Source organism: Meles meles, chromosome 12, assembly GCF_922984935.1.
Source record: "Meles meles chromosome 12, mMelMel3.1 paternal haplotype, whole genome shotgun sequence".
Classification (NCBI taxonomy): Eukaryota; Metazoa; Chordata; class Mammalia; order Carnivora; family Mustelidae; genus Meles; species Meles meles.
Genome location: NC_060077.1, coordinates 75646433 through 75790611, shown reverse-complemented (window position 1 = coordinate 75790611; position 144179 = coordinate 75646433). Strand labels below are relative to the sequence as shown.

The window sequence follows — 144179 nt, the reverse complement described above, 5'->3', positions numbered from 1 at the left end:
CATTTTCCTAATGGCCTTTGAAACGTGTCCAGGGTTCAAACTGAATGTGCTCTCAATAGGGAAATACAAACCAGCATAGAAAAGCAAGCAAGCAAGCAACAGAAAAATCCTCAGGGAAGGCATTACAGAACTTTGCTACAGTCATTGTCAAATATATGGGGAAATGATCTGATAATTGTTGAGCCTGTGGTAGGTTACAACCTGCTGCCTTTTAAATATATTCAAGGTTTTCATAATAAAAGATTAAAGACGTTTATTTGTTATCATTTTTATTTTTTTTTCAAGCTGAAGTAAATCTATGGGCACAGAATTTGGGAGTGTCTAAGAAAAACTCTTTCTGAAAGGCTGAAGACTTGCCTCTATTTAAGGACTCAGGTCTTAAAATTAGGCAAGAGGCTGAGAATCTCCAGTATAGCCGTTCTAGTCGAGCCAGGATTCACCAAACCTCAATTTGGGGGGGGGGGGGGGGCTATAAAATTCAGATTGTACCCTCTGTCATTGTTTCTAAATCAGGACACTACTGACATTTTGGGCAAGCCAACTCTCCATTCCTACCATCATAGCCACCTTATTCATGATTCCAGTCTGCAAGCCCTGGAGTGGCAAAGGAAGGATGCCCATTATCTACAAAGTGGATCCTTCTTCCTGCCTGATTTTTGAGATCCTCTGTTGCACTAGAAACCTTTTAGGAGTATGCTCAAGGGAACACAGATATTCTCAGGCTCTGAGCCCATTCTGAGAATTTCAGCCCATCCCTGTTCTTCAAATTTCCCATGTCACCTCTGGATTTGGTATCCAGACACAACTCTGAAGAAGAGGTGAATATGTGTCAGGATTTATGTGGGACGGCACTATTATGTTAGGCTGCAGTAGCTCTGGTGAGATGGAGGGAGTATTGCATAAAACTGGAAGATGAAAAGACAAACTATAAACAGGGAGACAATATTTGCAAACTGCATACCTAACAACTAGGGACTGGTATCTAAAATATAAGAAATTCTCAAAACTCACAATAAAACAAAACACAACAAAAAAAATCCAATTAGAAAATGGACAAAAGACACAAACAGGCATTTCATCAGAGGCTGTATATGTAGCAAATATGCATACGAGGGGCGCCTGGGTGGCTCAGTGGATTAAGCCGCTGCCTTCGGCTCAGGTCATGATCTCAGGGTCCTGGGATCGAGTCCCACATCGGGCTCTCTGCTCAGCGGGGAGCCTGCTTCCCTCTCTCTCTCTGCCTGCCTCTTTGCCTACTTGTGATCTCTCTCTGTCAAATAAATAAATAAAATCTTTAAAAAAAAAAAATATGCATACGAAAAGATGTTCAACCATCATTAGCCGTTAGTGAAATGGAATTAAAAATGTAATGAGATGTTAGTATATATCTACCAGAATAACTAAAATTTTTTTAAATAAAATTTAATAATAAGTAGTTTTTTTTTTAATTTATTTACAGCATAACAGTGTTCATTGTTTTGGCATCACACCCAGTGCTCCATGCAGTACGTGCCCTCCCTATTACCCACCACCTGGTTCCTCAACCTCCCACCCACCCCCACCCCCCTGCCGCCCCTTCATAACCCTCTGGTTGTTTTTCAGAGTCCATAGTCTCTCATGGTTCATCTCCCCTTCCAGTTTCCCTCAACTCCCTCTCCTCTCCATCTCCCCATGTCCTCCATGTTATTTGTTATGCTCCACAAATAAGTGAGACCATATGATACTTGATTCTCTCTGCTTGACTTATTTCGCTCAGCATAATTTCTTCCAGTCCCGTCCATGTTGCTACAAAAGTTGGGTATTCATCCTTTCTGATGGAGGCATAATACTCCATTGTGTATATAAAATTTTAAAAAGTGATAATACCAAATGCTGGCAAAGATGCAGAGAAACTAAATCTCTCATATACTGTAGGTAGGAACTAAAAATGGTACACTCTTGAAAACAGTTTAGATAGTAGCATAAAAGTTAAACATACCGTATGACCAAGAAATTGCACTCCTGAGCATTAATCACAGAGAAATGAATATTTGTGTTCACACAAAAACCTCTATATGAATTTTGTGGCAACTTTATTTTTAATAGCGAAACACTAGAATCTGATCAAATGTTCTTCAGCAGGTGAATACTCACCTTTATCTAACTAGGTAAACTGATACATATATCTCTCAGAAAGTGACTCAGTAATAAAAGAAACAAACTGCTTGTACACTGAGCAATTTGCATGAATATCCAGGGATTTATGTAGGATAAAAATGCCAATCCCAAAAGGTTGCATACTGTATGATTCCACTTATTTAAGATCTGAGAAACAAAAATCTTGTAGAAACACAGGCTAGATTAATGACTGTCAGGGTTTGGCACCCTGAGGGAGCTGCTGAGAAGGGGGTCAGAGGGAAGTGGGTATAATTATAAAGGGAAATACTCGAGATCCTGTAACTTTGACTCTGTTTAGTATCTCAAGTGTGATGGTAGACACAAATTTACACATGTGGTAAAACTGTGTCAAACTGAATACACAGGCACAGATAAATAGACACAAAAGGGAAAATCTGTATAAGTTTGGTAGATTGCATCAATATCAATATCTTGCTTGTGATATTAGTTTTGCAAAATGGTCTATTGGAGAAAACCATGCAAAGTGTATGCCAGATCTCTCTTATTTCTTATACTTGCATGTGAATCTATAATCATCCCAATAAAAATTTTAACTTAAAAACGTGATTAAAAAATTCATACTTACAGAAAAGACATATTATGGAAATTCTTATTTAAAAGGTTTTAATCTCACAAGAGGATTGTCATTTTAACTAAACAAGTATTTTTCTATAGTAAATTCACAAAGAAAAAATTGAATTCTCTATCTAATATCAAGCAGGAGAATGTTTGAAAGGTAAAACGGATGAGAAGCATGAGCTCACAGTGGCCCCCGGAATCTCCCCAGGTTGTTGTTAACTGTCCTATCCATGGGCTCCTTTTATAATGTCCCATTTCCCTCCAGAGTGTCACTTGTCCTGTTACTCAAGGACTGGAATTGCTGAGTAGGAAATGGTATCTTTTTTCTCCAGACATCTTTCCCCTGGATATATACTTCTGAAATTACAAATGTGATCATTTTGCAAAAAAAAAAAAAAATTGTTCAACATTTCGTAACTGCTCATCTTTTAAGTAAAAACATACTTTTGGGGGGTTTGTTTTTAAGATGAGATCAGAAGGGCAGATGTTAATGGCAAGGTTTATATTTAGATCATACAGAAAACTTATTGCTGGAGACTTTGGTATATTTCCAGGGCACTTGGGGCCTTCTCCCACCTGTGCAAAATAAAAGGTGCAAATCTTCTTATCAGTGCATTTCTGAACCCACAGACAACAGTGCTAAGCACCCAAGACCATGACTGTCCGAACTGCAGCGCCACAGAGACATCTACTGGCTGGCTTCTTTGCTTCTGGTCTGGCTTTTAAAAGACGACGTGTCATAGGGAATTGTCACTCACCAGCACCACTCAGCACTGCACGTAAGCCCTGTATGTATGGCTGTGCTGAAAATTATATTGCCCCATATCCTGGGACAATTAATTTCAAGTCTGGAGGGAATGACGGGCTCACAGTCCAATCTTCTCATCACATGCACTCCACTGGCTTTTATAGGGCTTCTGATAGCCAAATGGGCAAAGAGCCAACCCTGTCCAACCCAATGAGTGAGGCCGAGGTGGAACACCAACAAGGCAATTCACAAATATGACCCAACTGAAAAAATACGTGTGGGCCACTCGCAGCTTTTCACAGATTCTTTCCTATAGCTCAGTGCATGGGCAGTAAATAGGAAAATAGCTAAGGGTTAGAAGTACCTGTTTGGGACATATTCTTACAGGGACATTGGAAGTTCAGAACCTGAGGTACATTTTTAAGAGGAAAGACCAAAAAACACATCAGTGAGTGCATCAAGCTTTGTGCCCCCAGAAAGCACCTGACCACTTGGACAAGAAAGGGTAAAGTCTTCCATATCCCCGCCTCATGATCCACTGACATTTTGTAACCCTACTTTCACGTTTCTAGAATTTTTCAACTCTTGTTCTGGACTTGCTTTATAGTCATCTCTGGAGGCCTGGTTGTTTTAGCTCTCACTATCGAGAACATATTACCTCAAATATAATTGTGGGGAACAATGTTACAAGCTGAGCTGTATAATATTTGATGGAATTTTGATTATAGAACCGATTTGGCACATATGAGGTGACCCAGGGGTCTTAAGTCATGATAGACCCAAATGTTTGACACAAAGAGTTATGATTTATCCCCGTGGCTGTCCTCCCTTGCTTTCCTGTATGAGGAAAAAGCACAAGTTTATGCTAGAAACAAAGAAAGATTACCCGTCTAGCAAATTTCATATAAAATGTACCTCCATTAGTATCTGACAGAACTATATTGATATCGATTTGTAGAAGAGAAATAAAGAGGCACATTTCCTTTGGTTTATTAAAATCGATTTGGGGATTGATCATATTGTCATAAGCATTAGCTATGAGAGAGGATTCCTATTGTTTTTGCTGATTATGAAAACAGTCCATACTCATTATAAAAATTCAAACCGCTTATTATCCCATCATGTTCCACATTAAAAAAAAAAAAACACTGCCAAGAGTTTTGCTGTATATTCTTTTGGTGTCTATATGTATATATAAATATGCCCATATACACACAAGAGTAAGTATAAAAACATACCATGTACTCCTTGTCACCCATTTGCTACTTCTTTTCTAAATTGATTGTCTCAAACTTCGTCCCTTTAAAATGCATTTCTATATTTATCCAGATACTAGGTCTTCCCTAATATCTCCTTTGAAAAGACAGTGTTCTTTGACCCCCAGTGGTCATCAGAAGGCTTGATTTTCCTGTTGAGGGTCTTTCCCCATTTCTCCTAACTCATCTATAGGCCTTTCTCTCTTGTTATCTGTTGTCTCCTGTAAGTTTTCCTCTCGTCCATCAAGTCGGAGGGCAACCCTCTTTTCTTCTCATAATGCCATGAGTCATTGCCCCCCCTCATCTTCCTCAGAGTCACTCAGCAAACAGCAAATAAAGCACCTCCTATATTTCAAGCATTACGTAGATATGAATCAGCAAAATAAACATGAGCCCTGCCTTCTGGAAGCTTATAATGGTGCATATATTTCTTGATTAAAAGGATGTATGAGGAAATCAGGAAACAGTGACATCTAAGGAGAATCAGGCACTTGCCCAGAGTAACTCAGCTAGTAAGTGGCAGAGTTGCTCTGGAACCACTTTCATAATCCACTGATTTAGACACTCATCTCCTTTGGGAAGAAACTCAAAGGGAGAGTTGTTTCTTTCTGATTTTCCTGAATACCTTAAACCTGAATTTTCTTTCCACAACCCCATGGGTTTTGCTCATCTGTACAGGAAGGCTGGTGGCCACTTACGTCTCCCAGAATAGCTGGAAAGAAGAGAAATACCGTGGGAAAGGGGAAGGCCTATGTCTTTATGTTCAATGGGCAAGGATAGTAGTAGAGTCTTCTGATGCTTTATTTTTAATATAAAAATTTTCTTTTATATATATGTGTTCTTTTAAGAATGCAGTTTCCTTTTCATGGTAGGCTTCTTTTTTTTTTAACTAATTTATTTATTTTTTCAGCATAACAGTATTGACTGTTTTTGCACAACACCCAGTGCTCCATGCAATCCGTGCCCTCCCTATTACCCACCACCTGGTTCCCCAACCTCCCACCCCCGCCCCTTCAATACCCTCAGGTTGTTTTTCAGAGTCCGTAGTCTCTTATGGTTCACCTCCCCTTCCAATTTCCCTCAACTTCCTTCTCCTCTCCATCTCCCAATGTCCTCTCATGGTAGGCTTCTAATACCAAGCACGTGTAACTCTTTTATTTAAAAAAACCAACACATTAATTTCAGAAACTATTTTTAAAATCTCACTTTTCTTGTAGTTTCTATGTACTTCATTATTAGTGAAGTCAAGTGTCTTCCCCCCACTTACACGCATTACTTATAGTTTACTTCTGTGATAACCACATTCACATCCTTCGTCCCTCTATTTGTGAATCTAAAAATACATTATGAATTTGAAAGTACCCAGTATATGTAAAGAATATTTTTTAAAGATTTATATTTATTTGAGGGGGGTGTATAGGATGAGCAGGGGGAGGGGCAGAGGGAGAGAGAGAATCTACAAGCAGACTCCCTGCTAAGCATGGAGCCCAACCCGGGGCTCTATCCCATGACCTTGGGATCATGACCTGAGCCAAAACCAAGAGTCATTCACTTAATCGACTAAACCACCCAGGTGTCCCTGTAAACAATGTTTTGTTTTGTTTTTTTAAGATTTATTTATTTATTTGACAGACAGAGATCACAAGCAGGCAGAAAGGCAGGCAGAGAGAAAGGAGGAAGCAGGCTCCCTGCTGAGCAGAGAGCCCCATGCGGGGCTCCATCCCAGGACCCTGAGATCATGACCTGAGCTGAAGGCAGAGGCTCAACCCACTGAGTCACCCAGGTGCCCAGCAATGTTTTTTAAATTGCCCTATATGTTGAAAATATTTTTCTAGTTTGTTGTTGATTTTGAGTTATTGTCCCTTTTCTGTGCAGAAATTTAAGGACTTTCATGCAGTGCTATTTGTGAAAATTTATCTTAATAGCTTCTGAGTTTTGATATGGGATATACAGCACCTCTATATAAATATAAATTTAATTTTGTCCCTAATTTTTAGTGAAGAAAGATGACATAATAGTCAGCGTATTTTTACACCATAGCAATTACAGTGCTTAGAAACTGCTCAGCAAATTTCACTTCAATTCTTTCCTTAAATTCATACAGAGTTGAATTTGGGGCACAGCCTTAGATCTAAAGAATATAGAAAGAACTTCTTGGAGGTCTAGTGCACACTATGATGACTATAATTAATAACACTGAATTGTATACTTGAAATTTGCTAAGAGATTGGATCTTCAGTGTTTTCAACATACACACACAATATAGTAACTATGGGAAATGATGGATATATTAATTAGCTTGATTGTGATTATCATTTCACAGCATATGCACACACTGAATTATTATGTTGTATACCTTAAATATTTCCAAATTTTATTTGTCAATTATACCCCAGTAAAGCTGTGGGAAGGGAAAGAACTTCCTATGTCCAAAGAGAAAAATCAGCAAAGCTAAAAGAAAACAAGGTAATTGTAGAAATATGCAGAAAATGTAAGAGATGTTACTCTCTCCTGCTTTCTCAGATGGCCTTGATTGTGTGACGCACAAACGCAGCCCCTGTGTGTGGCCAGTGACTTCTCCCAAGGCCAGCCGGGGTCTGTGTCGTCATTTTTATGGCTGATTTAGTGCACAATTGATTGGATTAAGCATGCAGTCATCCAAGTAAGACTTTCAGTAATCTGACTGACCATGTGAGACCCTGTGTGACAAAGGTCCCTCAGGCTGATGCTAAGGGCGTAGAAAGGAGAAAAGAGGCTGTGCACTAGCAACAGTCTTTAATGGGACAAAACAAGCTAACAAATATGGACAGCAAAGCCCCTTAGGATGGACAGGGTCATGGAACAAGGATTTTGCTCAAAGCCTAATTCCACCCCTTGCTGTCCAGGCGACTTTAGACAAGTTCCTTATTTATTTATTTATTCCCTAATATTTTATTTATTTATTTGAGAGAGAGAGAAAGAGAAGAAGGTCAGAGGGAGAAGCAGACTCCCCATGGAACTAGGACCCCACTGCAGGACTCTATCAATCCCAGGATTCTGGTCTCACGGCATGAGCCGAAGGCAGTCACTTAACCAACTGAGCCATCCAGGCACCTTAGACAAGTTATTTAAATCCTTAAGCCTTAGCATCCTCCTAGATGTAATGGACAAATTAATATCTCTATTTCAGGGTTGTTTTGATCAAATTAAGCAATAATATCTAAAATACACTGAGATGATAACCAAACGTGAAGCAATTTCTTGCAAGCCTCCTTCATGAGCTTCTCTTTCTTCTTTTCATGTTTCATAATCTCAAGGCCTCATAATTTTGCTACCCATTCAAAAATTATTTTTGAGTGCTTATTTCTGCATAACACACTATGCTATGGGCTATCAGACTAGGATACTATTAAATAAAACATGAGTTTCGCTCTTCAAAACGTTTATAGATTAATTAGAGAGATAATGATAATGGAAGGCAATATTCATCAAGAAATCATTCTGTGCTAGATGCTTAATCACATAATTCTCACAGATACCCTACAAACTATGTGCTCTCTTTATCCCCATTTTACAGATTAACAAACAGAATTAGGAAACATCCAAAGCCACACAGCCTATAAGTGCTAGAACAAAGATTCAAACCCAGATGTCTATGAATTTAGAGCCCACATTTTTTTTATTTTTTTTAAGATTTTTTTTTTTATTTACTTGACAGAGAGAGACCACAAGTAGACAGAGAGGCAGGCAGAGAGAGAGAGAGGGAAGCAGGCTCGCCGCTGAGCAGAGAGCCCGATGCGGAACTCGATCCCAGGACCCCGAGATCATAACCCACTGAGCCACCCAGGCGCCCTAGAGCCCACATTTTTAACTAGGTTTAAGCACTGTGTTATATGAAAAGCAATAATAAAACTACAATGTGATAAGTGACATGAGAAATACAGACATATTTGTAGGGAAATTTACAGGAAGGGGGAGCCATATTTGGCAGACGCATCAGGAAAGACCTTATATCAAAGATACTGGAGATACAACTTCAAAAGGCACAATGTATTCATCTGTGCTGAGCCAAGGTAAGAGTTTTCCTTTCTGCAGAAATGATTTCAAGTGATCATGGGGGCCTTGCTGATGACAAACCCACGTGCATAAAACACAGGCTTCAAAGTTAAGTGCCCACTGCTGTAAAATTAATGATCTTGTCTGAGGCCTCCAAATGGCAAGCCTGGGAAGTGGAAATTTCCCACAGAAGAGCAAACACTATTTCATCCTTGACTAACCATTGGTGGGAGCCAATCTGTGATCTCGCTCAATGTGTCACGGGCTGTGCCTGTGCTGGGGGGGGTGGGGATGTGACAGCCTAGAAACTATGAGCAAAAACAAGGGCTGCTCCTGGAACCATACAAATAATCTCTTTAAAACCAGGATTCCCTATCAAGCCCGGAATTACACGATCTATTCCAGGGAAAGGAGAAGAACAAAGATTTCTCTAAACAGTTATAGGCTAATGCTTTTTGGGAAAAGTACATATTGCAAGATTTTTTTTTTGTTGTTGTTATCACCACTAAAAACAAAACACGGTCAGGGTGCCTGGGTGGATCTACGGGTTAAAGCGGCTGACTCTTGATTTCAGCTCAAGTCATGATCTCAGGGTTGTGAGATCGAGCCCCAAGTTGGGCTCCAAGCTCTGCACAAATTCTGCTTAAGATTCTCTCTCTCTCCATCTGCTCATGCTCTCTCTTCTTTAAAAAATAAAATAAGGAGGGCATGTGATGTGATGAGCACCGGGTGTTATATGCAACTGATGAGATATCAAACACTACGTCTGAAACTAATGATGTACTATATGTTGGCTAACTGAATTTAAATTTAAAAAATAAAATAAAAACACAGTGCATTGTGGGTTTTTTTAAAAATTAAGTGTACTACATTTTAGGTCCTATCAAGCAACTGATAGAATATCAGTCAATTTCTGCCTCTTCTATTCCTATTCTTGCCCCTCTGTGAGTTGTAAACATTTAGTATCAGCCAGGGACCATGCCAGGACGTCCCTGGCCTCTGATTTTTCCCTTTTCTACCCCAGTCATGTCTTGTGGACATATCAGTTAAATTTGCTGAAGATGGACCCTTAAAAGAGCCCAACATGGGGTGTCTGGGTGACTCAGTCAGTTAAACATCTACCTTCAGTTCAGGTTATGATCTCAGAGTTCTGGGATGGAGCCCCACATCGGGCTCCCTGCTCAGCAGAGAGCCTGCTTCTCCCTCTGCCTGTCCCTCCCCCTCCTTGTGCTCTCTCTATCCCTCTGTCAAATAAGTAAATAAAAAATCTTTAAAAAGGGGGGGGGGGGCGGGAGGTCCCCGGTGAGAAATAGGTAAAACTCTTCTCTAATTGCCAGCTCTCCCATTCCTTGAGGCCCTTAACCTTGCTGATTTGAAGCAGACATTTGTTCCCCTAACATCTGACCTCCTTGAAGGCCACACACCCATGCCTTGTTCAGTCCTGCATCATTTTCTTCTTTTGTTTGTTGAATCCCTTATGTGGCTTTGGATTCCCATGCTACTACCGTGCTTCTTCTTAGAGCCCAGATTTCCCACCCCTGCTTCTGTTTGTCCCACAAGCCAGTCCTAGTAGGACAGCCATGAATGGAGAAGCCTGCTCATTTATGTTGAAATAAAGTTGACTTCAGAGCAAATAATATTATTTTCAAGTTACATGTTTATAACTTCTATGTTGTGGCAAACAGTACACATGCAATAGACATAATTTTGCAAATACAGGTGCAGCTGAGAGTAAGAAATATAAATAAAATAAAATGTAAATGATAACATTTCATCCAAAGGCCTTTTAGCACTTGACTACTGCAGAATTTTTTCACATCATCAGTGGTCTTCCTTGCCTTTGTGCCTCTTTCTACACCAAAATCTGAAGGAAATTAGTGAGAAAATTCTTACTTGTGGTTTAAACAAAATAATTTAACTAAGTATGAGAAGGTATATAGTAATATACAGAAGAAAAAATTCCAAGACCAGCTTCTTAGCCAGGTTGTTAACCATGGACACTAAGGCCCATTTTGGGGGTAGAACACAGAGGAAAAGGTAGGAGGGTCCTAGGTGTCAAGTGCAGACATTCAAACAGCATCCTGGAGGTCTTGCAAGTTAGACCTAGGGTATTTTTGGAGAAGCAGATTACTGAGACCAATATCCAGAGGTTCTGATACTATAGGTCTGAGGTTTCCTCCAAGAATCAACATTATTTTTTTAAAAAATTTTATTTGTTTATTTGACAGACAGAGATCACAAGTAGGCAGAGAGGCAGGCAGAGAGAGAGCAGGAAGCAGGCTCCCTGCTGAGCAGAGAGCCCGATGTGGCTTGATTCCAGGACCCTGGGATCATGACCTGAGCCAAAGGCAGAGGCTTAACCCCCTGAGCCACCCAGGTGCCCCAAGAATCAACATTATTAACATGCATCTTGGGTGATTTGTCCACGGGCTATGGAATGAGGAATGCAACTTTGGAGCTAGGGATTGATCTTAGAAAGCTGTCTCCTCGAAGATCAAAAAGTGTGTTGCAAGAAAAGTCAGAGTGAGAGATAGAAGAAACCAATTAAATACAGTAAAAAGAATTTAGACTACATGTGATGGAGGGCTGGATGAGGCTAGCAGCACAAGTGTGTTTAAAATTTTGTTTTCGGGGCACCTGGATGGCTCAATCATTAGCCACATGCCTTCAGCTCAGGTCATGATCCCAGGGTCCTGGGATCGAGCTCCAAGTCCAGCTTCCTGTTCAGCGGGAAACCTGCTTCTCCCTCTCACACTCCCCCTGCTTGTGTTTCCTCTCTCTCCCTCTCTCTCTGTCAAATAAATAAATAAAATCTTTTTTTAAAAAAATAAAATAAATAAACACATAAAATAAAATTCTGTTTTCCACTAACATGATCTAGATCTTTCTAGCCGTCACAGTTCTACTGTTGCTCTATTGCCAAATACATGGTAAGCCGTTCAGTGTTTAGGGACAGGCTAGCTTCAAAGAGTTTCTAACACATTTTATGTGCAAAACTGAGGGTTGCTGGAGGCAAGGTGGGTGGGGGATGGGCTAGATGGGTGAGAAGAATTAAGGAGGGCACGTGATGTGATGAGCATTGGATGTTGTATGGAAGTAACAAATCACTAAATTACATTCCTGAAACCAATATTACACTATATGTTAATTAACTAGAATTTAAATAAAATTTAAAACAAAAATAAAATTTTATGTATAAAAATCTTTTATATAGCTTTATTACACATCTTCATTTTAATTGGGTTTTTTTTTTAAGATTTTTACTTATTTATTTGACTGAGAGAGGCAGTGAAAGAGGGAACACAAGCAGGGGGCATGGGAGAGGAAGAAGCAGGCTTCCCTCTGAGCAGGGAGCCCAATGTGGGGCTCGATCCCAGGACTCTGGGATCGTGACCTGAGTGGAAGGTAGACGCGTAACCAACTGAACCACCCAGGCGCCCCTCAGCGTGTTTCTTTAAAAAGAAAAGTAAAACATTATTTTTCCTCTCCCAAACTTTAAGCCTTTCATTTCTTTTTTGTACTTAAAAATGATTTTTGATTCAGAACTAATTTTAGACTTATAGAAAAGTTGCAAAAAATAACACAGATTCCAAATATCCCTTACCCAGTGGGAAACAGAAAAAGGACATTAGTGGAAAAACTGGTAAAGTTCAAACAAGGTCTTCAGTTAAGAATATGGTATTCATGTTAACTCCTGGCTTGTCACTTAGACACTTTTATCTTCTATTAATTAATATAAACAAAAACTACTGAGAGGCTGTAGGGTAACTTGTGAATCTTGCCTCTTCCTTAACAGAAACAAATGTTATTTGTATGCATTAAGTTCATGCCATAAGTATATGCCTTCATTTTATCTTACACTAGGTGTTGATGGAAAATTACAAGTGTGACTCCTTAAATTACTCAGTTGTAAGATTATTCAAATAATCTCTATGACTACTGACATTTAAAAGTCGGGGGAAGGTGCGCCTGGGTGGCTCAGTTGGTTGAGCATCTAGCTCTTGATCTTGGCTCAGGTCATGATCTTAGGGTCATAAGATTGAGCCTTGTCCACGCTCTGCGTGCATGGAGTCTGCTTGTCCCTCTTCTTTTGCTCCTCCCCCCATTTGCACTCTCTCTTTCATATAAATAAACAAAATCTCTTAAAAATTGGGGGGAAAGAGGCACAGAAAAGTTAAGTAACTTGCCTAAGATCACACATGGTAATTAGAGCAGAGAGTCATTCAGACCCACTATCTGGCCCCTGGGCCCCCAGTCTGTGCTCCAAGGCTGTCCTATTGTGCTGCCTCTATATAAAAATCCACAAGATGCAGTAATGCCAAATGCAGAATTCTCCTAAGTCCACACTCTAATAACCCAGGGAGACAAAGGACATCTTGGTCTTCCATTTGTAAAACCATGAGTCTCACCCTCTACAATAAATTGAAAACACCAATAAACATTCTGTAAGTGAAGGAAAATTACAGTACTTCTTCAGAGATGTATTGAGAAATTATAACATCATTATGATAAAATCTCTAGTCTGAAATGTTGGGTCAGCAAATTTCTCATGACACTGGAAAACCATAATCAATTATACTCCTATGCTTTAACCTGATTTATTGGAGAAAACACCAAAATAATCTCTTCAACACTGACACATGAAACTGACTCTGATGATCTTAGGCAGAAATAGGATTCATTGCAAGCATAATAGCAGTTCCCAGAATTAATGAGAGCCTGCCAAACCAGGCTGGTAAAATATAAAAGGCCAAGGAGCAGAAAGGACATCAACTTTTGGTAGGACCAGCCGGCACATGTCCCCTTCTCTGCCAAACATCTCCATGTATCATCACCATTATGAAGGGCGGTTGTCCCTTCTTCCTTCTATCATTTTTCCATGACTTAGAGTCCCAGGGAAAAGTATCTGATGGACCAAGCATTGGTCTTTTGTTGGGGTCAGTTTGAGTAATAGGAGCCTTGATTTACACAAAGACAGTTTCCAGGATTCAGAAAGGGGTTTAGTTTCCTGGAAACTCAGATGATGACAATGTCAATGTCAATTGTCAATGTCAACTGTTAACGACCATGCCAATTCTGACGCATGAGGGGAATTTTACATTCATTTCTTAGAGATGGAAAGAATGCAAGGTCATAGTATTTCTTTTGTCTGTGAGAAAAAATTCTTTTATAGAAACACAGAATGTTAGAATTTCAAAGGTATTCTAGAGCCTTCTAATTGAACCACACACATAATACCAGAAATTCATTTACAATGAAGTAAGATGAACAAATGGCATCAAAACCCATTTATAATTGTTGCAATTAGTAACAGAGCAAAATGAAAAGCAAAACCAGACAGACTTGGGTTCAAATCCTTCTAATACCCCCAACTAGCTGTGTGACCTCCAACAAGTTGCTTAACCACACTGTAACTTTTTCCTCTGTTCTATAAAATGGAAAAACTGATACTACCCATTCACATGTATGGGACAAGAGTAATTAATATAATTTATGAAAGTCAATGAGAACACTTGTTGGTACACAGCAAGCATCCAACGGCAGTTTTGTTACGATGTCGTGATACAGTCACCTGTCATCGTCACATCCCTACCGTCATTGCCATCCAGCTAAGTTTGCAAACATCCAGTGTAAGACTTATACCTCACAAGACCATGCATCTCACGGTTGCACAGGTCTCATTATCACCAAACTTTTGTCAGTTAAGGAAAGAAGAAAATGTCAGATTGGCAAGGCACATGAGCTCTAGTTTTCTGTATCCTTCCCTGCTGTCACCTGCGCTCATGCACTGCCATCCTTGACAAAAATGTGTGTCTTCCATCCCATTTATTTCATTCCACCCACATATTCATTCCATTCGATAGGCAATGTTGCAATGATATTCAACAAATAATGTTGACCAACTACGTACACATATATTCCACATTAAACTACAAATGTGATGACTTAAAAAAAAAATACTGTATATAGGGTGCCTGGGTGGCTCCATTGGTTAAGAAGCCAACTCTTGGTTTCAACTCGGGTAATGATCTCAGGGCCATGGGACTGAGTTCCGTCAGCCCAGAGTCTGCTTATGGATTCTCTCTCCCTCTCCCTCTGCCCCTTCCGTTGCTTGCACACACACTCTCTCTCTCTCTAAAATAGATAAAACTTTAAAAAGAATATATTGCTTAATAATGGCAGAATATACCCTGGAATTTTGTTTCTGAAACTAACGAAGAGAAAAATTTTACAGAACTAACACTATGAATGTTATGCTAAAATATGCTAGGTTATTTCCCTAAAAATAGTTATTCGTAGTAAATCATATGCTCTCCAAACTAAGTAATTTTGTAAGAAATTATGTTCTTGTTATTAACACTCCTACACTTAACGGCAATATCAAATCACTTCTTCTGAATAGCATAATTTAAATTTTTTGATTAATGAGAAATATGTGTTGTAGAATTTTAAATTAGTCTTGAGAAGTTTAATCTTTCCAATAAAAGAGAGTGATTATAAACTATTTGGGAAATCTCTAACATATTTCTTAGCTAATCAAAAACTAGTTATTTAGTGCAATAGTAAATAATTTTAGAATTTGTTGGCTCTATTACATCCTAATTTATAAAACTTGAGATTCAAGTAATATACATTCAGTAGCATTACAAACAAAATAAGATGCAAACAAGCCTTTTTGCTAAACAAGATTTTTAGAGGTTTTGTTCACAACAAACTACCCACTAGATGGCACTAAATAACTGTTAAAATTTTTTTAACAGGGCCAGTCTATCTGGTCAAGGAAACAGAGAATCCTATTAATTGAGGGGAGAGTTGGTTCAAACAGCCAGACTTGGTGTCAAAGTCCGTAGATTACATGTAAGATGATATTTAAAGTACATTAAGAGATATTTACTCAAGAAATATTAATGCTGACAGTCATTTGATAGAAACAGAGCTAGATACTAAGAATTCAACACACATGCTAAAATACAATGATAAAATAAAATAAAATTATTTTTACATTTAAATTGCACTAATTTGAATTCCACCAAAGAAGATTTCACTAATGAAGACCTGGATTTTGTGTGTTTATAAAGAAATAGAGCTTCTTCAACAACAGGAACAAAAGAATAATGGAAAGGAATTTGAGGAGCAGCAGTTCATATATAATTTGGACTGAGAATTATAATTACTCTTAACCAAGGTCTGGTAGGTAAAAGGTGAATACCAGAACATTTTCACGTATGGATATCCTATCATTTAGATGGATCTTTGTCCAAGGTACTGAGGTAATAATGCATAAAATTAGAAATATTGTATCCTATCCACACAAAGCCAAGACTTCAGAGGAGAGCTCAAAGTTCCTGATAATGACCCAGATATTTGCCAGTATGGAGATACGTGTCCTCCTGCAGAACTATTCCACTCTCATTTGGAGGCCGGTCTACACGATGTCACAAAATGCATCAGCAAACACTAGCTGGCTTTGAAGGCATGGCACTTGCCCATCTTGCCCCCATTTTGTTGTCTAGAAATGGGATGAAGTTAATGGTAGTAACTTTCAGTCAATTCGTTCCCCCCTCCCTGCCCCGTTATTCTTGTAGGACCTTAGTCCCCAAATTGTGTACCCTCCTAAAGGATTTATGAAGATCCCAAAGGTCTGTTGCCTGTTCAGTAACCATAGTGTTCTCTACATTTTAATTTCTTCTCTAAGCTCCATCTCTGCTCAGCACCTAGAAGGTCCCCCAGGCACTTCCACTTCTGCCAAGCGCCACCTTTGGTACGAGGCAATGTGGTTCGCCATGTCAGCTGAGCAGCTGAGGCCACAGAGACACAAAGGTCACATGGTTTCCTGGCAGGTCCTTTGCACCTGGCACTGGGTTAACTGCTGGTGGGTACACTGGTGAACCAAACATGCCTCTTTTCTCGTAGAACACACCCACAGTTCTCATTCCTTTCTCTGCCTTTCTTGCTATCTGTTTTACCAATTATGAACATAATTCCTAGGAGTGCAGTAACTCCCATTAAATTCTCTCACTTGTATTGCAAATAGAAATACAATTAAGGGGTAAATGGTGTGTTTTGGATCCAGACTTAAGTTATGACTATTTACATAATTTTTACTGTATTGTTTCTAATTAGTATATAAAAGTATATCTATTCATAGTATAAATTTGGGAAAATCACTTAAAAATACAAAGGAACATTAACAACCCCTCATAATTCTACCTCCCGGTGAGGATTGTTATTAATATTTGATAAACAGCCTTAAGTTCTGTGCATATATTTGCATGTATTTTTTATTCATATTTGTATATTTCCACCCCAGCTCGTTCTGAATTTCTGAGGGTACAATCATGAAGTGGCTTATTTTTCTTCCGTTTCAACCATTTCAAGGACACTTGCAAATCTCTTCCTTTACTCCTTAACACATGAAAAGATTCTATCCCGTACTGAGCTCACCTGCCTGTCACTGAAAATTGTGTAACCTCGGGAAAGTTGATTAAATCTCTCGGGTTCTCAGTTCCCTTAGTATAAAATCATGATAGAAACAGTGGTGACTTTATCGACTCTTGTGAGTTGAATGAATTAACGTGGGTAAAGCAATTTGGCCAGAGCCTGCTGCAAAACAAGCAGATCTCATTTAAGTCATTATAGGAATTATTCTCCCCCCTAAGCTCAGAGCACAGGTTTTCCCTTGTCCCCAGCTCCAGAGCGAACCTGGAGTGGCAAGGGGATCCCATCTGCTCATCATTCCTCCCTCTTCCTTGTCAGGTCTACCTCTTCAGCTCTTGGGCCATAGGGATGGAGGAGGGAATGAGATTGGCGGGAAGGCCCAAAGGATCTTGCTTAGCAAGGTGAGAGGCTGCCAAATCATCTGTGGGATGTTGCAGTTTCTCTGGGTGACACCTTCTGGTGGCAGGTGCCACCCTAAAAAAACAACTCTCAAATCATTAGCAGCCACCACTCTTTCTCCCATCCCCAACTCTCCCACCCAACGGAATAAGTAATCTATTTTCTGTCTTTATAGAATTGCCTGTTCTGATATAGAGCCATGCCAAACAGTTCTTGTGCATTATTCTAAAAGAGAGAGAGAGAGAGAAACTTAGAAGCATTAAGGAACCATAAGCCCAGTTCCAATTAATAAGAAAAAGAGTTAATGAATGGCACTTACAGCAAGCGGCACAGAATGCAATCTGCTCTCACCCATCACTGGGTATTTTGTATTTTCTTCGCACTGACAACTTTAGATCTTGTATCTTGTACTCGCGAATATAGGTGTTACTCACAGTCCTTCCTGAAGACGTAACACTGTTGAACAGACTTGGGCAAAAATCACAAAATGCTACCAATGTAGTTGAATTTTAGCTAAGATTACTGAATGTCTTCTGCTTGTGAAGGACATTCATTATGGAATAAGGAAATGGGATCATTTCGTCCCCCCAAAGACTGCTTTTACCTTCTGCCATGAAGACCTGTTGGATATGGTATTTGATGTTCCTTCTGTGGGCTTCCAGAGCCCCAGCTGTGAAATAGAAGAAATAATCTCACCAAAGGAAGGGAAGAACAGGGAGGCTTTTAAGAGCTCACGTACTGTACAAAGCAGGGCTTTATGTATTCAGTTCACCTCCAACTCCTTTTTCCAATGTTTCTCTGCTCCAGTTTTAGGATTTGACTCTGTGGCAGATTTAGATAAAATGTAATGCTGGGGATTTTTCCCTATAGGTTTTTAATTTTTTTTAAAATGTAGAAAATATACAAAATATAAATGTACAGTTCAATGAATTATCACAAAACAAATACACTGTAACTTTTTGGGTCAAGAAGTAGAATATTACCTGCCTCTCTGAAGCTCTGTCTTTTTCAAAGTCACTACTCCCCCTTTTCTCCCAAAGATAACTAGTTATCTTAACTCAGTTCCCTAGAAAATAGAAAAAGAGGCAAAGATGAAGTGTTAACGCCTTATTTGACAGTTCAACCTCAAGCTAATAGGAGGGAAAAGAAATGGAAGGATGGAAGGGGGGGGAATGCAAGGTGGGGTGTCCCCAAGCTGCTATAGTTTGCCTCGAACATGACACTCTGGTTGCTCAAACACATGGACTATTTTTGTGAACTTTTTGTGACAAGGATGCCTGAGCTTTTCAGTGGATACCACAGAGGATAACCAGGCATGAATCTGTCCTCTGTGCCCCACCCGAGATGTCCTGCTTCTAGATAAAGGGACTCCAGCAGCAAGCAGCTGGCAAGGATGAAATGTTACTGGTGAAACAGACTGAGTAGGAGAAAGCCAGAATTCCCGTGCCAGGTGTTTGCCAAATATTTACAGGCACATGGCAAGACTCACTTCTTGTCCTATTCATGGTGGGGTGAGGGAATGAATAAGTCTTATTCAGGCCTGAGAGTTGTGAGCAGAAGTTACATCTCTCTCTTCCATTCTAAAGCATTCATTACAGGGGTCCTACCCACCAGAACTCTGTGTGATGGACACAATTTTGAGATACCATCAGTGAGGGTCAGTGAGCAGGTCTGGAGTAGAAGCCTTACCTTCTGTGCAAGATATGTGTGATAGACATATACCATGCCCCCCCCACCAAATTCTCACTTTTAACCACTGACTTTTACAGGGTTGTTTGTGCTGCAGAAGAAGCTAGGCTGTCCCGGTGACTATAACACGGAATGTTGTGACGTTCCCGTGTCCCGTGAGGGAGCCAACATTTGGGCATATGCCAAAGAGTGGATACAAATTAAAGCTAACTCAACAAGAATAATCACAGCCTACACATTTCACACCCAGGGAAATAAAGAAATAAATATTTGTTGCGGTAGCCAGCCCCTGTTCCTCCCTGTTCCGAACCTCTGGCGTCTAGAAAACCTCGAACAAGAAGGAGGGAAGGTGACCCAGACGTTTCCTGTCCCTTTCATTTTCCTGAAGCTATGGATCAAATCTGAGCTGAAAAAAGATAGAACTGGGGTTTTCAACTGAATTATTCTATTTCAGAGAATAATCAAAAAGCCACAGATCACCTGAGGTGTCCTGAGGCAAAAAGAGATTCCAACAGAGCTTTGCAGTACAGTAATGTTCACTCCTAATATACGTGTTTGGTGAATGAGTCAAGGCTAGTATCATCCAAGAATATTCTGGAAATGGGGCACCTGGGTGGCTCAGTCGGTTAAAGCCTCTGCCTTTGGCTCAGGTCATGATCCCAGAGGCCTGGGATCGAGCCTCGCATCAGGATCTCTGCTCAGCAGAGAGTCGGCTTCCTCCTGCCTCTCTGCCTACTTGTGATCTCTCTCTTTTTCTCTCTCTCTCTCTCTCTCTGTCAAATAAATAAATAAATAAATCTTTAAAAAAAAAAGAATATTCTGGAACTCAGAGCCTATAAGAAGATTGATTTCAAACTTCTTCATTGTTGTTGAGGAGAAAGTGTTCCCCAGGCCGTATACACTATGACTTGTCTATGGCCCATTCACATTATGATAGACACAGACATACAACCATTTGTGCTTTGTCTATCTTCAAATACTAATTGGTTAAATATGATTAATAGAAATCTTTCTAAAATACTTTTCCAAAAGCATTAATAATTGTGGAATAATTTTTGCATTGTCTCCGTGGCTTTATGACAATAAGACCACCACCTTCTCCTTCCACAGAAAGGATATAGATAGATAGATAGATATGCAATTATATATAAATATTATGCTATATATTATTATGTAATATATTAACACATTATAGAAATATGTTAGTTACATATAAAACATTTTAGAGATATAATTCACACTTCACTCCATTTAAACTGATCCATCTAAAATGTACACATCAATGGTCTTTAGTCTATTCACAAAATTGTGCAATCTTTTTCAGAACCTATTTTTGAACATTTCCACACCCTAGTAAGAAGTTCTATATTCATGAGCAGTCCCTACCCCTTATAACCCCAACTTTCCCATTTCCAACCCTAAGAACTGTTTTTTAATATAATTTCTGTCTTTTTTAAGATTTATTTATTTATTTGGCAGAGAGAGAAAGCATAAGTGGGAGAGAGCAGCAGCCGAAGGAGAGGGAGAAACAGTCTTCCTGATGCGATGGGGGCTTGATCAGAGAACCCTGGGATCATGACCTGAGCTGAAGGCAGACGCTTAACGGACTGAGCCACCCAGAAGCCCCAATCTACTTTCTGTCTTTATAGAATTGCCTATTCTGGACATTTAGTAAAAGTGGAAGCTACATAAAATATTCTTTTGTAAGTGACTTATACTCAGCATAACATTTTCAAGGTGTCTCTGTGATGTCACATGAGTTAATACTACACTGATTTTTATGGCCAAATAACATTCCATTGTATGGCTATTTCAAATTTTGTGTTTTCATTCATCAGCTGATGGACATTTGAGTTGTTTCCATTTGGGGCTATTGTTAATAATGCTGCTTGAATGATGTCAAGTTTTTGGATGAGTACATGTTTCCATTTCTCTCAGGTATATACCTAAGAGTGGGATTTCATGTCATGCGATATCTCTTTGTTTTCCCTTTTTAGGAACTTCCAGACTGTTTTCCAAGCATCTGCATCATTTTACATTCTCACCAGCAGTGTAGGAGGGTTCCAAATTCAACACTGTCTTTTTATAAAGAAAAAGAAATGGAAATGCTGCAGGTGTATTTATTAACTCTTGTAAATGAGGCAGGCTTTTTCTACTTGCAATGAGAGAAGACTGGAATTCTCTCAGTTCATCAAGAAAACGATTGCACCATCCTAAAGTTCCTAGATTGATATCAGGGAGCAGTTTAGATCCTAAAACAATCTGGCTCAGATGCAGGAAAAAACTAATGCTTTCACCTGTTTTCATTTGTGATTTAATTTTCACTTCTATTGAGCAGCTTTGGTTAAATAAGAACATGAGAACTATTTTTATGGGGATAACAATTATCATCTGAGTTTGCATAATGGTAAAAAAAATCAAGGTATCAGAAGATGTGACTTCCCTTTGAAGTTAAAACTGGAAAAAAATTAAGTCTTCATGCATAAAGTATCACTATCCGTAGCATCTGATTTCTAGCGGGTCCTATGCCACTTCAAAAAGGAGCTCAATCAAGTGTCAGTAATGATTTTTACATCCTTTAAAAGGGGGAATCAAACATAGGATCCTAAGTGCCAAGACATTAGAAATCAATATAAAAGATATCTGGGTATTATATAAATGGTTATGAAAATTACAAGTTCATTTATCAAAAAAGATTACCTGTTCACAAGTCCTAATGAGAGATCCCATGTGGTGAACATTTGGCTAATAACTCAGCAGCTGCGGAACATTATAACTTAATTTAATTATTTCCAAAGAGATGTGATCTATCTGCTACAAACAAAAACACACCAAGGAAAGAAATAGGTCTCTATGTTTCTAACTATTCCAAATGAACCACAGAATACAGAAGAATATTTACCTTGAACCACCTGTATTCCCAGTGTAATGCTAGGTCCACATCGTCAGTGACAAAGCATCCTGGAGGACCGAAGCAATTATACAGATAATTAAAGGAAAGCAATCACTTGTGCCCCCCCACTTTTCCCTCTTTATTCCCCTAGTTATCAGAAAATTAACATGAAGTATTTTTTCTCTTAAAAAATGAACTATATGAGTAATTGTTTTAATATCCTGCTTGATTTTTCTAGAAAGTCCTATAAAGTGAGATTTCAATTTTGAGGATTTGTTTACCACCCAAAATGGTTAATTTAAGGATTGAGGATGCACGATCCTGCCATGCGTGGAAAGTGGCATCAAGAGTCTCTCCCTTCATGGGAATCGTCTGAACCGGAGATACGACCCTGCTAACAGCCAAACGCTTGTTTACTGATAATGTCCTGGATCGAACATATAAAGCTATGACAACCAGTTTGGGGACAACTGGAACAATTTGAAGACGGATTGTATAGTAGATGATACGATGGCAGTATTTTTCGACATTCTTGAATAAAGGCATGACAGCGTGGTTATCTCTTTGGAGAAGTGTGCTGAAGTATCACCAGGTTCAAGTGTCAGGACACCTACAACTTCTTTCCAAATGGGTCAGCCAAAAGAAGCCTGAATATAAAGCAAATGCAAGAAAAGTAATGATGACGGGGGAATCTAGGTCAAGAGAAATAGGTGTTGCTTCTTTCCATTCTTTTCAGGTCTCTAATTTTTCAAAACCAAAATATAACTTGGGGAGGAGAGAGAAAGAAGACACACCCTTGCTGCCTATGAAAAAACTAAATCCTTTAAATCCTGACCTAAACGCCGTGTGTGTGTGTGTGTGTGTGTGGGTGTGTGTGTGTGTGTGTGTGTGTGTGTTATCTTATCTGCCCAACTGTGAACTGTCCCTCTCTGAGTTACTGTAACACTTTCTGGCCATCGACTGAATTAGCAACCAGTCATGTTCTGTTCTCAATAAACATCTGTTAATTCGACTGATTGATGTAGGCTTGAAGCTCAAGGAATCGGTCTCTAACAGATTTTGTAAGAGCTGAGAATGCCGACAGTATGTCAATGACAGCTGCTGTATATCCCATGTTGGTTGTGCGCCTGGCATAGGGCTAAATATTTCACCTAAAGCACATCACATTATCTCACTTAGTTTTGATGCAGAATCCTGGGTCGCCTGACAACGCATGCAACAAAGCCCTGATTTACTTTAGTCAAGCAGTTCTCAGCACGCCAACGTATTAAGAAAGAATGAAAACCCGGATGCTTTATTTCCTGTGGTCTCACACAACTGGGAGAGTTTAATGGAGTTTGTATAGCTTTAAAACTCAAGAAGATATTGCCAGAGTGAAATTCCCAAGAAACAGTTTGTGGTAGCCAACCTCGTGGCTGTCTTGGTAGATGGTGATTTCCCTTTCAGGGCCAGCGGTGGTGGAAGAACCCTGAGGCAGGCAACACGGGAATCCATCAGGGTCCTGGGCCAGCAGCTCTGTAGATCCTGAATTTGCCCAGGAACCTGCTGATGCCTTTTCCAAATGTCCATGTAGACGGGTAAGATTAATTACCAGGAAGAAGCCCGGGGTCTATTTCCGAGATGGGAGGTTGTCTTTTCCATCTACATAGAGCTGTTGAAATGATATCCCACGGCTTTTACAGCAGGTGTCCTCGACTCATGACTTTGAGTGAAGAATCCTTTAGGTGCCACTTTGTGCATAAAACTGCGGGAAGTCTGTGGAGCCCATTACACATGGAGCCACCAGCAAGACAATTTGTCACAGCAGCACTGAGGCTAACCCAGGGTGGGACATGGCTATTAAGAAAATCATTGGAATAAATGCCACAGATAAGGGAAGTCATTGCCACATTTTAAAAAAAGGATAAAACCTGAGTATCTTTTATGTATGTTATCTTTGGGTAATTAAATAAGAGTAACTTGAAATAAGAGTAATTGAAACAAGTGATAATTTTCTATCAGTAAATTATAATGACATACTGTTGAATGATCTGACTCCTGGAAGAGACAATGTGTTCATTCCTATTTCTGAATGATTAACTCTAATCAGTGGCTTATGTAAATGACTGTGCATAAAAAAAGAGTAAAAGAGGGGCGCCTGGGTGGCTCAGTGGGTTAAAGCCTCTGCCTTCGTCTCAGGTCATGATCCCAGGGTTCTGGGATCGAGCCCCGCATCCGGTTCTCTGCTCAGCAGGGAGCCTGCTTCCTCCTCTCTCCCACTGCCTGCCTCTCTGCCTACTTGAAATCTCTGTCAAATAAATAAATAAAATCTTTAAAAAAAAAAAAAGAGTAAAAGATATTTTCATGGAGAACTGCTTTTTTGTTTTATAAAATTAATTCAGTAACCCAGATAGTCCTTAATTATTTTTGAAAAAAAATAAAAAGTGGAATCAAATGCATTGGGCTACTTTGACTTTGGGCCCTGTGTTTTTTCTCCCACAGTGACATCTATCTACACAGGACAAAATAAATCAGGTAAAGCAAACAGAAGATGTGAGTATCCTTGTCTTCAGTTAGTCCAACAGTAGATTGACGAGCGGGGAGCCAGAATGCTGGCACATTCACCTGGCTGGAAACTGCTCTGGAGATGAGCTTTGTTCAGCTAACATCTCTCATTCCATGTGCCCCACTGGCCTTCTTTAGTGCTTCAAACTTGGCCAAGTTATTTCTCATGCTAAAACCTCTGATGGCAACTCCATCTGCATGGAATGATTTTTAACTCCAGTCTTCACAGTGATGGGTCCTTCTCATCCTTTGGGTCCTGGCTTCAACATTTCCTTCTCAGGGAAGTCTTTTCTAAGCCTTCAGCCACCTAAAACCCTCCTCAGACGGGGCACCTGAGTGCTTCAGTCATTTAAGCATCTGCCTTCGGCTCAGGTCATGATCTTGGGGTCCTGGGAACAAGCCCCCCATTGGACTCCCTGCTCAGCAGAGAGTCTGCTTCTCTGTCTCCCTCTATGTGCATTCTCAAATAAATAAAATCTTTAAAAAATAAAATAAAATCCTCCAGGGAATACCCTTTATTTTCTATGCTCAAATGCTGTTTGTTTCCTTCATAGAACTTATTGCAACTTAAAAATACATTTTGTGGGGCATCTGGGTGGCTCAGTGGGTTAAAGCCTCTGCCTTCGGCCCAGGTCATGGTCCCAGAGTCCTGGGATCGAGCCCCACATGGGGTTCTCTGCACGGCAGGGAGCCTGCTTCCCTTCCTCTCTCTCTCTCTCTCTGCCTGCCTCTCTGCCTACTTGTGATCTTTGTCTGTCAAATAAAAGAAAAAAAAATACATTTTGTGTTTTGCTTATTTGTTGATCGCCTATCTTTTCCACTATTCTGTGTGGCCCACGAAGGCGGGACCCGTGCCTTCCATGTTTACTGTGGTATCTTCAGCAGACAGCAGAGAATGTGGCAGCTGGTGAGTAGTCAGTTGGTTCTGGCTAAATATTTGAATGGACGGATTCCTAGACATTCATCGCTAACTTGGCCTGAATGAGGAAAGAGGACTAAATCATTTAGACTTGGTTAAATTCCTCTTTGACCAGTATGTGAGGGTTGGCTGGGCCACAGAACAAAATAGATACAAACCTATTTCGGCTTAACACATGTTTATTTCTCCATCATAAAACAGCAGGAGATGGTTCTAAGTCAATGGAGATGGGTGCAGAAGGACTGACCAGGCCAATAGTAGCTGGGCCAGCCATCACCGAGCTTTCAAGCTCACAGTGGGGGTGGACAGTCCCATCAGCCAGAAGGGAAAAGAGCACCAGGAAGTGCATATGGAGGTTTTCAGGACTCAGCCTGGGAGTGGCAGGCATCATTCTCACCTGCTAAGACACAGTCATGTGTCTACCCCAGCTGCAAAGAATGCTGGGAAATATAATCTCATTGTTTCTCTTGAAAACTTCGGATCAGGATAACAAAAATGTTTGCTTCCTTTTCTCATGCATCCGACAAGTACCTGTTAGAGGTCTGGGTTTACAAGCATGAACTGACCTTCTACAGACCAGCAGGAAAAAATATGTGTGAAGAACTAACAGCAATGCACTAGGCGCATGCTATAATAAAGATATCTATGCAATAGCCAGACTATGGAAAGAACCTAGATGTCCATCAACAGATGAATGGATCAAGAAGATGTAGTATATATACACAATGGAATACTATGCAGCCATCAAAAGAAATGAAATCTTGCCATTTGCGACGACGTGGATGGAACTAGAGCGTATCATGCTTAGTGAAATAAGTCAATCGGAGAAAGACAACTATCATATGATCTCCCTGATGTGAGGACATGGAGAAGCAACATGGGGGGGTAGGGGGATAGGAGAAGAATAAATGAAACAAGATGGGATTGGGAGGGAGACAAACCATAAATGACTCTTAATCTCACAAAACAAACTGGGGGTTGCTGGGGGGAGGTGGGATTGGGAGAGGGGGAGCGGGCTATGGACATTGGGGAGGGGAGGCGAACCATAAGAGACTATGGACTCTGAAAAACAACCTGAGGGTTTTGAAGGGTCAGGGGTGGGAGGTTGGGGGAACAGGTGGTGGGTGATGGGGAGGGCACGTTTTGCATGGAGCACTGGGTGTTGTGCAAAAAGAATGAATACTGTTACGCTGAAAAAATTAATAAAAAGGGAAAAAAAAAAAAAGAAAAGCTGAAAACCAAAAAAAAAAAAAAAAAAAAAGATATCTATGAGTGCCATGTAGGAACAGGAGAGGAGTAAGGGAAGACCTCAAAGAGGGGTTGAAATTGGAAACATGAACATAGTCTGCCAGAAGGAATAGGATTTAATGATGAGAACAATGTTAAATGTTAAATGTTAAATGTATAGCATTTCAAACTGCAATGTTATTAGAGTGAATTTTATCATTATGTTTCAAATAAATATAATCAGTACAAAGTAAACATTAGAACTTTGGCTATTCACCATGATAAAGATCATTCTCCATAAATATTTTTTAATAAGTTTTGTGTCCATTACAAAGTATGAAATCTGCAAAACGCATGAAATAGAGCGTTATGGGGAAATGGAATCCACTAGGCAAGGCCAAAACGTACAAAAATTTTAATAGTAAAAATTCAAATTATTATATTTAATAAAAATCAGATTTTTGCTTTTATCCCAGAAGTTCATTCTCTTAAGGGTGATATTTGGCGTTGGCCTCAGCATTAGCTAAATGTGGATTTTAACATATGATCATTGGTCATTGGGTTAAAATACGTATTCTGTAAACTCCTAAGCAATTATTCCCATAACATATCCTTTTTATATAAATGATTTAATACCATAATACATTCAGAAAACAGTTTAATGGTAATACAGATCTATCTCATTCTTTGTGACTCTGGGTTACAGGATATTGACATTGTCTAGTTTATTTACCCTTTTAGCAATGGAAATCTAAGTTGTCTCTAGGTTTTTATTTTTTGCAAATTAACAAACATGGTTTTCACATATCTTTGTATACTTTTGCCAGTGGGTGAGTGACCTAATGTCCTAGAGATGGAATTGCTTTTTCTCCGTGTGCACTTTATAGTACATTGATACAAAATGCCAACAGCAATACAAAAAATAGATTGAGGAATCTTTTTTCCTTCATATCTTTGAATAGCGCATAATAGTTTTTGTTTTCAAAAAAAATGTATTAATACCTGCATCAGGGCTAAAAATGATATTAAAAATTTAGAGGTACTAGCTAAAGAAAAAAATGTGTGTGTGTGTGTGTGTATACACATATATATAAATTTTTAAAATTCAATCACATTTAAAATAATTTTAATTGTTAATGAAGGCAAATCAGTCAACGTTAATATCTTTAATATCCTTTCCTTCTGTCATTTTACTTGTTGTTGTCTCACAAAGATACATGGAAAAAAACGAAACAAAACACCTAAGGCCCAGCATCCAGTGACTCTTGTCCTTTCTAACCGGCATCCACCAGGTGTCTCCCCTCCTCCACTAAGGTGTGCTTTCCCGGAAGCTATTGCTTTTGGAAGCAAGTATTGGTAGAGCAAAACTTAAATACTTCTTCATAGGACTTGTTTTCTTTTTTAAGGGCACAACTTATCTCTTTAAAAATAAACATGAAAATACTTCTTTTAGAACTAGTACCAAGGGTCACCTGGGTGGCTCAGTCTGTTAAGCACCTGCCTTCAGCTCAGGTCATGATCCCAGGTCCTGGGATCAAGTTCTGCATCAGGCTCCTCACTCAGCGGGGAGCCTGCCTCTCCCCTTGCTTGTGTGTCCTCTCTCGGTCTCTAATACCTTTTTTAAAAAAGAACTAGTACCTATCATGAGTCAAAATGGCTTGATACTAATAACACTTCCTCCATTTGGAGGAGGGTAAGAAGACAGTACTGTATCCATAATGGAAAAATACTTTTTCCCTCAAGAAAATATCATTATATATGGGGGAGTATGTACCTTAATAACGTGGAGCTTATTTACTTAAGGGAATCTACCAACTAAACTAATTGCTTGGGTGTGTTAAGGATACATACCCCCTTATCACTGAAATGCATTAACCCTATTTTATATTTTTATGAGAGTCCTTTTTAATGCTTACAAAGTTTCTCAAAATGAGCTTTTCCCAGCTAAATTATATGAATATTAAATGTTCATTCATAAGATCCTAACAAACTGAATTCAACAATACATTATAAAAATCATTCACTGTGATCAAGTGGGATTTTTTCCATGGATGCAGGAGTGATTTAAGAGTTAAAAATCAACCAATGTGATACATCATATCAATAAGAAAAAGAACAATAACCATATGATCATTTCAATAGATGCAGGAAAAGCATTTGACAAAGTACAACATCCATTCATGATTAAAAAAAAAAATCCTCGGGGCGCCTGGGTGGCTCAGTGGGTTAAAGCCTCTGCCTTCAGCTCAGGTCATGATCCCAGGATCCTGAGATCGAGCCCCGCATCGGGCTCTCCGCTCAGCAGGGAGGCTGCTTCCTCCTCTCTCTCTGCCTGCCTCTCTGCCTACTTGGGATCTCTGTCTGTCAAATAAATAAAAATCTTTAAAAAAAAAAAAAAGACATATGATTGGCCAAAACATTAAAAAAAAAAAAAAAGAAATCCTCAGCAAAATAGCTTTAGAGGTTTAGAATATACACCAATGTAATAAAGCCTATATATGAAAAACCCACAGCTAACATCATCCTCAAAGGAAAAAAAGTGAGAGGTTTTCCCCTGAGGTCACGAACAAGACAAGAATGTCCACTCCAGACACTTTTATTCAACACAATATTAGAAGTCCTGGCCACAGAAATCAGACAACAAAAAGAAAAAAAAAAAAAAGGCATCCAAATGGGTAAGGAAGAAGTAAAACTTCCACTATCAAAAAACTGCTAGAACTGATAAATTCAGTAAAGGCGCAGGATACAAAAATCAATGTACAGAAATCTGTTGCATGTCTACACACCAAGAATGAAGCAGCAGAAGGAGAAATTAAGAAAACAATTCTATGTACAATTCCTTCAAAAATAAGATATCTAGGAATAAATCTAACTCAAAGAGGTAAAAGACCTGTACTCCAAAAACTGTAAAACACTGATGAAGGAAATTGAAGATGACACAGAGAAATGGTACTCCTATTTTTCAAAGTATTCTTTCCTTTTATCTTCATGGCAACTCGGCAAGCTTATTTGAAACGTAGATGCAGGCTAAGAAACTTGCCTGCCACATACATTCAGGCACATCTGACATGAGACCAGAACACAGAACTCAGACGTTTCCCCCCACATCTGGCCATCTTTTCCAGATGTGCCCCATCTGTCTTTTCGTACTTCAAAGTTCCTGAACTTTTAACCCTTCAGAAATAAAGGTAACTGAATATTATCCTATAAAATCAAAATAAATCCTATGGATTAAAGATTATAGTGGAAAAAAGCCATATTAAAAAAGAAACTGTATTTGAATATTCACATAATTTTAGTGTTGGAGAAAGAAACTTTAGAAGCATAACACTAACAGAAAAATAAAGATAGGACAATCTACAGAGAAGAACGATTTTATACTTGGGAATTTAAATCACCATAACTAAATCAAAATACAAAATTACAATGTGAGGAAATATTTGCAACACATATGACAGGCAAAGAATTTATCTTCTTAATGTATAAAAATCCCTTATAAATCAATTAGGTGAGGACCCCATTAAAATGGGCAGAAGACATGAATAGGCCAGTTCCATTAAAAATACATGTGATGAGAAAACACGAAATAGCACAAACTAAAAGATGTCCAATCTCACTAGTAATGAAATTAATTGACATTTAACAATCTTCTATCAGTCTGGTCAAGATTGAAAACAATACCCTTCCATTTGGCAATTGTGTGAAGAAACTACTCTCCCATACTTCTGGTGGGAAAGAATTTGTATAACCTTCCTGAAGAACAATTGGGAAAATGTTGTAAGTCTCTTAAAAACGTACATACACTTTGGCCCAGAAATTGCAGATACAAAAATTTATCTTATACTAAAAATTACTCACGTGTTTGAAAGTGTTTATTGATTGCAGCATATATATTTTTAAATATCATAAAAATAGAAATCAACCTAAATGTCCAACTTTAGGGAACTGGTTAAACTATAATGAATTTGTACAGTAAAATATTTAAAGTATTTTAAATACTTTAAGTTAAATTTAAACTAAATTTAAAATTTTTTAAATTAAAGTATTTTAAAATACTTTAAAATATTTTAAATACTTTTAAAAATATTATGTTGTCAGACAACAGTGTTTTTGACCTGATAGAGTTTAGGATATATTGCTAACTGGGTAAAAGGAATCATTCTCAATAAGAGAGTACTTTATTATATATTTTGGAGGGAAATCATGATACCTCTGCACACACACACACACACACACACACACGTCTGAATAACTCTACACCAAACAGTTTCTAGTGCTTGCCACTGTATAGTGATAATGTGAATACAGTTTTTACCTCTTTTTATTCTCCAAATAGTCTGCTTTGAGCAAATTTTATGTTTCTAACTTTAAAAATACTATTAAAGGGGCAGATGGTGGCTCAGTCGGTTAAGCGGCCAACTCTGGATTTCTGCTCAGGTCTGATCTCAAGGTGCTGGGAAGGAGTCAAGATGGCGGAGAAGTAGCAGGCTGAGACAAGTGTAGGGATAGAGGGCACATACCTCAATATTATCAAAGCCATCTATGAAAAACCCACTGCAAATATCATTCTCAATGGAGAAAAACTGAGAGCTTTTCTTCTACAGTCAGGAACATGGCAGGGATGTCCATTATCACCACCGCTATTCAACATAGTTCTAGAAGTCCTAGCCTCAGCAATCAGACAACAAAAAGAAATTAAAGGCATCCAAATCGGCAAAAAAGAAGTCAAACTATCACTCTTTGCAGATGATATGATACTATATGTGGAAAACCCAAAAGACTCCACTCCAAATCTGCTAGAACTTGTACAGGAATTCAGTAAAGTGTCAGGATATAAAATCAATGCACAGAAATCTGTTACATGTCTTTACACCAACAAGACAGACGAAAGAGAAATTAAGGAGTTGATCCCATTTATAAGTGCACCCAAAACCATAAGATACCTAGGAATAAACCTAACCAAAGAGGCAAAGAATCTGTACTCAGAAAACTATAAAGCACTCATGAAAGAAATTGAGGAAGACACAAAGAAATGGAAAAATGTTCCATGCTCCTGGATTGGGAGAACAAATATTGTGAAAATGTCTATGCTACCTAAAGTAATCTACACATTTAATTATCTCAAGGTGCTGAGATTGAGTCCCGCATCGGGCTCTGTGCTCAGCGGGGAGTAGGGGCCTAATTGTAATTCCCTTCCTCTCCATCTGCCCTTCCCCCTGCTTGTGTGCCCACTCTGTTTCTGGAATAAATAAATGCATTTTAAAAATAAAAAATACTATTAAAATATAGCAGCACTAAGCCTAACATACACTTGAACTGATTTATGGTAAATTCAACTAACTTCAGCCTGAGGCTGGTCAGGACTGCTTTGGAGCTTAGAGAAGTGTTCAGAGGAGGTGAGATTTCCTCTTCTTTGCAATGGGACAGAATAGTGTCTCTGGGGGAAGGAGTCTGCTCTCTCTCTACTTTCTTTATCCCGTTTGGAGTCCCATCTTTCCGAGGGAAGGAGTAGGACTTCTGTTTCCACAAATAAAGGGTTAGGCTGGAATGTCTGATGCCCACACTTGTCAGCCGGTCTTAGCAGCTCTTTTGATCTTCACATCAAAACGACTCCATGAAAGGCTGAGGGAGGATTACTGATGAGCCGGCACATTTGAGTGGAAGATCTTGCTCCATCGGTAGGTTTTCATCTAATCATCACTGTGGTAATTCGGGACTATTAAATAAATTGAGACATGGAGGTATGAGACAGTTTAGCAAGAGCTGCTGTTTCCCGGGATCCCTGAGGGTCTCTGGTAGCTCGGGCGTGGAGGACAGCTAGGTTGGGGCAGGAGATGGAGAGTCCTGAAGGAGAGCGTCAGTCCCCTGGGAAATTCTAAGACCGCCCCCCCCCCCCCCCTCCGAGGGAAGCACCAGGAGGCAAAAGCCAGCTCGGTGGTCCTCTGTCTTTCAGACTCCATCTCAGAGCCAGAATGGCTGCCTCTTGCCTTCCTTGATTTCTTCCACCAGATACGGCACCGCCTTCACTGGTTCATTTCAAGTGGTCATAAGTTTAGTCCTTTCGGGCACCAAGCTCTTAATTATAGCAAAGTGATTTTAATGTTGGAAGACATCGTAAAATAGCTGATTAACTTTTTTTCAGTTCTGTGCACAGCGGGGAGAGAAAAGAATGAACATGACCTCACACCCAGACCAAAATCAGAGAGTACAAATTGAGGGGCTGTTTTTTTTTCCGACACAAATATGCTTTTTTTTTTTTTTTTTTTTTGCAAAGTTCTATTGTGGTAACGGTCTTTAAGGAACAAATTATACTTTGAGAAGAAGCCAATGAACATGGATAATACATAGCTGGGGAGAAAAAGAAGAAAGGATAAAAGGAAGCAGCAACCTCCTCCTAACTAGAGTTCATTAACAACAGGGAAGAAAGTCAAGTCCAGGAGGGGCCAGTGAGTACTCCAAATTCTTTAGCTTTTGATTTTGTTGTTAAAGATTTATTATTTCTCAGAAAATCTAGCCAAATGAATGGCAACCTGGCCAAATCTTTTTAGGGACACCGTTGATGAATGGTTAGCCCCCATACTTCATTACCAAATTTGAAATTTCTGCCCGTCACATTGGTTAGCATTGGTTTCTATGTTTAGGAAGGCTCTGGCTCTATTTACAACTCTGTGATTTGGTTACCTGTGCCACTCAGCAGGGTTATTCTTTTTCTTCAGGTGCTTTTTCACAAACAAATGTTATTATTTCACTAAAGACTGTCTGGGAGAGACTCCTGGGATTCTGGAAGAATTACTAGCTCTGAAGGCTAGTAAATGGGCTAGAAGCTTGTAGTGCTAAAGAGGGCATTTAACTTGAATACAGTCTTCAAAGCTTTCAACTGTCAACTTAGTACTTATGATATTTTACATTTTCCCAACATTCTGTCCCAAAATTAATCAATAGTTTTCATCTTCCTTCTTTGGATGAGCGTATTTCATCCAAAGGGAGAAGCCGCTCATAGAACACAGATGGTTCCAGCACTATTCTTAAAACTTCTGAGCCAAGCTACAAACTATTTATTTAGTGACATTCATTTCAGATTTCATTTCCGTGTTTTACTCATGGTGAACACTCAGGAAATATTTCCTATCATCTGTTTAAAACGACACAACCACGAAATTCATAAAAACAACCTATCCCTCCATATTGTCTTCTCAAAAAAACTGTTTCATCAAGCTTCCTACCACCTTCCTTTTTAACTATGAAAAGTTGCAAAGAAGAAATTTATCAGTGTATTTAGATTTTTATTGGTATCCCTGACAAATTATGGCCCTTACGGTACCTCTGTTGAGTAACTTTTGAATGTTTGGAATTGACACCATGGAGTTGGCATAGCTTCCATCACTTTTATTTGTACTGGAAAACCAAGAAGTTGACTCACTTGACTGCAGTATCCTCTTTACTGTGGTGGCCTGGAGTCAGATGTGTCTTATCTCCAAGGTTATGCCTGTATTCTACCGAAGAATATTCGTCCATTTAATCTTATAAATTCCATAGATTACACACAACTATTATCTCCAACTTATAGATGAGGAAACCAAGATTTGGATAAGTTAAGGGCCTTCATGAAGTACAATTTATTACACTTGGGATTAAAACCCAAGACTCTCTACTCGAAAAGCCTCTATTGCTAACCACAGTGGATCACAGTTTTCTTCTTCCAGAATAATAAAACCATCCTTCACCTAACATCAAAGAAAATCAAGTAGTTCTTCATCTCTAAAAGGAGAAATAATAACACCAGTCTTTATTGTTATGATCTTATATAGCTGCAAAGTACTTTCAGGCTCATGATGTCAGGTTATCTTAAAAACAACTTTAGAAGTAAGTTCGAATATCCCCATTTTATAGATGAAGAAGCTGATTTCCAATAACTTGAAAAAGATTCCCTCAAGGATACACAAATGGGTAAGTGGTAGAGGCAAGCTCTTCATCCAGTCTCCGTGGTTCCATGTGTGGGTTCCACCAGCTGCTGATGCTAGTTTAGACAGAAAATGGTGATGGGCCATGTTTTCTGTAGAGATGCAGCCATTTTATTGAAAGGAATTCTGGTGTGATAAGAACAGTTTCCCAGAGGGAAGAGAGACCTGCCGAAGTATTTGAATTTACCTTCCTGCCCTGAATCAACCCCAGGACCAGACTAATCTAGCCCATTTGTCAAGAGCAGTTGGTTTCAATGCGTATTTGTTATTAAGATATCCTGGAGGAAAGGGACTATCAGAATCTGAAGTACCATATAAACGAAAATATACAAAAACATATTTCATCCACTGAAACAGTTTTTAAATATTTAAATATTAATTTTCTGTACTATGGTGGTCCTCACTGGTTCCCAATAATAAAAAATAAATTTAGTTTAAGACTACTTTTCACTTTGAGAAGTGTAGCATAGTGTAATTCTCTTAATCTGGCTAAACCAGCTAAGAGTGCACTTGCTCTATTCTTCCTGCAGGAGGAAAGGTGAATCAAATCCTTTCATCTCCCACTCAACCTTCACCTCCAATCATTGCAGCGTCTTTCCACATTCACCTAATTCCACCCCCACCTAACCTCTATTCAGCTTTGAGGTACCAATATGAAAATTGTGTCTGAGAAGCTTCAACTCTCCTGTGATCTTTTTCTTAGTTGAATGTCGATATGAGCTGTAATTTTATGAATACTTGTAAATTATAAAAGGAGGAGAAATGGCCAGAAACATGCTAGGTAGCAAGGGAAGAGCATCCCTGACCTAAGAATTCACCATTATCCTCAGATAACTTTTACCGAACATTTGTCAGAGCTGGGCTGACTGATTTATATATATTAATCTATCCACTCTTCACAGTAGATGCATGAAGTGGGGTTTTTAATCTCCATTTCTTAGTTGAGAAAACTAGGGCACAGAAAGATCAGGAAATTTGCCAAAGCTCACATGGAGAGGGAGAGAACTAGGTTTCAAGTCCTGGCTACCTGGTCTTAGACTGTGTAGGCTTCACTCTACAAACTAGATTGGGAGGCAAACATTAGACCCTTCCAGACCTAACAACAGAACACCTGTTTCTCAGAGAAAATGAAAAGCAAAATTGGAGATGGAGACAATACAAAAGGAGCAGGATTTTCTGTCGACAGAAAATAAAATACATTAAAATGAGGTAGCCATTCAGCGAATGTGAGTCAAACTCAAGCCACGCAGGAAACGTGTCAGGATGTAAGCCAGGAGATGTAGAATGAGAGGTCAGCGCAGAGCCAGAGATCCGGGTTCGCGTGTACTCGGAGTTACCACCCATGGGCTCTCAGACAAGGTCATGGGGTCGGAGTACTGGACGCTGGGCATGCACAGAGCCAGCGCTTCAAGCTTTATTCCAGCTTCCGGTCCTGCATCTCAAAAGTGCCCTTTGGACTCGGTAATCTCCACAATGTCTTACTGCTGGATGCTTCTGGGAGGCGGTCAGGGCCTTAATACATCAAGCGCTGGCTGTGTGATTTCTCTAAGCCGGGTGCGGGTTGGGTTCCGTGGGGATACACAAAAGCACGAGGCATGATGCCACTCCTCCTGGGAGGGGCGCTGGTGATCGCCAGTAACAGGGGACACTCCTGCACACCTAAGTCCTCAGACGGTGTGATTGGCTCCTGCTGCCAGCTCCCTCGCCACGGTAGTGTCACACAGACGGCACATCTGACTCACGATTATTAGACACGGTTAGAATTTTGCTGCCGTCAGTGTTTATGGAAGGGTTTTAAAGAGTACAGTGCAGGGAGGGGGGCTCATAAAAGGATGAGGAAGTTGGGATAAAATGCTCACTACTTTCTCTAAAAAGTTTTGGAATTAATTGTTATGCCAGACTCTGAACTGTCCCACAATAGCCTTTTCTTTGTTTTCCTGATAAATAGAACCATTAATTTTAACTGCTCACACAAACGTCCGGAATAATAAGACATTCGCCAGCCTTCCTTACAGATAGGTGTGGCTATAGGACTAAACTTGGTAATGGGATATAATATAATTGTTACGTGCAACTTCTGAGAAATATCCTTAGAGGGAAGGATCAATCCTTTCATGCCTCTTCTTTCTGCTGGTTGGAATATAGACATAATGACCGGAGCTTAAGCAGCGATTCTGAATCATGGAATAGAAGCCAGTTGCTGATTACTTGGAGCAATGAGATAAAGGAGTCCAGATCTCTGAGGACCATGAAATTACTTTTTCCAGCTCTGTACCAGCTACCTTCAGTCTTTTCTCTGTGAAAAAGAAACTTTCTATGTTTATATGGTTTCTAGGATTTTGGCTTTCTTAGGTCCCACCTACAAATCGTATCATACAGTATTTCGCGCTCTTTGGCTTATTTCACTTAGCATAATGCCCAGTTTCCATTCATGTTACCACAAATGGCAAGATTTCCTTCTTTCTGGTGGCTGAATTTTTCCCCCATCTTCTTTATTCATCTGTTGACACGTTTTTTCCATATCTTGACTATTGTGAATAATGCTGCAATGAACATGGGAGTAGAGATATCTCTTCCAGATCCTGTTTTTATTTGCATCGTAAGTGTAACAAGAAGTGCAATTGCTAGATCATGTGACAGTTCTATTCTCAATTCCTTGAGGAACCTCCATACTGTTTTCCATAGTGGCTGCACCAATTTAAAATCCCAACCAGTACATATTTTCCCTTTTTGCATAGTTTTGCCAATGCTTTTCCTCTCGTCTTCTTGTTGATAGCCATTCTAACTGGTGTGAGGTGATAGCTTATTGTGGTTTTCACTCGGATATTCCTGATTGGCGATTTTGAACACCTTTTCATGTAGCTTCTAGCCAATTATGTGTATATCTTCTTTGGGAAAATGTTTATCCTATTCCTCTACTCATTTTTATTTTTATTTTTTTAAGATTTTATTTATTTATTTGACAAAGAGAGTGAGAGAGCACAAGCAGGGCAGACAGTGGGGAGAGAGGGAGAAGTGGGCTCCCTGATGAGCAGGGAGCCTGATGCAGGGCTTGATCCCAGGACCCTGGGATCATGACCTGAGCCACCCAGATGCCCCTCCTCATTTTTTTTAAAGATTTTATTCATTTATTTGGCAGAGAGAGATCACAAGTAGGCAGAGAGGCAGGCAGAGAGAGAGAGAGAGAGGGAAGCAGGCTCCCTGCTGAGCAGAGAGCCCGATGTGGGACTCGATCCCAGGACCCTGAGATCATGACCCGAGCTGAAAGCAGTGGCTTAACCCACTGAGCCACCCAGGCGCCCTCCTCTACTCATTTTTAAATTGGATTGTTTTCTCCTGTTAAGTTAGGAGTTTTTTATAGATTTTAGATATTAACTCCTTATCAGATGATATGATTTGCAAAGATTTTCTCCATTCTACCTGTTGTATTTTGTTGATGGAATCCTTTGCTGCGCAGAAACTTTTTAGTTTGATCATGGGATATTATCCTTTTAATATATGATTCAATTTAGTTTACTAGTATTTTGTTGAGAATTTTTGTGCCTACGTTCATTAGAGATATGGGCCTATAGTTTTGTTTTCTTGAAGTGTCCTTATCTGGCTTTGGTATCAGGGTAATGCTACTCTTCTAAAAGGATTAGGGATATTCCCTTCTCATCAATTTTTTGGAACACTTTGAAAAAGATTGGCTTTAATTCTTCTTTAAATATTTGGTAGATTTCACCAGTGAAACCATCTGATCCTGAGCTTTTCTAAAAGTTTAGAAAATTTTGATTATGGATTCATTCACCTTACTCATATTGATCTGTTTGATTTTCTGTATATTCATGGCTCAATCTTGTCAGGTTGTAGGTTTCTAGAAAGTTGTCCATTTCTTCTAGGTTATCCAATTTGTTGGTGTACAGTCATTCACAGTAACCTCTTCGGATCTTTCTAGATCTGTGGTATCAGTTGTAATGTCTCCTTTTCCATTTCTAATGTTTTTTGACTCCTTTTTTCTTAGTTTGTCTAGCTAAAGGGGTGTCAATTTTTTTTTTTTTTTCAAATAACCAGCTCTTAGTTTCATTCATCTTTTCTATGATTTTACTGGTCTTTTTGAAGTAGCTTTACTAAGGTATAATTGACATACAACAAATTGTACATATTGGAATCATACAATTTCATAAGTTTTAACCCATGGAAACATCACCACAATCAAGATAATGAACATAGTCATCACCCTCACAATTTTCCTTATACCCCTTCGTAATTTCTTCACCCCATATATGCCCACTCCAGTTCTTGTCCTTGGGCAACCAATGGTCTGTTTTCTGTCACTGTCAATTAGTGTAAATTTTTCATGGAATCATATAGTGTTACTCTTCTTGCCCACTTTCAGCATAATTACTTTGAGATTCATCATGTGCTACGTATCAGTGGTTGATTCATTTTCATTGTTGGGGGACATTTCTGCTCTGATCTTTGTTACTTACTTCCATCTGCTACGTTGGGGCTTAGTTTTCTTTTATATTTCCTTCAGGTATAAAGTTAGGTTGTTTATTTGAGATCTTTGTTTTCTGTGTTTAATGCTATACACTTTCCCTCGTAGAATGTCTGGAGAATCCCACAGGCTTCTATACTCTTTTCTAAAGCCACACTTCTAAACACACGATTCCCTGGTTTGTTCTGGTTCTCTCCTTACTAGTAACTGCTTTTCCGTGCTGTCTCATATGCACAGATCAACAGCCAAGCTACCACCACGACAGCTTGGTCATTTTCCCTTCTCCATTTCCTTTCTCTGCTGTTTTAGATACGGTATCCAACAACCCCTTGGGCTTTTTTTCTTTTTTTTTTCTTTACGGGGGTGGGGAGCGTCCCTGTATTCATGCATTGGTCTGAAATGGTCTAAAAACTTGGCGAGTCCCTCCTCATGGAGGTGGCTGGCCAAGCTGGGATTTCTCCCACAAACGAGGGGGCCCTTTGCCCACGCTTGTTTTGTTTTCCACCTCCCGGCCGACTTGCCAAGTATTAGTAGGTGGAGGAAGGTCAGTAAAGCCAAAAGAAGGCACTTTGAGACTGAAAAACAAAGCAAGCCTCTCTGTACCATTTACACAGTTTGATTCAGGGTAACTTACTGACAGTGGGGATCCCGCGGAGACCGGTCCAGAGCAGACACAGAGATATCCTCGCCCCCGGCCGGACCGTAATCCCCAGCTTTTATAGAGCAAGCGCTGTGGCGGTGTAGCCACGGGGTAGTTTGCTGAAGTGGCGCCATCTGTGTGCACCAGAGGATCTCTGCTAGGTATCTAAACTGGAGCCTTCTGTGTGCCACATTAGGGAAACTCGAGACCAGAACTAGCCTTCCCACAGGGTTTGGCTTAACCTCCTCCGGGCCTGGAACTTGTAGGTCACCGCACAGGCGCGAACAAGATGGAGGACAAAGATGGAGTCGGCGCCTCAGCTATAGTTTCAATGTTTAAAGGCTTTTGAAACTGCGCATTCTGAGTGAGTGAGTGGCTTATCATCATGGAGCTAGGCTCCTTTTTTTTTTTTTTTTAAGATTTTATTTATTTATTTGACAGAGAGAGGTCACAAGTAGGCAGAGAGGCAGGAGGAGAAAGAGGAGGAAGCAGGCTTCCCGCTGAACAGAACCTGATGCGGGCCTCGATCCCAGGACCCCGAGATCATGACCTGGGCCGAAAGCAGAGGCTTAACCCACTGAGCCACCCAGGCGGCCGGAGCAGGTCTCCTTGACGTGAGTGGCTTATCCCATCTTGGAGCTGGGCTACCTATTACAGCAGATTTTCAGTATAGATAAATGAACTTTGGGGGAAACAAAATGCCCGCTCGGACTTTTTCCAGGATAACCTCTAAGGAAGTTAGTTACACTCTCATTTGGTGAAGCGAATTTGTAAACTTAGCCCCTAATCCTACATAAAGTTACTTCGTACTTAAGAACGAATGACAGACTCACAAAAGGCTGTGTAGCAAATGTTTTGAATAGAGAAGCTTCCTGATTAATTTAAAATATATTACTATCAAGTAGAGTGAATGAATCTTGAAACAATAAATATTAGTGCTTATATATGGTTTTAATATTTGCTGCATAAGTCATTAAAACTGGGTGATTACTTATTTATTGTCTATACATTCTTCACTTAGTATTTTCAGAGTACTTAATAAAATTTTTGTTCAAGTGATATATTTTAACTTGTGAACATATTTTTCACAACTCTGTTTACTATTTTAAAATTTTATTAAACCATAAAAGTCTAAAGCAGAACAGAGAATCCAAGAACTCATTTACATCTCTATTTTACAAAGCACAGAAACCCAATGATGTCAGATAACTTAATTACAATATCTCCCAACCCAATATTTAATGTAGGAAATTCATTGCTAAGATTCTCCTTAAACATAAAGGGGTATGTTACCATGTTACCATACCACATCTGTACTATCTCTTTTTTAAAAAGCTTTTTTTACTTTTATACCGCAGAGTGAAATTTAAATTATATTAGGAAGTACATTTGAACCTAATAAATTTAGTCCTTCTTCACGGGCACTTAAATAAAAACTATAATAGAAATGAATCAGTTTAGGATCATAGTAGGGGAACATGCATGCACATTTACTCCCTTGTGTTTATTAACCTTATCTAGAACTTTCTGATCTTTCTTTTCTAAAATATCATCATTCTTAAGTTTAATGATAAGTTCTTAAGTTTAATGATATTTGTGGTATAAAAATTATTCTTTAAGGACTCAAATTTGTACATCTCTTGGTGTCTGACAAATAATACGAGCTGCCCATATAGAACAATTTTGTAAGGAATGACTATATTTCCGATCCTTCTTTGGTGGAGTCTTAAGTGTTCAATAAGGTCTCAAAGTCTATTCCAATTCACATAGCCTATTATTGACTGCAATAAATCAACCTAGAATTATATAGAACACAAAGCCTTTTGCTTTAGGAAAACAAAGAACCTCTAATGGTGAGCAAAAAACAATCAGAAGTTGGAACCTGGATACCAAGGCTTTAGTGTCCTCTCATGGGGCCGAGTCTGGGTAGGAAGTCTCCTTGTCTGAGACAGTCTCCCATTTTTATAGAGTTTAGAGCTTGGGGGTGGAATGGGAAGGTTCATTTAACTCTAAATTCTCTCCCAGAATGAAGTGTATATGCTTTTAGTGAATACTAAACACTCAATATAAATATTGAACCCATCTTGTGTGTAGCAAATCGCAAGCAATGTGCCCTCAAAATTATAGTACAAAATACAAAATAATTTTGAGTTCAAATTTTGTAAGTAGTAGTTTCTGGTATTTTAGATATTAAGGAAAATATCAAATGTGGAAAATGATGTTGACAATATCACTGAAAAATTGTAGATATATAAAATACATTACATTTGAAGTGTTTCTAAGTGTGCTTTTGATTTTAAATCTATTAAACCTTTTTCACCCTCTCATTTTCTATTTTAATTACCTCTACCTAAGTCCAATTTTTCACCCTTTTTCAACTCTTAGTTTTTCTCCAAAATCTTCCTTGATTATTCCTAACTTCACTAATCTCTTTTCTGAATTTCCCAACGAGAGAAATGCATCTCTAATACCCGACAGGTATTTAAAAACTCTTGCTCGTTAAGTACTTTAATTGACCATTTCCTTCTTCCCACTGGAATACAAATGCTGAAAATAGTGAAGTATATGAGATTGTAAAAGAAGCAACCGCTAGATGGTAAACGCTGGCTTAAGAGCCAACAGGCAGGGAGCAAGGTAAAGTGGGATCTTCTTCCTCAGTGGAAACCATTTGTGAATAAAGTTGGTTGTATAGGAAGGATTAAAAAGGAAGTTCTGGGCCCCAGCCTGAATAAATCAGGCTCAGTTGAAAAAAAAATCTTTTGCAATCATTTGAACATTGGAGCGTCCAAGACTGAGTCATTGCGATATGGGAATTCAGCCAATGATTGGAGCAAAAAGGGCAAGCTCTCATGAAACCAAATGCTTTGCCACCTCTTGGCAGGGAAGAGAGGACCCCTGGACATGCCTCCTCCGGGGGGAGGGTGTTGATCTCGCTGGAGGAATGCTAAGGGCTCAAAAATGTCATTTTTATTCTTCAATGATAATTTCATGCTCCAGTGTTGTTTTAGTGGTCTCCATGGGGGATGGAGACACCTTGGTGGGGGAGCTTTGGTTGGGCAAAGGGGTAGGAGATCCAGGCAGGGTCGATAAGGCAGGAGATGGGGTAGAACCAGGGATGCAGGTGACACGATTCGACTTTCCATCTGCGTGAATGATGATGGTTGTACTGTTGGCGGGCTTGCCGAAGTGGACAAAATATAAGACCAGAACAACAAGCGTTGTGGCAATTAGACAGGCCAAGAGACACACCAGAAATGTTTTCCAGAGTGACCATGGTTTTGCTGTAACCTGTAATGAATTATGAAAGTGAATATTTCAGCAAATGAGATAGTAGTGACTTACGTAGCTGATTTCAGTTAGAATAAGGCTAATCTGTTTCATTACTCCGAATGCTATAATTTCAGGTACAGTTTATTAGCTGTCTCTTTCATTCCCTCCCTCTCTCTCTCTGTCTCACACACACACAACTTGTCCACAAGTCCATGAGGACAAAATGTTCCCTCTGAATTACCCCTTTGTACTAAAGCCATAAGGCATCATCTCATATGCAAACAGATTGCCTCTGGAATATATTACTGTTAAGTTATGATCGGCTACTAATATCACAATATAAATTAAATTATCTAGTTAATCCTCATTGCTAAAAAAAAGTGATGAAAATGTATATCAAAACATTTAGATTGGTTATCTTTGAGTGATGGAAAATTGCAGGTGTTCTTTTGCTCATTGTTAGCTCCTATTTTCATATTACATATTGAAATTTTATATTTAGAAAAATATTTTTTAAATAATTTTTATCTCTTATACATAAGAGAACTTTCACTGAGCTAGGAAAGATATCAAAATAGAACAAGTATTAGCTCTGGTATGGTGTAGGGCCTTCAAGGAATAGAATGAAACCCTGATAAACTGTTGGGGGCCGTGGGTCCCTGTCGTACCAGGAGCTTGTGGACTGGCAGCACAGGAGAAGTGCAGAGTAGTCAAAGGGCATGGGGCCAACGAGGGGTTAAAGGACACAAGAGCCCTGGAGGGAGTCTGTGGAGCAGGGCCTGCCTGCCCCATTTCACCAGTGCTCCAGGACTGCTAAAGACTCCCCGCCTCCCCCCAGTTCCTAAATCTTACCCACTGCGGCTGGAGGGTCACCGTGGGCGATCTACAACCACAGTGGGTTCCTTCATTCGAACAGTATGGATTTCTGGGCAACTGCAGAGAAAGAATTTTTAAATAATAAATAAACAAACAAGTCTTATTGTTAAAGATGAAGAAAGTTTTATCTGGGAATGATAAAAACAAATGAAGCACATATAAATGATGCTAATCCAACACATTTTAAACAAAGAACCAACCAAGTTCTAGAAGAATCTGAAACTCTAATAAATGGTAGGATGATATGAATTGTACAGATACACTTTCACATCAAATGATCAATGAAGAATAAAATGATTGATTCAACAGATGCCCAAGGATCATTTTCACCAATTTCAGCATTCAGTTTTGACAAAAGCAGACAATACAAATCTCAAAGAACTACAAATAAAATAGACTGACACCGTATTTAACCGTGAAACATTCGGCACATTTCTTTAAAGTCAGGGGGAGTGAAGAACGTCTCCTACCACCAATATTAGGTCATGTTTTTCTAGAAGTTCTCATCAGTGTGTGTGAATAATGGAAATGGGAATATAAAATTAACATTCTTTTTCTACATCATATGACTGCTTACAAACAGGATCTCAAATAATCAACCATACAATCTCTCAAAAGGAGTAAGAACTCATTGAATTGGTTGATTATAAAAATATGAAAAGTATATGTAACAGTACTTGTTTGTGTGCATGTGTGTGTGCGCTGCTGTTCGCAGTAATAAAGCCATATAAGACGGCTAAGCATATCAAATGCTATAGGACTTGCATAAAGAAAACCACAACACTTTACTGAGAAACAAAAAGACAACTTGGATAAACATCCTGTTACAAAAACATTTCAGCAGTAAAGCTCTCAATTCTCTGAGTTTTAATTAATATCTTTATGGGCTTTTTGGAGGAAAAACAGGTAAATTAACAAAAATTTCACATGGCAAAATAAAACAATTGTAAGAATAAAATTAGATTGGGTGGGAGAGGGGACAGGAAGTAAAATATTAGCAGTGATCTTTTTTTCTGGGAAGGATCATGGGTGATTTTTTTCAGTTTTCTTTATTATTGTCTATATTTTCCAAGGGCTCTAAAATGAGCAAATAAACTCATAGCAATTGTAAAAAAAATTTTTTTCTACTTGTTGTTTTTGGGCACTTAAGAAGTTAAAGACTGTCAGATTACCAAAAAAAGGAAATCCAAACATTCCTTTCATGGTTTCAGAAGTCAGTTTCACTATTTGGGTTTTTTGTTTGTTTCTTTTTTGGGTTTTTTTTGTTTGTTTGTTTGCTTGGTTTTTTGTTTTGTTTTTTTTTTTTTAGGTAGATTATCTAATCATTTGACTTAATGGAATAAATTGCATAGATTTTGGCATGTGGGGAAATAACATAATTCTTACTTAGTTTATAATGAAAAGGAGAAGGAAATAAAATGATGTATATATGATATTAAAGCAATGACATTTTGTAACTTCCTTGAAATATGAGTCATCCTCTAAAATAAGTTTATGACAGTCTAGTTGCTGAATCCCGAGACTGATTCAAATATAACCTTCCTGTGGCGAAACAAGTCTTTTATCAAAGCCTATCTTTCTGTTTATTTCTTCTGATTCGTCTCTTGGTTCTACAATCTCAGGTTGATTTAAAATTCATTTTTCTGGGGCGCCTGGGTGGCTCAGTGGGTTAAAGCCTCTGCCTCATGGGGCTCTCTGCTCAGCAGGGAGCCTGCTTCCCCTCTCTCTCTGCCTGCCTCTCTGCCTACTTGTGATCTCTGTCAAATAAACAAAATCTTTTAAAAAAATAAAATAAAATTCGTTTTTCTTTACTATGAACATAGTAGTAAAGTTTTCTGAAAAGTAGTTCCTTATATTGAGATTGTAGGAGTGCCTGAGTGGCTCATTTGGTTAAGCATCTGCCCTTGGCTCAGGTCATGATCTCAGGATCCTGGGATTGAGCCCTACATCAGGCTCCTTGCTCAGTGGGGAATCTGCTTTTCTCTCTCATTCTGTTCATGATCTGGCTTTCTTTTTCACTTGCTCACTCCCTCTCTCAAATAAATAAAATCTTTAACAAAAAATGAGATTAAATGAGAAATCTGAGTTCTTTTTTTTTTTTTAAGATTTTATTTATTTGCAGACAGAGAGCACAAGTAGGCAGAGAGGCAGGCAGAGAGAGAGGAGGAAGCAGGCTCCCCGCAGAGCAGAGAGCCCATGCGGAGCTCAATCCCAGGACCCTGGGATCATGACCTGAGCCGAAGGCAGAGGCTTTAACCCACTGAGCCACCCAGGCGCCCTGAGAAATCTGAGTTCTATTTCTGACTCTGCCACTAGCTAAGTGGACTCTTCTTTTTTTTTTTTTTTTAAGAGTTTATTTATTTATGTGCAAAAAGAATGAATACTGTTACGCTGAAAAAATTAATAAAAATGGAAAAAAAAAAGAGTTTATTTATTTATTTGACAGAGAGAAACACAGCAAGAAAGGGAGCACAAGCAGGAGTGGGAATGCAGCTTCCAGCTGAGCAGGGAGTCTGATGCAGGGCTCAATCCCATGACTTGAGCTGAAGGCAGACGCTTAACAACTGAGCCACCCAGGTGCCCTAGCTAAGTGGATTCTTAATGTTTCAATTCCCCCATACGCAAAATGAAAAGATTTGTTTGAATGAGGAGTGAGACCCCATACGTGTTCCAAAAAATATGATTTTTATATTACTAGAGTAATACATTTTCAGCATAACTCTCCCCGTAAGACATTTTCCATAAATTACTACTTTAAATACATACAAAAAGGTCAATGAGAATAGATATTTTCATTGGATCAGAATATATTGTAATAAATAATAGCATAAACAATATAAAATAAACAAATAATAATAAATATTGATGTGCTATAAACCAACATTCCAAATAATTTACAAAAAATTTTGTCTAGAGGTACCCTATATATAAAAGTCAGAATTCAGCAAAATATCAAAATTTAGGTGAGGAGTCTAATGCATAATTCCCAAATGATATGAAAAGCAGTATCTGGCATATTAAATAACCCCTCTCGACACTTGTGATTGCTGGTAATAACATCTCAGATTTCATTCACCCTACAACAGCAAAATCAGAAAAATGCGACCTAACTTTCTTGAAGTGTTACATGTTCAAAGTTGAAAGTAAGACTCTGAGCCGGGAGAGCAGCTAAAAGGCCTTTGTACTCACCAGCTCTACTGGACTTCGTTCAATATCCTCAGCGTGATGCCGGTCGCCATGCATTCTGACGGGGCTGCAACTCCAGAGATGTCTATACTCGCTTTGTGGGTGAGAAGTTGGAAAATCCCAGATTTATGTTAAATTAATAATTGTATTTATTCAATCTGGATTATGTAAGACAATAGTCATCTGGTTTCAAAAAAAAAAAAAAAATCCAAATTCAACCCCAAAGTACACGATGTATGCTTGCTGAGGAAAAACAAATAGAAAAACTTGCTCCCTTCAGAAAAACAACGGGCAGAAAGTTATCTCAGCTGTAAGAAAGACTCCAGGAGTCTGAGCAGATAAAACCTTGCCCTCCTTATTTCACATAATTCATTTAAATCATGAAAACTTGATTTCTCATGGGTTAGGAATTCAGTTTTTGTTTCTTAAAAAAACTCACAGAGCCACTCCTTGATTATGAACATTTGCAGAATATTCTGTAGCCAGGCAGAGGGATTATGGCAATGACTAATTTCAAAACTTTTCAGAAATAGAAGAATTTTGAGGTTACAGGGTCATGATAGATGTAGGGGGACAGTGAATAAAATCTATGGCGTTCTTGAAGTCAGTTGCTATATTGAGACGGACAAGGGAAGTAAAAAATGGTTTTACCCAAAAATAAAGATGAAAATAGGAAATAGGTGTACTTCAGGAGCTCCTGATTGTATGACTCAAGGATTATCCACGGTACATCTGATCTGCTTCTGTGTGAATTTGTGTTGCTTTAGGCTATGTAATGATGTCACCGCTTCTCATGAATCCCAATCTTTTTGATGAGCAAGAGCTAGAAAAGAAACAATGTCTCTGGTACTTTTCCATCTCTCCTAAGGAAAGTTCACATGATACAGCGTGCAAAATTGTGGTGGTGTTTTACATCAACCTGAGAATTGATGGTCCCTGGCCCTTTGACAATGTGGCATGCAGTATGGAATGGAGAAAAAATGACTCTAAAGATCCTTTTTAGTCATGTATTTCCTGGAAACCAACAACTTCCAGCAGGGAGGCTAATGACATTAATTTCCAAAATATTAATAAATTTACACATATCCTAATTCAAAAGCAGACATGTCTTCTTATTGTGTGATAAGTAGATTCATGGAAAAAAATGGATGTAACTAATTCCAAACCTCTGGACTTCTCATTAAACAAATATTAAATGACATAATTAAATTTGTTTTACGTTTGTTTTGTATAAGTAACTTTCATAGTTTTGTATGTCAGCAACAAATACTCAGAAAACTAAAAAAGGGATATTTAAAGAACATTTTCAAGTATTTAGAAATAAATCTACTAATAGAGGTGTCACTACTTTCAAATGGAAAACAATTATGAAATTTTAATGAGTAAATCATTAATGAAATCCTAAGTAAATATACGGCTGGCAGCAACATAAATTGGTAAAACAACTTGAAAAGCATTTGATACTATCTAGTAAATTTGAAGATATTCATATACTATAGGATCTAACAATTCTACCCTCAGTATGTTCCCAGAGGAAACACACACACACACACGCACACACATGAACATCTATAGCAGCATTATTTATCAATTTTTTGGAAATGTCCCAAATTCACATCAACAGCAAAACAGATAAGTCAGTTGTGATATATTTGTACCATAAAATACTTTCACCAACAAACATGAATAAACTATTACTAAACACATCGGATCTGTGATTCTGACAAATATGCAGTGGGACAATAACAGACATTAAACTAAATTGTCTTTTGTAGAGATACATTCATAAGTGATACGTCCATTTTTTAAAGAACGAGGAAATGATTAATAGTAGTTACCTCAAAGGAGGTAGAAAAGCAGAATTGGGGCTGGATACAATGTGGAGGGACTTGAGGAGCTAGAAGTACCCTATTTTTTTTTAATTTTTTTAAAAGATTTTTACTGTTTATTCGATAGAGAGCACAAGTAGGCAGAGCAGTAGGCAAAGAGAGAGGGAGAAGTAGGCTCTCTGCTGAGCAGGGAGCCCAATGTGGGGCTCCATCCCAGAACTCTGGGATTATGACCTGAGCTGAAGGCAGATGCCCAACCAACTGAGCCACCCAGGCGCCCCAGGAAGTATCCTATTTTTGACCTGAGTGTGATCACATGAGAGTTCATCTTACAAATATCCACCACACGTGAAATTTCTCTATGTACAAGTTAAAAGTAAGTACTTATTGAGATATATTGGCGAGCTCTAATAAAATTCATTCTGGTTTTTTTCAACACCCTCTCTTTCCTATGTGTTGACGGCAGCTCCCTGACAAGTAACAAGTAACGTGGAACATCCATTTGCATTTTGGCTAGGCTTAAGGCACTGAAATCTCCAGTTTTAAGGTCTGACGGCACAGTCAGAAGTCAACCACAAAATAAATGAGTTGTTGTACCTGTGGCCTGGTTAAAGAAAAAAAAACCCAGTTGCTTTAAGGTAATTAAGGTTGAGGTTTGCTTAATAATAGTGCCCTCTTTCAACACTTAAGCTGAGAAGCCTCAACAGCTTCTCACCCTGGGGTTTAGTGCCTCACTTCATGAAAGGTGCTGGGGCGGGGACTGAACTTTATGCCTCTCAGCAGGGAACAAGGTCACTACCGGGGCGCCACATTCTTGGTGTTAATCATTGTGTACCAGTGAGCTCATGCACATCCTCTGCTCTGTTTGTTTGCTGGTTCCACAAGTATATGAATTATTACTGATACTCAGACTAGAGATCTAAACCTTCAATTTTATGGTCTGGTCTAAGCATTCATGACCTACACCATTTTGTCCTATCCTTTGATCTCCACCTTGACCACCAAAGATGGAACTATTACTGCCCAGAGAAAGGAGCAGGAGGAGCATAGCGCTATTCCCTTTTCCCAGCTACTGAAAGCTGGTTAATCAGCCAAGCCCACAAAGCACTAGCGCATAGCAGCCAACCTGCATCTGGATTTCAGCTGACACTTCTTGGGCTTACTTTGATTTATCCACAAAGGAGAAAAGGAGAGGCAATGGTTCAGAATCCTTAGAAGAACTGAAGAGATTGTTTCTGGGTACTGTTGTAAATATCTCTGAAACGAAACTTGATTCCTATGTCAATGCGAATTGACATTTGTGCTTTTTCTTGGCTCTGAAGATCACGTAGAAATAAATAAATAATAATAACAATAATAATGATAATGATAATAAAAAAGAAGATCAATTTCTGATTCTCTTCCATTGCTATGGAATCCCCAATAGGGAAATGTAGAATTTTGAGAAAGTGATCTAGAAGCTCAGTAGAGTATGAAAAAAAAAATTGATAGACTGAAATAATAGAAGTTAAAACACCCTAAAATAAATGAAACTTTATGGTTGTTGTTGTTGTTGGTTGTTTTTAAAGATTTTATTTATTTATTTATTTATTTATTTGAGAGAGAAAGAGATTGAACATGAGCAGGGGGTAGGGGCAGTGGGAGAGGGAGAAGCTGACGCCCCGCTGAGCAGGGAGCCAACCCTGCTTGATTCCAGGACCCTGAGATCACAACCTGAAGCAGACCCGAAACTGGCTGAGCTCCCCAGGTGCCCCATAAATGAAGTTTTATGATACGTATATTATATGTATATACTAAAATATGTATGTACTCTGTATATATGTGTATAAGTATACATTTATGCTAATATGTTTATATATAAACATATATATGAACTATATATTATATATAAATATATGTACAACATATATGGATATAAGTGTTCATACATACTAAAATATACAAAATTCAATGCTTCCTTGTGAAAACATTTTTCTCTAATCAATAAAAGCAAATACTATGTGTCTGGGACTCTGATAGGTACATAAAGTACTTTAACCTTAAAAAATACCCTGTGAAAAAGCATTGTGCCCATATTACAGATGAGGAAACCAACCCTCACGGAGTTTAAGAAATGTCCTTCAAATTGCAAAACCAATAGTTGCTGCAGAGCAGAAATTCAACCTGAATCTAAGTCAAATCCCATTTAGAGCCAGAAAATTGATTCTCAGATGGAAATTGAATAAACAAATCACTTAGTGGATGAAGACTCTGAGGTAAATAAGATATAAAGTAACATAAATGAACTGCATTTACTTAAGATTTTTTTGGGTTTCTTTTGTATTTCAGTTTTAAACAATGTTCTATGACTATTTGGAAAAGAAAAAAAAACAAATATCCACACAGATTAGATTCATCCTTCTGTCATAAATCCATTAACTTCAGTCTCCATTACTCACTCCCCTCAATTAACTATCTTGCTTCTCTTATCATTTTTTCCATTAGGTTATGAAACATCTGACTTCATGTATGTTTTTTCCAATTAGAAAAGTAATATAAATCTAAGTATTTAAATAAAAGTGATATAAATATAAAAGTAATAAAAATATAAATATAATATAAATATAAAGTATAAAATAAATATAAAAAGGAATATAAACATATAAATACAAATACACATTTTGAAGATAGCTCAGAAAATTAGAAAATAATTGTTTATCCACTATTGAAATGTGGATTCCATACAGACTTTTTCAATACATATCTAAAGATACTTATTCCTTTTTGTTTGGTTTTGTGTGTTTTATTGGTCACATAACAGTCTGTTACATGAAAGTAAGAGTTTACCTAACCACATTTCCATTGCTGAAGAATTCAGATTGTTTCTATTTTACTGACTCAATATGATATTCCATTATGAAAAAGTTTTTTCAAAGTTTGTGATTTTTTTTTTTTTTAGGTTGCAACCTAGAAGTGGAATTAATTAGATCAGAACTCAATAAAAATTGACAAATTGTCGAAGAAAATTGTACCAGACTACATTGTCACTAATGATGTCACAAGATAGGGATGCCTGGATGGCTCAGTCAGTTAAGCATCCAACTCTTGATTTCAGCTCAGGTCATGGTCTTAGGGTCTTGGGATCCAGGCCCATATCTGGCTCCACGATCAGCACAGACTCTGCTTGGGAGTTCTCTTCCCCTTCCTCTGATCCTCCCCGGGCTCATGCTCTCTTTCTATCTCTCTCTGAAATAAATCAACACTATTTTAAAAAAAAAAAAAGTCACAAGATGGCCCTACTCACTACATTTTCCTTGCTTGACCATTTCTTCAGTTTTGGCTAATCAGGTCAGAAAAAAAATTGTGTGTGTGTGTGTGTGTGTGTGTGTGTGTGTGTGTGTGTGTGTGGTGTGTGTTGACATTTCCTTTGTTTCATAACTCTAATATTAAAGATATTAATGATAATTTGCATATTATTTGGTATTCATATTTATAAACATTAATATTCATATATTCATAGGAGTTTAATCATGTTCATATTTATGTTTATTCATATTTGTGTTTCAGGAAATTCAGCTATCATCGTTCAGTACTCCCTTTTTCTAGTGAACATTATATGTATCAAGATACCAATGGCTTTTTTACCTCATGTATTACAAATATTTTCCAGCACTTTAATTTTCCTATTTTTTCTTTAAGAATGACTTCTTTGAAAGGGCACAAATGACACTCAGCATTGTCTGTCTTACAGAATGTGGTCAAGCTGTGCTTTTTATATCACAGTGTCTATTTTTAAGAATCCTCAGAGACTTGACTAACTGGTTTTAGAAGCAAAACCCTTTGTATTACTCCTAGAAAACTGTTCTTTTTCATCTTATAAACCTGTCTATAAGTGTCCAGTTTTCCTTTCTTCCCGTCTTTTTAAGTGTAGGTACAACCATTGTGGAATGAAACAGCAGGGACTTGATTTGATCAAATCAGAGAATGGAAGGAAGGGAGAAAATACTTAAATAAAGTTATGAGAAATCAAAGTAGACAGATAAATCAAAGGAACCCACATACAGGCATATTGTGTTTTTTCCTCAGTGGAATTTCAACATTAACTTATTACAGATTTATTACCAAATAATAATTATGAATTTCAATTTTCAAAGCTCTGAAGTATAAACAGTAAGAACTGAAGAGGATATTCTTTTTAAATGCCACGTCCACAGACTTCTAAGCTCTTCCTTTAACCACAATGTTTTTACAAATAATCATTTCAGCACAGTTAGGGCTTTGTAGAATATTTGGACCCTTTGTTTTAATTCAAAGTTAGACACAATGAAAATGTCTTTGTAGACTTCGTCCCAAATTGCCTTTTGTCAAACAGGGCGAGTCTGTTGTTTATAATGTCCATAAACACATAATCTAGGCATACCCTTGCTCTACGTCTTCTGAGATTACTGTTTCCTTTTTTCCTTCTGTTAATAAGACAATTCAAGTCTCAAACAAGAAAAAAAGGGTGATTTCTTTGACTTAACAAAAGTTTTTAAAACTTAAAAGGCTAATTTTGTCTGATTTTTGTGTTTTGATTTCAACATGTAATTCTTTGATACATTTAAATTCCATTTTCCCCAAACATTTAGCCAGTTTTCTCAGAACATTTATTTTATAAAACCTCCTTCCCTTCCAATTTATGATACATGAATTTTTCCATTGGAGATGATTTTGCTCAAGTTCTTATAAATGATTATAACAAATTTAATTATATAATCAAGAGCTCAGGACAATGAAAGGTTGCTTGTTGGAGATTCTGGCTACCACATACAGGGCGTAAATATTTTGACAAATATGACTTAGACATCTAAACTTTTATCCTTTATTTGAGCTTTAGGAAACTGGTCTACATATGTTACAGTTTAGAAGCGTGTTAAAAATTGGTTAGATATCTGGGGCGCCTGGGTGGCTCAGTAGGTTAAAGCCTCTGCCTTTCGCTCAGGGTCCTGGGATCGAGCCCCGCATCCAGCTCTCTGCTTGGCAGGGAGCCTGCTTCCTCCTCTCTCTCTCTCTCTGCCTGCCTCTCTCCCTACTTGTGATCTCTATCTGTCAAATAAATAAATAAAATCTTTAAAAAAAAAAAAAGGCATGCCTTCTGTCCAAATTAAAAAAAAAAAAATGGTTAGATATCAGTCGATATCCAGGTGACATCCTGCTCTTTCTGTTCCATAATCATTTTCCTGAATCTCATTGACTAGCATGGACTCTTGACATTGTACAGGTGTCCATTGTCTTGACATCATCTTTTTCTGAAAACACACCCTCCTTTCAATTACCTTCTGTATTTCAGCATTTTTGAAAGATTTTTTATTTATTTGAGAGGGAGAGAAGAGCATGTGTGCACAAGCAGAGGAAGGGGAAAGGAAGAGAGAAAGAGAGAGAATTCTCAAGTAGACTCCGTACTGAGCATAGTGCCCAATGGGGGCTCCATCTCAGGACCCTGAGATCACAACCTGAGCCAATACCAAGAGTCAGATGCTTAACTGACTGAACCACCGAGGTGCCCCTGTATTTCTGCATTTTCATCCTGTGACTCTTAATTCTCTCTCTACAGATATCATTGTCCCAATTTAGCTCTGCTATAAGACTGAGCACAAACTATTGTAATTAAATATATTATAACATCAGCTCCTCAAGGGTGGGGGACCAGGTCTATTTTTTTAAATGAGTTTCCTGAATGGTTAGTACCCAACTGCACAATGTCTAAGAACTTAATCAATACTGGGTGACTAACTGACAAGTTACTGTTTTGTGGTTACAAAATTCTGTAAACATACAGAGTAAGTTATAATTACTAGAGTCTCTTGTTTGTGAATACATGACACCCAACAGACTTGAAGGTCATGAGTTAATTAGTGCACACAAGTATGGGGTGTCCCATTTCTTAGTCTGAGAATTCTATTCATGGTGCACAATGTTTAAATATAATGGAGATTTCCAAGTTCCTAGTTTGATTATCTTTTTTTTTAAAGATTTTATTTATTTATTTGAGAGACAGAGTGGGGAAGGGGGAAAAGCAGAGGGAGAGGGACAAGCAGACTCTGCACTGAGCATGGAGCCTGACAGCAGGCTCCATCCCATGACACTGAGATCATGACCAGAGCCCAAATCAAGAGTCCATTGCTCAGCTGACTGAGCCACCCAGGTGCCCTCTATTTTGATTATCTTGATAGAAAATTTCAATCCTTCATTCTCTTATATAGCTATGTGTTAGTATATCCTTCTTTTTGTTCTGATCAGCAGCAAATGGAGACTAAAGTCCCAATGAGAAAGGATCCTAAGATCTTTGTGTCCATTGCTCCAACAGCAACTACCTCCGAAAACCGTTTGGGAAAAGTCGGGAGAGGGAGAAGAGCAATTACCTTTGTTAACATGGGATTTTTCCAGACATTCACCAAAAATATATGTATTTAACAATAAAAAAATACAAAGAAAATACAGACACCTACCTATATATCCACTGCCCATCACAAGAAGTGGAAATCGTGAATACATTTGAAGGCTTATTATAAACTTCCCAGATAATATTCCCTCCCCTCAGACATAGCCAACACCCAAAATTACCTATTTGTCATTCCCTTGTTTTTCCTTATAGTTAGACTCCACATCTATATGACTTTAGAAATGTAAGTGATAAAGGTACAAACTGTATGCTTCTGGACTTCCATTTATTTACTTTTATTTTTAAGGTTTTTTTTGTTAAGATAAACAATGCTGCTATGAGCATCTCATCCATGCTTCCTGACACTTGTCTTGGAGTAGAGTTATTATGTTACAGGATATGGAGAATTTAAACTTACTGGAAAATGCCAGGATATTTTCCAAAGTGTTTGCACTATTCTGTATTCCTACAAGCAGAAATTACCATTTTTCTAGATCGCTGTCAATGCTTGGATTTTCAGACTCTTACAAAACATTTTCCAATCTAATCCTCAGTGTAGCTTTAATCAGGACTTCCCTGGTAATTAATGTAGCTGAATGTCTGTATGCTGACGTATTTATTGGCCACTTATATTTCCTTACATCGTCAGGCAGGGTAGAGCTTGGGAGGTTCCCCCAACCAGGATGGCTCTGATACCTGAGAGACACAGAAATGCCATATCACTTCCCCGACTTACCATGTTCAGGACAAGCTGGGGGATCAAATGGTTCACACTAATTTACCAATCCTCCATAAGAACCATGAACTAACCCAGAGATAGCTTCTCACTCATAAAGAATAACAGTGTATGGTTTGTAGAAATAAAATATAAGAAATAAAGAAATAAAATTCCTCCCTAAGGCAGGAATTTCACTAACAAGGAGCACGTCCCTTCTGGAGGCTTGGTGGGTGTGACAGAGACTCATTTCCTTGCCTCTTTCAGCTCCTGGAGGCCATCTGCGTTCCTTGGCTCATGGCCCTTCCTCACCTCTTGCTTCTGTCATCTCATCTCTTACTACTAACTCTGACCCCCTACCTCCCTCCTACAAGGAACCTTATAATTATTTAGGCTCACTGATCCAAGATAATCTTCCCATCTCAAGACCTTTAAGTAAATCATATCCACAAAGTTTCTTTTGCCATGTGAGTCATATTCACAGGCTCCAGCGTTTAGGATATGGACCTATCTGGAAGGGGTCCTCGTCCTCATTCAAGAGGTCCTCGTCCTCATTTAGTGCTGCAAGAGGCACTAAAACTTCACTACCTGACGAGGGAAAAGAAACTTGCTAATGTTATTGGGATTGAAGAGAATGTGTTTCTACACTCGTTTTAGTGAAAAGCAAGCCTGAGAATCAATAACGATGAAAACTAAGTGAGATCGCCAGCTTCCCTATCTGCTGCAAGCTTGTCTGTGTGTCTCCACAGCAGGCCGGACTTTCTTCTACCACAGCCTTTACCACACAGTGTTAAAACAGTCCATCCTAACCCCTTCCCTTTGAATTCCCAGCATTTAGCACAATGCTGGGCACTAGGGAAATATCTCATACGTGTTTGTGGAATAGGGTGAATAATACTAGAAGCATTTCCTGTTAAAAGATCATGCTTAGCACAATGTCTTGAAAACATTAGCATTCAGTTAATGTATGCTGATTCATCTGGCAAACCAAAAAGACGGAGGCTCCCTTAGACAGGAAAATCCTATTTTTTAAAGTAGACTTTTGTTGACCTAAATAAAGACGGAAACTAAGACCAGCTCAAAAGGATGAGTTTATTTGGGAATAGCCTAAGCCTTGCAATTTGAGACACACAAACTGTAGCAAGCTACAGGTGAGTCTCTTGAGGGTTTGGGGTGAGCTGTATTTATAGGCAGGGTGTGTAAAGAGAGCTCAGTTGGAGTCTGTTAAAAAAGAAATGAGACCAGTTTTGAAAATTCCCTGACCCATCACAATTAGTCCAGCTCAAGTCAGTTTATTTTGCTAAACCAACACTACCTGGGTCATTTCTTGTTCATGCTTCTAGAAACCATCAGCGAAATTTTCCAAGGTTGACATGAGACAACAAATTTCCAATTGTTTAAGAAAATTTCAATATTGGGGCACCTGGGTAGCTCAGTCAGTTAAGCATCCCACTCTTGATTTCGGCTCAGGTCATGATTTCATGTTGTGAAATCAAGCCCCACGCTGGGCTTTGAGCTGTGCATGGAGCCTGCTTAGGATTCTCTCTCCCTCTCTCTCCCTCTGTCCCTCCCCCCCCCCGCCCAAAAAGAAGAAAATTCCAATATTATGAGTTTTCTGTAAATCAGACCTTTACAGGAAATCAGTCTCTTAGTCCTTAAGTTTTGTGGTTCTGAGAGCATATGTATGAGTTTTCCATTTTTTACCCCCCAGTTCCATTTTAGGTTGAAATTGCATTACAACTCTCCCAATTGTTAAATACACACATGCTTGCTCACGAGTCCCTCGATGCTTGAAACATGTTGCCCTGTTTTAAAATTCATTATAGGCGATCTATATACCATCCCCCAAATATCAAATGTATCTATGTCTTTTTCAAAATAGAAGGAGGTTTTGAAAGTATTTAAGTAGGATCAGGAAACAAATATAAATTAATAATGAAGTACATCTGTATGAATTGAACTGAACAGCCATTTGTCAGAGATTCCACATTTGGCTCTTTAGCTAATTAACCAAACCAGAAAAACCCAAACAAAGTGACACTAAATGGAATTAGGAAACAGGAATTTGACCTTCATTCGTTCTTAAGGCTTAAATACCCAATTACATAGCTCATACTGAGCTACGTATTGTTAGTAAGCATTTTCTCAAAGAACTTAGTGCCATAATTTCAAAGCACAACGCAAATATTTTTTAAATGACTTTACATTTCTCAAGAATGAAATCTACAAAGCTCCAGCATGATGGGGCTGCCATCTCCTTTCCAAATTCATCTTCTTCCACTAGCTCCAGTCACACAACACTTGTAGCAGGCACTGGATACATCAAGCTTTTTCCGGTGTCTTATTTGTGCCTACACAACTCTTTCTCAGGGCTCCAAATGCTTCGCTCCTGAAAACAACCAAAAAGACACAATGATGACCACCGTTTTGCAGAGGAGATCAATAACACAATCAAGATCACAAAGTTAGCACTGGCAAAGGCCAGATTTGCACCCGAGCAAATGAGAGCTAGGGCAGACTGACTCTAATCCTGTATTTTCCATCCACTAAGGTGCCTCTGTCTAGAATTGTGGAATTTATTTGCATTTTCTGCCTACTTCACTAGCATGTAATATCCCCAAGTCAAGGACTCTGTCTGTCTGGATTACTACTGTGCACCTTAGAACAGAGCCTGGCACACAGAAGTTCTGCTCTGAAGTGTTTGTTCACTAGATGAATGAATGGATGAGTGAGTGAACATACCCTCAGAGTTTACAACAGGAATGAGAAAGAGCCATGCGGGGAACACTTGGAAGGGAGCACCGAGATAAAAAGTCTTCTGTGAGGGTCTCTGCACAGGACGGAGGGCTAAAGGCTGCACCATGGATTTTACCAAGGAGAGTCAATCATCCACCTCACTGTCTCTGGGGTTCCCAGGCTCTTGGGTCTTGTTTAGTCGGAGAAACAAGTTGGGTGGTAGTGGGAAGCAGAAAATTCTACCCTATTAAGACTCGTCCTCATTCCTTACTCTACCCCGGAGCTGGGTCTGTTTCCCTGGGTCTGTTTCAGGATGACATTAGGGAGGTCTGGCTCAAGCATGGGGAGATGCCTCCCCAAAGCACAAAATGAGAATAAGGGGAAGAAAAAAGGAGCATGGTATCCTAGAGTCTGGGGGACTGCCAGAGAGGGGACCTCCCTTGTCAGCTTTGCAGCGAAAAAGGTTATTGGATTGAATGGTCCTTTTCTTTCAAAGTTTAACGGTCCTATCAGGTTTCTTGATATGGAATATTGTCGCTGCCAAAGAAAAGGTTTTTTAAAAGCCCATATACCAAATCAATATTAGGGAAGTTGTTTGCATTTTGGTTGTCAATAGACATTCTGCAGAGACGCCTGGGTGGCTCAGTTGGTTAAGCATCTGGCTTCAGCTTAGGTCATGATCCTGGGATCCTGGGATCCAGTCCTGCATCAGACTCCTCCCTCTGCCTGCTCTGCCTGCCACTCCCCTTGTGCTCTCTCTCTCTCTTTTGATGGCAAATAAATAAATACAATTTTTAAAAAATAGACTTTCTGCAAATAGAAACACTGGGCTAATGTTGGCATAATTGTATGGCATAATGTTCTGTTGGGTTGAACACAAAGGCAAGGCACCCAGGAGTTATTGAATAGAAGAGGGGAGAGAGGCGGCCCTCCAGTCAGTTGGAGCACATATGTTGTGAAGCAGAGGCAGGAGAAGACATGTGAGTGACATCTGGGGAGTCACTAAAGGCCCGTGGAATGGAGCAGCAGAGAACATGGGAAGAAATGGGGGAAAGAGGTGAGGATGGAGATGAATGTAGGTTTGAGACCATACTGGGCCTTGTAGGCTATGGGAAGGCAAAATAAATAATAATAATAATAATAATAATAATAATAATAATAATACAGATTCTTCCATTTGAGTTGAGAAAAATTCACATGCACTCTTTCATCTTAAAAAGACTCTCTGGAAGCCATCAATAGGGGAGAGTGTGTGTGAGCGGAGAGCGGGGAAGCCTGTTAGGAGCTGTAATAGTAATACATGTGACAAGGGAAGTAAAATCTCACCAGTAGAGTTAAAAAAAATATGGAATTGATTCAAGAAACAGTTCATAGGCTAAATGGAAGAATTATTGACCAGTTGGTGTCGGGATTAAAGGAAAGGAGAAAATGAAGGGTGACTTCCCAGTTTTCTGGCTTGTGACCTCATGGCGGTGGCACTGTTCACTAGGGAGCAAAAGGAGTGAATCTCGTGGAGAGTAGAATTCCAAAACCACTACATCCTGCCCTGGATTTTATCTGGAGTCTGTAAATCTGGCTTCTACTAAATTTTTCTCTTTTTTTTTTTTTTTTTGCATGTCCTAAAAACATCTCAACATTCGCTGGGTGGATCTGGCTGGGACTGAGGCTCAGGGACTTGGATTAACCTTAATATTCCTGTTTATGTGCTCTTTTCCAAGAACACTCACTGGGAGGAGGAGGAGGAGTACAGAAGACAAACTGTTTGACCTAACCTGAATTGTGGCTTTCTAGGAGAATGCTGGAAGAAAGGGAGGGGACCCAGTTATGCCTATAAGTGAGGCTGCTGATCTCAAATAGAGAGGCAAGAAGGTGACAATGCTTGAAGGAGAGCGATTTATTGGGGAAAACAGGAGCACTAGCCATCCCAAGGAAGTCCAAAAGAGCTGTGCTGGAAGTCCAGAAATGGGATATCCAGAAAAGGATGTGTTTGTGGTCAGGGTACACAACTGAAGATTAAACTTACAGTGGAGGAACTGTTCCTGTAGTTGGCAGGGTCTAGGGTGAAGCTATCAAGTATCAGAGGCTGAATGGTCATTAACTACATAAAGCAGTGGTCACTGGTATTAACACAGTAAGAGACTTATGATGTGGCAGGAATTGAGTACAGAAAAGGACTGAGCAGATGTCAAATAAGAGTGCCCAGGAGCCGAATGACTACTGTAACAGAGAGGAGGAAAATGTGAAAGAGTTTTAAATTAATGTGGATTTCAGTGTGCACAGATAAGGGATGATTTGCCAGCAGATAGGAAACTAAAATGTTCACCTTCCCCTTGTTCCCTCAATGCCACCCCCAATCTGCCCAAAACATGCTATCAATGATAGCAAGTAATGAGAAATGGTCACTAAAGAAAACATGATCCTATGAAAAAAGACAAAAAGATACTGGAATCATTGTTTAAAGACACTAAAAAGTAGATGAATGTGTATACTTTGCAACAGGGATTCCATGGGGCACAGTGGAAAAGATCAGGAAGACAGAATTGAAGGGTGAACTAGAAGAAAGGAAGTAGCAAGATGGGATTGGGAGTCACCCCAAAGACTAGTGATTAGGACTTATTTCCACTTGGGTCAGAGGCCAGGTCGAATTCAGATTCTCAATGTCCCAGGAACACCCTGGTTAAAGCAGTTTCAGTACAATACAAGCCAACTGCTGATGTTTCATAGTTTCTAATGGTAAGATGTTGATAGAGTGAGTCAAGGTCTAATTCAAGACATTCAGGAAACATTTCTTAACTATGTATGATGAACTTGGCACTAAACACTAGGGATTAAACATTTGTGTAGCTCAATTTTAGAACTATAAGCACAATTAGCTTATAGTCCCAACATGCTCACGAAACACAACTGCTAACCTCCCCTTTGGTTTTACTTCCAATCTTTAGAGATTATTCAATTTGCCCAGAGGTGGAAACTGAAAAATAAAAGAACGAACAAAAAAACTCAGACTCTCTCAGCCTGCCTATTTTGTAGATTCTCCCTGTCCTATCGGAGGTTTGGTTCTCATAAACAGGCTGTATGAAAGGGTCCAGAGGGGTTCCTGGGTGGCTCAGTTGATTGAACATCTGCGTTCAACTCAGGTCATGATCCCGGAGTCTCAGGATTGAACCCCACATTGGGCTCCCTGCTTAGCGGGGAGCCTGCTTCTCCCTCTGCCCCTCACCCTGCTCATGCTTCTCTCTCCCTCTCTCTTTCTCTCTCTCTCTCAAATAAATAAATAAAATCTTAAAAAAAAAAAAGAAAGAAAAGAAAAGGGTCCAGAAAAAAAGGGGGGGAGGGTGTTGTAGAAAGTCCACTGATAAACCATGGTAGTGAACTCCTTTCCTCACATGATCTTATTTCCACTCTTGAAGAACAGGATTCCTTCCACCCCAATTTCATTATTTTTGCTAAGTGGTTTATGTGGGGATTGCAAGCACAAATCTGCTCTGCTACTCCAGAGGAAAATCTAGAAAAACCAGTGGTTTTTCAGAGTATATATTGCATGTGGCACTTTTTGTAATAAAATGGTAGTAAACCAATTGTTTCTTTTAAGTTTTCTGTTTAGGCTTCAAAAACCATGTTCAATTCGAGACTATGACTTAAGAATTCAGCTAAGCCCTAAAGAACTATCTGAAACTTATTCTCTGAGATTATGTATTCTTTTACCCTGGTATGCCTCCATAGTTAATAATGTGGAAATGTGACACTGAATCTGTATGTGCAGAAACTGGTCTTTCAAATGTTGGAAATATAAAAGCAATTTAATCATATATCTCAAGGGTTACCATTTAAATATACAACAAGACATCCATATATTAGAAATTTCCTTACCCATGAAATTGTGCTTGTCTTAATGTAAATGAAATAAAAAACTGTTGCAAAACATATTGACTTACCAATAGAAAGCTAGATATTTCATGACAGGTAGATAGCTCAAGTGTAAGTTAAAGAGAAGACTTAGAAATATAAGTTCCATTATTCACGGTTTGTATTTGAAGTTGTTCAACATCCGTAAGTATGTCTTGTATTTTGTTTGCATTCCATTGCTTCCACTGATTCGACAGCAACAAATTTCACAATCTCAGCTCTAGAAATATTTGTCATTTTGTTCAATACCTTTTATAGTTGCAGATTTCAGGAAATACTGGACTTAATTTACACTAAGTTAACTATGATACATCTACACAGGTGTGGATTCAATTCAATAATTATGATTTCATATGTATGCTATACCTTTTAGGATAGAATATTTGAAGCATTTATAGTCTGTAAAACTATATTAACCATGCTACCAATTAACCAAAAAAATATAAATACTTTTTTCTGAGACTTCCTAGCAAGAAAATTACCATCAAATCCAGTATTTCTTCCATCAACATACCGTACTGGGGCTCCTGGGTGGCTTAGTCAGTTAAGCATCCAGTTCTTGATTTTGGCTCAGGTCATGACTGCAAAGCGGTGAGATCAAGCCCCATGTCCTGCTTCATGTTGAGTGTGGCGCCTAATTAAGATTCTCTTTCTTTGTCTCCATCTCTACCCCCTAAAACAATTCCCAAAGGAAAGAGAACATTTGTTTTGGCAAAATTCTAAATCCCTTTGTGTAATTATTCAGGAACTATTGGCAACTTCCCAAGCCACTTTAAGCTCTAGATTTTTTTCTCAACTCCAAAATATTGCTGGGTAATGGTGTCAATTATGTCCTACTGGGGAGGGAAAAAAGGGCAAACTTCTAGCTTACCTATCAATCTCCTACTTAAAACTATGCCTCTAGCTTATTGTCAATTTATGTAATAACTCAACTATTTTCTTTACCTGAAACATAAAATTTAAGGGACCAAAGAAATTATCTTGCCCCATTTACTCTTTGAACATATTTGAAGAGTTGTTACAAAATAGAGGTCTGCTGACAACCCAATTCATAATTCACAATTTCTGTCCTTCAGTTTTGTTTTAAAAGTTCACTAAGTCATAAATCCTCATTTCTTGGAGAAGTTATAAACAAGTAACCAAGCTGGAAAAGAAAAATGATCAGAATGAACTGAGAAGCAACTTATCTAAAAAGAAATAGAAAGACAAGCAGGAGGAAGAATCCTCTCCCCAGCTGAAAGTAGTCTGGCTAGGAAAGTTGGACTATGTATATTGTATAAATAAATTCCACCAAGCATGTTATATTAGTGTTTATTTCTTTGTGAGTCCAGAAAATCCAAGTTCTTCTTTGAATTTAAAATCCTGTTCAAGACTCACAGTTTCACTAAAATTCCCTGGTGAGCTAATAAAGAATCTATTATTGTGAATTTATTCCCTGATGATTTCACTTTCTAGTTCATATTTATAATAACTGAACAAATAAAGAGTTCTTTTTTAACTTGAGGATTTGACATTTTATGTTCATCTTGCTTAACAGTTTGTTCCGTAACACTTTTCACCAGAGGTGACTTAGTTGAAAAAACTTTGGTTCATTACTAAAGGACAATCAACCATCTGAACAAGACCTATCAAGAATAAATCAGGCGTGGGGCGCCTGGGTGGCTCAGTGGGTTAAGCCACTGCCTTCGGCTCAGGTCATGATCTCAGGGTCCTGGGATCAAGTCCCACATCCGGCTCTCTGCTTGGCAGGGAGCCGGCTTCTCTCTCTCTCTGCCTGCCTCTCTGCCTACTTGTGAGCTCTCTATGTCAAATAAATAAATAAAATCTTTAAAAAAAAAGAATAAATCAGGAGGTTTAAGCAATTACAAAAGTATGAAAGACAAGTAAGAGCTAGCGTGAGATCCAGTGAAAAGATTCATTACCTACACAAGGCCATTCTTTCAAGACCAAGAAAAGTAATTATTTGACCTAATACACAGAAACAAACACAGAGAGTCCAGCAAGTTGAGGAAATAGAAACATGTGTTCCAAAGAAAGAATAAGACAAAAACCCAGAAAAAAGACCTTAATGATACAGAGTAAATAACCTACTTGATAGGGAGTTCAAAGTAATGGTCATGAAAGTGCTCACCAAACTCAGGAGAAGAATGGATGAACATGTGAGAACTTCAACAAAGAAATAGGAACTATAAGAAAGCATCAAACAGAAGTCACAGAAATGAAGAATATAACTGAACTGAAAATACACTAGAGGGATTCAACAGCAGACTGGATGAAGCAGAAAGACAGATCGGTGAGCTGGAAGACAATGCAATGGAATTCACCCAGACAAAGCTGCAAAAAGAAAAAAGAATTTTCAAAAATGAAGATAAGGGACCTATTGGACAACACCAAGCAGAAAATGTTCCTATGAAAGGGTCCCAGAAGGAGAAGAGAGAGAATCAGGGGCAGAAATTATGGCTGAAAAGAAATAATGGCTGAAAACCTGGTCTAGGAAGCCCAGAGAATTCCAAATAAGATGAACCCGAAGAGCCACACCAAGACACATTATAATTAAAACGTCAAAAGTTAAGTGTAAAGACAGAATCCTAAAAGTAGCAAGAGAAAACCAAATTGTGTCATGCAAAGGAAACTCAGTAGATTTCTCAGCAGAAACTCTGCAGACCAGAAGAAAGTGGCAGGACATATTCAAAGTGCTGAAAGGAAAAAAAACTCCCAACCCAAAATACCCTACTCAGCAAGGTTATCGTTCAGAATTGAAGGAGAGATAAAGAGTTTTCTAGACAAGCAAAAGCTTAGGGAGTTCATCATTACTAAATAATCCTTGCAAGAAATCTTAAAGGGACTCCTTTCAGCTGAAAAGAAATGGCACTAATTAGTAACAAGAAAACATGTGGCACAACACAAGAGCAAAATGGGGTCACCTTGCAAGCAGGTAAGAATTCAAATAAAATTTTTATAAATTGCTAAAGGCCAAGTGTGAGCCAGCATAAGAATACAGAAAGAGTGGGAGCCAGAGACAGAAGGTGACCTTTTAGCCAGTAACAGGATCTTCTCCATGGATTGACACTGGGTGCTCATAGGAAAGACTGAGGACAGTGCAGGAGATCAGAGAAATTGCCTTGATGACTTATGCTTAGAGAAGAGGAAAAATACTCCACTTCAGAAAAGGTGTTTGCTAAGCACTCTTCTATCCATTAGTAAAGAGGGATTCAGCAGAGTATAGTTGAAAACAGCTTTAGTACTCAAAGGAAAGTGCCAAACCACATAACCCCACTGGTAATATTAGGGAAGTCATTCTGTAGGGTTTAGCCACCAAGCTGGGCTTTAAAGGACGGTAAGAAGTAATTCAGGTGAAGAAAGAAGAGTGCTCCAGGCAGAGCCAATAGCCTGTGAAGAGACGAGTTCATTAGGAGCAGGTTGGAAAGAAACAAGAAAGTAGATGTCATATGGGGAACTAGATTTTATTCTGAAGGCTATTTGAAACCATAGGATTCATTTCATTATGAGAGTAACAAAATGAGGATCTGTATTTTTGAAAGCTTCCTCTAGCTGAAGCAGGGAGAGTAAGTTGAAAGGCAAGAAGAGAGATGGAGAACCCAGACTGGAAATTGAGACAAAAAACCAATTTTGAGAAATAGTAAAGAGATAAAATTGATGTTGGGTCAACCCAACATCTAAAATTTCAGCTAACAGGATTTTCAAAGTATAGCTTTTGTGATTACCTACATTACACTAATAGCTGAAAATACCCACTGGTACATCTAAGCAGCTGATTGAGGGTTCTAAGCTTGTATAAACATGAAATAAGTATATATATTTACAAAAGCCTGTTCTTGTTTTCTGTCAGAAGTGAGTCAGTACCTGGATCCCACCTTTCTTTGGAGGCATCTGTCTTTACTTGAATTTTAGGCCGGTAGATGTCCCTGTGATGTCAGTTCTCTGGTGGGTTAAAAACTGTTGTGACTTTGTAGATTATCCAGCTTCCTCAAGTTAGGGTAAAAGTGATGCTCTGAAGCTTCCTACATCTTAGGACACTGGTGTTTTAGTTAACTTCCTTAACTACTCTGAATCATAATTTTCTCCTTTATGAAATAAGGACACCAACACTTCGCCCACTGAATTGTCCCAAGAATTTTCTGAAATGTAAAGCACCGGTTCTGTAATAGGTGCTTATGAAATGTCTTTCTACCCTCACATTACCCACTAGTGTTTATTAGGGACTCATTAACTCTCTGTCACATGAGTCATGTTTCTTCTATACACTTCAATGACTCATTAGCGATTTTAATGTCCCTTTCATAGAACTTGTTTCAACACCAGTTTTCAATCTTTCCAAGATTAAAATGGTTGCTAGAGGTGACAGGGATCACAAGATTGTAACAGTATAATATGGGAGTCCTGGGATTTATTTTGTCTTTCATGTACTTCATTGGTTCATTTATCTATCATTGAATATTAGGCACTAATAAGAACTGGACTAGATATTATTCCAGCCTGGCCTTCATGGTACTCTTCATGAGGACATGACAAGGTGGGGAAGATTCAGGGCAATGGCAAATCATGTATAGAAGCAGTCCCCATGGCAGAATGAAATGATAAATTAAGTTTCCACTTTACCTCAAAGAAGGAAAAGTCAGGACCATGGAAGAGGTACTCAATGAAGCAGGGATATTGTTAACTTTCTGGCCCTCACAGACCCTGTTCCTCTGCATCTGCTCCCAGATTCCCGTCACCACATGGATGCATGAGCAGCCGAAACCACCCCACTCAAGACTATCTTTCCAGGGCGCCTGGGTGGCTCAGTGGGTTAAGCCTCTGTCTTAGGCTCAGGTCATGGTCTCAGGGTTCTGGGATCAAGCCCCACATTGGGCTCTCTGCTCAGCAGGGAGCCTGCTTCCCCCTTTCTCTCTGCCTGCCTCCCGGCCTACTTGTGATCTCTCTCTCTCTCTCTCTCTCTCTCTGTGTGTCAAATAAATAAATTTATTAATTTTTTTAAAAAGACCATCTCTCCTCGCCACTGCCTCAGGCAGAGGTCTCTGCCCAACGTGCTCCCATGGTGTCATTTACAAAATTCATAAAACTATTTTCCAAAGAGAAGAGCGTATGCTATATAGGTGATCTGTATTTGCTGAAAAAGATAATCCAGTTTTCTTTAATAACATTTTTTTCCAAAATTGTTTCTCTGATAAGAACATAACAGGGGGCACCTGGGTGGCTCAGTGGGTTAAGCCTCTGCCTTCAGCTCAGGTCATGATCCCAGGGTCCTGGGATCGAGCCCCACATCGGGCTCTCTGCTCAGCAGGGAGCCTGCTTCCTCCTCTCTCTCTGCCTGCCTCTCTGCTTACTCGTGATCTCTCTGTCAAATAAATAAATCTTAAAAAAAAAAAAAAGAATATAACAGAAGATGTGGAAAATACAGGAAGGTATAATCAACCCCTCAAAACTGCCTGATGCGTCACTATTTGAGAGAACCATCTTTTATTATATTCCTGTCTTCTTTTTTTATTTTAAAATGACACCATGTATTTTATAATCTACTTCTTTACTACATTTTCAAGACGTTTGGAAATATCATGACTATATTACATTTCATCATGTAATCCCTCTGCTTTGGGATATTTTTTACCAATATTTTGCATCTGTAAGCAAAATACAAAAATTATCTGTACCATAAAGCACTTATTTTTCTGTATTTCAGATATTTCTTCAGCATAGATTCCAATAATGAGACTTACTCTGACAAAGGGTATAACATTTTAAGGTTTTCAACACATATTGTCAGGTTTTTTTCCCCTCAGTACATTTGGACTGATTAATAGTGCCATCCACGTAGTGTAAGATTGTCTATGTCATTTCATGCACATCACCATGTATTTGATTCCCAAAACCTTTTTTTTTTTAGATTTTTATTTATTTGACAGAGAGAGATCACAAGTAGGCAGAGAGAGAGGAGGAGGAAGCAAGCTCCCTGCCGAGCAGGGACTCAATCCCAGGACCCTGAGATCATGACCTGAGCTGAAGGCAGAGACTTAACCCACTGAGCCACCCAGGCGCCCCCCAAAACTTTTAAACTATATATATTTTTTAATTATTCGTGTTGAAGTATTCTTTTTAATTTCTGAATTATTATTTTGCTTGTTCATATTATTTGTTGATATCATTTGTACAGATAATTGAAGAGAACTGAGTGATTTTCTGAGAGTGTAATTATCTCTTAAGGGGACAGAGTAAACCTCTGCTTACTCCCAAGGTTATGACTATACCTCAATTCCAAGGAATCACAGCTATAAGAGGACAAGTCTTGTTCCTTGGAGGAATTTTTTTGGTATCTCAAAGAAAACGAGGACAGCAAAAGATGAAACTTTCCTGCAAGGCCTATGGGGCTCTAGCTCCCAGAAGCTCAGAGCTGAGCCCCAGTACTCTTCTTGCTCAAATGGGTGAACTATTCAAAAACCTATTCCTCAAAATTAAAATCAGAGTTAGAAGGGCCTCCCTTTTTCTCTTAAAGTGACTGAATCCTAGCAAAAGGCCGAATTGATGAAAATAGATCTTAAAAGTGTGTTAAGAGTTGTTGTTTTTCTCTGGGATGAAATCTGAGCATCTTGAAAAGGATCCCTTGGCCGCATGGAGCTGTTTCAGAACATCTGAATTTCAGCCAGCCTTGGCAATGGCCCAGGAAGTGACTGTTCTTATCTTTACTTGAAACTGTTTTCCACATCCATTTTCTAGAAGTAGACCTTTAATACTGGCTTTGAGAAAGAAATTCATGGTAGCTGCTGAGCAACCTTTTGTCCTCATGTAGACGAAATTGCAGTGACTCTAGCAATGACAGTCCTAAATAAATGGCCTGATATCTTCAGCTTCACTGCAAGTGGCCCCATATTTTATACTACAGAAGGAACAGAAATGCTGATCAAAACAGAATCCTAGATTGCCAAGTTCTAATAGCATTCTATCTCTTCTCAGTCCAATGGCTGAAATTTTTTTAAAAAGACTTTATTTGTTTGTTTGTTTGCTTTAGGGAGAGAGAGAGCACAAGCAGGGGGAGGGACAGAGGCAGGGGAAGAAGCAGACTCCCAGCTGAGCAAGGAGTCTGACGCAGGACAATCCCAGGACCCCGAGATCATGACTTGAACCGAAAGCTGACATTTAACTGACTGAGCCAACCAGGCACCCCAGAAGTCATCTTAAATTAATAAATGGGAAGGAGTTTCAATTTGTGGGCCAAGATTAAGAGGGGTAGTAGCCAATCCAAATCTCAAAGGGAAATAAAAGAGGAACACTCCAAGAAAATCAAAGCCTGTTGCCAGTAGCACTAACCCAAATGAGAAAACAAGAACACTATGCCAAATCAGCTAAAGAAAAAAGAGATAAGGCAGCATCCTAGAGAAGTGAAGCTAAAAATAAAGATCAGAGTCCGCCAGGTGTGGTCTTGAAGTCAAGTAGAGAGGGTTTGACCACAGTTTTTTTAACGTTTGGTATATAGACAGCATTTATCTGGGAAACAGTGCCTTATCGTCTGAAAGCAGTTGCATTCAGAAATGCTGCCTGGCAGGTAGCTAAAATCATAGGAGGTATTGTCTGTGATGTATCCACAAAAAGGTTTCAAATTCCTGTAATATGTTAGGAAAGGAAAATATCCTACAAAGTTTCAATGAAGTGCTCACTGAGATCTGGAAATGACAAGGAAGTAAGAAATATAGAGAAGTTGTATAAAGTTTCAGCAGGTAAAGAGTGGAAGAACATTTCAGAAAGGCTCTCAAGCCAGGAACCAGACCAGCCCTGTGGAGAAGGAATTGCTGAGGGTTGTGAATGAGAGCACAGGCCACTGGGAGGAGGCGAGTCTCAGTCTCCAAGCAGTCCCTGGCATCTCCGGGCAAGACTCTGGCAATCAGTCCTAGAGCCGCCAGACCAGAAAGGCAGTCCTCCCAGCAGGTGTCCAGAGCAAGTGATCAGGACAGCAGGCTGAAAAGTCAACCAGCAGCCAGGACTGGTTGCTCACAGGGCCAAGGGTAACAAAGTCAAAGCTGGGGGAGCTGTGGTTCAGAGAGGCCACGCCCATCCCTAGAGGTGCAAACAAAGCAAAAGCAAAAACAAAACAGGCTGAGATTCCCCGCACAGTAAGAGGACTGTGGGAAACACAGGATGTGAGAATAAGAGATCAGAATAGAGGCCAGTGAGCACATTGAACCTGCAGCCGGGTCTGCAGTGGGGAATTGGAGGAGGAATCTCCTACACTTCTGCCCAGCAAACCTGCCTGAGTATTCTGCTGCAGAGACAGCTCTAACTCCAGACTCTTGCAGAAACCAAAGGTCCACAGTGGGCCGTCATACCCCTCTCAGGGCTGCAGCAAAGGTGGTTTGTTACTTACTATTTTCCATGACCCTATGGCACTTATTAACTACAGGAAATTATCTTGTTTATGCATTTGCATATTTATTGCCTATTTCTATTATAAGGTAAACTCTGATAGCTAAAACCTTGTGCTTATTTACAGCTATATTTCCAGAACCCGACATGCAATAGGTACTGAATAAATATTTGTTGAATGAATAAACTGAAATGAACAAACAATAGAATCAATGTACGAAAAATGGCAAAACTACAAACCAGAAAAACTTCACTCCAAACCCTGTTATTATGAAGTAGATTCAGAAGAGTTCCTAATCGAGTTCAAAGGCAGGCTAGCAGTTAGTATTTTGCACCTGTGTGTATTAAATCCTCTACTAGGGAATAAGCCCCTAGAGGTCAGAGTCCATATCTTCCTCCCCTCAAGCACTGAGTCGAGCCCAGCTATGGTGGAAAGAGCGCAGACCTCAACAGAGGTGCTGGTGAATCATCATTCATGCGCGGTTTATTTGAGATGTCGGTAGAAGGACCAGATCTGGTCCCTTAGGTCACAGGAAGAAGATGCATCAGTGGGCAATTAATGTAGAATCAGCATGTTTTCGGATCTCCCCAGATTGCACCTGAGTTCACTTCTCACTCTTCCCAAAGAGTTGGGCCACACAGCTTGGATAGGGAATGTTTTGTCATTTGACCTACACCATTGATTTACCTGTATAAAAGCTGGCAAGTGGGAGTCAATCTTGTAAATGATTGATGACTTATAACTGAATAAAAGTGATTTCCTCCTGTTTGCATAAGAGCCCCTTGTCTGTGTCCCTTGCTGCACTCTTCCCTTTAGATGGCTCTAGGAATGTTAAGATGATAAACCAAGATGACCACTTCCAAATAGTTTAAACAGAGAGGAAACTTCCAAATAATGTTCATTAAATGTAGTAATGCTGAGAAGAAAAACAAATAGAGGTGTTGAACCTAGAATACTCTTTGGTTGTGGATATTTCTCAGAATAGGAGAGGTACTGGGGCGTATGGTGGATTACCCTCAGACCATGGGGTAAAAATCACATAAGGGGAAACACAAGTATGAGCTGAATGTAATAAAATCCTTTATAATCTTTGCTTGGTATACAGTAGTTTATTAGTAATTACCGTAGTTTCCCCCAGTTCTGCCACCATCCAACAAACAACAGAGACCTGAGGTCAGTGGTACTATAAGAACACATGAACTCCAAATTTATGGAAACTGTGAGCATTCAGAAAATAATCAAGTGTACTATTAAAAAGTAGAAAGTACATCTTGCAGGGGAAAAAAAAAGATTTAAAGAATTAGAATGATTCAACCCAAATAAAAATGGGCTAAAATGTTTTAATACTAACACTTACAAGCTAAACCAAATTATTGAAATTATTTGAAATTTAAAATAAATATCTATTGGGGTCTACTAAAATGCTAGAGGGATGGAATAATAAGTGACACAGAGGGTTTGTTTTCATGGTTCTTGTGTAGCACAAGCCAGCTACCATTTATCTCTTCATTCAATGTGTATATCTTATGGGCCAATTATGTTGCAGCCCAAGGCAATGTTAACATTCTTCATCAAATAAGCTGTAGATGTATCTATTTACAATTGCGACTAAACTTTGGATCATTTATCATTTTGATGACTATCAAACCTGTTACAGAATCACAAAATGTAACTCCAAGTCAGAAACTGAATGGTCTAATCAGAAATGTTTTAACTATCTCATCAAAGATTTAAAGAGCTCATAAAACAGCAAGAAGCGGGGGAAAGGCCAATGTGCGTTATTAAGAATCTCAATTAATGGGGCGCCTGAGTGGCTTAATGGGTTAAAGCCTCTGCCTTCGGCTCAGGTCACGATCCCAGGGTCCTGGGATTGAGTGTGGGCTCTCTGCTCAGCAGGGAGCCGGTTTCCCTTCCTCTCTCTGCCCACCTCTCTGCCTACTTGTGATCTCTGTCAAATAAATAAATAAAATTAAAAAAAAAAAGAATCTCAATTAATGTATTTACTAGAATGTCATTACTTCTAAGCACCTATAATGACTATAACATCTAGTAAAAATTAACAATAAGTATTCACTCTGGTCCAATTTTTTTTTTAAGATTTTATTTATTCATTTGAGAAAGAGTAAGAGAGAGAGCATGAATGGCAGGGGGAGGAGCAGAGGGAGAGGGAGAAGCAGACCCCCCTAAGCAGGGAGCCTAACATGGGGCTCAATCCCAGGACCCTGAGATCATAAGCTGAGCTGAAGGCAGATGCTTAACTTACTGAGCCACCCAGATGCCCCCACTGTGGTCCAATTTTAAGAAATTTTAAATAATTTAGTTTGTCTAGAAGCTATAATATGTTTTTCTTGAAAATTTTTTTTATATAATGTAGTAAATAAAACATTCCCCTCTTGATCATATATATAATTGACTAAGTAAGGTTTTTTTGCACATAACTAGGTTTATAATTCTTTTTTTTGCATGCCTTGAACATGATACTGATATTTAATTTTTTTAATTAAAATATATATCACACTAACTAATGTCATTCCTATACTATGATCTTTGAACTGGTGATTCTCAAACCTGCCCCAATGTCACAAACACCTGTTAAGTTTTTTAAGTAATAGATTACTAGTTGCAATCTAAAGACCCTGATGAAGATCAGCAGTTGTAATTGGGGTATCAGCAATTATAATTTAAATATTCTACAATTATTAGGAATTCAATAGTAACAGAGTGTAAATTAATGAATTTACTACTTATCTGCATTGTTACTTTCTTCTGTATCTTCCATACTTTAGTATATAGTTGGGACTCAAGATATGTATTTGATTGCAAATAAATTTTTGCAAAAAAAATTTTAAATAGGGATTCAAATGTACTTTCACTAATATTAATGCAAAAAATTTTTTTGCATTAAATAATTTTTGCAAAAGATTTTTGCAAAAAAAATTTTTAAATAGAGATTCAAATGCACTTTCACTAAGATTAATGCAAACTAAATATGGTTGCTTAAAGGGTAATTATAATCTAAAGAGAAACTGCAGAAACATAAACTTCACCATAACGAAAAAATTCTAAATTCTAACATTTTCTCTACATGTTTGTTTAAATCTCCACATAGAAAATTAGTTCATTATTATGCATGTAATTTGTGTACAGAAAAATGCTGTGTTCTGAATAGAAACCAATACATATTAAAATTAAATGACTAGTTTTACTCTGAAGTTTTATATAAAATTTCTTAAAAGACTTTCTCAATAAATTGGGTTACCTTGTCCGTATGAAATTATATTATTTTGAAATATAGAAACAAAAGCAGATCTGTATGGCGTAAATGTTCAGCTCTTCAAAAATAAAATCAGTCTTACGACTTTTGGAACTCCATGCTCGCTTTGGCAGCACATATACTAAAATTGGAATGATACAGAGAAGATTAGCATGGCCCCGTACAAGGATGCCATACAAATTCGTGAAACGTTCCATATTTAAAAAAAAAAAAAAGACTTTTGGAACTCCTAAAATATTGATTTAGTGAAAATTCAGGTAATTATTCCATTGCACACTAAGTTATTGTTATTCAACAGGCACCATGGTAGCTGCCACAAGGATAATGGAGTGATGGCGGTACGTACAGATTCAGCAGATACTGGAGAAGAGGCAGGTACGGTTTGAGAGAAGAGCCAGTGAAGAGGATGCGTGTAGGCTCTTGTAGTGATCATAACTAAAGCATAACTTGTCACAGAAGAGAACATTTTGACAAATGATGGTAACTCTAGTAAAGTGAGAATGGTGGCATTTGTACTTTAGGTGACTAGTGAAGATTACAGGTGGTTGAAGGAGAGCAATGAACACTGTTAGTCTAAACCAAGTGGCAGTTACAGTAGTTGTAAGGGAAGTCGAAGTGGTGGTAGTTGTAGATTCAGCTGAAGTAAGTCAAGCTGTGGGTTCAGTCGAAGAGATGGTAGATGTAGTAACTATTTTGGTTGTCTACTAAGATTAAGCCATAATGGCATTTGTTGTCATTGAAGTTGCAACAGTTGTAGATTCTGTTAAAGTGGCATCAGATGGGGTTTCACTTGAAGTGGTGGTTGTAGCTTTTGTGGTTGTATGTTACGTTGAAGCAATAGTGGTAGCTGTTGTACCTGTGGGTTTCCTTTAAGGGGTGATTGAGGTTGTGTTTGTAAGTCTGCTTGTAGTGGTGGTGGCACCTGTTTAGGCTGTAGGTCCTGTTGTAGTGACTGTGGCACCCGTGGAGGCTGTAGGTCCTGTTGTAGTGACGGTGGCACCTGCTGAGGCTGTAGGTCCTGTTGTAGTGACTGTGGCACCCGTGGAGGCTGTAGATCCTGTTGTAGTGACTGTGGCACCCGTGGAGGCTGTAGATCCTGTTGTAGTGACGGTGGCACCTGCTGAGGCTGTAGGTCCTGTTGTAGTGACTGTGGCACCCGTGGAGGCTGTAGATCCTGTTGTAGTGACTGTGGCACCCGTGGAGGCTGTAGGTCCTGTTGTAGTGACGGTGGCACCTGCTGAGGCTGTAGGTCCTGTTTTAGTTATGGTGGGGGCTGTGGAGGTTGTAGGTTCAGTGGACATTGCAGTGGTTGTAGATTCTGTGGACGTGGTTACAGATGTAGGTTCAGTTGAAGTGGTGGTCACTGCAGGTTTGGAAGTAGTAGCTGTCATTCCGGGAATGTCATTGTTGGAGGGTAGCTGGCTAGTAATGGGAGAATTGTTACTTCCTCTATTGTTCACCAGGCATATTATGAGTACTCCAATTGCTGTTGTTATCACAGAGGCTAAGAGACAAACCAAAAAGACTTCCCACAGAGACCAGTTATTACAGCAATTTCCTTTTACCTAAAAGTGTAAATGACAATATCAGTAATGAAAAACAAAAATGCTTCTGATTTTTCATTTCTTTTGTGTTCTTTATACCTTAGTGCATTAACATGATTAGAATCCCTCTATATCACTGAAGAAATTTAAGCTTAAAGTCCAAGTTTTTATCCAGGTGAAAGTAATTGCACCCTTTCTCTAACATTAGAAGAAATAAAAATCTACCAATATCTCATCTTCTTTTATTCCAGCTTCCGGTGATGTGAGGAGAGAGCGTTGTCTTTTCACATAAGCAGAACAGCACTCCCGTGGTGAATTCTCTGTCATACACCCAATCCTTCACTGGATATTGTCATTACCCCAAACTGTTCCACTTCCAAACTCAATCTCTCAAGAATCCTATGCTCTCACCACCTTCTCTTCTCCTTCCGGCTTATTTATTCAATTACTCCTATAGCAACCTTCTCCTTCCGGCTTATTTATTCAATTACTCCTATAGCAACCTTTCTTTCATCTTATTAAAATCATTGGATTTTAATCCAACATTTTAATCCAACATGGATGGCTCAGCTGGTTAAACGTCTGACTCTTGGTTCAGCTCAGGTCATGATCTCAGAGTCCTGGGATCGAGCCCCACATTGGGCTGCACACTCACCAAGGAGTTTGCTTGAGGATTTTCTTCCTCTCTCTCCCTCTCTCTCTGCCCTTCCCTCTGCTTGCATTCATTGTCTCTCTTTCTCTCTCTAAAATAAATAAATACAACCTTAATAATAATTCAAAAATATTGGCCCAGCAGATCTTGTTTCACTCACATACCTCCTTATCCATCTTTTTTTCTATAGTCTGTTATTTCAATAACACTAATTCCCTAAAATCTCTTGCACTTCCCTCATCATTCCTCCAGCTGGCAAATAAATGTCTGTTTTCTCTGGACTTGCCTTGAACAGCCACACTGTCAGGGAAAGTCAAGTACCTGAGCAAATCAGAGTCAATATAAATGTATGATTACCATTCTTGAATAGATTTTCTGTACTGCTCCATCATCCTATTACATTTATTTAAGATACTCTCTCGTATCATAAATCTTTCTCAATCTTCTCTCTCTTCAAACTTGTAACCTCCACCCACCAACCCTTGCACACAAATTGACCCCCTCATTCCCATTAAAAGACTTCACATCCTTTCTACTTCATTGGGAAATTTGAAACCATCAAATGGAAAGTCTCTGAAAGCCCCATTAGGCACCAAATCTGCAAATCTAAGTATGCCTGGGCCCCACCTCTCTTCCTTCCCTGATTGACACAGAGGAGTTGTCCCATCCTCCTGCCTAAAGCAGATCTACCAATCTGGCCTTGGATCCCACCCCTCCCCATCCTCCCCAACCCTCAGCCCTCCATCTCCACTCTTGTCAGCAACATTTTTTCTCATTCTTCCTCTGGACTAAACACTTCACCACTTTCCTATTAAATGGCTTCTTCCTTTTAACATTTATATACAGTCAAATCTCTTCCATCTTAAACAAAAAAACTTCCTTTGATTCCAAATTCCTCTCTAGCTTCTTCCATTTCTCTTTCTCTGGAAAATGAAATTTCTTGAGACTCATCTAAATGCAACATCTCCACTGCATACCTTTCAATCCAGTCCTGTCTGGCTTCTGCCTCTGCCATTCCACTGAAATACCTCTTACTAAAGTCACCAATGGCATTCATTCACTCAAATCTATCTGACGTATTTTGGCCTGCACCATACGCAAGCCCTCAGTAACATTTGCCTCTGAAGACCATCCTTCCTGTCTTGAATAGTCTCCTCCTTTGGCTTCTATGATATTCCATTCTCATTGGTTTCCTCCTAACCTCCGCACCCCCCAAGCCAGAATCTTCCTAGTTTCTTTTATAGGCTCAATATCCATGCTCAGCTTTTATTGTTCATATTCCCAGGTCCTTGTCTCCTTTACTCTAGGTTTAGGGTCAGCAAAAGGGCCAGATAGTGCATAGTTTCAGCTTTGTGAGCCATACAATTTTGGTCGTAATTACTGCAACCTGCCAATGGAGTCTTAAAGCAGCCGTAGACATTAAGTAACCAAGTGAGTGGAGCTCAGGCATTGGTAGTTCTTAAAAAAACTCTAAAATGCAGCTGGGGTTAAAAAGTAGCAGACTAGATATTATTTAAGACTCAATTCTATGATTACATAAATTAGTTTGCCTTTGAAAATAAGAAGGAACTTTTTCTAACTCCATCTTATTGAGCTCAGCCATTCTTGTACATTGTCTCAGCAACAATATGAACAGTTTATATTTTTATCCAGAATCAAGAAACAAGGTTCAGACTCTCTATGGCAAGATTAAGCAACAGAGGGTAGGAATTCCAGACTCAGGGAAACCCAACCACACTTTCCAGTAGGATAAGTAATTTATAGTCGAGGTCAAATTTCTATAATAGGATTGAGGATGGAGAGATAGAGTCCTGAGGTAAAGTTAATTCAGCCAACTGACAAGGTCAGGAACCAAAGAGAGCTAGATCTAGTCTCCAAAGCTAGTGGAAGGTATCTGGAGAACAGAGTCAGGTGTCTATATCAAGGTCAAGTGCGTCAGAGGTCAGATTAAAGAAATTTATAGAATGTGCAACATACAGGTCTGGAGGCTAGAACAGTAGAAGAAAATAAGGAGATAACCAACTGAGTAAGATCCTTGAAACTCTGAAAAGGACACAGTGTCCCATCACACTCTTGTTTGTGTATTAAACCCTACATTGCCAGCATATTTGCTCCTCTGACTCTCCCCACCTATATTTATACTTCACATTTATTCCCTTTTGTCATATATTTTCTATCTGTACAAATATCTGAGTCCCCAACTAGAACATTAGCTCTTAGAAAACAGGAATTATTGAATATTGTTATTCTTATAAATTGCCTCACAGTGACTTATAATGATATTGAGAATACAGCAGATGCTCAACATGAATGCAGGTGAATTAAATGATCAAATATATTTCCTGAGAAAGAATAGAACAAATACGTCCCTGTATAGAACACATTCCAACCTGGGTAGAAGCTGCTATATCAAACATTACCTGTGTATTGGAGAATTCTATGTGTGGGCATCGTGAGTGTACAAGGACTCCTGGGCTCACATGAAGTCCAGTTAAGTTGGAAGAGACATGACTGATTGCGTCATTTGAAGGTCGATGCCAGCATGCAGAGCTGTGAGCCTCTTGGTCATCTGGACACGGGATTGGCTATAGAAATAACGCACAAGTGAATAGGAAGCCATGGTGCTGAATTTCTAAAATTAAATTCTTCTATCAAACATAATCAAGAGTATCACTTTTAAAAGGGATAAAGCAAACAAAACTTTTAAGAGGAATGTTTTCTTCTTATATTTTGAAGACCAATAAAATCTAGACAGATGATTGCATGCTGCACTATACAAATGTCACCCATGTTCCACATCAGGAATGTATGTCATCCCATCTTCTCTACAATATTATTTGCATTATTAAATGTCCTCATGTTGCAAGCTGCTGTAGGTGAAGCATATATTAAGAAGTTTCTATTCGTATAAGGAATAGAGTGTTAGAGCCAAATTCTTGCAGTTTATCAGGTACAACCTGTTTAGGTCATTTGGGAAATGAAAATATTAAAGCCAAAAGAGGTGAGGTGATTATTATTATCATCACTATCATCATCACCATCATCCCATAATGACATAATAGCAAGCAAGCATTGGAGCTCAAACCTTCTAGTCTTAAGGCCAGTGTACTTTCCACTCCACTCTATTGTATATAGTATATTATTATACTAAACTATGGCAAGATATTAATATGGTATATACTAATCTACACTATACTAATGAAAAATTCTCAAACAGACTCCTTCTATCTACACAATGGAACCTGCATGCCCATGACTAAGAGACAGAAGACAAATCATTTGTCAGTTTGTGATACGTTTATACTGACTTCCTCTTGGACATATAGTCGTGTAAATGCAGTTCTCAACAACAACAAAAATGTCTCTATTCTTAGGAAGCGTATACTAATATAACAGGGAGGCATAACAATTGCAAAATATTGTTGAGAAAGGGGGCAATAAGGATTAAAAATGGGTTGAGCTCAGTAGGAAAGATTTGGGGGAAGAGGTGTTTTAGAAAGGGAAAGAACGAGGTGAAACAACAACGGGAGAGGATTAAGCTCAGGAATTATGGAACTGGGCAAAAGTTTTGTTACACCTCAAAACTACATAGGACTGTCGGGGGATCTTCGTCTCATAGAATCATGTTTCTTTCTGTTGTGAGTCAAGGGCATCTCTGCCACTCCTTGTTCATCTTCCAAAGGCAAAACCTAAAACCCATTGTATATTTGCTATGAGGGTTAGTGAGTAAATACTGGAAGAGGGGTTAGAAAAATGTCTGTATGTACTCTGTAAGTGTTGGCTGTCAGAGGTAGTAGTTGTAGTTGTAGCAGCAGCATTTTTATTCCTACTGTTGCTACAACTAGTTGTCTTGGGTCATGTTGATTTATAACCCATTACTAAATAGCTATAAAAATTGCTGGTCCATCAACTCATGAGTTCCATAAAACTGTCAGATTAGAATTGTATGTGCTTACTGGTCCATTGAGAACAACCATGAACAACACAAAAAATAAATATGATTGCTATTAAATGCAGATAAGATGGAACACTCTGGCAGTAAAGAGTTTGCAAAGTTATATTTTTCTGTTATATCAAAGAAATAAAGAAAACAACCATATGTTTTATTGAATAAAACTAAACAAACTCCATGTTATTCAATAGATAAATTTGAGCAATGTTGGGCTTACCTTTAATAATAACCTTGCTTATTTTGCTAAGTACCAATGCCTTAACTATTATGCAGTTCACCTGTGGCTGATGAATATATATATATATATATATATATATATATATATATATATATATACTTTTTTTTAATATGGAACACTTCACACATTTGCATGTCATCTTGCACAGGGACCATGCTAATCTTCTCTGTATTGTTCCAATTTTAGTACATGTGCTGCCAAAGCAAGCACAAACTTAAATATTTTCATGAACTTTGTAAACAAAGTAAAATTCACTCACCAAGCCAGTGTTCCAGAATTTTCTGGCCCTGATGGAATCAGTCCTTTCAAAGAAGAAAAATGATGGGTGGTGTTTATGCTTAGGGTGGAGAACCTATGAGCTAGGCTCAGCTTTGCAGTAATACTGCAACCCAAGTAATAATTTTTACTGTGTTATGTTGCTCTGGCTCTTAGTAGAGGTGGAGTCTCTACACAAAATTGGAACAGTTAAAGAGCTGCAAATGTTTAGTCAGATAATCAGCCTTAGCTAAATGGCCATAGGCAACTGAAGTGAAGTAGCTATAGTTACCAAAAAGAGTTCTTTGAGTTTTCCTACTGACTTCACAAGGATTGACTTTAGATCTCAAATATCCCAACAGAAAACCAAACACCAAAATTTATTGTTTTTGCTTATAATCTTCAAATAATTCTTTAACTTCATTACTGAATTTGGTCTTAAGAGAAAAATACTTTTATAACTGTACTTTAAATATCCATAATAAAGTGAAATAGCCACCTATCTAGATATATGCTATAAAAACAATTCAAAACAATATTTGTAAACATCTTCAAGTCTGTTTTTATCTAGAGAAGCTATACAGGTGATGAGTACCAGGTGAAAGGGATTCTTTTTTCCCAAATGAGTACTCAGGCATCCTGAAGATCCAATCACAGAGTGTCAAACTCCGAGTGACAAGAAGAACAGCTTCAGGAGAGTCCTCTGTATAATGATTCAAGGGAAAAACCCCTTTTCTTTTGGTACACCAGAAATTCTCCAGGGGAGTCTTTTGTTCACCTAACACTTCCAGAGCCAAGACTTTCTTCTTTGGCTTATCTTGTAGGCAATTAATACAGGCTAATTGCCATAGCTCCAAATTGCAAAGCAAAAATATTTCATTCATTCTTCAGGCAGTGAATTTTAACTTACTATTTTAATTTGTAGCACACTTCCTTCCTTCGTTCTCATATCAAAGGTTACTTGTTCAGATATGAAAAGCACTTACAGCTATACAGTGAAGGCTTGATTCTTGATGTAAAACATTGGAAGACAGATAAAATGACCACATTTTTATACAAAGTGGGGATTTTTAGAGGATTTCTTTCTTAGGCCTAATGACAAGATCCAAGATTAATATCTGGATTTTCAGCATATTTAGATATCTAAATTCTTACAGGTTTAGTATATAAAAGTGAAGATTCAAATTGTAAAAATATTATTTCAAAACCAAACCAAAGATATCATTGGAGCTTCATGTTTCCATGATAGTGAATACAGAAAGTTAGATGGATTTATTTGTGTATCACGTGGTAATGGAAACATTGCCAATGCTTTAAGTTAGCAAATATACAAAGCAATTTCCAAAGTAAAATACAGAAGAATATAACATGAAAAATTGAAGCAGAAGAATTTAATACATGGCTACTCTTCATTTTAGAGAATAATGCAAAATTGTGACATTGACCATGTAATAGTAAAGAGATTCATTGATTTTAAAGGCTGAAAATCAGATGGCAATATAGGCAAAGTATTAAAATAGGGCAACAATACTCACAGACTGGTTTTCAGAGCGTTCAACATTTACTACATATTTTCCATGCTTCCTGTCCATTCTTGTGCTTCCACCACAGGCTTAACTCCAAGGATATTTCTCAATTCCTGTGCAACCCTTTATATCTGCGACCTGAGAAATAATTTAAATGACTAGTGGAAAATCAACTCTGATGCATCAATGCAGGTGAGGATTAAACTAAGTAATAAGTAGTTATGCATTAAAGTGGAATCCACTTTACAGAAGGAAATGAAGTGTTAATCACAGAAAACCAATGCAGCCTCTGAGCGCTACCGTGATTACTCCCTCAACGACACTCATGAGAGAAAGGAACTTTGAAAATCTTACATAATCACATTTTTTTCTTCCCTTTGGCCCCATCTTTCAGACACATGTCTTCTATTTTAGGACCAACCAAAGAAAAAAATTGTGAGTTGGAAGTTTCCCATTGCTTTCTCTTTACCCAAGCATGAATGTTTCCTTGCCCTTTGTGGGCACCATCTCTTAGTCACCCATGACCTTAGGATGGCTTCACCTTTTCAGTCTCAAGGCTGGTGTCTGGAAGTCTACTTGGGCAGTTACTCAGGAATTAACATGTATTTAAAAATGATTAGATTCTGCTTCCTAACCTAGGCAATGATGCCAAAGGAATGATAGAATGTTGAAAATATTGAGGAAGAGTTTTGTTGTCATTTTGCCAAGAAATCTAGTTTGTCTCAAATTGAAAAAGGATGAACTTTTATTGATTTATTCACTCAACAGTTGAGGATACGGGGTTTCTAAAGTGTGCCAGGGACTTTTCCTAATACAAAAAGTTGAGTAGCAAACAAAACAGACCATACCACTGTGTACTCTGTATCTGACACTTTTAGATTCTGGATTCTTTGATCCTTTGAAATTTCTCTTATAAACGTATTCAACACCTTCAGCTTAAGTAGCTTTACAGGATCTGAAATGATGTAGCCTCAAACCTTAGGACATAGAGATCATAGAAAATCAGCCAAAGAATTGAAAAGCTGGGAAGGGATTTGTTCTAAAGAGGAGTAAAAACACAATGACGACTCTTACTCCTGTTGAAACAAAACCAAGGATGCCTATGTATGGCCATGGATTACAAAGGACATACATGGGTCAAAGATGTTAATAATATTAAACATGACCTTCTAGTGAACTGATTTATTTGAAAATCAGAATGATAAAATTACCAAACAAGGGGTATAAGCTTGACTGTATTTGCTTCAAAATATCACTAATATTCTTAGGAGACACTTACTTTAATTTGGTACTAGTGCAACACAGCTGGGGTGTAGGAAGAACTCCATTATTTTGGACAGCATCTTCACATTATAGCAATGGCACAAAAAGTGAAAGTTTACTCTATCACTTGATCTCATGCTCACAATCTTTAATCCATCTACTAGTAGCAGCAAGGCTCAGTTCCAAAGTTTGGAAGAAAAACATAGAAAATATTAAATTTATTTAAAATAGCCACAAAATTAAACAACACATTGTCCCAAAGCTAAATTTACCATGTAAATATTAGAGCTTTATTTATTTTGTAGAAAACAATTCTTCAGCATGGATTATTAACAATTCTCATGAATGCCTCCATCCAAAGGTCAACAGAAGAAAACAAAACACATCTGGATTGTTATACAGAACAGAAAGCATGGGTATCTTTCATTCTGTCAAAATCTCCTGTAAAAAGGCTTCATTCACAGGATTTATAGCCAAAAAGAAACTTGAAATTTTCACTGACTGACACTAGTTGAGGGAATTGTTTGATAGCGGACCAATCTTTAGGGGAAAGTTCAGTTCCTCATTCATCTAATAGGTGAATTGCCTTGTTATCTGAGAGTCTAAGTCAAAACTATTTTTTTTAAATCATGTTACTCAAATCTTTCTTGCCTGAAATTTCACTATGCTTTGATTATTACTTCTTTGGTCAGTTTATATACAAGATCCAGTATGTTGGATATTTTAGGGAAAGGGATTATTACATTTTGTTTTTCATTCTGTTATTGGCATTAAAAACAAGCAATCAGGCAGTATTTCAAGCCTAAGTAAAATACAGATATATAACCCAAATAATTCAAAAGTATGAAAGATCATTGTGGAAAAAAAAGGGAAAAATATATTTCCAAAGTGCCCTATCATATTTATTATTAAAGCAATCAGAAGCAATCATTTAAGTTAAAGTTAAAAATGAACACTGAAAATTTAAGCAAATGTGTTTTATATATGGTGATCATAACACTATCAGGGTGTTCTTTATTACATTTATCAAAGCTGATTCAATCTCCATAGCAAGTGTTCCTTCCCTGAATCAAAAGTAGTTAAAAAGTATTTCAGTAAAACAATGGAATTAGAATAATTAACCTTACTTAAAAATAGAAACTTCAGGGGAAACCATGTTTTAATGCATGTCACTGAATTTCTTAATTACAGATTTGAAGTGTACTTACAAACTTTAAATATGTTTATACTGACAAACATGGTCTTTCATTAACTTATTCCCAACTGTTTATTGAGCACCTAACACATGTCTCAAACCTGGGGATCCAGACAGCATTGATTCAGACAGAGAAGACCCTTATTGATCCCCTACCCTTCGTTGATTGAATGTTTGGCTTTAAACTTTCAATTTTATTTAAATTGTAATAGCTTTGTTTGCACTACGTCAAATAGCACTATGTCAAAAACAAAGAATGTTCTTTTTTATTTATTTCAAGATATGTGTGTTTTGTATGATGGGAAGTTGTTTCCATCACGGTAAATACATCGGCTTCTACAGAATAAACAGAAACTGCATAACGCATCTCTGTTTGACCGTAGGAACTGGGAATTTATGGCTTTTGCAAGGTCTGGTATTCCATTTTATGGTGACCTTCATGGTTCAGAAGTTCTCTCTTTTTTTTTTTTTTTTGAAAGATTTTATTTTTTGAAAGAAATATTTATTTGACAGAGAGAAAGAGATCACAAGTAGGCTGAGAGGCAGGCAGAGAGAGAGGGGGAAGCAGGCTCCCTGCTGAGCAGAGAGCCTGATGCAGGGCTCCATCCCAGGACCGGGAGATCATGACCTGAGCTGAAGGCAGAGGCCCAACCCACTGAGCCACCTAGGTGCCCTTGGAAGTTCTCTTTTTTTACCAAGCCAAAATTTTCCTTGTTCCTTCAACGGCCTTAAACTCTGGTCCTGCTATATCTGGAGACACCCAAAATTAAACCATTCTTTCTTCAAAATATGGGTCTGCAATCCTTGATTCACAATTCCAAAATTGAAAAGCCTTTGAAAACATTATTTTGAATATTTGGCATAAATTTGTTTGGCAGCAAAAGTTAATCAAAACTAACAAGGCTATTTTTAGCCTTTAATAAATTTGGCATGATTAGTCACAAGTTTAATTACAAAAATATCAATATCTATTGCAGGTTTTCTATCACGGTCCTGATGGGGGTATTGTATAATGTTTCATATTGCCGTTATAAGATTTTTAAAAATCTGAATTATAAAACATATCTCACCTAAGCGCTTCTTATGAGGGACCATACATGTGGCTTGTAGAAATTTTATAATTTTTTAAAGATAACAAATATATCCTTCTTTATGCTTATTGCCCTAAAATACTAATGTATAAAGTATTCAGTTGGTAAACTGACTCTTATAACTGGCTTTTTTAAAATGGAGAGAAGAAGAAGAAAAGAATGAATTAAAGAATTGAAAAGTTTCAACTTTTGCTGGACTGCAGCAAACAATGGTACCTTGGACAGCCCCTGACACAAGATTTTATTAACATAATACTAACGTTACAGGGATATTTATGCCTATTCCAATAAGTATACCAGACTGCTCATAGCCAATCCTTATAACACCTACAAGAATTAAGTATTATTATTCTCACTTTCCTGATGAGATACATATGCTTTAAGTGAACTTTTATAAATCCAAGTTAAGATTAGAGGGTATAGAGGAGCCTGGATGGCTCAGTTGGTTAAGCAACAGACTCTTGATTTTGGCTCAGGTCATGATCTCAGGGTCATGATCTTAGGGTCGTGAGATCAAGCCCCTACATGGGGCTTCATGCTTAGGGGGCTTCATGCTTAAGAATTCTTCATACTTAAGATTTTCTCTCCCTCTCCTTCTGCCCCACCTTCTCCCTCCATCCCGCCCTGCTCACAAGCATTCTCTCTTTAAAAAAAAAAAAAAATTAGAGTGTGTGGACCTCAGAATCTCAGACTTCTCATTCTTCTGTTATCTATAGCCATTGTCAATTGCCTAATGTATACCATACTGTGCCAAAAGAAGGTTGCAGAGAAAAGGTGAAAGAAAATTCGAGGCTAAATTTATTGGGAAGATCATAGAGACTCTGGTGACATATGTCTATCACTTGTGTTGAACCTTTAGAGACTCTGGTGACATATTTCAAGATAATTAGGGAAGTATGGATGTTTACTGTAAGCAAGGCCAGGGTGGTGCTACCATCTGGAATTAGACCTGCCCAGAAGGATAGAGAGTGCTGGAAATCAGGTTCCAAGTAACACCTGGTAATTCCCAGGGTGGAGACACAGCTCAATGTCCATGACCCTGCATGTTCTAGCCAAACATCAGACAAATGGCAGGACTCAGGCATCTAAGAGATTCAAAGTGGGGGACTGCTATCAGCTGCGCAGACATATGTCCAGCAGGGCCCTGGATCTAGGAGTTGAGGTTTGCTAAAAGGTCTGCAGTCTGCAGGCATGGACATGAAAGAACAGCCTAGGGCTCCAGGTCTCATCAAGCAATTGTAGGAAGTAGACCAGTTATTAGAGTGGGAACTCAGAATCATAATTTAAGAAAATCTCAGTTCTACCTGGTGAGGCAAAGAGAGAAATTGGGACTTGTAAGGTCAGGAATCATACATTGGTTGTCAGAAATGGGGCCTATGGAAGTTTGGGGTCAACCCTATACCTGGGATTAGAATAAGATCCAAGAGCTGAGCGGAGGAACATCATAGTCCTACTCAGAGTATGGTGGCAGGGCAGAACCAGCAGGCCCAGGGTTCCAAGGTGGGGCTTTGCTCATGTCATCAGCCTCACATGGTGTTGAGTGAGTGATGAAGATGGGGGCTCTGTGAGACTGAGGCAGCTCTAGAACAAATATCTTTCCATGATATCACAGAAATAAAAATGTTTTATATTTCATTAGGGTCATCTCTGTCTTTATCCCCATATTCCCTTTCTTCCTACCCGAGTTAACCACTCTTCTCAATTTGATGTTTATATTTCCTGTATATTTTTCTATGTTTTAACATATTCCAGAAAATATGTAATTTTTTTGCATGTTTTAAAATGTATATGAAACCTATCATAGTGTGTTTTTCACGGGGTTTTTTGGCCCAGAGTACATAAAATGCAACGACACTGATACTCTATCTCATTCATTTTCACTGTTTTATAGTATTTCATTGATTGAAGATCACAAAATTATTATTCTAGTCTCCTATGGATAGAAATTGAGTTTGGTTCCATTATTAAAAATAATGATGTTATGAATAGTATATGTCTTCTTAGAAACATTTATAAAAATTTTTCTAAAAAAATTTTTTTCTAAAGGATGTGGAGGGGCACCTCAGTGGCTCAGTCAATTAAGTGTCTGACTCTTGGTTTCAGCTCAGGTCAAAATCTGAGGGTCATGGAATGGAGCCCCAAATCAGGTTCCACACTCAGCATGGTGTCTGCTTGAAATTCTTGCCCTTCCCTCTTCCTTCCTCCCACCCTCTCTCTCTCTTTCCCTCTCTCTCAAATAAATAAATAAAATCATTTTAAAAAAATTTTTTTCAAGATGTATAATGTAGAGTGAAATTCCTGGATCATCAGGTATGTGTTTTTTCAACTTCACCACGTCTTCCCCAAATTGTTTCCAAGGTTGTAGGAATACCCATTCCCATAACAGCATTCTCATTTTTTCACAAGTGCTAACACTTCACGTTGTCAAACTTCTAATTTTGCTAGCATATGTACTACAACAAATATTCTGCTGATTTAACATTTTTTCACCCTATGTACATATATATGTATATGTACATATACAACATATATGTACATATATGTTGGAGTTTATAGGTCTTCTTTGTTTTTGAGTTATACAATAGATGTTTATTATGGAAATTTTTGTTTATTTACTCTGTTTTTTCCACTTTGTATGGACATCAGAAATAAATGTAGGGAGATTCAGAAGTAGGTGGTTGTTCTCATGTACAGGAATTAGAAAGCCTCTGGTTTTTACCCATAGATTTTTTGATTTGTGATCACACTATACACACACAGTATATTCTTTCACGTTTAACATTTTAGCATATGCATTTGCCCCAGTAATTTAAAGTATTTTAAAAAACAATACATTTAATGCCCAGCGTGATGTCATATGTGAATTAGTTGAGCTAACGTATTAGGTTGTTTTATGTCCTCAATTATGAGTAATATGGAAAGGTATTATAATCTATATTTCAAGCTATTTTCCGTGACCAATTCCTAGAAAATGGGATTACACAGCCAAACAACATTGACAGAAGGACAGGAAACATGTGTGGGAGTGTATTCCGAGAGTGCTGGTCCAGAAAGAAAGGATCTTAACATGGATTGAGCGGAATGTAATCACACAGGTATACCTACTCAAGGTTCTAGATTCAATGTCCTAGCTTGAGGAGCCCAGAATAGCATTGGTGGTTGCTCATTTGGTTGCATAAAACCAAGACAGTGGTGTGTTACATTTAATGGAGCCAAAATGATACAATTTCTTTGATAGAATATTAAAAAATAATTAAAAACATAAAGGCTTGAGACCAGATATGTTGCACTGAATTTGCCATGTGAGTTTCTGACCTATTTTGTGATTGCTTCCCTCAGGAGGACCCAGACGAAAAGCCCTCCATCACGCAGTAAGAAGATCCTATCAGGAAGGGCAGTACCACTGCCCTTCCTGGAAAGCTCTGGGAGCAGAGCCTTCTGCAGGGTGGGGAAATGCTTGTAAGATAACATTCCGAAGTGAAAGGCAAGTTGCTTTATTTTTCATGTCCACTAACTTACTGGCATATTGCTTGGTGGGCCTGTTTTATTTTGGAGGCAACATATATGACTTCTTTATGTGTTTCCTGCCTCACTTTATCAACCCATTAGAATGTTTTGGCTGTTAGATATAACGGGTTTATCTGATCCACTAAGTCACTGAAGTTGGGCCAGTGACACAATGTATGCTTTCAAGAGAAGGCTCTGCAACTGTCCCAAATAGAGAATCGTTATCTGCAAAACAGGACATGCATTGTCCCAAAATACTGGATTCTCTAACTGAGCCTTCCAGAGGTTAGATGCCATATCTCAATTTTCCACAATTGCCCAGAGCTCTATGGCATCTTCTGAGTCATAGGCACAAATGCCTTGTCTACTTTCACTGAAGGCTGGGACTCCTGCAGTACCCCTTCTTGAAGATGTGTACCATCACACATGCCCAGCTTCATGACTTGGTGAATCAGTTCATAACAGACAGCTCAGGTCATACAGCTACTTGGAGTCCCATGGTCAGACATTTAGACTATCAGGGCCTAGAAAAAATTGGGACACCTTATACAAATCACAGATCTACTGATGAGTTAAAGAAGTCAGACCCAAAGTTGCATGTACTGTGTGGTTCCATTTACATGAAGTTAAAAATAGGCAAGTTGAATCTATGGTGACAGAAGTCCGATTGTTGTGACCCTTGGTGGGACACCAACTTACGGAAATCACAGGGAACTTGAATGATGTTACTGTTTGTTGTTCTACTCCAAGGATTATAATTTAAATTTCACTTTAATTTTAATAGCACTTCAACTGACCTGACAATCACCTTAGGAAATACCACTTCAGCTAAATTCACAACAACTTTAACTTCTATTGGTCCTACTTCTACGTGGTTACCATTATTATCAACATTTCAATTCAACCCTCTACTACTAGTACTTCAAGTGAACATAATTCTTACCCTACTTCACCTAAAATGCAACTATCACAATGTCTACTAACTCTACCACTATCATCATGTCAAATTAAGCTACATCTATTCCTTCAGCTGAGCCTACAATTTCTACAGCTACTTTTATTTCAACTAAACATACAACCCACAACAAGTACCAGCACAACCACTGTCTTTGCTTCCAGTGAATCTTCTACTGTAAATGCTAATGCCACAACTCTCATGGCAAAACACTACAATGGCCTTCTCTACCAGCAACCCAATCTTTAATTACTACCTTGATTATGTTACATCTAACCATCCCCACAGTCACTCATACTCAATTTTGAATCTACAAATGCTATCACTAGTGTTCGTTTGGTCAACAGAAATATTTCACTGGACCTTATAGTCATAAAACTTAAACTACTCCAACAATAACAAGTTGGCCCATTATCAATGCCACAACACCAAATCCATCTCATTTATTTTCTGTATCTATCAGATCTCCATTTTATTGACATTTTATTGGAAGTTCTAGTTTTCAGTCCAGTACAAATTATGGTAGTTGTAGTTTCAAATAGAACTATGCTAGTTTCAATTTCACTTAACCTGGTAATACTGGTTATGACAGTACTTTGTTCAGTGGATACAACAGTAGAAGTACATTTGGGGTGATGCCTGTTTTGCTTGTAAATTCCATTGGTAATGGTTATGGCTCCAGGTGAAAGTAGTGGTTCCTCTGGAAGCTGTAGTTTCAACTGAAGCAGTAGTATTTGTGGGTTCCATACAAGTGTCTCCTCAGTTGACATAGTGTTACTTTTAGGTTCAACTGACATATGGTGATTGCTATTGGGGTTGTCATTTCTGGTAATATGTTAGTGGAGACTGGTAATAGGTACGGTTGAAGTGTGGTTGGTGTTCTGTAGGTTCTATTGAAATGGTGGTAGTGGTGGTAGCTGTTATGGTTGTACATACAGTAGAAATTGAAGTGGTTACAGACTTGCTACAACCACAACAAGCTTCAGCAACAATGGCACTGCTGTGCACTCCTCCACTGCAGTCAACCCTACTATTTCAACAGCCATCAATATCACACTCATGGAACAAAAAACCATAGCTAGCACTACATCAAGTTCATCAACTCCATCAGAACTAGCATCTCTTACCTGTACCAGCAGGCTCCACAATTTCTACTGAACCTACAACCATGGCACCCTCTTTCCCCACTACAGGCTGAACCAATGTCTGCAATAGCCACCAGTATGATAACTGAACCTGTATCTAGTTCCATAATAATTTACTCTATAATTTAATCTATAATCACAAGTAGGAACAATGACTTCACTTTTACCTAATATGACAAAAGCCTCTAACACTACCAGCACTACCTCTGTTGGGACCTGCTGCCACAACATTAATCACTCCCCCTTCAACTGAACACATAGCCACATAAACAGAAATTGAATATACAAAATTGAATATACAGTCGTATTAGATTTCTTAATATGGAATATTGTCGCTGCTAAAGAAAAGTTTTTTAAAACAATATACCAAATCAATATTAGGGAAGTTGTTCTCATTTTTTTTGTCAATAGACATTCTGTACAGATGCCTGGGTGGCACAGTCAGTTAAGCATCTGCCTTTGGCTCAGGTCACGATCCCAGTGTCCTGGGATTGAGCCCCACATTGGGATCCTTACTTAGTAGGGAGCCTGCTTCTCCCTACTGCTTCCCCTACTTGTGTTCACTCTCTCTCTCTCTCTCTCTCAAATAAATAAATAAATAAAATCTTTTTTAAAAAATAAAATAAAAATATATAATCATCAATATTATTTGGAAAGTCTTCTAATAATAAATATTGGGCTTAATCTCTAAGCCTCTATTCTAGGAAAGGATTGGTCTTATGCTTTGCCTAACATTAGGAAAAGAAACTTCTCAGATGTATACCTCTCAAACTAAGAAATTTAAAACAGAGTTGATGGAAATTTGTTAAACATTTATATCTACCCAAAGTGAAATCAGGACAAATGTAGGAGGCTGACTATATCAGAGGACTACTAAAAGATTGAATAAAATCCCCTCCTTTCTAATCCTGACAGTACCTGACAGGTCCCACTAATAGGTTTCCTTGGAGCCTTCCGGTATTGATCCCGACACGTTCTCTGGCTAACATTTCAACTTGGTTTACTATCTGGCAGCATGAAATTCGGGCCAGGACTGTCCTTGTTGTAGTCCAGCTCCTGTTGGCTGCTTCCATTACATTATCCTTTCTAAGTGTGTATTTTCTTGTCTGTGGGATGCTGGTAATAAAGACACCTGACTTACAGGACGAATATGGAGTTTTGTCCAAATCAAACAGTGCTGTACTTCTAAACCATCAAGCAAGTTAGGTGGTGGATGCTTGGCCAGGCTCCAGAGTGAGTGAGGCTACTCCATTGAAACCCCTGAGTCTGTGCCATCAGCCTGGCCGCAGGGCTTGTGTCGCAGGGCTCTCTGAGGCCAGAATCAGGTAATACGTGCCACGTAGTAAGAACACAGCTGGTCGTGTAGTCAACGCTGTAGAAGGATCTGTGAGATGATGATAATGAAGACGACAGAGCAGCAAATATTGCTTATTAATGTTCCTGGATACACAGCATAACAACAAAAAGAATGGAAGGTCTGGAGTCAAATTTGAGTTTAAATCCAAAAGCCCTGATATCAAAAGCCAGTTTCTTCCCTCTTCTGAGTCTTGAGATTTGGTTTTTTGCTTGTTTATCTCTAAGGTAGTGAATAACATTTACCCCAGCAGTCTTCAGGGAAAGAATTAAGAAGAGGTTGCAATTTTATTTTCTTAATTATTTGTTCTTTATTAGAAGCAGTGTAGTATAATGATTCAGAGTTTTGGATTCTAAAGATTCAGGGTTGACTTTTATATCTGATTCATAAATAGGCCAATACCTGGCAATTTCCTCAATGTCCTAAGCTCCTATTTCTTCACAAGAAAAGGTAGACCTCTATCCAAGGATAATTGTAAGGATGAAAGAAGATAATAGTGTATATAACATATTTGGTACAATTCCTGACACTTGCTCAATTTTAGAATCTGTGATTAGCTCACTGTCTTTCAGAGGAGCACACGACTGACACCTTGGAAAGGAATGGAGTGTGTTTCACTGCTAGAAAACATGGGCTTCAATTTTGGGAAGGAAGCCCCAGGTTGGATGTCCAAGGTAGCAGTTAAGAGAAATAGACACTGAGCACAAAGCCAGGGAACAAGGAGCACCAACAGTCACCAAATGTCACCTTGTCCCACGGGGTTGAGGCATTGGTGAAAATCAATGACTACCGTCACCACTCAGAATAGTTATGATCTGTGCTGGGGTCTGTCTGAATCAGTCCAGGAGCAGGATGAGGGGCAGGCAGACTGGAACTCTGCAACACAACTGAACACATGGCCTAGTCTACTACTAACTTAACACTTGAACCCTTGCAAAAATGTGGCCCTTCCAGAAAAATATTTCCCCCATCTGTTAAATAATGAAAGACCAGATGGCAACTACATCTCCTTCTGTTCAGTGATAGATACATTGGCAAGCAAGAAGTCATATTAAGTAACTCCACCAGATCACGGTCATTCATTCTCCCTTTGCTCTTGGAGATAAAAGGTCTCTTATATTGTGCCAAGTGTTAAGCTCAGAGAGAGACAAACCAAGAAACAGATTCTTAACTCTAGGGAACAAATTGATGGTTATGGGGTGGGGAGGGGGGAATGCAATAGGTGAACTAGGTGATGGGGATTAAGGAGTGTACTTGTAGTAAGCACTGGGTGATGTATAGAACTGTTGAATCACTATATTGTATACGTGAAGTTAATATAGCACCATATGTTAGCTATACTGGAATTAAGATTTTTAAAAATTATTTTTTTTAAAAACTGAGACCCTTCTTAATGAGCCTCTAAGCAGGGTGGTGGTACCAGGTGGGGTGAATCCTGGAGCCCAGAAAACCCAACTAAACAGCTGAACACCATCAATAATCAGTCAAGATTAGATTTCTCCCTGGAGGTAAGAGACACGGCTATAAGGCCAGGAGAATATGCAGTCAGAAACACAGATCTGAACCCAGTCACCAAGGAGAGAAGACAAAGCAGGGTGTGGGAGGACTGAAGACAGAAGAGCTAAAAGAAGGGCTACAGTCAGTCTTAGAAGTGGGAGGGAAGGACAGTGAGGCAGACCACCACAGAGTAGCCCTGGAGCATTAAACACAACACACTGTTTCCCATCTATGACTCTTCTGCAAAATGGGCCTTTCATTGCAGAATATTGACTCTTTTCACACTTACTTAACCCACATAAAATAAGGGTCCCAAAATTTGCTTTATCATCTGTGATGGTTGTATTATTCTCTACCGGTGTACATTTTTATTCCCAAAGAACACTGGCTCTTAGAAGCCCTCACAAATCCTTCCTTGCTTACCCTTTCTGTGCACTGTACTGATAATAAATTGATTTTTTTTCTTTTTTTCTTTTTTTTTTTTTTTGCACAGAAATGGTGGTTATATGTAACCAAAGCATTACCTGTCCATGACAGAGGTCTCCCTTTGGACATCGTGAGCATCCAGGAGTCCCCAGGTGCTGGCGACATGTGTGCCAGCATCATCACTGACATCAACTGATGGTGGAAACTGATGTACTGAGCTGTGAGTTTCTGGTCACCTGGACTTGAGAATGGCCACCGGAACTAAGCATTTGGAAAACAGGAAATCCACTGAGTTGAACTTCCTAAGTAAAACTATCCCAACTAATATAACCTATTTATTCATGTAAGTTATATTTTATTCCACTGATCGAAATAGCTCTTGATGGGGGAAAAAAAAAAAAAAAGAGAAAGTTGTCTTATTTCAGTATCATGGGATAGCGGGATATCATTATTGACAAAATTCCTCTGTAAGAACAAAAGTCAATGAGTCTATTCTTTCAAAGTAAGAAAATAGAGTCCGAAATATATAATTAAAATACAATAGTACTAAAATACTTAACAGTAAGGGGCAATTAAGGAGTAGGAAAGGTTTGGTGTCAACCAAATTAATAGCAGTAAATGCAGTTAAGAGAACTATATTGTACAGTATTCACTTAAGTAGGGATATCGACTGGGTGAGGCTCAGCAGACTAGTTCATACACTACACAAAGCTGCTATACATCCAAGTCATAAAAATTTTCCAGTTCATAAAATAAATCCCATTCATCTTCAAAGTCTATCAGGCCACTATCCCCACTTGTTTTTTTGTTTGTTTTTTTCTTTTCTTTTCTATCAGGCCACTGTCCCCACTTGTTTCTTTTGTTTGTTTGCTTTTATTTTCTTTCTTTTCTTTTTTCTTTTCTTTTTTAATGTGCTTGTTTTTGCATTTCTGACCTATTACCCAAACCAATCCCTAAGGAAATGTTCTCTTCTGAATATCATGGGGGACAGCCCATCTTAGGGGCGGGGTAAAGGGACCTGGTCTGAGTAGGGGACAGTAAAACTTCCCAGGAAGGTAAACAGGAAGTAGGTGGAGCCAGCCAGGTGCCCTATTGGCTCTGAGATGTTTGGGGATATATGAGCAGCTCCTGATAGAGGGGCAGTGTGAGGAAGGACTGGGACTCACTGAGCATTGGGGAGGCTCAGAAAAACAGAGTCAGGTTGGTGGTGCTGCAGCCCTGCCCACTCTTTCCAGAAGAAGCCTGCTCTTGGGGGATTTGGGGAAACTCTTGGGTGCCCAAGTGCCCCTCCTAAGAAGTCTGGCTCAAGACACCTAATAAGCACACCGCAGTCTTGACTGATTTTTAAAGAATCTTACAATGTTTCATTTCTTAAGCTGAGTGGTAGATACAGGGCATTGAATTCCTCTTTAAATCTTTTGAATAGCTGAAATGTTTTCTATTTGATTTGTAGTGATTTTTTGAGTAAGCTTAGAAAGGAATATCTAAGATATTATTTTAAAGAGGAGTAGAGTTATTTATATCAGAACCTGGGGGAATATGTTGTTACCTCTAGAAACACCATAGAATAATCTAGGACTTTTTTCATACCAGGATAGAAAACATGCTATTTACATGTTCTCTAAGTCTTGTAATTCCTACATAGTTATTAAATTTGCTGACCAACAATGTTATATGGGTCAATTATTGTGTGGGTAGGAAACTGGTCCATTGTAACTCAACGACTAAAATATAACTATTAATGTGATTAAATATGGACAAGCATACCTTTGAGGTAAAGTATTGGAGGTGCACTTTCGAAGTTAACAATTGCAAAGGAATAAGTAAATTTCAGCAACATTCCGCTAATCACTCAGGGGCACTGAGGAAATTTGCATTCAGCACTATAAATAGCTGTGCTTTTTTAAACATGTGTTGATAGGATACTTTAGTATTCAGTAATTTCTCAATTTGCCTGAGGTTGATGAACTTAAACATTTAACACACTCTAATCAAATCAAACCTCACTCATCAGGTCAGCTTCCTGAATCTCATTCTCATCTTAGAAACCCCAGCCATTTCTAAAAAGGAAGACTGACAGGTAGTATCTTTATCAGGGATGAAAAACCAACAATTTTGGGGCCACTATGCTACATCACATGAATGGAGAATTTGGGGACAAATGCTGAACCCAGTTCTTAACTCCTATATTGCTGTTCTGGTTTGACATTAAACTTTAAATTTTGAATAGATGGAGATCTGAGAATAATGCTTAATCAGCTATTCAAAAATAGTCACTAAGGTTATTCACTGCAACAGAAATATATTTGTTATACTTATTGAAAAACTATGGTGCTATAATTTAAGGGGTAATATTTTGCTGGGAGGGAAAAAAAAACCTAGATTGCATTTCAAATGTAACTGTCAAGTGATATTTTATTGCATTGGTTGAAATTGTTCTAGGATGGGCTAGGTTTCTCCACCACTATGTCAAAATATCCACATAAAAGTAAAATTTCTAATCAGAGAACAATATGCATATATCCTACACCTTGTTTTTATAGGATTTGAAACATTTCTGTTATTATCAAAACTTTGTTACTATCCAGAAAAACCACCAACATGATGAACTAATGCCTCACTAAAGGCAACTACTTTTTGTTTTAATCTGAGTATTTCAGCATATTGAAGATTCAGTTCTGAGAATTCAGATACACCTGAAGACCTTTCTTGGAGGTCATGAAAACTAGAATCAATATTTTTTTTTAATCTCTTGCTTTTGAGACAAAAGTCTCTTCTTTGATGTTTAATCATTCAACAAATATTTATTGAACAACATAATTTCCTTAGTCTATCTCATGGGTGGAAAAAAAATTCTCTAGGTACTTATAAATTATTCTTAAACTGTCTATTTCAAACTACATATCTGTATTTGTTCCTACTATCAAGACAAATGTAAAAACTAAACAATGAGTTAACTCTTTGGTATGAAAAACATAACTGCCAAAATGATGTCTATATGAGCCAAGGTTTCTTGGTTTCTTTATTGGACTTTTAGAGTATATTTAAATTAATTTCTGATTTTCAAGTATTAGAATTATTTGAGTTATAAATTTTTAGAATTAGCTTCAAAAATCCATTAATTATACACCAAAACCTAAATAACAGACTTAAAAAAATACTTTAAAAAATGCTGAAGCCACATTATACATGTTTATAACTGCATATTATTTTAATTATAGTTCCAGGAAAATATTAATATTTTAGATTAATAACACATAAAATAAAATTTTAAGCTATGTTTACATATAGCACAAAAAATACAAGATTTCTGGTTTATAGATATTGGTTGAAAATACAATAAATTGCCTTTCCCTGACCAATTATAATTGTTTGTCAGGGTTTTTTTGGTAAAGAATACATAAGCATTGCTTCTATGATGTCATATGAAAAGCATTTGGGTTTTCTATTTAGACCAGAAATAAAATTCATATAGACAAGATAGCAAATGAAATAACCAATACTCACAGGCTGGTTTCTAAAGGGTTTCACGGTTACTATGTATTTTCTGCATTTCCTTTCCATTCTGGAGCTGCCGACATCATAGGTTTAAACCCAGGACTATTTCTCCTCTCGACCACTGCCGTTTACATTTGCAACCTTGGGTAACAGTTTAGTTGACTGAGAACAAATTATGATGCATCTGTGCAAGTGTTGAATAAAATAAATATTAAGTATCATTCCTAACAGAGGACTTAAGAGTCCTTGAAGTAAAATACTAACAATGTGAAACAAGAAAACCAATCTTACCTCTGAGAGGTATTGTTGCTTTTCTCTTCACAACCAATCCAGCAGAAGCAAACTATGATAATCCTACACCATGCTTCCTCCTCTCCCCATTTGTCAGCAAACCTCACACACCCTTCCTCCAGAGTTCAAGGCTAATCTATGATAGAATTATGATAGAATTCTCTTTTTTTTAAAGAATTTATTTTTTTTTATCTGAGAGAGAATGAGAGAGAGAGAGTATGAGAGGGGAGAGGGTCAGAGGCAGAAGCAGACTTCCCACCAAGCAGGGAGCTTGATGTGGGACCCGATGCCAGACTCTAGGATCATGACCTAAGCTGAAGGCAGTTGCTAAACCAACTGAGCCACTCAGGCTCCCTATGATAGAATTCCGAAGTCAATGTAGTTTCCAGTTGCTTCGTTTCAAACCTAGAATGGCTATGCTCTCTCCCTATGTTGGTACCACCTTTAAGGCATTCATGCCTCCTTCCTGCGCATCAGCTTTGACCTTCTCAAGCTCCCCTAGTGCTTTGAATTTCTCAGGGCTGTTACCCAGCATTTGACAGAATTAAATTCTCTGAGTCACACTTGCTTAGGTTCCATGTTTCCTAAAATGAGAACACCATGATCTAATAAATCAGTTACTACTAATGTATTTGCCAAGTTCCTTTTCTCTTGCAGTGTACTACATAAACCAAATTTTTTAGACGTTTGGCACACTTTTGGTTCCTTAAAAATTATAGTTAGAGGGTATATCAGTAAACATTCTTTTCTAGTCCTTCCATTTTACTTCAGAGAGAAACTTCCCTTTTCCTCTTTGGAGAAATGTCTTTATTATCAACATATTTTAGGAGTTAAGAAATAATTTAGCTACTGAACTGAAGAACAACCCAACAGAATCAAACATGTATGCCCAAAGAGACCTTTAAAATGATCACAAAAAGTTTTTTGGTGAGAACTACATTAGAATATATAAAGTTTTCAAATAAATTTATCTGAAGGCCTAAAATAATCAAAAATAACGCCTTGAAAACAAAGCAATCAGGGTAAAATAGGTTTTTTTTCTTTTGAGAAAATGCCTATTTCATTAATCCTCATTGTTTAGATGTCCATCAAATTTGTCAGATCAAAATCACTCACTGACAGCCTAAAATTAAAAGATCCTACAAAGATGTTAAAATCAATATTACCAAGTGCTGGTGAGATGCAGATCAGCTGGAACTCTCACATTATTGGTGGGAGTGGAAAATGGTACTACTACGTTGGAAAACTGCAGTTTCTGCTGAAGTGATAGACACCTACCCTATGACGTAGCAGCTCCACTTCTAGATAGATCCCCAAGATCCTGAGTGCATATAGCCAAAAAGGCATGTAGAAGAATATTTGTGTACTTTTATTCATAATAGCCATAAGCTGGAAATTATCCGAATACCAACAATGAATAAATTATGGCATACTCCCAGTGGAATTCCACACAACATTATGTCAACCACATACACAGGTACATAAATCTTTAAATCAGCTATTGTTAGATACAATACGTTGTATATGCACTTGCTCAGTCTAGTGAAAAATCTGACATGTGTATGATGCTAGTATATGAAGTTCAAGAATGAACAAAAGGAATCAGATGAGAGAGGTCATTGTTTACCCCTGAGTGGGGTGGATGAGTTGACATGAAACGGGCATGAGGGAATCTTATGAAGTACTGGAAATTTTCTCTATCTTGATCAGGGTGGTGGTTACCCTTGCGTATAGATACATAACAATATTCTCTACCTGTACATTTCAGAGCAATATGCTTTATGAATGTTTTCCTTTAATAAAATGGAAGTGTAAAATTAACTGTTAACAGAGCTAAAACCGAATTTGAGATAAGGAATCTACAGTCTAGGAAGTGTCGTACACCCCATGTAGTGAATCCCATGTCGATGGCCTCATCTGTTAGTCTCGTGCACTTTCCACACTGACCATCTCATGAGAGATTATATAGAAAGACAGACACTCCAGTAGATATTAGTAACAGACCTCTGGAAAACAAAGAAAAGCAAATATTGAGGTTTCAAAATTGGAGAAGATCCCAGGGGGCAACTGCTCTTAAAGATTTCTGCTCTCATTCCAGACTTAATGATAAAATGGATCTGAGTTTGGGGTTTGGAGCCAGAAACTTAGATGACACTCAGGTACATCCATGTTTGAGAAAAATCTCAAGTGAAGATATTTATAACAGATGAGATAAATGCTTTAAAACTATTTTAAGAGAAATGTTTAAATAAATCCAATTTTTCTTACTTAAAAATGGTTAATTTTGAGGGGCGCCTGGGTTGCTCAGTGGGTTAAGTCCCTGCCTTCAGCTCAGGTCATGATCTCAGGGTCCTGGGATTGAGCCCCGCATTGGGCTCTCTGCTTAGCAGGGAGCCTGCTTACCCCTCTCTCTCTGCCTGCCTCTCTGCCTATGTGATCTCTGTCAAATAAATAAATAAAATATTTTAAAAATTTAAAAAATGCTTTATTTTTTAAAATTTGTGATTCATTAAAGAATTATGTAGAGTCTATGATTTATGCTAATTGTTAAGTGGTAAGTGGTAAAGAGACAACATTCCTGCCCTGCTGGAATGTGATTTTATATATGTCAATTCTGATTTTAAAACAAAAATAGGTGGTCTTCACAAAAATATAAATTTTTTTATAAAACATAACATAATATTATAATGTTAAGTTATAAAACATAAAACATGTTTATGTTATAAAACATTTTTTTATAAAAACATAAAATTTATTCACTGCCATTAGCTTAAGAATTCTACTGGGACAAATGGAAGCAAAATAGCATAGCTTAAAGCCTCTAAAAAAGTGAATGGCTCTCAAAAGGAGAAAAGTTGCCCCCCCCCCCACAGGGGACATTTGGCCATGCTGGGAGACATTTTTTATTAAACTACTGTGGGTCCTTTGAGCAAGGAGATTATAGGGGGCTCATATCATGTGAAAGTTTCAATGATAATGAACACTGAATTTAACTAATTCAACTGAGAATCAGTATGTTATTAGCCAAAGAACTTTATGAATCTTAAACAGAATAGAAATTAAACTGGCTTTTCTTTAAAAATCTGGATACCTATTTAAAAAAAACACAAGTTATCCTAAGTAACTATTCTTCTCTTCATTCTCACTGTAAGAGAACCCCCTATTGTTAACTAGGCACATGAACAGAATGAAGACCTCATTTGCCAGTCCCCTTTGATGCTAGGTGCAAAATGACTAAATCTTGTCTAATGGAATATTAGGCTAAGTTATGTTGTCAAGTCAAAGAAGGGCTTACCTTATTTTTTCACTTCTTAACAGCCAGAATGCTGATGAAATGGCACACAACCTCAGACCATACGTTTAAGGACAACACCATAATGATAGTGGAGAAATAAGAGACAAGATGAGAAGGATCCTCAACCAATTCCGTGTAGCAAAACTCAAGAGCCGCCATAAATACCGCCTTACTCCAATACTGAGATACACATTTTAATTTAGCACCGAGGCACCATAACTATGGAGATTCTATAAGCATTTGATTTGATTGTGCCTCTGTATCTAATAGCCTGGATAGTGGTACATCATTCTGTCACTTGTGCAGAAGCTTTTCATTCCCATTCTCAACATCCTAAATGATAATTACAAAGCACCAAAGAAAATATAAAACTGAAGACTTAAAAAATCATGTTGTGTACATTCATGTATTATGATAGGCATGTTTTTAAAATCCATATTTCCTGTGCTTTTCTTATTACATAGATCCAATTATGTATAAAAACTATGGATATATCTCACTATTTTTCACAATCTTATGAAAGCTTGTTAACTTGCGTGAACATTTTAGTGATTGAGAGCTTTGTTATTTGAGTTTTTATTAGCCACATTTGTTAGCAGTGGGCTTATTGTTCATCTATTAATAGAATGACTATCAATACAGTCTTAAATGCTGGGTCAACACTGACTTTAAAAAATATATATTTTATCCATAAAATATACTTCTGTGAGATGAAATTTGACCATGAGCATTATGATGATAATTAAAACCTCTGTGTACCCCTCCTTTTCCTTATTACTATGCTGAGACCAGTAGGACAGCTCAAACTCTTTGATCCTTGGCAACCAGTTAAGCAAAGAGATTACTGTATTTATTACATTTTCTTTTGTAGTTAATATCATAATTAACTAGCCAGAGCTTGCTATACTTGCTATGCCATCTAAATAGTTGTAATATATAAGAATATTATTGTGAGAAATTCACAGGAAATACAAAAGAAACTTTCATGAATGTATTAGGATCATTATCAGTGCAATTACTGTGTTACTTGAAATCACATATATTATACTCTATGTTATGCTAACATAGATGATTATCATAAAATAAATGTTTTAATTTTATTTCTCATAGTTTATGAAGCTTAATGATATTTTGCGTTGATGCTATAACGGGCTGAGATTTGAGGAGAGGAGCTTGGGATGGAATGAATGTATTTTACATGTGGACTGGATATGAATCTTTGGGGACCAGCAGATGGGCAGTGTTAGTCTGAACAATGCCTCCGCCTCCCAAATGTACATATCCTAATCCCCATGTTGCTTTACATGGTAAAAGAGACTTTGCAGATGTGATTGAGTTAAGCATCTTGAGATGGGGGGATTAACCTAAGTTACCAAAATAAATCAAATGTAACCACAAGAGGACTCATAAAAGGGAATCAGGAGGGTCAGAATAAGAGAAGCAGATGTTATCTCAAAAGGCTGAAGTGATTCAAAGAAGGGACCATGAGCCAAGGAATGCAGGCAGCCTCTAGAAGCCAGAGAAGACAAGAAAATACACTCTCCTTCAGAGATAATCATTTTTATTATCTCTATTTTAAGTAGTAAAATTTTGCTTTAAGCCACTGAAATTTTGGTAATTTGTTACAGAGCAATAGGAAACTAATACACAAGTCAGTTAACATTTAACTGTTTATGTAGTTACACAGGTAGGTTGGTGAACAACTGGAACAGATATTTATTAAGCATGTACTATATCTTAAGCTGAGGAAATCTATCAGTTTTCAAAGTAAGCCTGTGTGTGTGTATGTTTGTGTGTTTAACTGAAATGACTTGAAGACAAGGGAATCAGCAGGGACTGGCGTGATTGTAAATTCCAAGTGTGAAAACTATAGGTTTACCTCAAGTTGGCTATAGAGAATTGAGAGGAACTGGTGTGGTGGTGGCTATTGTGGTGGTAAGAGAGCAGTGATTGTAAATTCAATTGACTACTAGTTCCCATTGTGAATGTAGCTTCAGTTGAAGTGATTTTAGCCACGGAGGTTGTGGATTCATTTGAAATGTTATAAATTCTGTTGAAGCATTATTGTTTAATAGCAGCTCCTGAAAAAAGTATGAGTCATTATAAATATAACTGAAATTCTAGCCCTTGCTTTTGTCCATGTACATTTAGTGGTGTCTGTAGATTCAGCTTAAGTGGGAATGACTTTTTTGGTTGTAGGCTCTGTGCAATTGGTGGAAGGTTTAGATTCAGCTCAAGGAGAGTTGGTGCTAAGTTTGTGGGTTTAGTGGAAGTGGAAGTTTGGGTTATGTTTGTAGCTTCAGCTGGAGTGGTTGTTATACTTCTACATATGGGAAATTCAGTAGAAACTGTAGTGCTTTTAGGTTCAGGGGGTGCATGTGTAGTAATTTCAACTGAAGCGGTTGTTATATTTATGAGTAGCAGGTTCAGCTGAAATTATAGTGTTTCCTGATTCAGTAGAAGTGATCATATCTCTTGTTGTCATAGGTTCAGCTGAAGTACCTGTAGTCAAATGGGTCACAGGTTCTACTGAAGAATTAATATTTACAGGTTCACTTGAAGTAGGAATGGCTGCTGAGGCAGATTGAGAAGTTACGATGGCTATAGGCTCAGGAGTTATATGTTATAATTTCTGTTGATGTGGCTGGTATTATGTATGGTTTTCTGCTCAGTGGACGTGGTAGATTCATTCTGAGTGGTGGCTGTATCCATTGTAGTAAGTTTCCGTCAGAATGCTGGTAGTTGTTGGCTGGTAGTAACTTCAACTGAAAAGGGGTATTGTGGTTGTGTTTGTAGGTTCCATTGAAACCGTGTTGGTTGTAGATTCAGGTGGTGATAGTGGGCATTATGGCAGTCGGTTCAGTTGAAGTGATGGAGTTGCCTGCTGTGGTGGTTGTAGGGGCCTTTGCTGTAGTTGTAGTAGTTACCTCAGTTGTACTGGCCACTTGAAGCTGAAAAGTAGGCAATGAGTTTGTTTCATGAATAATTATTGTAGGTTCCCCATCATCTGAGAATATATGGTTAATAATGGGGGCACGTTTATTTGCCCCTATACTGACCAGACACACTATGAGTACTCCAATTGCCATTGTTATTACACAGGCTAAGAGATAAGTAAGGAAGATTTTCCAGAAAGACCAATCATGGGATATCATTTGTGTCACCTAAAAAGGGTTTTTTAATTAATGAATTAATTTGAGAAAGAGAGAGCACCAGCAGGGGGAGGAGCAGAGGGAGAGGGACAAGCAGACTCTGCACTAAGTGCAGAGCCTGACACAGGGCTCCATTTCACAACCCTGACCTGAACCAAAATCAAGAGTCCCACACTTAACCAACTGAGCCAGCCAGGCAGCCTACCTGAAAAGGATTCAAATAAAACAATAGTAAGAATGAAATCAAACATTTTAAGAAAAATAGTGGTCATTGTCATGTCTTTGTCAATTTAATTTATACTTTTAATTTGTAATTTGCTTCATCAAAAATGTATAAATGGCATTATTAGTTGTCATCTTTTCATAGTAAGTTATAAATATTTACATTTTCATCCCTGGGAAAAGATGGGTCTTTGCTTTACATATCGCTGGAGTAAACAAACATACAAAACTATTACTTTTCTTTTTCTTATGGGAAAGGATGGGTCTTTGCTTTACATATCGCTGGAGTAAACAAACATACAAAACTATTACTTTTCTTTTTCTTATGTCTGCATCTTTTATAGTTTAAAAAAAATTGCTAAAAAAATATTAATACCTACCCAAAATCCCCAAAGAAAGATGTGTACACTGGTAGATTGATGACTGCCTATTAAAACAAACAAACAAACAAACAAAAAAACAGGCTCCTCAAATTCTCTTGGTTTATATTCCCTCCTTTATGAGCCTATTAATACCCAAAATTCTCCCAATAATCAGAATTCCTAGAAACCTTCCAGAGAGGTACATCTTAATTATTAGGTCAAGCACATATTTTGGCTCATCTTCAATGCAGATTAGGATTTATCAGCATGAAATTTTTCAGACAGACCAGCTTCTGCAAATTACCAGCTCCTGTTGCTTGGAAAACTGCTTATCTTCTCTGAGCTCATGTCTTCATCTATAAAATGCTAGTAACAGGGGTCCCTGGGTGGCTCAGTTGGTTAGGTGTCTGCCTTCTGCTCAGGTCATGATCCCAGGGTCCTGGGATCAAATTGCACATTGGGCTCCTTATTTGGTAGGGAGTCTGCTTCTCCCTCTCCCTCTGCCTGCTGTTCTGCCTGCTTGTGCTCTCTCTCTCTCTCTCTGTAAAATATATAAATAAAGTATTTTTTTAAATGCTAACAGGAAAAAATGACTTACAGTTCTAGAATAAAGACAAACGTGGGAGGGGGGTACTGCTTTGTAAACTATGAAGTGCTGTGCAAGTGAGGGGCTGAATGCATGGGAGGTTGGAGGGCAGAGAGTCTGAGCTGAAGCAACCTGGATCTCAGCAGGACTCTGTCACTCACATTGTGGCCTTCAGTAAGTTAATTCAACGCTGTTAGTCTTCACCTGTAAAGTAAGGATACTAATAGAACCTGTTTGATGAGGTCATTGTGAAGCTGAGAAGGGGACAGTATGGATAAAATGTCTACAGCACTTCCTGGCACTTAGTAATGCTCTAATGTGCTTGTGATTATATTGACAATGATCATCGTGATGCTGCAACAAAGCTTTTTTGTTACTATTTCGTGGACAAGCAATGGAGTGGGGGGAAACAATAGATTTTTGTATCAAGCATTCTTAGGTTTAAGTCTCAAAACTATGAGATCTAGTAAAAGCTTCTTTTTTTTTTTTAAAGATTTTATTTATTTATTTATTTATTTGACAGAGAGAGATCACAAGTAGACGGAGAGGCAGGCAGAGAGAGAGGAGGAAGCAGGCTTGCCGCTGGGCAGAAAGCCCGATGTGGGGCTTGATCCCAGGACCCTCGGATCATGACCTGGGCCGAAGGCAGAGGCTTTAACCCACTGAGCCACCCAGGTGCCCCTAGTAAAAGCTTCTTAATTTGCCTATACTATTCCTACTGCAGCCAAAACCAGCTGTATTAATTCTACCAAAATTTAAACTTTCCTGAAGTCCACCCACTCCTCCACCACCCCCCCAAACTAAAATAAATTACAAGAAACTAGGGAGGGGCGCCTGGGAGTCTCAGTTGATAAAGCATCTGACTCTTGATTTGGCTCAAGTCGTGATCTTATGGGTGGTAAGACTGAGCCCACAGCCTCTGCATTCAGCGGGGAGTCTGCTTGAAGATTTTCTCCCTCTGCCCTTTGCCCCACGCAGACTGTCTGACTCTGTTGCAAAGAGAGAAAGAAAGAGAGAGAAAGGAAGGAAAGGAGGAAGGGAAGGAAGGAAGGAAAAAAGGAAGGAAGGAAGTTAGGAAGGTAGGAAGGAAGGAACGGACAGACCAGGGATCTTTGAAGAAATAAGTAATTCTCAGTCTGGGTCAGGGAAAATACAAAATGTTATTCCTAGGAGATCTTATTATGCCAGAAAGCAAGGAATCTGCCAACTACTAATCAGGCTTTGTCAAAACACAAAAGCCAACTTAAAAGGGCCCCCAACTGACCTAAAAGGAAAATTAAAGAAACAAAAAACTAATGACTGAAATTGATTCTGAAAAAAATACTCATTGGTATTTTTTGGTCACAACTGGAGGATGCTAGGATAACAACCAACTCATTTCCTTTGTAAGGACCAATTTGAAACTGTCCCTGCCCCCCTTCCCCCAGGGGATTTACTTGGAAACCAGCTCCAGGTAACAAAGCCCAGATACAAGGGTGGGTCAGGCCAGGTGGAGACATCCGATCAGTGGGGGGTTGCATACTGTCTCCTTAGCTACCAAGGAGTAGGGACCCCCGCCCTCTGGGAGCCTTTTTGGTGCCAATCCTAATCAAGGTGTAATAGGCTGGTTCAAATGTCTACTAGGGTAAATTGTAATTCAATTGGTCACCTAGCATCACTGTGGAGTTTCCTGTGTGTGTTACATTTTCATTGGCCACCTGTGCGTGGCCAGGCCCAACCACATGGCCTTTGCCCTTAAAAGCTAGTCTGTGAAACAGAGAAGGGTCGCCCTCTCTTGTAACAGGTGCAGCCCCGAACGTTCGGTTAGATTCTTGATGCTTGGCGTGAAATAAAGTTTTGCTTGACTTTGGCCTTATATCAGTCTCGCTCCTTTAATCACGGACCCATTATTGGGGTACCCAGTTTTGGGGGGACCCAACACCTTGAAAGTTAATAAATAAAATATTTATGCTATCTTTTCTCTGAGAATTGTATTTCAGGGGAATGGAATAGTTGGTTATCTTTGCCAAAGAACTACAGCTATAATGTAGAAGGAAATATGTAATTAGGTAATTTCCATTTTCCAATCCCTAACAGGAAAAAAGTAGATCTAGGCAAATAATTATTAATAGATACAAATGCCATTAAGTGAAATATATAAGGAAAAATTTGATAGAGGTATCAGCTTGATGCCATCTGAATCTATAAACAAACTTTGCATTACAAAAAGCATAAAAACCAGACTTAATTTATGTGACACATGATTTTATGCAATAAAATGAACACAGTGCCACATAAACTGGTCTTGCTTTTGTTCTGCAGGAAATAAAGTATAAAGAAACAAGTCAAAAGATATCATGAAGGAGCAACCAATCCAGTCTTGAATGTGGGATATTCTACATAGCAAATGACCTAGTTTCTTCAACAAATCAATGACATCTAAAAAAAAATAAAAATAAAGAGAGAAGAAGAAAGAAGGGGCAAACTGTTTTAGGCTAAAAGAGATGCAAATACATAATAACCCAAGCAATATTTAGACATTATTTAGGTCCAACATTTTTAGCTATTTTTTGAAAAGGAGGTTAGAGTCCAGAGGCCTAAAGGAAAGGCATCCAGACAGACTTAGGGGCTGGTTTGGGGTCAGAATGTGAAGCAGGTCACCACAGAGCAGAGCCCTGAGTACCGGAGTGCTGAATATGCACCTCCGTTGTGAAACCTGGGCACAGTTCCCCTGCTTGTCTGTAAATCCATCTGTCCATCCCACATACAAACCACGATGTATCTATACCATTATATGTGCCTGCACACTGCATGTACAGTGAACCAGAGCACTGCCCCAGGCCTAGCACTGGAGAAGAAAGCAATGCGTCACTAACATTACCTGTCCTTGTCGGAACTGTCTTTTGGGGAACTTCGGACATTCAGAGGTTCCTCCGGGGTTGAAGCAGGAAACGGTGACACTGGCACAACCCTCACCAGTGGCTTCCACTGAGGGTGGAAACTGATATGCTGAACCGTGAGCTTCGTGGTCATTTGGACTCTGGAAACATCAACAGTAACAAAACAATGAGACAAACTGAAAGAAAAAGTTTTTGAATTTTGCATATTGAATTTTGCAGTGAAGTTATTCTGAAAATTCTAAACTAACTTGTGACATGTCATGAGATTATTCGTAGAAGATCAGTATTTAAAACAAGACTTCTGGGGGCACCTGAGTGGCTCAGTTAGTTGAGAAACTGACTTCAGCTCAGGTAGTGATCTCAGCGTCCTGGGATTGGGTCCCGCATGGGGCTCCCCACTAAGCAGGGAGTCTACTTGTTCCTCCTCCTCCTCCCTCCCACTCATTCTCTCTCTGTCTCCCTCTCTCAAATAAAAAAAATAAAATCTTTTTAAAAATAAAAATAATAAGACATTATATGTTAATAAAAATATTAATAAAAAAAGACCCAGGTTAAAAAACCATTATTTTATTGAAAATATACTTTGAACAGTTGTGAATCTAGGCAATCATTGCATTAAACGTTAAACATTAAACTTCCAGAAACGATTTAAAAAATTAATTAAAGACTTTGTACTGAATAAATCAGTATTATTTTATTTTATTATTTATGAATAAATAAGTTTTTCAAATAATATTTAACTTCAAAATAACTAAATCTGGTCAGGTCCTTATCTTTTATTTTAAATATTTTACTAATTTGGGGGTAAGATTACATATCATCAATGATTATAATATGGTGTCTCTTTATTAAATATTCCCATGTTTCAAGCATATATAGGTACATCCTCTTATGATACACTACCACAGAGCTTCTATGAGATACAGAAATAATGTTTATATATTATCAGAGCTAAAAGGGACTGAACACCTACCTAAAGCTATCTCTGCCAGTTATTTTAGAAGTAACAATACTGAGACTAAAAGTGGTGCAGAGACTCTCTCTTAATAACTCAGTTTAAAAAGTGCTCGCAATCCAATTTTCTCCTGAGTCTAAGTCCCTGCAGTTAAAACCACCACTGAAAAAAACCACAAAGACACACCCTCTATTAACAGTAACTCAGGGCACTATATAACAGAATGAATCAGAGTACAAGACAGAGATAAGAAAGATAAAGCATTTTGCAGTCTTTCGATATGCATTTGTTGGTGTCTGTCTTGCCTCAGGCATCTCACATTCTGTCACAGGGAATAGGGAAGGACAAAGCTCTACATATAATAAGAATATGTAATTACAAAAATAATAAAGCATTGTTACGTGTGAGGTGAGAATAATGGGCGGTGAAGAAATCCGAGTCTAGCCAAATGGAGGATAGTGGCTAACTTTTGAGCAGGGAAGTGCTGAAAAGATGGGAATGACATCTTTTGTTTTTATTTCTTCAGCTATGTGTCTAATACTTTCTTTGGTGATCTGCCTACTCCTTATACTTGAATATCTGAAATATTTCATAAATAATTTTTAAAATAATAAAAGAGAGGGTTCAATGAAGAAAGCCTTCAGGGGTGAAGCTTCTTCAAGACAAGTTAAAAGAAAGGAGAAATCTGAGATACAGTAAAGTCCAGAAGTTTGTTAAAATTCAGGAGAATCTTCCCTTACATCTATTACCCTACTGATCAGATGACAATCAGTTATATTAAAGCCAATTATGTGTGTGAACACTGGCCCATTAGGTGGTCTTCACTGAAAATGAATGTAAGCAAGACTGTAATTAAATAAGGAAAACCTGAGATAAAAATTGCATACAATTAGACAATGTAAATGCTCATACTCATATCACTTAGAAGAAATGAAGGTAACAGTGACACATTGTTACTATAAATGAGAGGTCTGATATACCCCGAGCTCTGTCAACAATACTGCATCTATTATTCACAAAAAACTAAGAAAATCAGGATTCATACCATTCCCTTGTGTTTGCTCAGTCTTCACAGTACTCAGTTTGCAAGGGCTAACGAACTTAGACAATTTAAATACACTTTATAAGCAAAATAAAATTGACTCACCAGGCCAATTTTTCAGGCTTCTTGCCTTGTTGGAAACCCAGTCCTTTCAAAGCGATGGGTCCTGTCTACTCCACGACGGAGTATCTACGACCCTGGAGTGAGAGCTAGCTATTGGTTGTGGGCTTTATTATGAATACTGAAGCACAAGAAGTATTTTTTTAAATGGTTTTATTTTATTTATTTATTGGACAGACAGAGATCACAAGTAGGCAGAGAGGCAGGCAGAGAGAGAGGAGGAAGCAGGCTCCCTGCCGAGCAGAGAACCCGATGTGGGGCTCAATCCCAGGACCCTGAGATCATGACCTGAGCCGAAGGCAGAGACTTTAACCCACTGAGCCACCCAGGCGCCCCAAGAAGTATTTTTTATATGTTAGTTTGCTTTAGATCTAAATTTTTAAATTTTAGCTGTTGCAGCATTGGGAATAACATCAATTAGCTCATCTTGTCAGCTAATAATAGCCATAAAATAAAACTGAGGTGCATGAGCCATATCTATGAAGGACAACTTTATGTTCTCTCTTTATACCTTTAAAAAGATTAACTTAATATGTCAAATGTCCCTAAGAAGAAAAATAAAACCACCTAAACTGTCTTTATGCATGTGTGTGTGGTTTTGGGGTTTTTGCAGGGGAAGGCTTGGGGGTTTTTTGTTATTCTTTTGGGTTTTTTTGTTTTGTTTTGATTTTTTTGCCTGTACTCTCCAGTTGATATTTTATTCCATTTGTCAAACTCTCCCTCAGTGGGAAAAAACTCTCTCTCCGTAACTGTTCAAATACCCAGTTGAAAAAAGAAAAATGTTTTAAATTTCATTTTAGATTTTTTTTTTTTTTTTTTATTTGACAGACAGAGATCACAAGTAGGCAGAGAGGCAGGCAGAGAGAGAGAGGAGGAAGCAGGCTCCCTGCCAAGCAGAGAGCCCCATGCGGGGCTCGATCCCAGGACCCCGGGACCATGACCTGAGCCAAAGGCAGAGGCTTTAACCCACTGAGCCACCCAGGCGCCCCTAAATTTCATTTTAAATAATATTTGAAAGCATTTCTAAGCTTGACATTTTCTTGAGAAACTATAATATTAGCTTATTAATTTTCCCAAGAAATTTCCTTAAATTTTAATTGGTGTATTTTGGCATCATGGAAAACTAAAAAAATCACAAGGAATTTAGAGATAATTTTGTGTGAGGGACAGGGGTCTCATTACTTAGCACCAACCGGAAAAGATCTCTTGCTTTTGATGCACAAGTATCTTCCTTAAAAATCATTCATTCAATAAATATTTATTAAGCAACATGACTTTCTCAGTTGCTGCCTCTCTTCGGTGCAAAAATATGTTACTCCACACTTCGTTTCCTTTGGACTGTTTATTTCAAACTGCATTTGTATATTCCATATAGTTTTACATTTTTTAAACATCACGGCAATTTTGTTAGATTTGCCTATTTACCAAAAAAAATGATATTATAAATATTACTTACAAAAGGGTTAACACTGATATAAAAACAACTGTCTACACAAACTGTATATAAATATAACAGAATATTTTAGAGAGGACCTTTCTTAAATCTAGGGGCTACATCCAGGATAAGCTCCTGATTTTCAAGGATTTTGGAAATATTTGAGTTCTAACAGGTCTAAAATTTTTGCAAGAAAACACAGAAAACCTTACACATTATACACTAAAACTGGACATCAAACTTTCAAAAATAATTAAATCAAACTGAAGCAATTAAGACCATTAAAATTATTCTGAACTATGATTATAACATCATTTAAAATTTTGATTAGATTATGTTGACAGAAATTTGCACCCATTATAGATTAATCAATATTTGAAATAGTTTTTAAACTATTAAAAACTATCACTATAGCACACAGGGGCATATCAAATGGATAAGAAATACAAGATTTGTGATTGACAGTGAGTAGTTAAAAAGTTAATAGATTGAGTTCTCCTTAATAACTAGAGGTATTCCTTTTTTTTGAAGTTACAAAAGTTAATAGCATTTCTTATAAAGACTGAATATAAGACTCATAAAACAAGCTATCAAAATGGAAAAATAAATACTCACTGGCTGTCTTCCAAGAGGATTCAATATTCATTATATATTGTCCACATTCTTTCTATTCTTGAACACTGACTACCACATGCTTAACTCCAGGAACAATTCCCAATTTGATCATTGCCTTCTATACCTCAAATCTTAAGAAATAATTGAGTTGATTGATAGTTCTGTGTTATCAACTATGATGCAACTAGGATGAACTAATTAATAAGCCATCATTCCCCAATATGGGATCCACCTAAGAAGAAAGAGTAAGGTGTAATTAACACAAAAAAAAAAAAAAAAAGAAAGAAAGCTGGTGTGCCTGTGTGGCTCAGTCAGTTGAGTGTCCAACTCCTGATTTTTGGCTCAAGTCATCTTGAGGTCATGAGATCCAGACCCATGTTGGGGCTCAGCACAAAGTCTACTTGAGAGTCTCTCTTTCTCTCTCTTCCTTTGCCCCTCCCCCAACTCTCACACTCTTTCTTTCAAATAAACTTTTTTAAAACAAACAAACAAACAAACAAGAAAATGAATCTTGCCTCTGAGATATTATGACTTTCCTCCTGGGCCTCCACATAGCAAAATTCTCAAGCTGTAGGTCATATTACATTCTTCTACATTTTAGCAACATTCCTCATTTACCCTTCCTTCTGACTTTGGGGTCATCTACTTCTGATAAAATTCTGGAGCAGGTGACTTTACCATTGCTTTCTTTCCAATGAAGCATGGCCATCTTCCCTCCCACTGTTGGCATCCTCTCTAGGGATGCATAGCTCTTTGCTCATTAGGCTTTGACATTTTCAGATTTTCCTCCCTTGTTCTAAACCTTCCCTTCACTTCCAGAAAAACATGCCTATCCTGAGTTCACTTCCTCAGGGCCCTAACTCTGAAAGCTGGTGAATTTGATGTACTAATAGCTGTTAATATATTCACCAAGGTCTCCCGTCTTTCAGAAGGGCACTAAGAAATTTAGTTAAAGGGAACTTGATTAAGCAGGGGACTTCCACCATCCTCATACTTAACTTCTGAGGAAGCCTCTGCTTTACATAGGTAGGAACGTTCTTGTTACTCAGCAAAATCTAAGTCGCAATAGGCTGTAGTTTAGAAATAACTGTCAATTTGAAAGTTAACGGTCAGCATCCAACATAAGTATCCAGCAAGATCTCACAACAGTAGCATGGGAAGTTCTTGGTGAAAGATGGTATATGAAAGGGGGATGGGTGAGGTAGGTGGAGGGGTTTAAGAGTACCCTCAATTTGATGAGCAGAGCCATTTATGGAATTGTTGAATCACTATATTGTACACTTGAAACTAGTAGAACACTGTATGTGAACTCTACTAGAATTAAAATGGTGTAGTAACAAGTTTTTAAAAATGACTCTTACACAGTGAGTTATCAAAAACTAATTCAAAAGTAATTTTCTTTTAGAATAGATGTAACATTAACACTAATTGAGTAGTTAGAGATCTATCTAATTTAATATAGCTCCATCTTCGAATGATATTGCTCAGACATGTAGGAGACCATCTATTCTAATGGTGCTATTTACAATTGAGGAAATCAGGGCCCCAAGAGAAGTGATACAACCAACTTCACAATTGTGGTCAGACCCTCCCTGCTGTCTTTCATGCTAGGAGCCACTTATTTGTTCCAGCTCAGGATGGAAGGCAGACAGTCCAGTAAAGAGCCCATTAGAACTCCTTCAGAAAACAAAGAGAAGCAAGTAAATCAAATCCCAGAGTCAGAAAGGGAGAGAAAGATATCCCAGGAATGCTTATCCCTGGGCCTCGCAACAGACTAATTAAATTTGAGGGAGTGCTGTACTCTGCTTGGATGACTTATGTGTACCAAACTCTGAGAACCACTAGTTTAAGAAATGTTTTAAAGAGAATTCTCTGAAACATTTAGGAAGAAATATTTGTGTGTGTGAAAAATGGCCCAAAATGTTCAAACTATGTGGCTAATCTCTATTTATTCATTCAGCATATGCCAGGCATTATGCTAGATGCTAATGAACAATCTCTCCACCCTCTTGAAGCCATACCAGAGGGGGTGTGTGTGTGTGTGTGTGTGTGTGTGTGTGTGTGTGTGTGTGTGTGTGTGCGTGTGTGTGTGTGTGGTTTAACCCTTTCCAAAGACTTCTCATAAATGTATTCACCATTTTTAGCTTAACAATTCTAATTTGAATCAACTAAAACAGTATCATCATTTTAGATTCTAAAATATACTAGCAATGAGGTGCTCCTCGGTGGCTCAGTCATTAAGTGTCTGCCTTTGGCTCAGGTCATAATCTCAAGGTCCTGGGATGGAGCCACCCACTGGGCACCCTGCTCAGCAGGAAGCCTGCTTCTCCCTCTCCCACTCCCCCTGCTTGTGTTCCCTCCCTCACTGTGTGTCACTCTGTCAAATAAATAAATAAAATCTTTAAAAAATAGGGGCGCCTGGGTGGCTCAGTGGATTAAGCCGCTGCCTTCGGCTCAGGTCATGATCTCAGGGTCCTGGGATCGAGCCCCGCATCGGGCTCTCTGCTCCACAGGGAGCCTGCTTCCTCCTCTCTCTCTGCCTGCCTCTCTGCCTACTTGTGATCTCTCTCTGTCAAATAAATAAAATCTTTAAAAAAAATAAATAAATAAATAAATTTTTAAAAAACTAAAATAAATACAATATACTAGCAATGGAAACATTATGGAAAAGGAGAGAAACGGGGGAAGTGATTTCCCAACAAGGAGTAAAACGTGATGTCTGCCAAAAAATGACTCTCGGGCCTCTAGGCTATAAAAACCTATGTGAATGAAATGTGAATGAATGTGAATGAAATGTTTCAATAGCATTGAACTTTGATGATAATGTCAGCAAACATGTGGTATTATACCGGAAATGACTATAAAATTAGGCTTTTTTTTCCAGACTGGCTACGTGTTTGACACACTGCTAGTTATCCCTAATTACCATTCTCTTTTTCATGTTCCTAGTAAGTAAACCTCAAAATTTTTAGCTGGGCACATGCCTACCAACGATAAAGGCTACCTTACCAAACTACCCATGTAGCAAAGTGTGACCTTACAACTAAATTCTGGACCAAGGCACAAAAGCAGAAGAGAGGTGTGCAACTTCTGGGTTGTGTCCTTAAGAGCAAGGGGTATGCCTTTTTCCCCCCCTTTCCCTTCCCTTTTGTCTGAATGCAGATCAGTGCGTAACCATCCCAGACACAGAGATGAGGGTGATACTGTGTCCAGCAGAGCAGCGAGTTGAAACAAACCTTGTACTCCTAAATCCCTAATAATGGAGAGCTGTAGCACCCTAGACTTCTATCACAGCTGAATTATGTCATTAATAATATTCTACCTGATGGTGATATGGAGACATTACCTCAGTTTGGCCCAGGAGCACCATAACCACAGAGTTGATAAAATTTCACAAGTTCATTTGCATCTACAACTTACTTTGATAGCCTACAGAGGAGTAAATAATTTCTGATATTTCTGTAATAATTGGAATGTTCCACTTTCAGAATGCCTAATTAATTAAAGAGTTGTGAGACCTAATTTCCAAATACTAAAAACATATGCTATTGTGAAACCCATACAATCTCTACTTTGTCAAAGGACACTTGTTACGCAGGAGTTACTAGCTTACTCAAGAAGACAGAGCAGGACACACTTGGTTTAATATGCCAGGAGTGTATGGGTAAATCCAGGATTGTCACTCTGCCCAACACCCCGGGGTGCTTTTGCATCTTAGGTTATAAAAATGGTGACTCTTAACAGCTGTGTTTCAAATCATCTTCATGGTCACACATTCTATCCCTGGGTATATTTCATAGTGAAGGACAGTCCCTGTAAAGACTCCTCAACTTCTGGTGGGTTTTCAGCCACGAGAATTTGGAAACCTTTATCAGTTAATCAAGTAATACAAAGCATATAAGAAATGCTTTGTGTTGGTTCATTCTTTAGCCAAAAGAACGCGATGGTTTCTTCCAAATTCATCTATTAACGCTTATGCCAAATAGCTTTACTGTCACCCACCATAAAGACTCAGCTTAAATTTCACTATGGTGTGAGGTCAATTTAAAACACTTTTGGCCCAATTTAAAACATTGGGCTAAGTCCAGTCCATTCTCTGATTTTCGGGCAATTTTTAGGCAAAAGGATAATTTTCATTCATATGTATTATTTGATTGACACAGTAACTAACAAACCAGACAGGAGGTTTAAAAATAGAGCATAGTCAGTAGTATTATATTTAATAATTATAGCAACTAACAAACTAGACAAGAAGTTTAAAAATATCGTGCAGTTAGTTGAATTATTTATTCAACTAATTTAAATGTATGAAAAAAATCATTATAAAAATGTACCAAAGGTGCAAAGAAAATTTCAAAAACCCTTTCATATTAGTATTTAGTCTATCAGGGCTTTGCATAAAATCATTAAATATAGAAGTTTAAAAAAAAGAAAGTCTTACATATTCTCTTATATGATTATAATAGAAAATAAGAGTGGTTCTTCTGAACTCAATTCAATTCCCAATACATATGACAGATGTCATCTTAACAAATTAAAATTAATGAAGGGTTATTTAGGTAACATCTTAGAACAAAAATATTATTACTACTACTCAAAATAGAAACAAGCAACTGGGGGCGCCTGGGTGGCTTAGTCCACTGAGTGTCGGCCTTAAGCTCACATCATAATCCCAGGGTCCTGGGATCAAGCCAGCACTGGGCTCACTGCCCAGTGGAGAGATTGCTTCTTCCTCTTCCTCTGCCCCTCCCCACTACCCCATGCTCTCTCTCTCTCTCGCTCTCATTCTATCTCAAATAAATAACTAAAGTCTTTCTTAAAAAAAGACACAACTGTCTGATGCATATCAGTGATTTTTTTCTAGTCCACATTATACTAGATTCCATTCTAAGTCTACTAAAAAACGTCAAATGTGTTTTTATTGGTAGAATATTGGGGAGTTTTACTCATTCTGCAAATGTTTATTGAGAATGTACTACTATAAAACATTTTTTCTGGGCAATGGGGATTTATACAACAATAAATGAAACAGACAAGCACTTGTCCTATTAGAGTTCACATTCTAGTCTTATCACAGTTTGTCATACATGCAACATTTGACTTTTTATTATAAATTTCAAAGTTGGTTGAGATAATAGTTGTGTTTCATTGTGAATACTACTCTACTTTTATAAATGTATGTAATCATGTTTGAGTTAAAAGAACCCTAGACATTTAGGACAAACTCCAACGAATGAAAGTGAAATCTTACTCCAGCCTCTGTGTGCCACTTGCAGTGATCAGGAATTCATCCATTTTCCAGGGTTCAATACTCCCTTCTGGGATGACTCACCTGCTACATCATTCTTCTCTATGTTGAGTCATAGTCTTCCTGTCAATAGCTTCAAACCGCTTACCCTGGTTCTACTCTCTAAAGAGATAAATGAAGTACTGAAGTACATCAAATTCCTCTCCTAAATAAGACTTAATTATTTTGCCACCTCACCATGTCCCTCATTCTCCTTTTTCTTTTTTTTTTAAATCTACTTAAATCTACTTCTTAAAAGGCCAAAGTTACTCTCGGATTATTTTTAACGTGTAAAAGGTTTACAAAAAAGCACCATAGCACCATCTGTTGTTGCAAAATGTCACTGCAACTTCCTAAACAGGTCTTCAACACCTGCCTCCGTGATCTGGAGCCAAATGGCATATGATTTCTCGCTTAGGATGTGTAATGGGCATATGGATGTTCAATGTAAAATTCTTTAATCTCTTTGTGTATTTGAAATATTTATAGTTTAAAAAACAGTATGGCTAGGACATAACAGGTGTTATATAAATGAGCACACAATGAAGCTTGAAAGGTAAGCAGGGGTTAAACTTACTTGAGGTCTCATGGGTTATGCTGTTTCAGTGATTTTCTTCTCTGCAAGTACCATCAACATTGATTTAAGCCTGTCAATTTCCAAGAATTCTAAATAACAGAATCCAAATTTGTAAGTTTATTACAATCTGCATTGCTATTTTCTTTTTACGAATGTTCTCCAGCATTTCAGCAGATAGCAGACACAAGTAAATGTTTACTCAAAGTAGTTTGTTGGGTGCCTTTACAAGATTACTTCAAAAAGGAGTAGAAAACAAATTTTTAATTGAAAACAGTAATAACATCTTTATAAATATTACTTAAATATCAAAATGATTTAAAGAGAAAAATGAAAAGAAAATAATTTTATGCAATCTAAAATGTGGTGATACACAAATGTATTTAATATACCTTTGCCATGTAGATGTCCTTTCTCTATTACATATGGAATTTGTGTATCGAAGACTAAAAGTTCGCAATAATAAAACACTGTATTCACACTTGGTAACTTTTTATTTAATCATAGCAGGTTTCCAACATAAATTTTCTTGAAAAGTGTACTAAGAACTCAATAAAATAGAGACTCTCTACATTAAATGGCCAAATCTAATAAATGTTAATATTAAATCTAAATGTTTTAGGGGTAAAATTCATGATCGTTATGATAGTTGAACCAGTCATTGAGTAAGTCTGGTTTGAGAAATGGTTATTTTGGCAGTGTTATACATTGGTGGCTATGGGCCATGGAATCATTTATGTCACTAATAATAGATATAGGGTCTGAGGTTGGGGTGATGATAGTGGATGTTAGGATTTAATTTGCAGGCACCTAACTACAGTTGCAATGGAAGAGTCCATTATGAAGTTGTTGTTTTTGTCAAGCGGGGGTGATGGTGTGACTTACTGGATTTCCTACCAGCACAAGCAGCACTGGTTTGGAGGAGTAAGAAATGGATGGCTTTGAATCACCTGTCCACAGAAATTATAGTGCTTATAGAATCAGGAGATGGGGCACTGAAGGGTTCGGTGAAGTTCTGTCTGTTGTATTAGTACATACAGTAGGAAGGGACTGTAGAAATGGTGGCGCACAGACATGGTATTGGACTGGAGGACGGACTGTTGCAGGGCTCTCTATCAGGAAATTTCAGTAGAAGCTGTGGTACTGGCATGTTTTATGAATGTAATGCTATTATTGTGGCTAAGGACTTATTTGAAAGGGTGGGGAGCTGCTAACTGTATCATGAAAGTAGATGACTTAAAATTCATGGCTGCACTTTCCATTAACAGGTAATATCAATTATCACGATTATACATTCAGCTAAAGTCAAGTCATTATGGCGTGACTGGAAAGTCTGCTGAGTTGCTAGCGTGTGTTTTATGATATTTATACTTGGTGGCAGTGGAGCTGAAGATGATGTTTCAGTTGAGTCAGAAACAGACTAGATTCAGTCACTGAACCAGAGACAGGTATGGCACATAATGCAAATTCAACCAAGGAGCAGAGAGTAGTGTCTAGAGATCCTGTTAAACTGATGGTGATTATAGCTTTATTTGAAATGGGAGCAAGTCAGATATAAGTTTTTAGACGATTTATGTAGTTGTACCTTCAGCAGTGGTGGGAGGGATTGCCAATATGGATTAGAAAGAGCTGGACTTGTATTGTAATCTAACAGAATATTCAGCAAAAGTGAGAGCAGTCACAGATTCAGTTACTAAGACCCTGGGAGAAATGACTGTGGGTGCAACAGAAATGATAACAGCAAGTGTGGTAATGCATTCAGCTGAAAGACGATGCTTGGAATTCTGGGGGTAGGTTCAGATGAATAAAAGGTGCTCACAGTTGTGTTGGTGGTATAAGATGAAGTGGGGACTGCTATGGTGGTTAAAGCTTCAGTAAGAGCAATAGTGGTGACCACTGTGGTTCTAGCCTCAGTGGCAGTACTGGCAGTCATTGTGGCAGTAGGTTCAGTGACAGTAGTGGCTGTTGCGGTGGTGTGTTCAGCGGAAGCAGCATTACTGGCTGTGGCGGTTGCAGCCTCCATGGTAGTACTCCTCATCATCATAGTAGCGGTTCAGTTGAAGTGGTGGCAATTCCAGTGGCTATAGGTTCAGGAGACTGTTATAAATTGTAATGGTGACTGTAGTGGTTGTAGGTTCATTGGAACCTGTTGTAATTGTAGCACCAGTGGTCATGTTGGCAGGTGCCACAGTAGTTGGTTAAGATGAAATGGTGGCTGCTATGGTTGTTCTAGGTTCAGGAGAAGTAGCAGTGGTCACTGTGGTGGCTGCAGCTTCTGTGGTAGTACTGGCAGTTGTTGTGTTAGTTAAGATGAAGTGGTAGTTTTGGTGGTTATAGGTCTCATAGAAGCACGAGTGGTGGCCATGGTTATTGTAGGTTCAGGAGGGTTGTAATGGTGGTTGTGGTGGTTGTAGGTACAGTAGAAGTTGTGGTGGTCATGGTGCTTGTAGTTTCAGTAGAAGGTACCCCTTCTAGTAGTGTCTGTGGCAGTTGTAGCCTCAGTGGCAGTGCTGGCAGGCACTGCAGTGGTCAGTTCAGGTGCTGAGGTAGCTGCCGGGGTAGCTGTAGGTTCCGTAGAGACAGCAGTGGTGGCCATAGTGGTTGTAGGTTTGGTAGCAGTTGTAGTCATGGCTGTGGTGGTTGTAGATTCAGTAGAGGTTGTAGTGGTGGCTGTGGTGGTTGTAGGTACAGTAGAGGTTGTGGTGGTGGTTGTGGCAGTTGTAGGTACAGTAGAAGTTGTGGTGGTCATGGTGCTTATACTTTCAGTAGAAGGGGTAGTAGTATCTGTGGCGGTTGTAGCCTCAGTGGCAGTGCTGGCAGGTACTGCAGTGGTCAGTTCAGGTGCTGAGGTAGCTGCCGGGGTAGCTGTAGGTTCCGTAGAGACAGCAGTGGTGGCCATAGTGGTTGTAGGTTTGGTAGCAGTTGTAGTCATGGCTGTGGTGGTTGTAGATTCAGTAGAGGTTGTAGTGGTGGCTGTGGTGGTTGTAGGTACAGTAGAGGTTGTGGTGGTGGTTGTGGCGGTTGTAGGTACAGTAGAAGTTGTGGTGGTCATGGTGCTTATACTTTCAGTAGAAGGGGTAGTAGTGTCTGTGGCAGTTGTAGCCTCAGTGGCAGTGCTGGCAGGTACTGCAGTGGTCAGTTCAGGTGCTGAGGTAGCTGTCGGGGTAGCTGTAGGTTCCGTAGAGACAGCAGTGGTGGCCATAGTGGTTGTAGGTTTGGTAGCAGTTGTAGTCATGGCTGTGGTGGTTATAGATTCAGTAGAGGTTGTAGTGGTGGCTGTGGTGGTTGTAGGTACAGTAGAGGTTGTGGTGGTGGTTGTGGCGGTTGTAGGTACAGTAGAAGTTGTGGTGGTCATGGTGCTTATACTTTCAGTAGAAGGGGTAGTAGTGTCTGTGGCAGTTGTAGCCTCAGTGGCAGTGCTGGCAGGTACTGCAGTGGTCAGTTCAGGTGCTGAGGTAGCTGCCGGGGTAGCTATAGGTTCCGTAGAGACAGCAGTGGTGGCCATAGTGGTTGTAGGTTTGGTAGCAGTTGTAGTCATGGCTGTGGTGGTTGTAGATTCAGTAGAGGTTGTAGTGGTGGCTGTGGTGGTTGTAGGTACAGTAGAGGTTGTGGTGGTGGTTGTGGCGGTTGTAGGTACAGTAGAAGTTGTGGTGGTCATGGTGCTTATACTTTCAGTAGAAGGGGTAGTAGTGTCTGTGGCGGTTGTAGCCTCAGTGGCAGTGCTGGCAGGTACTGCAGTGGTCAGTTCAGGTGCTGAGGTAGCTGCCGGGGTAGCTATAGGTTCCGTAGAGACAGCAGTGGTGGCCATAGTGGTTGTAGGTTTGGTAGCAGTTGTAGTCATGGCTGTGGTGGTTGTAGATTCAGTAGAGGTTGTAGTGGTGGCTGTGGTGGTTGTAGGTACAGTAGAAGTGGTGGTGGTGGTTGTGGCGGTTGTAGGTACAGTAGAAGTTGTGGTGGTCATGGTGCTTATACTTTCAGTAGAAGGGGTAGTAGTGTCTGTGGCAGTTGTAGCCTCAGTGGCAGTGCTGGCAGGTACTGCAGTGGTCAGTTCAGGTGCTGAGGTAGCTGCCGGGGTAGCTGTAGGTTCCGTAGAGACAGCAGTGGTGGCCATAGTGGTTGTAGGTTTGGTAGCAGTTGTAGTCATGGCTGTGGTGGTTGTAGATTCAGTAGAGGTTGTAGTGGTGGCTGTGGTAGTTGTAGGTACAGTAGAAGTGGTGGTGGTGGTTGTGGCGGTTGTAGGTACAGTAGAAGTTGTGGTGGTCATGGTGCTTATACTTTCAGTAGAAGGGGTAGTAGTGTCTGTGGCGGTTGTAGCCTCAGTGGCAGTGCTGGCAGGTACTGCAGTGGTCAGTTCAGGTGCTGAGGTAGCTGCCGGGGTAGCTGTAGGTTCCGTAGAGACAACAGTGGTGCCCGTAATGGTTGTAGGTTTGGTAGCAGTTGTAGTCATGGCTGTGGTGGTTGTAGATTCAGTAGAGGTTGCAGTGGTGGTTGTGGTGGTTGTAGGTACAGTAGAAGTTGTGGTAGTTGTGGTGGTTGTAGGTACAGTAGAAAGGGTAGTAGTGTCTGTGGTGGTTGTAGCCTCAGTGGCAGTGCTGGAAGGTATTGCAGTGGTCAGTTCAGGTGCTGAGGTAGCTGCCGGGGTAGCTGTAGGTTCTGTAGAGACAACAGTGGTGGCCGTAATGGTTGTAGGTTTGGTAGCAGTTGTAGTCATGGCTGTGGTGGTTATAGATTCAGTAGAGGTTGTAGTGGTGGCTGTGGTGGTTGTAGGTACAGTAGAGGTTGTGGTAGTTGTGGTGGTTGTAGGTACAGTAGAAGTTGTGGTGGTCATGGTGCTTATACTTTCAGTAGAAGGGGTAGTAGTGTCTGTGGCAGTTGTAGCTTCAGTGGCAGTGCTGGCAGGTACTGCAGTGGTCAGTTCAGGTGCTGAGGTAGCTGCCGGGGTAGCTGTAGGTTCCGTAGAGACAACAGTGGTGCCCGTAATGGTTGTAGGTTTGGTAGCAGTTGTAGTCATGGCTGTGGTGGTTATAGATTCAGTAGAGGTTGTAGTGGTGGCTGTGGTAGTTGTAGGTACAGTAGAAGTTGTGGTGGTCATGGTGCTTATACTTTCAGTAGAAGGGGTAGTAGTGTCTGTGGCAGTGGTAGCCTCAGTGGCAGTGCTGGCAGGTACTGCAGTGGTCAGTTCAGGTGCTGAGGTAGCTGCCGGGGTAGCTGTAGGTTCCGTAGAGACAACAGTGGTGCCCGTAATGGTTGTAGGTTTGGTAGCAGTTGTAGTCATGGCTGTGGTGGTTATAGATTCAGTAGAGGTTATAGTGGTGGTTGTAGGTACAGTAGAAGTTGTGGTGGTCATGGTGCTTATAGTTTCAGTAGAAAGGGTAGTAGTGTCTGTGGCGGTTGTAGCCTCAGTGGCAGTGCTGGCAGGTATTGCAGTGGTCAGTTCAGGTACTGAGGTAGCTGCCGGGGTAGCTGTGGGTTCCATAGAGACAACAGTGGTGGCCATAGTGGTTGTAGGTTTGGTAGTAATTGTAGTCATGGCTTTGGTGGTTGTAGGTTCAGTAGACCTCGTAGTGGTATCTTTGGTGCTTGCAGCCTCAGTGGCAGTGCTGGAAGTTATTGTGGTAGTCGGTTCAGATGAAGTGGTGGCTGTAGTGGTTGTTGTCGGTTCAGTTGAGGCGGTATTGATGCCCGTGGAGGTTGTAGATTCAGCAGAGTTTGGAGTGGTGGCCATGGTGGCTCTAGATTTGGTAGAGGTGATAGTGGTGGGCCTGAGGGTTGCAAGTTCGGTAGACATTGTAGTGGTATCTGTGGTGGTTGCAGACTCAGGGGTCGTGCCAGCAATTGTTGTGAGAGTTGGTACTGATGATGTGATGGAAGCCGTGGTGGATATAGGTTCAGTAATGGTGGCTGTGGTAGTTGTAGGTTTAATAGAACTTGTGCTAGCTGTGGTGGTTATAGTTTCAGTAAAAGTTGTAGAGGTAGCCTCGGAGGTTGTACGTTCTGCATAAGTTATGGTGGTGGCCATGGTAGTTGTAGGATCAGTAGATGTTGTAATGGCAGCTGCAGTTGTACTAACCTCAGTGTTAGTGCTGGAAGTTTTTGTGTTAGTGAGTTCAGATGATATGCTGGCTGCTGTGGTAGCTGTTGACTTAATAGAGAGAGTACTGGTGGCTATGATGGTTGTGAGTTCTGTAGAGGCAGCAGTGGTGCCCACGGTAGTTGTAGCTTCAGTGGCTGTGCTGGCAATCTTTGTGGTAGGGAGTTCAAGTGAATTGGTGACTGTAGCTGTGGTTGTAGGTTCAGTAGAAGCAGTACTAGTGGCTCTTGTGGTTTTCCCCTTAGTGGAATTGCTGGGAGTCACTGTGGTGTTTGGTTTCGTTGAAGTGTTTGCTCCTGCCATTGTTTTATGTTCAGTAGAAGTGGTAGAAGTTGTAGTGATAGCACTAGTTGGTTCTGTTGAAGTGCTAGCAGTGGTCGTAGTGATGGTAGTTGAATCAGATGTTGTGGTTGAAGCCATTTCAGTAATAGGTACTATAGTTTCAGAACTAGTAGATGAGCTCGTCCCATCGTTTTGAGGGAGCTGAATAATGGACGCATTATTATTTTTCCTATTATACACCAGACATTCTATGAGTACTCCGATGGTTGTTGTTAGTGCACAGGCTAAGAGACAAGCCAGGAAGATTCTCCAAAGAGACCAGTCACTGAAGAAATTCCATGTTACCTGGAAAGGACTTATATAAGATTACTACAAATGAAACCAAATGTTTCAAGCAAAACTAATGCCTTCAATAATCCTTTTTATATATAAATCACTTCATTTAAAGGATGTATAAACATAAGAAACTATCTTAATAATGTCAGTAAGAAATAGTGACTTAAATTTCAGTTTTTATTTAGGAAAGACTTTGTCCTTATACTGTATTTAAATAGGAACAAAGAAATTTTCACTGTCCTTATACTGTATTTAATATAGGAACAAAGAACAAACCTTTCCTGCTTTCTTTTCATATGGCTGCATTTCAAACTAAGAAAAATATTAAATGTCTTCTTGGAAATTCCTTATTCTTTCCACTGTCAAAAGAACTATCTATACATATGTGGATACCTGCTGTAGACTGATTTCAGGGACTCCAAAGATCTGATTAAATTTTCTTCCACTTTGGGTCTTTCATAAATTTGTCTGCGTTGGAGCCTTCTACTTTAACAGCATTAATTAAAGCCTTATCAAATTTTCTGGCTAACTTTTCATACCAGTTAGTATTTAGCAGCATAAAATTCAGGGCTAAGAATATTTACAAAATCATTTTCTGCTACCACCAGCTATTTTCACTTGATAAGATGTTTCTGTGATCCTAGTCTTTCATCTATAAAAATTTGTATAATAAGGAACTAGTATCAGTAAATTTACTTTTGTAAATTCTGAAGTATCATGCATACATGATTTGTTATTGTAGAGGAAATACTGCATAGTATTAAAACATGTAAGTCTTGAGATCAGAGAGCCTTGAATCTAAATCCCACACCTCTAATATCCTGAGAAAGCTTCTGAATTTGTCTAATTATCAGCTTGATTTATATCAAAATTGGTGATAATAATATCTACCTCAATGTATTGTTGAGAAAATTTGAATAAGAAATATCCTCTATAACTAGATTTTTTGCAGAAGGCAGTACACTGTAGTAATTACAAGCACAGGTATTGGAGTCTAACAGACTCAGGTTTAAATTTTAACTCTACCTTTCACTGGATAGATGGTGGCATTTGTAAATTAGCATTATGCAAATCCTTGATGCTCTCACATGGATAACATCATCTATTTCATAGGGTTGATATAAATGGTAAATAATGAAACTGTATGGGTAACATTTTCCTAGCACTTACTAAGTATTCAAAGAAACATTTGGTTTCTCTAGTTAGCTCATTATTATCCCTATTCCCTTGACTGAAAAAAGTCTTTATAACATGCAGAGTAGCTCTTAAATGTCCCAAAATATGAGACTCTGTTTCAGACAATAAACCCCAGTTTGGGTGTTGTGAGTGATGCTCACAAGCAATCAGGAGCAGTGCAAAGGCACTGGGTACCAAGGCTGAGGGAATTCAGGGCACCAAATAAGGGAGCGCAAAGATAAATGGTATCTCTTGCCTCATGTTCTCTAGGCCTTAGAAAGAAGTCAAAGGAGGAGGAGAGGAAGGCCTATACTCATTTCTTAGATTGAAAAGGCAATTACCATTATATTTTGTTTAAAGCTTTAAAAAGAGGAATAAGATTAATAGAAACTAATCTAAAACAGACTTCAGACCTGTGTTCCAGGAGCTATTATTGCCACTAGCTAGGTATGTTACAAACATTAAAAACTTCCTGGACCACGGTGTTGCCCATCGATAGCTGAGTAAATGCATCTAAAGTAACTTTCAGCTTCTGGAATCATCGGAGACACATTCTCTAAATAATTCTTATATATAAAAATCATTCTTCCACAATGTCTTTTGACATAAAGAGTTTATCTTCTCATAATTTCTTCAAACTGTCTCTACAGTAGGATTAATCTAATTAATTAATTAATTGATCAGGGTATAGTCCAGAGCTAGAAGCACTGAACCAAACTGACAAGCATCATCAGCAATCATCAAAACCAAGTTTTGCCTTGTGAGAAAAGATCAGACCTCAATGTGAAAAAAAGAATAACAAGAAACAGAATCAGGAATACAGGAAATCTGCTTTGGGAACCAAACCAGAAGTGGTGCTAACTGGTTTCTGAGTCAAGGCTGAAAACACATGAGGTCAAAACCAGAAGGCTAAGAGAAGGCCCACAGCTAGGCTCAGAGGCAGGAAGGGAAGGAGAGTGAGACCCACAGACTAGGTCCTCAGAGCCTTAACACATGACTTCATCTTCCATGGAGTAAGGGTTAAAATGTCTCACTGTCAGTGCAGTTGTTGACATCATTTACTCAGCCTTCCAAATAAGGGAGCCCAAAACTTCGCTTTATTTCCTTCCTGTGAGTCTCATATATTTTCTCTGGTCTCTGTATATGTTCTTTTATTCCATCAAGATCATTAGCTCTTTAAATGAAGACCTCCATAAATCCATCTCTTTTGCATTCCCTCTCAGTGACTTTACATGTTCAAAGGATGTTGCAGATTTCCAGAAGAATGGTGATAATGTTAATGATTGGATGCTTTTCCTCCAAAATATTATTAGGTCAAGAGTATTTCCATGTTGTTTACATCATAACCTGGAGAAACAGTGTTGCCCCAAAACATTACCTGACAATGTTGGAATTCTCTGTTTGGAGATTCTGAGTGTCCAAGGGTCCCTGTGTTAGTGCAGACACCAGTTAAATCAGTACCAACATCACCAGTTACATCAGCTGATGTTGGAAACTGACATGATGAACTGTGAGTTTCATGGTTTCTTGGGTTGAATGACTGTGCATAGAAAAGAATGGAGAAAAAGAAGAAGCTATTGTATTTGATGTCTAAGGCAAAATACTCTGACAAATATAAATCAGACTGTTGAATATTATGACATATTTGACCAAATAAGATCATTTGAAACCTGATTAAAGAACAAAAGAATATATTCATTATATTATTCTCAAAACATGGAAATCTAGTTATGTCATCCTAAGTTACATTTAATTATTTTATAAAATTGTTGAAGCAAAATCCAGGAATAGGCATTATCTTTTATCTTCGTCATATTTAATACATTTGTTAAATATCATTACATTGCAAGTTAGTGTAGGGAGATCATATTTTTAAAAGTCCCATTATTAAAATTCTAGAGACCTTAGGCTTCTTTTTTTAAAAATTATGTTATGTTAGAAGATGTGGTCCATATACACAATGGAATATTACTCAGCCATCCGAAAAGATGAATACCCAACTTTTGCATCAACATGGGTGGGACCTGGGACTGGAGGATATTATGCTGAGTGAAATAAGTTGAGCAGAGAAAGTCAATTATCATATGGTTTCACTGATTTGTGGAACATAAGGAATAGTATGGAGGACATTAGGAGAAGGAAGGGAAAAATGAAGGGCGACAAATTGGAGTGGTGATAGAGACCTTAAGGCTTATCAAAACAACTCTTTTGAAAAATCCAGTATCTACAGAGGTGAGGTGAGATTCTGGATTTAGTAAATTGCAAAAAGCCACTTCTTCCACTGCAATTAAACAACAAAACAAAGGGAGGGCTTTGAAAAAATTGAAATTAGATTATCTAAAATTAAAAAATAGATATAAAATTTTTAAAAGGAAGGAGCTTTTCCAAAGTGATCTAATATCATAGACCATCTTCTTGTCTGGGGGCATTTGTGGATTCTGAGTATGAGCCTGAGGTTCTGACTACCAAAAGAGGTCAACATAACTTTTGGTATTTATGTGAGGCTGACATGACATATTTGAAAATAAAGGAGCCCCAAAGCAAGGCCTTTTTAATGTTCTGGGATAGCTCCAGAGGCTAGGGGCCTGGGACAGAAAGGCAGAATAAAGTCTATAGAAGTATCATAGTGAACAGAAGAGAAAATCATTCTAGAAGAAGGAGACTTAAGTACAAACACAAGACTGGTTCCCCCCCCTTAGGACAGTTGTCAGATATTGAGGCTTTCTGGCATAGAAACCTAAAGGATTGACCAAGAATCCTTTGAAGGTCAGTCTCTCAAAAATATAGGTACAAGTATTCTCTAAACAAAATAGTAGTAAATTAAATCCAAAAATATATAAAAATGTAAAAATTTCATAGTCACTTATAAAATTTCTCAGCAAACTAGTAATAGATGGATCTTCCATAACCTGAAAAAGAACAGCTCCATGAAACTTAAATCTAATGTTATAATTAATGAAAAATATTTCACACTTTTCCCCTTAATTTGGGAAAAAATGCATGATACTCACTTTTATCACTTCCATTCAATATTACACTGGAGGTCTTAGTGCATTAAGTTAAGAAAAGAACACATTTTAAAATTTGAAAAAAAGGATAATGATATAACTGAGTTTACAGAAAATCTGAAAGAATCTACAAAGAAATATAATGAATTAATGAGGTCACTGGATGCAAGGTAAGAATTCAAAAATTAATTGGATTTCTATAAAATAGCAAGAAAACATTTGAAATTGAACTTAATATGCCATTTAAAACAATACAAAAAGCATCTAGAAATAAATATAAACATAAAAGTACTTAATCTCTACATTAAAACCTCAAATCATTGTTAATAAAAAGTAAAGAAGACCAGTATAAAAGAAAAAGCAAGCCATGTTCATGGATTTGAAGAATTTAGGTATTATGATATAAATTTTCACAAATTAAATGCCAATTCAATGATCTCCCAGTCAAAACTGCAGAAGTATTTTAACAGAGATCAACAAGCTGATTCTGAAAATTTCTATAGAAATGCAAAGGATCTTGAATGGCAAAGATAACTTGAAGAGCAGTGTTCAAGTACTACGAAATTTCAAGATTTATTATAAAGCTAGAGTAATCAAGACAGTGTAGTAGTGGCACAAGAGCAAATAGAACAATAGAACAGATAAGAGTCCTAAGACAGACCTACACATACATAGTCTTTTGATTTACAAAAAAAGCTTCATGTTCAGTAGAGACAAGATGACCTTTACATCTGTACAGCAAAAAATGTCCATATTGAAAAACAATGTTTAACCCTACTTCCTGCCACATATAAAAATGAATTTTAAATGGATCATAAACCTAAATGTGCAACTGAAATGATCAAGTTCCAGATAAAAACATAAGACCTTTTTAACTGACTTTCTTGACACTACAAAGACACAATGAAAGACTCACAAGGCTAGAAGGTCTGGGAAGAACATCTTGAGGGGAAGGGAGTGCTGATCTAGAATCAAGAGACCAGTTTCTCTGCCTTGTAATTTCCTTGTTAGGGCATAGGGACAAAAATATTCTTCCTCAAGAAAATGTAATTTTCCATTCAAATCTGTACTGATCTCAGCACTTTTCCATTGCTGTTCCCAATATCAAGGTCTTTAATCAGGCATGCAGTTACATAAAAGGCAACCAAAAATGCACAGCACTGAATTGTTTCTTCTAAAAATATAAACAATAGTCAAATAATATAGCATATGATTAAATTCTAAATATTTCATCTGAATACAATTCTTTATCAAAAACAGAAATTCATAAAAAATTAAAGAGGCCAATCTGAAGGATTTGCTAGTTTGCTGCCCAGGCCTAGACTTCACTCACAGGATTACCGTCTCACGTTCAAAGATATGTAGAAATCTGGGTACCTGGGTGGCTCAGTGGTTAAGCTTTTGCCTTCGGCTCAGGTTAAGATCCCAGGTTACTGGGATAGAGTCCCCATCCCACATCAGGCTCCCTGCATAACGGGGAGTCTGTCCTCCCTCTCCCTCTGAGTCTCCCACCCCCGGCCCATGCATGTGCGCCCTCTCTATCTCAAATAAATAAATGAAATATTTTTTAAAAAGTATGTAGATGAAGAAATCTTTGAGCTATGGCAAATCTACACATTACACTAAAAATCTAGGCAGTTAACATATAATCTATACATACATTTTAAAAAACGTAAGTTGTTGGATGCCTGGGTGGCTCAGTTGGGTAAGTGACTACCTTCGGTTCAGTTCATGATCCCAGAGTCCCAGAATTGAGTCCCTCACCAGGCTCCCAGCTCCACAGGGAGTGTGCTTCTCCCTCTGACCTTCCTCCCCTCTCATGCTCTCTCTCTCTCTCAAATGGATAAATAAAATCTTTTAAAAAAAATAACTTGTTAAATGCTATCAAATTTAAATTTATTGGCTTGTGCTTCAATTATGATAACTGTAGAGAATTATTTGAACAGGATATTAAATTTTACCCCCCAAATTGCTAATATCTTAGATTAAGGAATACTAAACTAAATTTCTCAATTATATATATATTGATATGCAGAAAAAAATACAAGTTTTCTAATTGTCTAAGTAGTAAAAAGAATATCTAAAAATTGGTTTTCATGTAAAACTTTTAGGAATCCCTTTTTAGGAAGAACCATGTTGTAATAAAGAAATATTAGGATTGTACAAATACTGAAAACAAAACTCTAAGCCACCTGAAATATCACAGTGGTGCCACAATACTCACCAGCTGGTTTTCAGAATGTTCAATATTCACTATGTACTTCCCATGTTTTCTCTCCATTTTTGAACTGTCAGTATCACAAGCTACCAGAAACATTTTTCAGCCTGTCCATTGCCCTTTATACCTGCAATCATGAGAAATAATTAAGTTGATTAATATTAAATCTACTATGAGACATAAGTTCCAGTGTGGATTAGACTAAATAATAAATCATTATTCTTTATGTGGGATCCACCTTAAAGGAAGAAGTGGGGCATTAAGCAATTAAGGGTGCAAGAAAATCAGGACACCTCTACGATTACGTTCTCAATATTACTCCGCCAGACAGCCCACCTAGCCAAAATGGCAACCATACCACCCTTCCTTCTCTCTCCTATCACATCTTCCACAGAACTTTCCCTTCTGACTTTATGAAGAGCCCAAGTCAGAATCTGAAATAAGTGAAGGCATTGCTCCTTTACTTAGAAGACGTGAACACCTTTCCCCCATTATGGGTAACAACCACTGCTCCTCAAGTCTTGACCTTCTTGGGTTTCTTCCCGCTCGAAAATTTTTCCAATCTGTTCTCTGCTTCTGGGGAAAAGAAAAATTAATCTAACTTGGTTTATACTTCCTTAAACCCTACTCGAATACAGATAGTCAATCTGATGAACAAATCTCTGGAAGTATTTCCACGAGGGTCCCTTTTCTTCCCTTCTGTGGGAACTATTTGGCATACTTAGCCAGAAGATTACTTCTGATTCTGGTTGCAGTTTAGTAACAGGATACATGGGCTGGTGGGGCTCTTCAAACTTCTTCAAATTATATTCAAATGCAAAAGAATTTTTCTTATTTGTAGAAGTAGCATTGGCAAGATCTAAAACACAATTGGGAAGAGATAAATAACATTTTTAAAGATATTTAATGATTTCAGAGACAGAGAGTGCACACGTGTGTAAGCGCAAGTGGGGAGAGGGGCAAAGAAAAAGCAGACTCCCCCTTGAGCAGGGAGCCCAATGCAGGACATGAGCCCAGCACCCTGGGATCATGACCTGAGCTGAAGGAAGACAATGAACGGAGCCACCCAGAAGCCCTGAGATAAATAATTTCTAATCTCAAAAGAAAAGTTATCAATTGGCTCCCAACACATATACCCAAGGACTCCCAAATAAAAAAGTTGTTTGCAAAGAATACTGCTTAAATAACCTAAAATATCTAAAAAATGTTTCTTCAATAGTAATGCATCCATAGAGAATTTCTTGTAAACAAAGCAAGAAAGCACTTTGTTGTTGTTGTTGTTGCTGAAAATGTCTCATGTGGCACTTTTTAATCTAGCCAGATTATCTGTCAGCTGTCAAAGGTAAGAATTACCCAATAATAGAACTACAAGAGGTCAAGAGATCTTGTAGTTCAGCCTTGTCATTTTAAAGTTCAGCCTTGGAAATGTGTGTCCAGAGAAAATGATGAAACTAGTTGTATGGTGGAACCTGGCTTCCTTTCAATCCAATACCCTTTCCATAACTAGTTTGTAAACAGTGACTTCATAAGAAGATGGACAGTCTAGTAGGAAGTCAAGCAAATATCCTTTTGCAAACAAGTAAAACAAAGATTTCAAAGACCTGGAGTTGGAAAGGATGCTAGATGGGATGCCTGTTGTAAACCCAGAGCCATCTGAGACTTACTAAACCAGACCTTTAGGGGCAGGATCTGGGAGTCTGGTTTTTTGGCCAAATGTCAAGTAATCCTTATCAGACAATGTTTGAGAAATATTTTACAAAACAATGATTCCAAGGGTGATTATGAGGTCTTTTCATATCTTTAGGAAGAAAACTGTGTGTGAAGAAACCTCAATTTTCATAAATTAAAAAAGGGATTAGTTTTTAAATTGCTTATTCATTCAACAAACGCTATTGAGTCCCTACTATATCCAAGCATTGTGTAAGGTGCTGAGTGTTCAATGGTGAATGAAACAGTCAAAATTCTTGCCCTCCTGGATTATAGTAAAACATATATTATGTATTAAAACACTTTCTAAAAATCATTCCTAAAGTTCTCTTAAAAAGGCATTCTTTAGCTAAAAGTTTCCATTAGAATCCACAGAAACAAAGTAAAACAGCTCTGGGGTCTACAGAACATAAAAGGTGTGAAAAATCTAGGGGAAGGTTTTTTCTAGGGAGGAGAAGGAGAAAGTGCTTCACCCTTCCATGCTGAAACTAAGCCAATGAAACAATGGTTTCTGGAACTGTCTAAGCAGAGTGATCTTATAATTTATCACTCCAAACCAAAATACTTTTGAGAGCAGAAGGAAACAGTATTAATTCAATTTAACAGAGACAACACTATCCCATACAAACTAGGACATGTGGTCATTTAGCTGTAAGGAACCCATGTGAATTAGAAAATTCACTAGTACTGGGGCACCTGGGTGGCTCAGTCAGTTAAGCATCTAATTCTTGGTTTCTGCTCAGGTCATGATCTCAGGGTGGTGAGATCAAGCCCCGTGTTGAGTTACACGCTCAATGAGAAGTCCACGCGTCCCTGTCCCTCTGCTCCTCTCCCTGCTCCGTCTGTCTCTCTTAAATAAATAAATAAATAATTTTTTTTAAAAAAAAGGAAGATTCACTAGTACTACTCATGACCACTGGATAAGCCAATGAATTTAAAAATCAGTATCTCAAGTGAACACATATTTCAGTTGAATAAAACACATATTTTACTTGAGCTTTTAAAAAAGCTGGTATCACATTGTGGTACTAAGATACATATTGAGACTGTGCACTGGAGTTCCACCACTGAGCAGATAAAATTCCACATTGTATGTCATGAAGTCTCTGACAAAATAGTTTCAAAGTTCTACCCTCTCATTAAGTAACTCTTATAAAAGCCAAAGAATGAACAATAAACTATTGTGTCCTAAATTCTCAGTATAAAATTCAAACTTTCTCTATTTCTAAAGAACACATTTTATCCTTTTGTTATATCACAGACCAACTGCCAGAGCAGAGTGCACCTGGATGATGACAACGTACAAATACAGGTAACTCATATCGGTATGCTGAGCATCTCCTCCTAAAGCTCTCTGAGATCTGTAGGACTTGAAGTCAAAAGGGCTTGGAAGTCTATCTATATTAATTGGGAGTGGTTGACAGTCCTTTAACAACTGGTCAATTTTTTTAGCCAAAAGAATGCAGAACCAGTTAATAGGTCATCTATTATAAAATGAACCAGATTGGAGTCTTAAAGATTACAACAAAATTAATTTATTGATCAAGTTACCCACTTCAGGTCATTATTATAGTTTATCCTATCGTGCTGAGTGATCAAAATGATAACCAAACAGGTATCATATTTGAAAGACTTCATTCAGTACAGTACTTAGATTTGCATTTCCTATTAACTTAAACTTGATGAGATAATCATTTAAAATGCACAGCAATTTTCTTCAAAAAAGAAGTTTTTAAGTGTCAAGTCAAAATCAACCCAACACAATGACTATGCCAAAAAAAAAAAAAAAAAGATCAAAGTGGGATGGTGAACAAACTAAAATTTTCCCCATATTTGTTCAAGAAGCTACCTCTCCTGCCCCTTCCAGCAAAAAACAACAGCCTAAAGAAAGTAAGGGTTTATTTTTCTTTCCCATCAAGAGAAGGCCACAGGAGGGCAGGTGAGATGCAGACGACCGGTAAGGACACAAACATGTCACCCCTTGTAGAAGAATGTCACTGGGGCACACTCTGTGGGCATTACTCCACACCTGGCTGGTTTCTGACTCAGCCACATCTTGTCATTAATATTACTGACACTTCTTGTGAAGAGCTGCTTCTTCTAGTACATTCCACAACTGATCTTATCTAATCCTCCTAATACCTCCCTGAATTAAATATTACACCCCATTTTCCTGGTAAAATAGCAAAGCATTTAGTGATACTTTATGAGCCTTGAGATAAGTTTCTGGCTTCCCATTCATCCACCCAAGGAGTCGTTGTTAAAATACTTATTATATTCACTGTGCAAATTAAATGCAGAGAAAAATTAGGGGATGCATAAGAGGGAAAGATACTTAGATACCTAATTCTTCTGGACAGAAAAATACAACCAGAGACTCTGGTAACATGTCTCAGGATATACCGAAGCAGCACCTTGGCTGCTTACTGGCAACAAGAAAGGAGTGGTGCTAATGCTTGAACCAGACTTGCCTACTAGTGAGAGTATGCTGGGGTTTACACTCAAAGTGTATCAAAGGCTTAGAAATGCCTAGGCAGAAGGCAAGACTTACTATCTGTATTAACGATTCTCTTAAATCTCTTTCTCCGGTAACTATAGTAGCCCCATCAGCAAACCCAGTCTACTCTCCTCCGAGGATTGATAGTGATCCTTAAACACCAATCACATGACTCCACACCCCACTTGGTATTCTAAAGGATTCCCAATGCATTTAGGTGGGAAAAAATGCCAATTTTTAACAGAGGCCAAAAAAAAAAAAAAAAAAAACCCTATCTACCTCTAAAATCTTAGCTTGTACCACTACTCCCTTTATTCATTGCTCTTCAAACATGTTCTCTTTTTTCGTGAATTTGATGGAAACATGTAACATGATCTTTGGAAACTCATGCTGCATCCCTCATGCCTCTCCCAAGCTCGTTTCTACCCGTCTGTGGCAAGCAAAATGATGGCCCACCAAAGATGTCCACATTCTAATTCCCGTGGGTATGTTAGCTTACAGGACAAAGTGGAATTAAGGTCACGGACAGGATTGAGATGGGTAATCAGTTGACCTTAAAATAAGGAAATTATCCTAGATTATCCAAGTGGACTCAATGTAGTCATAGGTCCTTAAAAGTAGAGTAATTCAGGGAAAGAGATGTGACAATGGAAAAAAATGTTCAGAGAGATGCAGTTTTGCTAGCTTTAAATAAGGAGAAAGGGTCTCAGAAGATAAGGAATGTGGGAAAAAAAAACAACTCTAGAATCCGAATAAATCAAGAAAACGCATTCTCCCTTAGAGCCCACAGAAGGAATAGAGTCTTGTTAATACACGAACTTTATCCCAGTGAGACCCATGTTGGACTCAGATGTTCAGAACTGTAAGATAAAAAATTTGTGTTGTTTTAAGCTACTAAATTTTTTATATTTCTTACAGTAGCCATAGAAAACTAATACACCATCTTTGGGATTTTAGTTTAGATTTCACTCTCCGTTTTAAATTAGTTCTTCTACTTAGATAATCTCCCCAGAACTGTGTTCTTCCTCAGAACTTACCATAATTGGTAACTGTATTTTCACTTTTGTGATTATTTGTTTAATATCTATCATCCTTTTTGGACTCAAATGTCTGCAAGGATGGGGACTGTGCAACTTTTATCATCACCGCATCCCTAGCATCCCACGCAGTGCTGGGCACGTGACTGACCCTCCGTCAGTATTTATAGAACAGAGAATTCCACATGCAACACATTTTACAGGTAAGAAAAAAAGAAGTTCAGAGAGATTCAAAAGTTTATCTAAGGTACACAGCAGATTTGGAATTTAAACACCAACAACCTGACTCGGGTCTACCCTGTATTGGTCTGTGGCGGGGTCAGTCATGATCCATTTCTTAGCACAACGTCTGGGGGTGATTCTTATGAACAGCTATTCTCTCTCAGCGAATAACTCCTTTCTCCACAACAGTTCATGCCATGAAACAACTAGGACTTCTGCAGCTCATACCGAACATCTTCCAGAACTGACAAGAGACCCACTGACTACAGCGTTCAAACCTGCACCAGAGTTGATCAAGGCAGAATCCCAATGCTTATTCGTAAAATAAAAAAGGATTAGAAAGCTGGACAACAAAGAATTCCAGTGTTCTTTAAAAGTGATGGGATTTCTAAGTGAAGGGATTTCTAAGTGACACGTGAGTGTCAGGGATTCCTCGTGATTCATATTTTTAAATTAAGAATACTGGGTAGGAGAGAAGCCTGAGTGGCTCACTGGTTAAGTGTCTGACTCTCAATTTCAGCTCAGGTCACCATCTCAGGGTCCTGGGACCAAGCCACAGCTTGGCACACTGAATGTGGAGCCTGCTTAAGATCCCATCTCTCCTCTCACTCTGCCCCACCCCAGCTCCCAAAAGAACACTGGGTAAGAGTCAATTACGTAGACAACTATTAGGCAGTGACCCTGTACTGCCAGCTTTGCCATGACCTTTCATGACCGTGAGCTTCTGCACACCACGCACTCGCTCACTCAGGCACACATGCGTACGTTCAGCAAGCATTCGCTGAGCTCGTTCTGTGCTCCTGATGTGTAAGTGACTTGCCCAGTGTCACACAACTAGGCAGGAGCTGGGCCCCAGCTTTCCTCTTGGAAACCTCTATTTTTCCTTCAAAGCCCCACTGCACTGCCAGCCACAAGTGCAGCCTTTCTAAGGGCCTCAGGCCGGGCTTCCCTCCCCTCTGCTGGGGTCCATCGTCCTGTCTTGCCTCTGAATGGCTCTCGAATCAGCCCGCATTCGTACTAAATATCTACCCATCCTTCTTTTCAAGATGCGAGTGTCTTGGGGAAAGGAATAGTGGAGGGTTGACATTTCCTCATTACCTCTTACTAAAAAAATTAGTAAACTGAAGATAAAGAGGAAGTGTAAACAGCTGGCATTCACCAGGCCAGGAAATAAAATGGAGGAAGTTTGTTTTCTTCTCTCCCATTTTTGAGAGTAACAATTCAGGTTTAAATATCATGTGAAAATTAATGCAATGAAGACCAGTTTGAAAGTGTTCCTCACGGGCATAGTGCTCAGTGACCCGGGGTCATTCCTTCCCTCTCCCCTGAGCATCAGGGACTGTGCCAGGGCTGCCTCCGCCAAAGCCCACGCCCTGCTCAGGGCCATGCCCGGCTTCTGAAGCCTTCCAGTCCCTCCTTGTGACTCAGCGCCTTCTGTCTAAGCAGACAGGGCTGCTCACTTTCTCTAGGTAGGTGTGTTTGCCATAAAATGCAGGTCAGCCACACAAAAAAAATTAAAGGAGGAGCTGGGGGGAGAAGAAAATTCAGGATGTAACAATTACCACAGGTTTGAGTGTTAGGGCTGTAGGCCCTGCAAATAAGAATCTGTCTCTTAGCGGCTGCCAGGCCCTAAATCCAAAATGGAGACCACAAAGCCATACCCTAACTCATGATGCTTAGAGACCAACATCATCCCATAATGCAAGCCCCCCAGCACCATTTGTTAAGTAGAAAGAAAAAAGACATCTGTATCGGATGCCTAGGAAAAGAGTCATTTATTTATATTTATTTAACAAACACTTAACTAGGACTTACTGAGTGCCAAGCAATATTCTAGGCACTTTATGAACATTAGCTCATTTAGTTCTCAGAGCAATCCTAAGAGACAGTTTCCCAGTTTTACAGACAAGGGAGCATTTCTGACCATAGAGAGATTCAGCAGCTCGTCGAGTTGGAAGGGAGGACGTGGTAGAGCAAAAATGTATGCCCGAGCAGTTTGGCTTTGGAATCCAACTTTAGCCATTCTACTGTGTTCCCTTGTGTTTTAAAAACAGCATAATATTTTCATATTAAAATGTCCCAAATTCCTGAAACACTGGCAACAATTTTAATAATTCTCTAAATCCAGCCAGGTCACCAGATGCTATAAAATGGCGCCCTCCTGCCGTCATCCCTGCCTGCACCCCAGCTCAAGAATACAGCACAGTCGGGTTCCCTACCGTAGCTCCTGAGCCTTCCTGCTGACAGTGTCTCCCTCTCCCATTCAACTAACATACTGCTTCCTAATCAGACTTCTTGGTCTGCCCTTCATCAACAGTTTCCTATTTCCCATTGGATTGGGTCCTCCCTCCTCCTGTCTGGCTTCCGAAGCCCAGCGGCCCCTTCTCACCTGCTCAAGTGCATTTCTCATGACCCCTCTCTCCTATAATATGTGTTTTTCAGTCAAGTGAAGCCCATCTCCTCCCTGCGTGGAGACCACTCTCTTCTTAGTTCCACTTGAGTTTCTTCCCTCGTGTCGTTCCTTTGCACTGCCTGGGATAGCCTTCCTCTTCCATCTGTTCAAAAGTGACCCATCAGTGAAGGCCCATCTCTGGAAACTTCCCCAAAAGTCTGAGCTTCCTTAGTTTCCTTCCACCCGAATTCCACCGTAGAGCGATCAGACTTTTCAATTCTGCACAAATAAACTGACCTGAATTTCTCAGTCTTGCTTCTTGACTCCTTCCAAGTGTGCATCTTGCATTTATCCTCAAACTGGACTGTCCTGAGGTCAGATCTCCTCGTCTGCTCCCTTCGCTCTTCTCACTACTTCCCGCCATCCCCACTTAGTTATTTTATTTCTTTCCTTTTAATGTAGGTGTGGAGGGTTGTGGGACTCCTACTTCTCAGTTCATAGCACAATATCATCATTGGTTCTTGCGTGGCCCTTCCCCTATTTCACTCACTTTTATCTCCACAGCTCACCCCCATCTCCTCCACCTTACAGATTTTAATGTGTTTTTTAATAATGGTTTTGCAAAATGAGAACAATTGTTTGTTCTTGCTGTTTTTGCTACACTTCTATGACCGAGCAATAGTGTAGTCTATACATTACTCTTCCTGCTGGGAGTGCGGCTACCCCACTGAACCATCTGCTCTTCCAGGTGGAGATCCAAGTTGTCTGCAGCTTCTGGTCACTACCAGTATTACTGCATCAGCACCTTGTACAAGTCCCTTGATGGAGCCAAGGCAAAGTTTCTTTGAGATACACATCAGGGTGCCTGGGTGGCTCAGTGGGTTAAGCCGCTGCCTTCAGCTCAGGTCATGATCTCAGGGTCCTGGGATCGAGTCCCGCATTGGGCTCTCTGCTCAGCGGAGAGACTGCTTCCCTTCCTCTCTCTCTGCCTGCCTCTCTTGTGATTTCTCTCTGTCAAATAAATAAAATAAAATCTTTAAAAAAAAAAAAAAGAAGAAGAAGAAGAGATACACATCACACACACACACACACACACACACACACACACACACACACACACCACACACCCTAAGAGCAAATTGTTGAGGCACAGATGTTCATGTCCTTAATGTGACCAAGCACTGCCAGATTCTCTCTAGAATCACTGCCACCTGCCAGCACTGACCTAGCTTTCTTCTTCTTGCCATTGCAACAGGCCTTCAAATCAGTGCAATACCTCGGGAAACACCTTGAGAACTTTTAAATAAAACCAATGTGCAAGTCCCACCACACAGTTAGACTGGAACTCTCAGAGTGGGGCTTGCGTGTTGAGTTTTTAAAAATCTTTCCAGGTGATTCTAATGCACGTTCAGGGCAGGGAATCTCTGGTATAATTCTTTATATCTCTTTGTTATTTATACCTCTTTATATTGTTGTAACTCTTCATATTCATGTTTTAATTTGCCTTTTTCTTCTCTGATCAGTCGTGATTTTGGATATCTCTTTATATACTTATTAACACTGGGGGGTTCTTCTTTAGTAAACTGTCTGTTCTCCAGCATATTTCCATGATTGAAAGTAGGTTAAAGTGATGATGAGGTATAGGACTGAAGGGGAAAAAATCGTGGGGACTGAGCTATATAACTACATGAGAAGGAACACTCTCACTCCCAATAGTCTCAATGGTAGTTTGTAAGCCTTTGGTTTTCATAAATTCTCTGTGGAAGCCACCAACTCCTTACCTAAGTGCTGCTTCCTGAATTACTACTCAGCCCCACCAGAATTAAGGGTGGGGGTCGAAGCAAGCAAGGACCCAGGCAAAGGAATCCCTCTAACCCTCTACACTCTCAGACAGTGCTCTCTTGGCCAGCGGTCTGCCCTGGCCAACTGAACGGGGCCAGCTGCCGGGACATGTGTCTTCCAGTTATTACAGGGGAAGCTCTTCTATCATCACTGGCTGGCAGTCAAAGGGAGACAGTTACTATTCCCGTTCAGGCATGTTATAGAGTTCTCGAAGTAGCTGCCAGGCCAGCTTTGCAGCAAAGAAGTAACTCTGTTGTCTGCAAGTGAGCTGGCAATGGCCAGGCTCAGATCTGCATCCACACTTCCCAGCCGCCAAGCCTGATAGCTTACTTACCTAGCTGGGGCTTTAAATGCGCACAACATCTGAGATTGAGTCAGAATTTGCTCAGAGATTCAGACGCAGGGTGCAAAGTCATTGTGCTGCATTGAGGCAGGGCAGGTAAACAAGTCATTTCTTTGTTCTCCACTTGTCCTCCATGGGGGTGTGCTAAGGGCTCTGACTCTGTTATCCATCAATGACAGGAAACTGCAGGAGTCTACAATAATGTTCGAGACCTGGTCCCAAAGGCCCTAAATGGCTTCCATATTTTCAACTAACACTTAAAAATTAATATATTAACAATTAGCACAATATGACTCATGTAATCATGAATCAATTATAGTTAATGTGGGATGTGGCTGCATTTTAATATGTTTGATATGAGGTAGGGTGTGAACTCCAAGAGCATGAATGTCCTTGGAATAAGATCTTAATATGGTCCTAGAAAACCTGTGGGCCCAAGAAGGAATCAAAACGAGACACTTTAGCACCATGTTTTCTATGTCTTTGGAACTCGACTTGTCAACTTTGGAAATACTGAAGACTGTATTTTAATTATATTAGGCCTACAAGTCAGCAGTGGTTCTCATCCTAGGCTGCTTATTAAAATCACCTGAAGAGCTTTTAAAACTTCTTTGTTGGGGCTGTATCCGACCCCAGTTACACAAGCATCTCTGGAGATGGTACTTAGGGAGTCCATGCATTTTAAACTCCCAAGTTTAAATCCCAGGTGATTTCAATGCACGTCCAAGGATGAGCACTGCTGAATTTGAGAGTGCCTTCATCAGTCTTTCTTTATTTGCTCTTAATCTAACCAGAACCCGGATAAGAGATGAAGGCTTTTGTGGAGACAAAAGCCAAACAGACCCCAGTTAAGCTTTGTTTCTAGAGAGGAGTTCTTTTTCTGAATTCTCTAGAACAGTTTACTGGATCTAGATACACTTTTAGAATCTTAATGGCTGAGAATACTGCAAGTGTTAGGGCTGTGATGTTTTGATTTAGGATTTTTTTTTTTAATGTTTGGAAGCTCAACTCCAAATTCACAATGGCAGAGGCAAGAACACGGCAAGATATCAGCAAGCATGGACCCAAAGCCACCAGTTCTACAGATTCACCAGGGACTGAGAAATGAGGCCTTTTTCAGCCTCAGAAGTGTGGCCCTTCTGTCTACGTCTTTCATCTGCACATTGTAATCAAGAAAAACTGAAATTTCTCACTGTTTAGACTTTTAATAGGAGTGGAACGGAGATTATGGGAGAAGGGGCAATCATTCCTCCACTGAGGCTTACATCTACAATCACCCATAGGGGAACAACCAATTCATGCATCATGGTTGTACAGTTTGTAATTTTTCTTCACCTAAATAAATACTGGTTTGAGAAAAATGATTTTGTCCTAATTATAAATGATTTAAACATTAACTGTTTTGCATTACATTCATGAGTGAATTTCAGAATCTTGCATTTCAAACTGCTAAAATCAAGTTCAGTAACTATTTTGATTCCTCAAATTCATAATGAGTTTGTATGTCTCTTTCTTGTTCAACAATTTCTTCTTGAAAACGGAAAACCTTAAAAAAAATAAATAGAAATAAAAAAATAAAAAAT

General features: G+C 38.7%; 2 protein-coding genes and 2 non-coding genes across 4 annotated transcripts; 1 reads left to right on the top strand and 3 right to left on the bottom strand.

Annotated features, from left to right (window-relative positions):
• Positions 1-42933: 42933 nt before the first annotated feature.
• Positions 42934-47531, bottom strand: LOC123953922 (dynactin-associated protein-like). Its single transcript, XM_046024364.1, has 3 exons — positions 47302-47531; positions 44089-44169; positions 42934-43254 (listed from the first exon to the last, which is right to left on the bottom strand). The coding sequence occupies exons 1-3, from the start codon at positions 47353-47355 to the stop codon at positions 42934-42936; spliced, it is 456 nt and encodes a 151-aa protein (XP_045880320.1). The 5' UTR covers positions 47356-47531.
• Positions 47532-74629: 27098 nt separating this feature from the next.
• On the top strand, positions 74630-74735 carry LOC123954756. The gene has a single exon (XR_006821133.1). It is a non-coding gene; the product is annotated as a U6 spliceosomal RNA (small nuclear RNA).
• A 723-nt stretch (positions 74736-75458) lies between these two features.
• On the bottom strand, positions 75459-82765 carry LOC123953920 (dynactin-associated protein-like). The gene is made up of 3 exons (XM_046024363.1): positions 82709-82765; positions 79149-79313; positions 75459-76097 (listed from the first exon to the last, which is right to left on the bottom strand). Exons 1-3 carry the CDS (start codon positions 82763-82765, stop codon positions 75459-75461), a joined length of 861 nt encoding a protein of 286 aa, XP_045880319.1.
• LOC123954755 lies at positions 81023-81128 on the bottom strand. Its single transcript, XR_006821132.1, has one exon. It is a non-coding gene; the product is annotated as a U6 spliceosomal RNA (small nuclear RNA).
• Positions 82766-144179: the final 61414 nt, after the last annotated feature.

Coding starts and splice junctions, on each gene's coding strand:
- LOC123953922 (XM_046024364.1), bottom strand. CDS start 47,355: ATGCATGGCGACCGGCATCACGCTGAGGATATTGAACGAAGTCCAGTA. Junction 44,170..47,301: donor AACGAAGTCCAGTAGAGCTG/GTGAGTACAAAG, acceptor CTTTCTCTGCAG/TTGCCCAGAAATCCATACTG. Junction 43,255..44,088: donor TGACCCTCCAGCCGCAGTGG/GTAAGATTTAGG, acceptor AATTCATTACAG/GTTACAGCAAAACCATGGTC.
- LOC123953920 (XM_046024363.1), bottom strand. CDS start 82,765: ATGGACAGGAAGCATGGAAAATATGTAGTAAATGTTGAACGCTCTGAA. Junction 79,314..82,708: donor AACGCTCTGAAAACCAGTCT/GTGAGTATTGTT, acceptor TTATTTCTATAG/CCAATCCCGTGTCCAGATGA. Junction 76,098..79,148: donor TAGAATTCTCCAATACACAG/GTAATGTTTGAT, acceptor TTACACTTTTAG/GTAAAAGGAAATTGCTGTAA.